This window comes from Arvicola amphibius, chromosome 9 (assembly GCF_903992535.2).
Source record: "Arvicola amphibius chromosome 9, mArvAmp1.2, whole genome shotgun sequence".
Taxonomy (NCBI): Eukaryota; Metazoa; Chordata; class Mammalia; order Rodentia; family Cricetidae; genus Arvicola; species Arvicola amphibius.
In genome coordinates, this window is record NC_052055.2 from 14,110,424 (window position 1) to 14,254,602 (window position 144,179).

At 41.6% G+C, this 144,179-nt stretch overlaps 2 protein-coding genes and 1 pseudogene across 4 annotated transcripts; 2 read left to right on the top strand and 1 right to left on the bottom strand.

Annotated features, from left to right (window-relative positions):
• Positions 1-28,482: 28,482 nt before the first annotated feature.
• Eif3h (eukaryotic translation initiation factor 3 subunit H) lies at positions 28,483-115,167 on the bottom strand. Its single transcript, XM_038343542.1, has 8 exons — positions 115,002-115,167; positions 95,218-95,374; positions 42,634-42,801; positions 41,071-41,170; positions 39,811-39,960; positions 32,578-32,698; positions 31,555-31,687; positions 28,483-28,738 (listed from the first exon to the last, which is right to left on the bottom strand). The coding sequence occupies exons 1-8, from the start codon at positions 115,131-115,133 to the stop codon at positions 28,641-28,643; spliced, it is 1,059 nt and encodes a 352-aa protein (XP_038199470.1). The 5' UTR covers positions 115,134-115,167; the 3' UTR covers positions 28,483-28,640.
• Positions 113,133-113,222, top strand: LOC119824081 (annotated as a pseudogene).
• Positions 115,168-124,020: 8,853 nt separating the features above from the next.
• Positions 124,021-129,434, top strand: Utp23 (UTP23 small subunit processome component). Of its 3 annotated transcripts, XM_038342800.1 has the most exons (4): positions 124,150-124,273; positions 124,826-125,023; positions 127,492-127,666; positions 128,892-129,434. In XM_038342800.1, exons 2-4 carry the CDS (start codon positions 124,968-124,970, stop codon positions 129,273-129,275), a joined length of 615 nt encoding a protein of 204 aa, XP_038198728.1. In that variant the 5' UTR covers positions 124,150-124,273; positions 124,826-124,967; the 3' UTR covers positions 129,276-129,434. The 3 variants fall into 3 exon arrangements, with proteins under 3 accessions (XP_038198726.1, XP_038198727.1, XP_038198728.1); XM_038342798.1 differs by lacking the exon at positions 124,826-125,023 and having other exon boundaries at positions 124,021-124,273; XM_038342799.1 differs by lacking the exon at positions 124,826-125,023 and having other exon boundaries at positions 124,021-124,273; positions 128,895-129,434.
• The last annotated feature ends 14,745 nt before the right edge of the window (positions 129,435-144,179 follow it).

The window sequence follows — 144,179 nt, forward strand, 5'->3', positions numbered from 1 at the left end:
TGGCACAGTGTCTGTGAAATAATAAGATCCAATGTTCTTAATGCTGTTGCTAAAAAATGTCAATTATACCTGGTTTCTGAGGATGCTACTCTTTCTGCCCAAGCTCTATCCTCCAATGTGATTAGGAAACAGAAAGGAATTGAGAAAGTAATTAAAGTTGTATGAGATCCTAAGTATGAGCTCCTAACCCAATATGACCAGCATCTTTTATAAGGAGACACATCAGAAGAGCTTCTCCCCACACCCAGCAAATAGATTTCTTGAGTACAAACCCCAGCAGGGGCTTCACCTCACAACGAAGTCTACCATGCTAGCACCTTGACCTGGGGACATCCCAAACAAGCAAACATATCCTGTTCATGTATCTTTTACTCACATTTCCATGCAGCCAGAGATCTTCTTACTATGTGAGTTTTTCTCTCGCAATGAAGGATACACAGTGTTCTTATTTCCTTTGGTTGTTGTGATAGACACCATGATCAAAGCAACTTAGGGAAGGGCTTATCTCCGTTTACAGTTCCAGATCACACTCTACCTTGGAGGGACACCAGGGCAGGAGCTCACAAAGGGGCTGAAGCAGAAACCAGGAAGGAACCCTACTTGCTGGCTCACTCCCTGGCTTTTCTTCCGACTCATGCATGCTGATTTTCTTTTACATCCCAGGACCACTGCCTAAGGACATTGCCTCCCACAATGGATTGGGCCCTCTTGAGTTAATTAACAATTAAGACAGTCCCTCACAGACATGCTCGCCCAACTGATAAATACAATTACTCGGCTAAAATTCGTTGCCAGTGATGTTTAGATTGTTATCTGGTTGGCAGGCGACGCTAACTAGGACACATGGGTTAACTAACAGACCCCTGGAAAACAAGGCTGTGTGATATTGTTGTCCACTCAGGTTCTAACCCACACCAGAAGCAGCAGAGATAGACTGCAATGACGGCCCAAGATGGAAATATGAGTGAGCAGTGCTGGGGAGAGAATCCAGAGATGTAAACAGTCTAGTTTTAAGAAAGTATGATTCTAGTCCTTGATGCCAGCTCAACTATAGAATTCAGCAATCTCCTTTGCAGACTTCAGCACGGGGCCCCTACTCTGGACAGGTGACTGGTTTTACACATCATCTTCGGTGGAAGGAACCTGTAGGGTATCAGTTACTTCCTGTATACCTTTGCTCATTTCCACATCAAAATCTGGGTACGGAAATGTACTTTTTCCCCCATTTAAAGCCAAACTTGTAATTTAATATGGAGCTGTTGTAAGTAACAGAGACTGACAGGTTTGTGCCTCTTGCTTCTACCAGAAAGCATATTGGTTCCACATTTTTGGATACGCTATCCGCACTAAGTTAGGGACCAGGTATGAGAGATGGCTAATTTGAAGTCCATGAACTTAAGCTTTAGAGCATGAACGTATAGGGATGCATGGGTCAATTGGGAAACCAGATGTATAACAACTGCACCACATCTGACAGACCCCATTAAATCAACAGAATGACTAAGGATGAGACAGTGGGGTATGAATCTCAGAAGTGAAGGCTCACAGGTTCAAAATCTCAGCCTACCTCTTCCCTAGCTGTATGAATATGGCCAGGAGAATTTCCCCTTTAGGGCTCAGCTTTGCCAGCTGTAACATAAGGAAGATGTTACCCTAGCTTGCCAAACTGTGAGGATTATGTAAGCCAAAGGCTAGAATGCTTCACCTGTGAGGAGCACGTGGCACAGACAGGAAATCTCAGAATCTGGGAGTCGAAGGTAGGAGAAGCTGTAATTTGAGGACAGTCCACACAGTAAGCCCTCCCCTGGCCCCCATCCCTGCTTGCAAAAAGAAGTGGGGATGGGACTCTAGATAGTTCAGCAGAGCAGTTGCCTAATATGCTCAAAGCTCTGGGTTTGACTCCCAGCACCATACAAACCAGGCATAACAGAACCTGGTTATAATCCCAGCACTCAGGAGGGAAAACAGGAGGATCAGACACTCAAGATCATCCTTGACTGGATAGGGAGTTTGAGACCAGCTAAGGCTACCTGGACCCTGTTTCAAAAAAGAAGGAAAGGAGGAGGGAGCGAAGGAGGGAAGAAAGGAAGAAGGAAGGAAGGAAGGAAGGGAGGGAGGGAGGGAGGGAGGGAGGAAGGGAGGGGAGAGAGAGAAGAAAAAGAAACATAGGAAGCTGAGAGAGAGAGAGAGAGAGGGGGGGGGGGGAGGGAGGGAGAGAAGAAACACAGGAAGCTTATTCTTTCAGTGGGTGAACCCATCATGGTCTTGACCTCTTTGCTCATATTCTCATTCCTCCCACTCTTCAACTGGACTTTGGGAGCTCAGTCCAGTGCTCTGATGTGGGTCTCTGCCTCTGTTTCCATGGTGATAGTTAAGTGGTATTCATTAATCTGACTACAGGGCAAGTCAAGATTGGGCCCCCTCCCCTCTATTGATTGTGGTTATCCTTGTGGATTCCTGGGAATTTCTCTACATCAGGTTTCTGCTAACCCTATAATGGCTCCCTCAATCAAGATATCTCTTTCATTGCTCTTATCTCTGTCCTTCCTCCATCTCGACTATTCTATTCCCTCAATCATCCCCTTCTCCCCTCCTCTTCTCCTTTACCCTCCCTTCTCCTGAGCTAATGGGAGCTCACCAACTCCAGTCAAACTGGGAAGGAACCAGCATAGGACCAAACAAGTCCCTCTGAATGTGGTTGACAGTTGCATGGCTGAGCAGACTGGGGGGCCACTGACAGTGGCACCAGGATTTATCCGTACTGCATGTACTGGCTTTGGGGGATCCTAGTCTCTTTGGATGTATACCTTGCTCAGCTTAGATATAGTAGGGAGGGCCTTGGACCTTCCAAAAAGCAATGTGCCTTACCCTCTCTGAGGATAAGAAGGAGGTGGGGTGGAAGGGTGTGTAGAGGGAATGGGAGGAGGGGAGAGAGTGGGTACTTGGATTGGTATTTAAAAAAAATCTAATAAATTTTTTAAAAAAGAATGATTTTAAACTGTAAATGACCATTTGAGTCACCTGTTGGATGGCCAAAATAGACCTTATAGCTTTATTTATTTATTTATTTATTCCTTTCTCTCTCCCTTATCCAATCTACAACTCTTGCCTTATGATTCAGCTTTGACGGGGTGTTTGTTCTGTCTTCATACCATCTCCAAAACCTCACCACCTGTGAGTAGAAAGTTTTAGACGTTATATGACCTTAGAACTTCCTCTCACAGAATCAGGAAAATTAATTACACACATATACATATATAATATATACAAAAATTAATTACACACACACACCCACCATCCTGGTTATCAAGAACTTGAGTGTCCTCTCACTGGGAACACCACCACAGCCTCTCTTTACATTCTTCCAGCACTGCGATGGCCTCCAGATCCCTATGGTAATGACCCAGCCATGAAAATGTACTAGTCTGGAAGCCAGAGTAGCGGCTTGCACCAGATGAAGCAAAACCAGAATCCTGCAAGCCTTGTGGACTTGGAAATCTACCAAATCACTTCACTCGATCAACCCAGCTCTTGTAGGTATGTAAAATGTAAATATTTCGTTTTATAGTTTATATGGGGTGTTTTATAGAGCAGAGAAATCAGAACACCCTTTCCATGGCAGTGTAACTTTGCCATGCTCTAATATGGCTCAGCTGGTCTCCCCTGTGTCCCCCTTATCAGGGGGTAAGGAGTGGCTGGACATGCATGAAAGCTTCTGACATTCCTCACGGAGAATCCTGGAGAGCACTGGGTCAGGAGAGGGCTTGTGTAAGTGAAAAGCAGGTGTGAGAGCTCTCGCTCACACACACACACATCAACGTACAAACCTCAGCTTAGGAACTTTACATGGGGGCTGGAGAGATGACTCAGTGGTTAAGAGCACTGGCAGTTCTGCGAGAGGTCCTGAGTTCAGTTCCCAGCAAGCACATGGTGGTTCATAGTCATCTATAGTGAGATCTGATGCCCTTTCTGGTGTGCAGGTGTATATGCAGATAGAGCACTCATATGCATAAAGTAAGTAAGTCTTTTTAAGAAGTTTAGATGGAACGTAGGATAGGAGGACTAAGGGGTGTATGAGTACTTAGAAAGTACACAGAACTGGGTTTGATGCACAGAAATACACATGTACGCATGCACACACACACACACATTGCAGGTTCCGGCAGTATGCTCCTACAATCTCAGTGCTCAATGCTGAGCCACAAGGACCACCAGCTTAAAGCCAGCCTGGCTACACAACCAGAATAAGTACTGGGGATAGGAGCTACATAGCCTAAGTGGAAAGGTTTACCGTCCTAAAAGAAGCACTACCCAAGATGTACCGCTTGCTAAGGGAACTCCAGCTCCCTGAGCGCACTGTACCCACTTAACACTGCATGAAGTGGGCACCGGGAGAACCTCTCTCAACATTCTGCATTCACTCGCCATTCCAAGCGCCAGCGCCAGCAATCCTCACTATAAAGCCAATGAGAGAAGTCATTATTGTCACCACCTGAAGAGGAATCAGAAGCACAGAAAGATGAAGCCAGGTGGCTCGACTCCTCAGGCAATTGATTGATGGTGCCAGGGAAGGCTTCAGCCTTCAAAGGCCTACCCATAGTGACCTTCAGCCAGGCACCTCTTTTAAAGGCTCCATAGCTTTAAACCTTCAAACCTTAGCTAAGGGTGGAACAGGAGGAGGCATTTCCGATTCCAACCAGGACAGCTGTATCAAGAGTCTCCATTTATTCATTCAATAATAGTAAGTGACTCCGGGCAGAGAAAATACGGTTCTCGCCTTCTTCAGGAAAATGGTCCAAGTATTAAAAGGTGATCTGAGGCTCCACCATGGAGGGTCACACAGAAAAAAAACACGGTTTGCTTATAGTCTTCCAACAGTCAGACGTGTGAATGACGCAGTCAGCCTTCCTGGTGTCCCTACTCACCTGAAAGAGCTCAGCAAAGATCATCTTGCCCTGTCCCCAGGAGCCTCCCAAATGGCCCAGGAATTGGATAAAACTTTGTTGTTTTAAGCCATTCAATTTTGAGATAGTTTATTGAAAGGAAAATGTTTAATGACCAGTCAGTGTAGCTCCACCATTGGGGTGGTACCGAAAAATATATAAGAAAGAGAAAAAGATTCTGCTCTTCTTCATAAGATAGGCCAGGAAAGCTGTGCATAGGTGACTTTGAGAAATGATGGACCAAAACAAGCTCACCAAGGAGGCCCCAAACTGCAGTAGGAGGAAGGACAATGGGGTTATCTTGGTTCCGGGGTGGGAGAAGTTGGAAAAAGAGAGCAGAGGGGCAGACACAGCCTCCTCAGAAAGTCTAGAGGAAGGAGACATCCACACAGTAAGAACATTCTTCTTAAAAGTCTAGGAAGCAGGAAAATCAGTTGTGATCTAGAATTCTCAGCTAGAATAGTTCTTCCTGTTCCAACTCCCCTCCACACCAAGCTACTCTCCTCGGTGAATTTCAGTTGGCCTGAACTTCAACTTCACTTCCTTCCTTCGCTTCCATCATGCACTGTATTGGGCTTCCCCAAAATTCATAGTTGAATCTCTGGTCCCTAATGTGATGGGATTTGGAAGTGGAGTCTTTGGGGGGTAATAAGAGACAGGTGGTGACAGGAGGGTGGGGCCCCAGGATGGGATTAGTACCCCTAGAAGAAAAGATGTCAAAGGATATCTTTGATATGAGGACCTAAGAATCATCATCTAAAAGCCGAAAGTGGAGACCTCGGCAGGAGCTGAATCTTCTTGCAAATTGACCTAATGCTTCCAGCCTCTGGAACTGTGATGAGGTAACTATCTAGGGCTTAAGTCCATAGTTTGTGGCATTTTTTTCATGCAGTCCAACAGCATAAAATGCCACCCATGACACATTTATGAACATATCAGCAATAGTGTCCTCCTCCTCTTTCCGCCATTCGCAGCGCTTCCCACACTCTGCAGATATTCTCTCTTATTTTATATTATCGTGCACCAGTCCACGAGCCTCATGAGGGCCAAGATCTGCCTTGCTCCTTACCTCAGGCACAGTGGCACACAGTGCTCCAAATGTGTCACTCCATGTGACAGCCCAAAGGATGTAAGAAAATAAATCACCAGCTAACTCCGGACAGAGCTATAGAAATAGCTCACAACTTTTTTGCCAAGTTTGCTGTTTCTCTGTTATTTCAATTGGAAGAATTGATTTGAAAGCATCTCCTAATTTGCTGTCTGAGGAGATGGCTTATAGCCGGCAAACAAAACGAACTCATTAGCAGATTATTCTGTGTGAGGATCCAGAACAGTCTGAGCTCTAAGCCTTCCAGGTGGTTCCATTTCCCTAAATTCCTCCAGTGAGTCAGTTGTGTGTGCTAATTTTACAGACTCTTTGCAGGGCTCAGGAACATTTGTCCACTTTTGCATCAGCCTCACCAGCCCTTCACGTTGTTCCAGTGATAAACCAAGACTCAGCAAAGCAAATGACTTATTCAAGGTCATCAATTTCCAAGAGATAGAAAGGCTAGGCCACAACTCTTCTATGTACGAGCCCAGGATTTGCTGGGAGGAAGGCATACAGAATTCAGAAGTCCTTGATCTGAATTATAGAATACTTGTCTCCCATTAAACTTGAATGCACAGAAATATAAATATTTTACAGTTCTATATAGGAAGATAAAAGACAGTAGACAAAGTCTAGTATTTTTTTACCAGAATTTTCTGCTTTTAAGTGTGTCCCAAAGTGTCAACTGCTCTTCTCTGACATCTTTTAACAAAAGTACATGACACTTCCGCTGTACCAAACATCTGTCACCATGCTTTACATGTCAAACAGAATTGCCAAGTGCGTTTGCGGTGCTCAATGCAACAGGATTCCAAGGGCTCCATATCTCATCTGTGGAGTTAACTGGAGATTTGAGTTACTTCTTTGCAGACATGGATGCCATCTTGACTGACAGCTAGAAATTTGAAGGAAAGACAAATGTCCCCCTTATTTGATCTGCCACACCAAGCCACCAAAGGGTGATCCTTTCTCTTTCTAAGCTTAGTCACTAAGCAGTTCTCAACCTGTGAGTCATGACCTCTTTGTAGGTCACATATCAGACACCATGCATATCAGATGTTTACATTATGGTTTATAGCAGTAGCAAAATCACAGTTATGAAGTAGCAATGAAATAATTTTATGGTTGGGGGTCATCACAACGTGAGGAACTATATTAAAGGATCACAACATTGGGAAGGCTAAGAATCAGTGGCTTAGTACCTGAGCTAACCAAACATTTAGAAGACAGCAGCAAGCTTCAAAGACCCCAGACAGCACCAAGGTTTCTGGTTATCCGTCTGCATGGAGGCAAGTTCAATGTCAATTATCCCATCGGGCAAGGTGAGAAGGCTTCCTCCTGGACATGTACCTCATTCTTTCCCATAACGGGATTCCTTGCTTCTTCTCACAGTAAGTCCTGGGAAGCAGTTGTCAAATGTGAAAACTCAGTTACAGGAGACGTGTGTGTGTGTGTGTGTGTGTGTGTGTGTGTGTGTGTGTGTGACTGAGTCCACGGGTAGGAATACTGGAGATGTGTTGGCTAGATTCCCCAACTGTGGCCAATTTCTGAGAAGCAAAGCAAAGGCATAACCAACAGCAGTAGGGAACAAAATGAGAGTAAATGGGGAAGGAAGCCATCTTTGCCAAACTCTAGTACACTGCCTAGCCTGTTTTCAACATGGCTGCTTGTGAACCTTTATGTGTAGGTTCACCCAGCCCTGATTCAGCCTTGCCTCTTTGATTATACCATCACTGATTGGTGATCTCACACGGGTAGAAGGATACCACCTTCTTAGCCTCACGCTAATGACCTCGGTGTCTTCACGGCTCTTGAATGTATTCTCTAGCCCTGGCTTCATCTGTGTTGGAGTTGGAGAGGTACCTATTCAGTGGCAGCATCTCTGCTTATGCCTCCTGGAGACATGGAGACAGTTTTAAACTCAACATTTCCAAGTGGAAGATCAGGATTTCCTGTTCTGCTTCCAAAAAAATCTGTCCCTCTTCCATACCAGTAAAAGGAGTCCCAATGCACACATCCAATCTTTCTCTCACTGCCCCCCCCAAGTCTTTTCATGCACACATCCAATTTGTCTCCTAGACCCATCAGCACATTCTCCAAAGCGCATCAGGAGCTGGGTAATTTATGTCCATCTCTCTGGTTGCTCTCCTAATCCTGACCATCATTATATCTCCCTAGACTATAATAAACAAGTTGAATGGGTCTCCCTGCTCCCATTCCTGCCTTCCTGTGATCCATTTTCCACCAAACAGCCGGGCTGATATTTTGAAACAAAACTTAAATCCTCTCTCTCCCCTCTCCTCTCTCTCTCTCTCTCTCTCTCTCTCTCTCTCTCTCTCTCTCTCTCTCTCTCTCTCTCTCTCTCTCTCTCTCTCTCTCTCTCTCTCTCTCCTCTCCCTCTCTCTGAAATCCCAAAGGCTTCTCAGGGCACTCAGAATCCATACTTCTTGTTCTTGTTCTGTCTTCTCAGACATCCCTCTCCAGGCATGTTAACCTCCTTCCCAGCTCTCTCATTATACTTAGGGTTATTTTTTTAATTGATGTTCCCTCTACCAGGAATTCTGAGGCCAGCTTTCTCTAGATTTCAACTATCCAATTCCTTGTCAGCCTTAAAGGTCTTGATATAAATGTCAGTTGCTCAGAAAGGTGTTCCTTGGCCACCTTGGTGACAATAACATCCTGAGTCATCCTGACTCATTAGACTTGGTTCCTTCACAGAACGTCGTCACAGCGCATGGCACCATCTTCAAGGTCCAGAACAGGCCTGGGCTGGTGGTATGCTGGGTGCTCAAAAGACAATTGTTAAATAGATGCATAAATTAGTCAACTAATGATCCCAGTGATCAGCCCTCTTATAAAATGAAATAAGCTTAAAAGAGAAATTCAAGCAACTCTGAGAACAGTGAAGTGCCATTTCGGGCACACTAGGCTCTGAATGGGCTCTCTTTTGTTATCACCTTTGATAAATTCAAGCAATATAAAAACTCTCAGCCAGCAGATTTCACGAAAGGCTTGACAAGTGCACACCCTCGAGAGAAATTCAGCACCAGTCTGAGCTGGGAGATAATTGTATTAGTTTCCACCATAACAAATTACTACAAGTTTACAGACTTGAAAACAATGTAAATTCGCTCCTGGCGGTGGTGGCACAGGCCTTTAATCCCAGCACTGGGGAGGCAGAGGTAGGCGGATCTTTGTGAGTTCGAGGCCAGCCTGGTCTACAAGAGCTAGTTCCAGGGCAGGCTCCAAAGCCACAGAGAAACCCTGTCTCAAAAAACCAAAAGAAAAAGATGGGAATTCATCATTTGGGAGTTCTGGAGACCAAAAGTCCGGACACGGGTCTTAAGGGCTAAATGTTCACAAGACAACCCATGTTCTTCGGTGACACTGCAGGGAGCATTTGTCTCCCTAGCTTTTTTTCAGCTTTTCAGTGCCACCCATGCATCCCTTGCCTAGGCCATCCTGCATCTCCAAAGCACTAGGCTCAGGTTGCGTCTCCCATCATCCTGTCTCTTTTTACACTTTGGCCCAGTCTCCCTCTTATGAAAAACCCTTGGGACTACCATACCCATCCATATAGACAAGCATCATCTTCCAATCTCATGGTCCCTCATCACACATAAAAGTCTCCCTTTCATGTAATGTCATGGCAATGCTTTCCATTCTCAAAAAAAAAAAAAAAAAAAAAAAAAAAAAAAAATACTGAGAAATCCAAGATGCTATTGCTTATTTGAATCATAACTATCATTTTTTACCATATTAGAAATTTACTTTTTTTAATTTTAAGCTAACAATAATAAACCTAACACATGTTAAATCAATAGCCTATAGATCGTGAAAGGTAGCTATAGTTTCCAAACTAAAATAAATGAATGGTATAAAAGGGTGGCATTGTTTTACTTCTCTGCCCGTCTCAGAAATGTCTGGCTAGACAGCAGACAGCTAGATTTTCATCAGTCTCTGCATTTAATCTGCTGGGAGATCACACTTCATATAACATTCAGAAAACCCCATTTTAAACCTTAAACCCACAAGAGAATGAGACCCCATGAATCTCTGAAGGGGTCTCGGGGGTGCCACAAACTGTCTGCAGTTTAACCTCATCCTTCGCTGGAGACTTTGTGGTTCCCCCTTTAGAATTCTGCTACTGCTTCCTCCAGAAAGCATCCCACTATCCAGCACACAGTCTCAGGAGTATCTCTCTGCCCAAAGGCTGAAGAATGGAGTCTGAACTGGTAGCAATATGCTTAGCTGGAAAAAAAAAAAATCAAGGTTTTTATTGCCCTGAGCAGAAAAGGGCTGGATATTTGGGGGTAACTGTCAGTCTCCACCGCAGACGCTTGGTGGGAAAACACACCCAAAGGGGTGAAAGAGTACTCATGGAAAAGACAGTGGAGCAGACATGGGAGAGAGAGAGAGTTCATCCACCATCCACAGAATCATAATTTTATTGTTATAAAAAATAATTAAGCCGGGTGGTGGTGGCACTCGCCTTTAATATCAGCACTAGGGAGGCAGTCTGATCTACAGAGTGAGTTCCAGGACAGGCTCCAAAGCTACAGAGAAACCCTATTTCAAGAAAAAAAAAGAATTAACAATATTTTTTCATAAACATGTATGTTATACAATATATGCAGTCTATTCAAGTCTCATTTTATATGATGCTCTAGTTCAGGTGGTTTTACATGTTTTCTCTGGGAAGCATGATGGAAAGGACATTAGAAGCATGCCCTGCTTCTCTGTGCCTCCCTTACCACTCCCACGCCCTGACACCAGAGTCATTTAGATTCTCTGGTCCTCCTGTTCCTCACCTGCAAAGTGCAGTTAGGAGGAACTTTTACAGGATAGGTGACAGTGACAATTAACAAGAGAGTTTGCAAAACACCTACTGCCGCTGAGTCCTGTTTGTGATAAGTGTTCAATAAAGAATAAAGTCTGTCATTATTCCCGCTCTCCTCTGCTGCCAGACACAGGACAGGAAGTGAATCAGAATGTGTGCAACCTTAGTGCATCCTGGTGGAGTGAGAAAGCAGAAAGTCCCTGTGATGAAGAGACCCGCTATGGCACATCTATGTTGCACCCCCTCCCCTCAAGGCTCGGGGATAATGAGAAAGAGGAAGGCAGAAAGAGTCTAAGGGTCATCGATAGTGGATGTCTACAGGGAAACACTATTTGTTAGACATGACAGGCTATCGCACGCATGAACTCACAGTGACTGTGACTGCATGCGCAGAATCAAGCCATTCAAAACTCCCAGCATAGGTAAGGGAGGTGTTCATCAAGTCCCATCTATAGCTGAGATGCTATTGGCAGTGATGATCGCTGGGGGAGGAAGAATAGGATCTCTTCAGAGTTAAGAGCTCCAAAAGGTTACTTACGCTTCAGTAGATAGTCCTCAGCTCTGTACCTACAAGCAGCACTAAGTGGACTCTAGATTTTAAGGGACGGGAGAGTGAAGGGAGGGAGGGAGAAAAAGAACAAAGTAGAGAGTAGAAGTTGAGAGAGAGAAGAAGGAATTGGAGGAAAAGGAGTGTGGTGGCTCTGGTCAAAACACATTGTTAGCGTGTATGAAATTCTCAATAAGATTTGCAATTCACAGGTCTTCCAGCTATAGGTTTCAAGAGCTCCAATCAAGAGCCCAGCCCAACTACCACCCTGGAGGCAAGCAAGAGGGATACTTTGTGAGAATGTACAGCTGGCCTCCACTCAAGCATGATCAATTCCCTGACATTTCCCAAGCCCACAACATGAAATTAGAGTAAAGAGCCAATAAAAGAGACGGGTGTCAAAATCATGGATGCTTCTTAAGAACAGTGATATCCGAAACGACTAATGCGCATATAGTAATGAACCAAAACAATGCATGAGGGGCTGGAGAGATGGCTCAGAGGTTAAGAGCATTGCCTGCTCTTCCAAAGGTCCTGAGTTCAATTCCCAGCAACCACATGGTGGCTCACAACCATCTGTAATGGGGTTTGGTGCCCTCTTCTGGCCTGCAGGCATACACACAGACAGAATATTGTATACATAATAAATAAATAAATATTAAAAAAAAAAACAATGCATGAGAGCAGAAGAAATGGGATTCAGAACAGCAGCCTCTTGTAGACCCCAGAACCCTGCAATGTACAAGGATCTTTCCAGGGAAGACCATGTAGTGGGCATACGGTTCACTGAGGCCCCGCCGTCACCTTTCCTCTGGGGTTGGGTTTGTCAATTTAGTGCTGCAATCATATGGGAGACCTAGAAGTCCATGATCACATCTAGCTTTATATAAATAAGATGGGATAAGACTGAATGAAACTCAGTGAATGAAATGGCGTATAAAAATAGTGGTTTAGCTGTGTGTGGCAATATTCACCTTTAATCCCAGTGCTCAGGATCGGGTAGATCTTTGAGTTTGAAACCATCCTGGTCTACGTAGTAAGTTCCAAACCAGCCAGAGCTACATATTGAGACCTTGTCTCAAAAGAAAAAACATTTTTTGTCATACACAACAGATTAGGATTGGCTTGCAAACCATTATGAGCCCACACATACATGTATATGTACACTTACATATGCCTAAAGCACATGTGTAAGTTTAAATATATCATTAAATGTGAATACCTAATAAAAATAACACCCCACTCTCCTAACAGACCCTTCATCTTAGCATATCCTCCCAAACTGCAAAACTCAGAAAAAATAACAATGGTAGTTTCTCTAGCCTCTTGGAGTTAAGATTTAAGTATGATTTAAGTTAGCCAAGCAAAGACATGAGATTTGGAAATCATAATGAAGACCTAAACTTCATAGTATGTTCTTCTGAGGCTGCTGCATCTTCACGGGACCTTGACCTTGCTGTGAGAACAATGTGGAGAGTCCTGGTGTCCAGTGCACTCTTCCTGGGAACACGAGGCATAGAAGAGAATCTCCATTGGCAGGTGTGGGTCTGGAAACTGTAGCAGAGTTCTGAGGCAATGGATACTGTGGTCTTATCCCTGAACTCTCAAGCCCTGTGATCCTTTCCTGGTTCCACGGCAGTAACAGAGATGGCAGCCTCCCAGCAGGTTGATTGGTGTTGCTTAGGGAGTTGTTCTGGAAGGCCCAGTCCTTTGCCCCAGCATACAAGGATGTTACGAGTGCCAGTGTCCCTTGTTGAGTAAAAATAGTGAAAACGGTTGATGTTAGCTGGATATAAATCCTGTTTGATAATAAAAAAACAGGCACTTGAGGGCATAAAATGACTTACCCAAATTTCACCCCAGAGTTGAAGGACGGAAAGAATGAAACTGGTACCTTCATGACATCTGTGGGCAGAGTAAATGATGCCAAGCCTAAAGAAATGCCTCGGGGTTAGAATAAAGCTTGGTGCCCAGTCTTTTTTTTTCAAATATTTGTTTATTTATTATGTATACAATATTCTGTCTGTATGTATGCCTGCAGGCCAGAAGAGGGCACCAGACCCCATTGCAGATGGTTGTGAGCCACCATGTGGTTGCTGGGAATTGAACTCAGGACCTTTGGAAGAGCAGGCAATGCTCTTAACCTCTGAGCCATCTCTCCAGCCCTGAGCTAATGTTTAATACTCCTATATAATATTAAACACCGTCCTATTCCCAAACAGGCTTTCCAAAAAAATTATACAAGCTATCTTGGTGCCCAGTCTTACTTCCTAGTTACTCCCTCTCCTCTAGGGTTCTTTTTTCATTTCTTTGTTTTGTTTTGTTTTTAAGATAGGGTTTCTCTGTACAACAGCTCTGACTGTCCTAAAACTCACTCTGTAGATCAGGCTGGCCTCAAACTTACAAAGATCTACCTACATCTGCCTCCCAAGTGTTGGGATTAAAGGTGTGTGCCACCACTACCCAGCTCCTCTAGGTTCTTGTCTAAGGAAGTATCAACTAAACAAGTATTAAATACAGTGTAGATGATGAATGGTAGGTAGATATAGAATAGTTATAAAGACAAGCAGACAGATAGATGATAGACAAATAGATAAGTTGATGATAAATGTAGACAGACAGACAGACAGACAGACAGACAGACAGATAGATGATAGAATGAGTCTCTCAAAGTATAAATCTAGCCCCAAATAGTCGCATGAAGTAGGACTTCTGCAGTAGGCTGGCATGCAACATGAAGCTCCCAGGCTTCTCTCCTCTGTAACATAAATAATAAAACTTGCATGCCAAACCCCAAGCCAAATACAATAACTACACAGAATAGGGCCTTCAGGAAGCTTCCAGCTCATGAGGGAAGAAGCAGAGACAGAATGGAAACAGCTCCATGGATGTCTCCAGCACCCAAACTAACTTCCTCTTTTGTCTGGAGAGGATGGGCAACTGAAGAATGCTGCACCCATTTTGGGGAAGCAAAAATACAGGGAGAAGATAGTGCATATTCTTCTACCCAACAAAGGCAGTCTTGATAGAAACTCCAGATCTCGCAGTCTAAGGTCCTCAGACAGTCAAGGGAACTTGAGACCATGCCCTTCAAGAACTAGGAAAGAGTTCAAGAAGCAAAAAAATATTAGCAAGGTGTGGAATATCATAGAGGTCTTTGTTTTCCTTCTACTGTTCTACTGAAGAATCTTTCAGAATTGAGACCTCTTTTATCATATTGGGTCTAACAACACAGGACTACATGCGGCAGATGGCCATCTGGTATACCTAATGGAAAAAATGCAAGCCCCACTGTCTCATGCTGGGCCAGCCCAGCCCCATTCCCTTCTAAGTGAAGCTTGTTAATAAGACAGCATTCATCTTACTCTGGTGAGTTTATTTTATCACAGACTCACTGAGGAAAAAAAAGAAAGAAACCACTGGAACCTACCACAATAAAGTAAATATCACAAGATAAATGACAATGCTGGAATGGAGTCCACTTAGGGACTCGGCACGGTCAGACACAAACAGTTTCAAGACTATTAGCTGTTAAAGGTTATGCCTTATGTCACCCAAAAGGGTTTCTCCCTAGATTTATAGTGTGATCTCATAGAAGATTTATTGCCATCTTAATTTTCCCCCCATTTTAACTTTATGAACAGCCAGCCTGGAATTTTTCCTTGGTCATTTAGAAATGAAGAGTTGCTGCTTTTTAAGAAATGCTTTGTGGTGCATTTTGCAGATTTAATAGCTTTATCATGACTCAGACAACAATCAAGCCATCTTCTCTGCGCCTGTACAGTGAATTCACTGCCCTTTTCCATTCTGTTTCTTGTCTCAGGAAACTGACATTTAAGGATTGCAGAATAATCTCCCATGCATTTGGCTTCTAGTGGGGTTTGGGCAAAGGGCAAATAGATCAGAAGTGGCTAGAAGGAAAAGATGGGCTCCTCTGAGCTCCATGGCTTGAGTGTGCATTGGCTGGCAGTATCCTTCCTGCCTCGGGTCCATTACCAGCCTCTGCTGTGATAGACTAAATCAACTCGTCACAAGTCTTTATCTGCAAAGTATATTGACCACTTCACTACCTTTGAACTTGGCCATTTGACTTATTTTGGTTCATGGAATGTGAACATAGGTAATGTCCATCTCAACAAAGCAGACGATTTTAACGCCTTCTGTGTGCTTTGACTCCATCCCTCTTTTTACTGATGTCTGCCATGAGAAAAGCATGCCCTCCAAGAGACCAATATCAGCTCAGTTTTCAAATGAGAAGACACACATAGCAATGTCAAGGCCATGTGTAAACAGCCAATCTGTAGCTCTCATAGACCCTGTAAAGTTACCACAAGTCCCTGAACTATTGAGATTTTCAGTTATCACATCAAAAATAAACTGGTAAACTTTAAAGGCGGATATCGCTATACCCAGCTAAGCCATTATTTTTATACCCCATTTCATTCACTCAGTTTCATTTAATCCTTTCCCATCTTATTTATCTATTAAGCTAGATGTGATCATGGACTTCTAGATCTCCCATATGATTACAACACCAAATTGACAAACCCTACCTCAGAGGAAAGGTGACAGCGGGGCCCCAGTGACCCATATGCCCACTACATGGTCTTCTCTGGAAAGGTCTTTGTACATTGCAGGGTTCTGAGGTCTACAAGAGGCTGCCATTCTGAATCCTATTTCTTCCGTTCTCATGCACTGTTTTGGCAGTCTCAGGGGCAGCTTGCTGGAGCCATTCTTAGGAACTCCCATCAGATTCACTTTAAATGGATATTTTTTGCATAATCCAACTACTTAGGCCAGGAGGCATCAAACTTCCCATAAGCACTTGCCTGGGTTGGGGACACATGACCCAGTGCTGTCTGACCCTTCAGCTGCAAAACTTGAGATGTATGAAGAAAGCAGGGCAAGAGGAGGTTAAGGGACACCTAGGGATACGTCACCAAGATCCTCAGCCACCAAATGGTGGGGTTTGAATGCTCTAGAGGGCAGTGAGGAGGCAGGTTCCAGTCTACAAAGACACTAAAAGCACCTGTTGGTAGCATAGCACCTGGCTTCCAACTTCTACAAGGTTTCTCTCATGCTGAGGAGATAGAGCTGCATATGAAAATGTCTCAGAGATGAGAATGGGAACAGAGTGAGTGTCTGAAGGCCACACCCATCTCTTCTCAGTTCTCCTCACCTCACTCTCTCACCCTATGACCACAAGGAGTGGCAGGAGGCTGAACAATGCCCAGTGTCTGGATTCCATGAGACCTCCAACATCAACGACTTTTCTGTTGGCCTTGCCAACTGCAGTACCCAAATCTGCGTTCCCTGGACTCTCCATCAGAAGAAGTCTTTGAAGACTGTCACCCTCCTGCCAGTTGTGACCCCTTCACAGTGATAGGAGCCAAGGTCTGCACTCCTGTCTCCACCTCCCTAGAGGTGTGTGACTCCCAAACACTGGGACTAAAGGTGTGAACCATCACCCGGATCTGTTTCTAGATCAGTCTTACCTAGTTCAGGGTAGCCTTGAACTCACAGAGAATCATCTGCCTCTGCCTCCTGAGTCCTGGGACTAAAGGTATGTGCCACCACTCCCTGGCCTCTACTGGCTTAGCTTTGCATTCTAATCTTCAGGCAAGCTTTTTTTTTTTTAATCAAAATACAAATAAAATATCAGTACACCTCCTGTCTCTCTGGAGTCCAGTATGCTTTTCAGACCTCTCCAGACAAGCTCCTCTGAACTTTTCCAGCAGTAGGTCCTCTGTGGTGCTGTTACATGACATGACCGCTCTACTTCTGGGTGCTGGTGACAACTACACATCACTGAACACCAATGTCATTACTAAATGCCTGTCTCCCCTTGAGACCATGAGCTCTAGGTAAGCAGCAAGCAGCGTGGCAGCCTTCCAAAATGTATCGGTCTCCTGCTGTGGAAACAGCTGCCCTAGCCTGCTGGGCTCTGAACTCAAAGCAGCCTACACAAGGCAGTGCCCCCAGGAGCTTCCAGGCCTCTCAGAACAGCACTAAAAACAGGCCCTTGTGGCCACTGACAGGCTACCATAGGGGCCCCTCCTCACCTGCCCCAACTTCCCAAGATCTGGGCTGCAGACCCAGACTCCCCTCTCCTCCTCTCCTTCCAGGAACAATAACGCGACCAAACCTGGAGGCTTTGCCTACTACTCTCCACCCACATCCCTTGTTTATCTTGAGGGCCATCCTGGTTTTCATAGTGAGTTCCACAGTCTAGACAGTCAGGGCTCTATGTAGAGAGATCTTGTCTCAAAAACAAACAAAAAGCTACTTATGCAAATATAAATTCTATCCCTGTCACCCTGACTCCACAGAAGGAAGCCAATGTGGTGAGCACTCGGTGGGAAGTCTCTGATCTGGAGTAGGGGGAGGCTCCAGTGCGGGGGGGGGCCAAGACTCAGATCCCTCACCTGTCACAGCAGAACACCTTTAACTTTTTTTTTTTTTTTTTTTGGTTTTTCGAGACAGGGTTTCTCTGCAGCTTTAGAGCCTGTCCTGGAGCTAGCTCTTGTAGACCAGGCTGGTCTCGAACTCACAGAGATCGCCTGCCTCTGCCTCCCGAGTGCTGGGATTAAAGGCGTGCGCCACCACCACCCGGCCACCTTTAACATTTTTGCTGGACATCAAGATCCACATTTACCCTTCCCTTGCCACTCTGGCAAACTGGCTTCCGATCAACTGGCTTCTGGAGCTGCTGCAGAACCCCCTTGACAACGCACTGCCATTTCTGAGGACAGCTGGCTTGTCCTCAGCTCTCCCAAAGATATACCGTTTGATTATTTTAGGCTTTCTTCTTATCACTGTGATAGTGTCCATAGCTGTCTATTCTAAGCTGGACCTATCCTCCTGCCCCGCTCCTTTTTTTCAGATTCTATTTGAATAAACATTAAAATTAGTTTTGCAATGATTTTTTTTTAAACTTGCTTATTTATCACGGATAACTATGAGCCATCAGCGGGGCCTGACTATGGATAGATGGAAGCAAATCCCAGCACAAAAAGGGGGTTGAGTTTGCCCAACAGAAAAACCATAATGAGTAAGCTGATTCACAAGGCACCTAACACTCCTGCTCCCTGCTATTTTTAGAAGAGGCAACACACCTTTCACTCCAGGTGGCAACCACTGCTCTAGGCTGGAAGGGAGGATGGAGCGTTTGTTCCAACCTCGCACAAGCTGGAGAACCACAGCCATCGAGGCGGGAGTCCCGTTTTTTGGTTCCAGGGCAGTTCTTTGCAGAGACAGCAGTACCACGTGACCCTAATCAACAGCCCTAACCTGCTCCTGCAGGGAAAAATGACAAAGGGACTGTCCTTACACTGCTGCCTCCGCCTCTCACCTCTGAGGCTGCCAAGTTCTTAAGTGTTTTGGTCCGGAAGAGGCATCTGGTTTCCCAATTGGAACCCCTCCCTTGTCATAGCGCGCGCGCGCGCGCGCACGCACGCACACACACACACACACCCTTCACACACACACACGCACACACACACACACACACACACACACACGCACCCTTCACACACACACACACACACACACACACCCTTCACACACACACACACACACACACACACACACACACACACACACCCTTCCCGCAGCAGGGCCTCCGGTCTTCTGAATCCGTCTTAAGCTTAATTGGAGTCGTGGGTCTGAGAAGTCTCAGCTGCCCTTGAGACGGAGGCATCCCGGGAGAAAGAGGCTTTGGTCCAGTTCCTAGGGCCCACCGGCTGTGCTGGCCTGAATCCCGCCTTCAGCTTCCAGCAGGCTGTGAGCGGAGCCAATCCCATAACCCTTGCAGTACCTCAGTTTCCCCACCCATAAAACGCAGCTCTGGGACTAGGGGATCTTAATGAGCGCTGGCCTTTCCTGGATTAATTAACCAGGTGCCGGAAACAGCTGCTCCTGGAAGCAGCCTGCTGCATAAACAGCTCCGTGGATTCTTCCGTAGAAAGCTGCGGCCTCTCGGGGTGCTGAGCCCTTGGCTGTCACCAGTACCAAGTCAAGTTCTTCACTCGCTGGGCTAGATTGCTTTGACTATCCTTAACGAAAAGGGGAGGAGATCAGTGTTTGCAGAGCCACGGAACAACTTTCCGTTTAAATCATACAACAACTTTCCGAAAGGAAACCGCCCCAGAAGAATGCAGGCAGGCTCTGTACAGACAGCGGGGAACTAGTCTTGTATTTATGATCTTATTCTCAAGGACCATCGCGGCAGTAATTCCTGCTATAAAAAGTAATAATCCTCGATAAATAAAACTATAGATCTACATGGACTTTGGAAATGCATCTTTCTCTAGGCTCTTTCATGAGTTGATGCTAAACCACTTGGCAATCCAGTTAATTATGCTTCAGAGACGTTCTCTTGATGGTCAGCGCTGGAACTGGCACTCAAGTGAGGGGGTCTCCAAACTCTCCCTTAACTTACATCCACACCCACTGCTTGCCTATGCCTTTAGCGAGGGCCAGCAAAACCACAGCAGGCCCAGCTCTGCTCCTGAGCCAGTCTGTAGCTGACATTTCTCGGAAGCACAGCCACATCTATACTGTCTGCAGCGGCCTTATCGGCCTCAGAGCTGAGCAGCTGCTGTCCTGAGCCCCTGGCCCACAAGGCCTAAAATAGTGTATGGTATATGGCCCCTTCCAGAGAAAAGCTGCCCAGCCCCCTGCTCTGCAGCCCCTCTCTCATGAATCTCCCATCAGCCCTGGGAACTATTGCTAGCAGCCCGGCTCTATGGTTCCTTGGTCACACGGTCGATTCTTTAACAAGCGCTTTAATTAAATCGTATAAGGCTATGTTACTGTATGCATTATTATATGGCGTGATAAGGGGAGTGGCCCCAACCAAGTGAAAGGATCATCTTTTTATAGATCAAGTAGTGATGTGGGATCCCCCTCTGTATGCTGTGAATGTTTTATTCCCATTGGTTAATAAAGAAGCTGCTTTGGGCCTATGGCAGGGCAGAATATAGCCAGGTGGAATCTGAACAAATATATAAAGAGAGAAAGTAGGCAGAGTCAGAGAGATGCCATATAGCTGCCAAAGGAAAAAGAGGCCCGCCGGAGCCTGCTGAACCTTGCCAGTAGGCCACGACCTCCCATAGAGATGGGTTAATTCAAGATGTAAGAGATAGCTAAAATCACGATTAACCTATTGGCCAAGCAGTGTTGTAGTTAATATAGTTTTCAGCAAAATATGACAATTTCGTGAAAAGCAAGCTAATGGTATCAGTTAGAGAACTGCAGCAGAGGAGAGAGCAGGAGAGGTGTGGCCAGCAGCAGACAGTTAAGAAGGGCAAGCACTCAGGCCCAGACCAGCCGTAGTCTAGGTCCGTGTTTCTCAACCTTCCCAAACACTGAGACCCTTTCATACAGATCCTCATGTTGTGATGACCCCCTCCCATAAAATTACTTTCGCTGCTATTTCCTAACTGTAACATTGCTACTGTTACAAACTGTAAATACTTTGGGGGGAATAGAGGTTTTTGTGGCGTCGTGGCCTACAGGTTGAGAACCACTTGTCTAGGGCCATCCACCTTACTATGTGGTCCCTTTTGATAGGTCACACTTCACTTTATGGAAGGAATCTTGCTCATTTTAAAGATCACTGTTATCTACTACTACTGCTTAAAATGTGTTTGGCCAGGAAAGTTCCCACCTTCGTATCCCCACAAAGTAGTGCTCAGATATAGTGAACAAAAGCAGCCCCTGCTTTCCAGAACTGCTTAACAATGCCCCCTCCCTCCCTCCATCCCGTCAGACAATCCACAGCATTGAGGGGCTGTCACCAAGCTCCAGGGCTCCAGCCATCCCCTGCCTCCCTGAAGACCCACGCAAATGTGTTGGGGCATGCCCAATTAAAGGCATACAGCGCCTCACTCTACAAGCAAATGAAACCCCATTTTCACCGCAATAGCCTGTGTCGTCCACGCTATTGCTGGGGGCTAACTCCATTTACAGGAATAATGAAGCTCTAGCCTAGTGTGCTGAGGGATGTTACTTTACCCATCCCAACACCTCAAACATGTGATGCAAATAAACCGTATCTTCCATCAGAATGGCCCTTCTTCCTCTAAGTCCGTGTCCTTTGAATTTATGTGCCGAATCGGTTGCAGGCTTTTTTCCAGCAGCGGTACGGAAAACTGAGGCTGCCTTCCAGAACAAGTCAATTAAACAACCTGGTAGATAATTAGTGTCCCTGCCTCTCCTTTTCAAAGGGAAGAACAATTTTTATAAATGTAAAGTTTAGCCGAGCCCTGTTTATAGCATTTTCTTTGGGAATAAGGTCTTGACCGTCACAAGCATTCTCCGCTGCCCTTCCGAAAGCATTCACTTGGTAAGCAGGTTCAGAATTCGTCACAACCCATGACAGACATTCGCACGCAAAAATAGCGAGTCTGGGGTTGAAGATTTTATTGCCATATTTTGAAACGACTGGCTAGGCAGCTGCTACCGTTCTCTTGCAGTTACTTCTCAACTTCCCAGACCCCTAAACTCAAGCTGTAGCAAATTACATCTAAACTCCTTTCTGCTCTTTCAAAGAAAGATTGTTATCAGAAAGCAGTGCAAAAGAAGCTGGAATGGAGGAGAGAGAGACACTGGTAGAAAGAGAGACGGTGAGTCCATTTCCTGCAACTGGACAGGGAGGGAAGGCTGTTTCATAGCCATAAGCTATGCAGGTTTTGGTCTTGGAACAATACTCTATTGATAGTACCTAATATTTCAGACACAAAAAAAGAAAATCCAATATCAAACCTGAGGAAATATATATATATATATATATATACACACACATATATATATGTGTGTGTGTGTGTGTCATAATTTATATATATTTTTGGTCAACATGAACATGTCTTTTTTTTCTTTTAAAAATAATTTTTATGAGAGAGAGAGAGAGAGAGAGAGATATTCTGGTATGTGAATATACGAAAGCAGGTGTCAGGTCTCTCCTTCCACCATGGAGTCCCACGGATCAAACTCAGGCTGTCAGGCTTGGCAGCAATCCCTTTTACCCTCTGAGACACATCACGGGCCCTCTCAGTGTGAAGTGCAAGGCCGTGTTCATCAACTATCTTTTGTGTGCTTTTGCTACAAAACCCTTCCACATTTTCTAATCTTTTTTCCACTTTATATCTGACTTCTTGACCCTAATTTTGGGGAGCAAAGAATGAGGGGAGGGAACAGATTGCTCTCCCTTTTTTTCCACCCCATGCTATATTTCAAAACAGATCCCAGACCACAGCCGAGGTCTCTGGGGAATTTCCTCACTGCAGGGCTGTAAAACGTCACCTGGTGTCCTTTTTTGGCTTGGGTGCTACACTGCCAATACAGACCATACAGTGGCACCCAGCTACTGCCTTACAGCTGGAAGGCTCTCAGGATTCGAGACCCTCCCCGCTCCCTTCTCCTGCCGGCTCCCTCCTCCGAGGCCCAGCAGAGTCATCCTTTTCAACCTGTAGAGGTTCCAGTGAGGCCCTAAGTTATTACAGAAAGTCTTCTTGATATCACCTGGCAACTTAAAGATGGGGGAGGTGAGGATTTCTAGACCTTATGGGCTTATTTCAAACCTGAAAACAAACAAAAAACCCTTCCTAGGAAGCCACTCTAGCCAGATTCCAGGGCAAAGTCCATCAGCCACAGGAGGTTGGCCAGGGTCTCAGCTGCAATCCCCAACCCCCTATTCATTGTACCCTCCTGATCCAGTGAATCTGGGCTGAGGCCAGAGAACTCACTACCCTCACAGGCTTGCAGGTAATGCTCATGAGGGCAGTGCTTTGAGAGCCACTACCTTTGGTAAGCCCCTTCAACATCCCTGCCACCCCAACACTGATCTGGGTCTGATCCACGTGTTCGCTGACTGGGCTCCCAAAGTGCTCTAAGCACGGCACAGATCCGAAGACGACATGATTCCTGAAAGTCTAAGTCTGAAGCTATACTTTCTGCCCATGCCGATCATCTGCCTCGGGAAGTAAATCTGATAAGCGACAAGAGACTGGGGTGCTGAACTGACAAGCAAGTTACTTTCTGATTTCTTATTGCTGGTTGGCCAGTGGGGTTTTCTTCCTCAGTGCTAGTCGGTAGCACCTACAAGAATCAGAAGGAAGAAGATAACGTTTTTCCAAGTGCGCTTCAGTTAAGAGAAATGACTTAGTACTAGTGATTTTACAGTCAGTACTCAGGCAGAAGTTGCCTTGTCAGCCTCTAAGCACTCCACGGCAGAGCCCCCCAAACTGTTCCAGCCCATCAATACGAGACAGAAGATTGACATCTGAGACTTGCCGCATCAGGGCTTCATTAGCATGCAACATCGACACCTTCCTTTTCTCCTTCTTCTACCCTGGATGAGTTCTGAATCGCTGTGCATTTGTGAATTCCCAGAGACACGAAGAGAATGACAGGGACGTCACGAATGCAAATGTCTTTACTGCTAACAAATCATGCCGGTTTCTCTCCCCTGTGTTAGGGAAGGGTCTCTGCAATTTCACCTTAAGCTTAGGAGCTAGGGCAGAGGGGCTTCCGGCTACCCAGAGCCCCCCCGAGAAGCAACTGCTCTTAAACACACATAAACACCCTCACATGTCTTCTTCCCAAAACTGATGTATACTTCACTAAAACTGACATCTGCATCTCTGAAGAAATACTTTGCTGTCAAGAGAATATAGCTGAATTCTGTTTTGCTTGAAATGTTTTCATCTCAGACCAAATTTAGAACCCCCTGCCACCTGTTTTTACTGCCAGTCTCCAGCAAAGCAGTCATAGCTCACCTCTCCATTCACGTCCCAGCTGGAGCAGTCAAGGTGATGGGGAGACGGAGTTTTAAATCCTATCTAAGTTTTTGTTCCTCTCTGGGTATGCAGTATTTGCATCCCCACTCCCGGATGCATCAGAAGCAAACTTGCGAATAGAATAGCCCATCATGTAAGAGACAACATTTGGGCTTTGTGAAATGCTGTGGCACAGGCTCATCTGAAAGGGTTGGGGACCTAGGATGTTTCAGGACCCTCACCAGAGTCCTAGGGACCCATTTTTGCCTCAGAATGGGTGTCAGTGTTGGCCAGGACTGGACCAGGTCTCCCAAAACCTTGTTTGATTATCACATTCACTCTTAAGACCGTATCTTCCCCAAACTGTTGGAGCCTACCTAACAGCAAGTAAGTCTTGGGGCCAGCAATGAGAATGTTGTTTTTGAGGTTAAAAGACACCAACTCAGCTGGTGGAGGGGAAAGTTACTAAGAAGATTCAATGCCTTTTGTAAAACCCAAGGACACAGATGTAAGGACAGCTTCAGAAGGGAAACGGAAAGCCAACTGTTAGAGAAGCCAGACAGCACCTGTCACTTCCAGCGCCCAGTCCCGGGGCAGCAATCTGAGGTGGGCTCGTCACAGTCCACTTGAAGTCTAGTTCCATCACCCTTAAGCAGGGCTGACATCTCAGTCCCTCAGTATTCTCTAGACCAAGGATATTTGCTTCCCAATGTATCTGAACAGGAGAAAATATATGAACAAGAACTTTGGGCGTTGTAAAGGAATACGATACAAAGGGAATGGCACCTAAAGCTATCTCACCTATGATGTAATCTCTACTTTCTCTGAACTTGGCTCTTCTGCCTCCAGAAAACTCCCCTCAGGATGGATGAAGCATCACAGACTGCAAGCCAAAGCAACCCTCCCATCAGAACAGATATTTTATGTAGGCAGCACATGCATGTTGTATTTCCTTGGCCCATTGCCTTCTGAGAGTGCACTTCTGCTATAGTGCAGTGGGCTAGAAGTGGAAGTCATCATCATCTGCGATTCTCCTCTGTATCTCATTAGAGGCCCAGTTTCCCCTTAATGCACATGAAGACCTTTCATTAGCAATAATGGGAGCCGTACGCCTCACAGAGAGAGATAGCCCTCACCATTGTAACATCGACGAGGTTATTGGGACACTTGCCTGCCCGATGGGAAGTTATGACATTCTGAGATGCATGGTTAGAGTAAGGAACAAATTAAAAATCTTTGTGGCTATTAAGGTGTGTATGTGTGGATGCACACATGTGCACGCAATTTTAAAATCTCTACCCGGAGAAGGGCAACAATCAAAAAACCGAAACATCACAGGCAGGTTGAAATTAGGAATGAGTTGGGCCAGTGAGAGGCAAATGACAAGATAAACACAGGTGAGGAAAGATGACCCCGGGTTGATTGACAAAGTAAGAGTCCTTTCCAGTTTACATAAGTAAGATGCTGCCGAGAGACTGCAGTCTGAGAATCTGAGAAGAGGTGGCAAGGGCCACTTACTGCCAGACTAGTAAGGCCAACTGAGGGTTAAACAAATCCTTGCCTCAGTGTCCCCAAGGGAAGGTGGAAGATGATAGAAATGACTGCGCTGTGAAGTCTGAGCCAAATATTCCTGAAAGAAAGAAATACAGCAACTCCCGAGCTTGTGTTCTGAGTGACAGAAACGCCGGAAGCATTCACCTTTAAATGAGGACATTTGGAAATGGACCATTCTGCATTACTGAAGCGGCTGTACTAGAGTGTTCAACACAGTAACCCGTGAACTGAAAGAGGTAACGTATCTATGCTTCACAGAACCTCCTTGGGAATTAGGATTCTTTTGGGGCTGGGCAATGAGCATAAAGAAACTCATGTGTCTGAAACCCAGGGAAGGACTTTCAGAGTAAGACATGTTCAGCTCCTTGTCCTCTGTCCCTTAACTGTAGGGATGGCACCAGGTAGTGGTTACTGCTTTAATAAGACGGCACTATTCCATCTTTGACAGACTGCTGGCCATTAATCCAATGAAGAGACAGAAAAGATAATGGCGTTGGGTGGTGGTGGCGCATGCCTTTAATCCTGGCTCTTAGGAGGCAGAGATAGGTGGATCTCTGTGAGTTCCAGGACAGCCAGGACTACACAGAAAAACTGCTCTGAAAAACAAAAATGGCTAACTTATAAGAATGGCTAACTTACAAGAATGGCTAACTTATAAGAAATGCAAAAAGACTTCAGCATGTAATCCCATATACTCACCCGTGTGTGAAGAGCTGATCACATGACAGCTGAAGCCAAGACTTATTTGAAAAAAAGCATCTGAGGACCAGGATTGACTAAGGCACTCAGAAGTAACACCAGACTCTTTGGAATGGCCCAAACTCTCTGTGCTTGTCTGAGTAAGAATGGCCCCCAAAGGTTTATGTATTTGAATGTTTGGCTCCAAGTGATGGACCTTTTAGAAGAATCAAGAGGTATGGCTTATTGGAGGAAGTGTGTCATTGGGGATGGTCCTTGAGGTTTTAAAGTTCACATCAGACCCACCCTCCCTCCCCCTATCTCTCTGTCTCTATCTTGCACGTAAGACGTAAGCTCTCAGTCAGGTGGTGGTTGTGCACACCTTTAATCCCATCATTTGGGAGACAGAGGCAGGTGAACCTGTGAGTTCGAGGCCAGCCTGGCCTACAGAGCAAGTTCCAGGACAGGCTCCAAAAGATACATAGAGAAACTGTCTTAAAAAAAAAAAAAAAAAAAAAAAAAAAAAAAAAAAAAAAAAAAAGAGGAAGACGTAAGCTCTCAGCTACTGCTCCAGCACCGTGCCTACCTGCTGTCTCACTTCCCATCATGGACTAATCTGAAACTGTAAGAAAATGCCCAACTAAATGCTTTTGTATGTTTCCTTGATCGTGGTGTCTCGTCACAATAGAACAGATATTAAGACAATTTCCAAACTGGAGATAAAAGCTCCGGAACATTATCCTTGCACCCACGGACACATCCTTGAAATCACAATTAAGGTTTCTGCACAGCATCCATTTTGTACAGCTCCAGCAAGATGGCCTGAAGCACTTGACAAGTTACCAAGGCCACCTCCCCATCTTCCTCTTCTGGGACTTTTACAAGGAGCTCTACTGGCTCCTGTACCAAGCTCGGGGACAGAATCTGTGTTCTCATTTTCTTTCTAACAGAATAAGTAACTGACACATAGTAGATGCTTAAAATATGTTACAGGAAAAGAAATAAGGATCAGAAAAAATTAGACCTTTCACAGGGGGAAAAATGTTCAGTGAAAAGGAAAAGGAAATGGGCTATGGTTTATTACTTAAGTTGGTTGAGAACTGTTTACTATAAAAAGACAGGACTTAACAATTAGAATACGCAATTTTGTAACATTTGATTATTGGTATGCCAGCAAATGAAGTCCACACAAGTTTTCTAAGATCACAAAACCACAATATGAACAGTGTTTAGAAGGTAGGAAATGAGAAATCATATTAAAGTCAATTAATTATTAATCCCATTTCAATTTCTAAGCTTTAAAAAATGGAACATCTTTCAAACATTTACATTAAGGAATATAATGGTCTCACTTGTGGACGCTATCAGTGATGCTCATCCATGTTCATTACTGTAGGCGGAGGCTGCTTGTTTGTTTCCCAGCCACCTAGACCTGAAAGAATCAAACTGAAACTATATTAAAATCCAACAGTGCTTGACCTATTAGCTTATGTGTATTTCTAGCTAGCTCTTATATCTTAAATTAACCCACTTCTATTAATCTATGCATCACCACATGGTTGTGGCCTACCAGTAAGGTTCCGTCTGGCATCTGTCTCCTGCAGTGGCTACATGGCTTCTCCCTGACTCTGCCTACTCTATGTATTTTTTCCAGCTATATTTGTAGTATAGGAAGATAAATATGGATGAATTTCTATGATCATCTGACAAAGTGACTGTTTAAAATCCCTCTGCTCAGTGGTCTGTGAGTTTGGAAACAGGTGCCCATCACCTGAAGAAAAGGAAGAACACCTCTGCAAGTACACGAAGCACCCACAGATCTCCAGAGCAGAGGACAAAAAGAAGGCCCCGTTGCCCAGAAAGGGTGATGTGTGGGAGGAGGAGAGGAGGGAGGGGAGGAGGACAGACAGACGGACAGCTGCGATGCCACGGGAGCATGCACTGAATGCGAGCTGAGTGCCTGAAGACTGAGCTTGTGCAGCCTCTAGTCAAGACTTCGTTCATCTTTCTGGAAATAAAGACATCAAAACAAAATAAAACACACAGGCAAGTGCACAACCAAGGCTTTATTACTGGTTAGAAACACACTGCAGCAGTGACATTAGAGAACCCCTCTCCACGCTGCAGTGCAGAAATAGTTTTCCAAGAGTCACTCTGGTGGAGTCTCAACAGTTTTCCACCCAACTTCTTTTCTGCAAACTTTCTCTTCTCAGTTATTGTATTCTTGAAGAGCCTGAGCCATGAAGAGCTTGCCTAAGTTTTGGGCAGTGAACTCTTTAATGTTCTGGCAGTAAGTGTTAATCTGGCCTGCATATTTGAGAAAAACAAATCACAATTAATATTCAACAAACTGTAAAATTTTCCTAGAATGTTGAAAACAAAATCCCCTGTTGTAGGGGGGGGACCCACTTGTTTGTCCCATCTGCCTGGCTAGCTTATACCTGAAATAATCACACAGAAACTGTATTCATCAAAACACTGCTTGGCCCATTAGCTCTGGTTTTTTTTTTTTTGGTTTTTTTTTTTTTTTTTTTTTTTTTTGAGGCAGGGTTTCACTGTAGTTTTTAGAGCCTGTCCTGGAACTCGCTCTTGTAGACCAGGCTGGCCTCGAACTCACAGAGATCCGCCTGCCTCTGCCTCCCAAGTGCTGTGATTAAAGGTGTGTGCCACCACCGCCCGGCTCTAGCTCTGGTTTTTTATTGGCTGATTTTTACATCTTAATTTTTATTGATCTGTGTATTGCCATGTGGCTGTGACTTACTGGCAAGATTCTAACAGGCGTCTCAGGCAGAAGATCCATGGCTTCTCCCTGACTCTGCTTTTTTTTTCCCTCCCAGCCTCCAGTTCTGTTTTCCCCGCCTACCTAAGTTTTGCCCTATTAAAAGGCCAAGGCAGTTTCTTTGTTCATTAACCTCCTACACCAATCACCTGTATTGTTTTAAATCAAGAATTCCATAAAGAAAAAAAAAAAAAAACCCAGTGATACTTTTCCACAGGAGATGAAGAATATCTTTGCCAAAGACTCTATCCCCCACTCTCGGTGCCCTAAAGAATGATGAGAAACGGTACCTTTCTAATAACCATCAGCCACCGCCCCAATGTATTAGTTGTCCATCAACAACTACCCATTCAGATCTGGACACTATGTTAGGACAACTGAGAAAGCAACACAGGCTCTCCTCAGTGGACAGGAGGAGTAACAAGAATAACCAAAACCTGAAGCTTATCAGAGTTCACCAGGCCCACATGTGAATGGCCACCTTGCTTGGAATGACCTATAGGAGTGCTAGCCTTAGGTTACAACTGAGCCAGGGCCCAGCCCTCTTGAAGGGTAGCTTTGATATCAGAAAGCTAGCACACTTACACATGACTTAACCACTTGAACTTGACCTAAAGGAAGATCTATGTCTCAGTTCCTCTTATCTAAAAACTGCAGAATATTTATTTAAAAAAAAAAAAACTTTATGACAAACTTAAAACGTAGAGAAGCCACTGATTCCACCCAAAGCATGCATAAATACAGACAGCATAAGTTTTTAGATTAAAAAGAACCCACTGAAAATGGTAAGGGGACTGGTGAGATTGGCCCACTGTGGAAAAGTGCCTGCAGCCAAAGCTGATGATGAATTCTACAGCCAGGATCCCCTTGGTGGAAGAGGAGTTTTCACTGGCTCCTTTGGGCTAACCCTGACCTCCATAGTGTGCTGTGACATGCATGCAACCACTCCCCTTACACACAAAGTAAACACAAGAATAATCTTTTTTAAAAGTCGATGAAAAAAAGGTAATGAAATTATTTCTACTTGTGAGAGAACAGCATCCTCAGTATATCATGTAGAATTTATAACTTAAATACTGTACTCAACAGGAAGAAATAAGACTTTCATGGTCTAGCCAGGGTAAACTACTCTTTGGTAGTTTCCCTTGTATTTGAGTTCAAGGGCCAGTGACTTCTGTGTCACCAGTCCTGTAGATTCTTGTCAATGTTCCTGCCTCATTTTCATCACACAATTCACTGGAAAGCTGCTCTGAAGGTAATGTGACACCAGATCCTGGCCACTGCAGTCTAACTGTACTGATCATAGGTGACTGAACTGCCAATGAGAATACATAATCCTGAGCCTGGATGTCACAAGAAGTTAGAATGAAAGAACTCAAAAGTCCTGTTCCTGAAGGAGCGGGGACAGCCATATCATTCAGCTAAGACTACAGATTATCGACTATGGGCCATCACCTCGCTTTGACCTGGAGCCAGGTTACAGTACAAGTTACAGATACACAAGGAAGACCATGAATTAACAATAAGCACAAGGAGTCCTCCTACCACAGACACCTTCACATGGTGCTCACAGAAACCATGTAGCCTCAATGAATATTGAGTTTTAAGGAATCTGAATTTTCACTCTCTCAATTAGTAAATTGTGGAAGGTAAGTTTTTATGTTTTTAACTCTAATACAGTTCCTAAAGACCCTAGCTGACTGGAAAATCACACTTAAAATTTATGTAGGAATATTATAGTCAAGTAAGAGCATTGGTGCTAGATTTTAAAATCAACCATGCTGCTGGACAGTGGTGGTACACACCCTAATCCCAGCACTTCGGAGGCCAGCCAGACTACATAGTGAGACCATACCTCAAACAAAACAAATCCACCCACAGAAGGAGATGCCAAAACCAAATACCCACAAAGAAGGCTCCGTTTTGCATTGCCATAGTCAAAGAAAAGGCAGGATTTTCTTTACACTCCAAGCTCCTTTTCAGTTCACCATGGGAAGAGATGAAAAGGGCTTGAATTACATGGTCTTTTGCATTATGAGGGTATGAACCTTTGTCTAGGTTTCCATTTACGATATAACACATAAAATCTATTTTAGAAAGGTTATAATGCCAGCTCAAAAGTGTTTAGATACACATATACCGAGGGAAACCCTGGAAGGATCCAAGACACAAAACGGTCACAAATTCTCAGCCACAGAAACTGTAGGTGTTAGACACAAATTCAGTTCTTACTATTTATAAAACACTAGTTTTTATGACCTACAATGCTGTTTGGGAATATTTTATTATGTACTGATCTCTGAAGAAGACAAGAAGCCACGTGTGCCCCCACAGTCAGTAATACCTGCAATGAGCAGCGAATCCATCCTGGCAGGAGCCTGGTGGGGCTTGAAGAGTTTGGAGAGGTCTTCCTCAGGGAGTGGGGGCTCCCCTCGACTCTGGCGCTGCATATTCTCCTGCTGGCGACGCTGCTGGTACTAAAATCAAAGGGAAAATGATTCATTTTTCTTAATCAAGAAAACAAAGACCTTGTGCATACAAATGAGCGCACACACATCTTCTCCATTCAGATGTGGCAAAACCATGTATTTTTAAATTCACTATATATGTAAACTGATGCTAAGATTTTTTAAAATACAACACTGTCAGAAATACTTAGCTGTGCTTAGCATAGTGTGTTTAACAACACCTAGTATATAAGACATTTTAGCAAAGTGGTCATATTTAAACACCATTTTAACAGATAAACATTCTATAGTCAACTTATCTATGAATCAAAGGCTAAGAACACTAGAGTAATAAAAACAGTAACACAAGACCCCATGAAAGTCATGTGGCCATCAGGTTACACGAATAAAGAAAAGGTTAAATGCACAAAAGACTGTGTATGTGCATATGAGAATATTCGGGTAATCCTAGGGTTTTTATCTGTACTATACTATCTATTTCACAGCAGGTGGTCTATTATTTCCTATCAAAATTGCTCGCTCTTAATCACAATTGCGCAGTTTTTAAATGAACTGAAGATTGCTAAGTACGCAGCAATGAGCCACTACCAAACCAATTACAGTTAGGGAAGAAATGAGCTGTGACTCTGTGGCCCTCTTCTGCCTCTGATTTTCGTAATAATGTATCACCTATTTGCATAACCTTGGCATTACACTCTCAGCCAAATAGCCTGCTCTCTATAAGTCAGGTATTTTAAGTACAAGGTGTAAATAAATAAGAGCATAAAAGAATATTTTTTAAACACGATAGAGTCATTAGGTTAGCAGCCTGCGCTTACCCAACAATTCTGAAAGAGACGCCTGAAGCATTTGCACCTAAAGATGGATGACTACTAAATTCTCCTGAAAACCATACCCACCTGGTGTTTCTGCTGCTGCTGTTTACTGGTGTTCCTCATGTACGTGTTGTACTTGATTATGTCCTGGCTCATTTCATCCACCCGGTCCATCAGCAACTGGAGATTCTTCCCCAAATGATTGCTGGAAAACAAAGTGCATGGCACGCCATTCTTCAGTCTGTTTCCTTTCTGAGATGTTAACCGAACCTGCCTTTTGTTAAAGGCATGAGCCCATACTTATGTAGAAACAGAGGCAGCCAACAGTGAGAGTCTGTACTAAGCTCCCCAGTCAATCTCAAGCATCACCAGGAGTGTCTGCCTTAGCTCTGTTTCTTCCTGTCAGAGCATGGGGATGAGGGCCAGGAACAGTTCAGCATAGTGAGTGAGACATCTACAATGGGCATTTTTAAAAATCCAAGTTTAATTTAAATTCTGTACTCCTGAACGTTTTCTCTTAAAACCTTCCCCTCTTGTCCTGGAACTTTAAATCAGCAGTCACCAGAAAAAAAACACATAAACAAGTAAAGCTCCTCCAAGTGCAGTTCTTGTCTAGCAGGCTCCAAACACAACACCAGCCTTTGCTCTGCACTGCATGAAGCTCTGTCTCTCACCATTCCTAGAATTCTGTTAGGTAGTCTTTTAAACTTTTCTTTCCAGAAACTTCCAATGCAGTTCAGCTCCTAACTTCTTGTAAAGGTATGCTAATGATCGACAGAATGACCACAATACACACCATTGCTGCCTGCAAACATCTGCTGCCACAAGGAAGCCTGGACAACTGACAGATACATTCCAGCAGCAGCGGCCTGACAACCAGTGCTCCATTCACCTGCTGCAGACAGACAGACATTTACTAATGTTTATTACATGGTAGTCTCGGTCACAGGAAAGAGGGAGAAAGCAAGGCATCAGACACACACAGTCTCCATCTTCACTGGACCTGTAATTGGAGAGCTGAGGAGACGCTTTAGATACTATGTCAGAGTATCTCTGAAGAGACGACAGCCTGAAAACAGAGGATTAGGCGTCAACTATGCCAAAAAGATGTTCCAGAGAAAAGATAAGTGCAAGTGACGAGGGCCTGAAGACAGGCAAGAGATCGGCATCTTAAAATCCATTTAATTTAAAAGCAACAACCACCCAAGAAGCCCAGAGGCATCAAACCTCCCTTCCGGCCTGCTCATGTGGTTTGTGGGAATTAATCTTTCAACTACAATGTGAAAGCATCCTGGCCAATTAAAGACTAATGAAGACTGCTTCCTTTAAAATGGTTAGCATTATGAAATTGTGTCTATTTTAAAAATATGAAATGTGAGCCAGCTGTGGTGGTCCACACCTTTAATCCCAGCAATTGGGAGGCAGAGTCAGGTAGATCTCTGTGAGTTCCAGGACAGCTAGGGCTACACAGAGAAACTATGTCTTTAAACACCAAAACATAAACTAGAACCACAACTAGTGATGGGCCACCCCAGAGGAAAATGCCCTTAGCCTGCCCACGCCCAGTGGGCACAACTGCCGTTTTACACATGGGGTATGACAGAGGAGCGGGGTGCTGGTGGCTCAGCTTCCTGGTCTGAGCAGCCAACTGGTTCAATAAGAAACAGGCTGGGAAGCTTGGGACCAAATCAAAGTAAATCTAACTAAATTATGGATTCCATCTGTAACCAGAAAATTAGAAAGTGTGGGTTCTTTCTTCAATAGTATTATAACAGAATGAGATGTGTGTGGGTGAATAAATCTACTTTTTAATTCCAGTCAAGCAGTTCTTAGACAACTTTGATTCAGTAACTCCACCTGCCTAATCTCTTTCTATCTTCTTTCCCTCCTCTCCCCTCTCCCCGCAGGGTGTCAGGGAGACCAAGCTGGCCTCATACTGGTTGTCGATGCGGTTAACCTTGAACCAACCCCGCCCCCCACCCCGTCTTCCTGCCCTATCTCCTTACTACTGATGTTTTACTGGCTTCCAGTGCTGCTTTAATACTAATACTTAATTCACATTTATAGTATTTCATTGACATTTTTAACTTGAAAAGTATTTCTTCTCTGAGAATTGGGTATTTGTTGCTGTTTTCTAATTTCTTAATAGTTTGAGTTTAATCCACCCAGACTCAAGTGTTTGGGCATATGGTGCAAGATGAGGAATGAGAGTGATTTTTTTTCCTGGTAGCTAACCAAATGTCCAGAACCACTGATTAGTCACATTGCTTCCCAAATAACTTCAGAATTTAACAATACTGCATCTCACACTCATTCTTTCAACACTTTCACTGCCAGTCACTCCCTTAGACAATAAGGATTCGTCTGTAAGACATTGCTGCACTCTGCACATTGTGCCAAAAAGAAGGTAAAGAGATAAGCAGAGTGCGGTCAAGAGCTGTAACAGATGCACAACAGATGCTTAGGAAAGAGGGTTCGGTGGGATAAAGTCAGACCCTCCCAGATGATCTGACAACTACATTTTGGGTTTTTGGTGATGGTGGCAGGCAGGCAAGAAGAGTGGAAAAGCATACTGCAGGTACTAGGCAAAAGCAGTGTGCTGGGACCCCAATGAGAAAAAGGAGGTGCATGGAAGGGGATCCACTGAGAACTGGGGACATGAGCATTAGGGCAGTGTAGAGGCAGGCAGGGGCCATGCTCCAAAGACCCCCGGGCAAGTACTATGGCAGTGCAGAGGCAGGCAGCACATGCACCAGACTTTTGTAATCTTGGGCTCCCATCCAAAGACAATAGGACCTGGCAAAAACTTCAAAGGAGCAATATGAGCATCCTGTTTGCACATAGCAAGATAACGATTTTGAAAAGGGAATTAAAAGAAAAAAATTAAAACAAATAAGGAAAAAACAGTAAGTTTTAAGACCAAAATAAGTCAAGGAAAGATAATGAAGTAGAAAAAGTTGATGGAAATAAGGTGAAGTCATCCCCTCAAGGTACATGGCAGGGAAGACAGATCCAGAACAGCACTAACATGGAGGGGTGAGCAAGAGAGTTCACTGTGAATAAAAAGCAACCCTTACTAAATCAGTGGATCCCAAAGGAAGAGTCCCATAAAGAATTAGCCAACAGTACTCAGTGTCAAGTGATGTACAGTATCCAGGGACAAACAAATTTTTAAAACTTTGGTGAGAGCTCTGTCTTAGGGTTTTCCTTGCTATGAAGAGACACCATGACCGGGGCAACTCTTATAAAGAAAACATTTAATTGGGATGTCTTCTTACAGTTTCAGAGGTTCAATCCATGATCATCATGATGGAGAGCATGGCAGCACGCAGGCAGACGTGCTAGAGCTGAGAGTGCTACATCTTGCAGGCAACAGGAAGTCAACTGAGACACTGGGTGGTATCCTGAGAATGGGAAACCTCAAAATCCGCCCACCCCTACCATCACACTCTTGCTCCAACAAGACCATACCTGCTCCAAAAGTCACCCCTCCTCACAGAGATTATGGGGGACAATTACATTTAAACTACCACAAGTTCCAACAGCATACACTGTAGTATGGGGACAGTGGGAAATAAGGAGCTAAAGACACTGACAGAAAACCCATCAAGAAATTTAAACACAAAACAAGGAAGGGGTGGAAAGTTGGAGAATAATAGCATGAAGTTAATGTAGGAGTGTTTCTATCTATCTGCTATTTCATTGGTTAATTAAAAAGAAACTGCTTGGCCTGATAGGTTAGAACATAGGTGGGTGGAATAGACAGAACAGGAAGCTGGGAGAGAGGCAGATGCCTCGGGCAATTGCCCTGCCTCTCCTCAGTGAGACAGACACGATGGAGCCAGGTCAGACATGCTGAGTCTTTCCCAGTAAGTGTGTAACACTCGTGGTGCTACACAGATTATTAGAAATGGGTTAATCAAGATGTGAGAATTAGACAATAAGAGGCTGGAACTAATGGGCCAGGCAGTGTTTAAATGAATACAATTTGTGTGTTGTTATTTTGGGGCATAAGCTAGCCAGGCATCCGGGAGCTGGGTGGGAATGCAGCCCACAGCTCCTCACTACAGAAGTCAAGGTTATTCTTTCTGCAACAGAGAAGGCCTGGCAATGACAGTAAACTAGGAATGACATGAATTAAAAATCTAAGCAGAAGATGGACACTTGGAGTCCCTCAACTCAGTGGAGGCACAGAAGTTGGAGGCAGGTATAACAGCCTAGGGGCAAACATTTCAACAGTGAAAGACCAGAACTACGTCAAGTATGAAAAACACTATTCACATGACTGGTTGTTAAGTAAGACACACTCTTAGGTGCGGGGGAATACAACGGGGAGATTAAACAGAGAGCAGGAGAGACCCTGGTAATGCAGAGAAGCAATTAATCCTGGAGACTGGCTACACTCGCTTCAGCAATGCAAAATTAAAATAGGCCTTGCCGGGGCTGGAGAGGTAGCTCATTGGTTAAGAGTATGTGCTTTTTTGGAAAAGGAATCAAGTTCAGTTCCCAGCACCCATGTAGGGTGGCTCATAACCAACTGTGTCTCAAGTTCCAGGGGGATCTGACACCTCTGACCCCATGAGCACCAGAGCGCACGCACACACTCACTCACTCACTCACTCACTCACTCACTCACTCACTCACTCACATGAAGGAGGAGGAAGAAAACAAAAACCACCCTCCCAAATTCCTAAATCTTACTTCCCATTGATGTCTTTCAACTGTTAAGCCATGTGCTAAAAAGTATATGGTATATGCAATCACAGAACAAGACTGCATCAAAGATACGGCAACACATATACCATAACAGTGGTCTTTAGAAACATACTCAAAAAGACAGTGTATAGGCACCCACAATTAACAATTCATACCAATTTCAGATACCATTCACAGAAAATCAGATCCATCACTAGGAGCAATTTTCTGAGGCAATCTTTTCAGTATTGGTTTAGCCAGTATAAGGAAATAGGGAGTTCCTGCGAGGAACTTCTATAACACAGTTCTGCCTTTTATTGCCAAGGAAACAAAGAACTGAAAATAGATAACTTAAACAGATGTGAACCAAGACAGTGTGAAGCCGGCTCTCACCAAAGCATCAGTTCATGCTTATTATCCTTAATATAGGATGCTCACTCCTAGTTTACTGTCTAAAAGAAGGAAATAGAATTGCTTTCCATGTGTGAAAAGTCCAAGGACTGTGCTCTACAAATGTTAGAACTAACAAAGACTGATTTAGAATGCCCATCTAGTAAAATGCACACGACCAAGGCTCTGAACAAAAGGACCTGCATATCTTAGGCATGTGTTTAAAAAAAAACCTGTAAATGAAGAACTGACACCTACATATGGGTCATGGAAGAGAAAATAAACCTAATATCCAAGGAAGGAACTGTGTAATAAAAGTTTCTAATCAGGATTGGAGGGAGGGAGGAAGGGAGGGAGGGAGGGAGGGAGGGAGGGAGGGAGGGAGGGAGGGAGGGAGGGAGAAGGCACATATCCAGGTATCACCTTATTATCCTACTAATGCCCAAAATTAATGAGGATATACAAAATGTACACTCTGGGATTTGAAGGCACTGTTATCACCTGGCTCTATATAAGGATTCACAGGTATAAGATAGGCATTATTTCCTGCCCCACAACACTAATTTACCCTTTGAACAACAGGGAAAGCAGAGGCCTCTCTTTCAAAGTCACAACAATACAGAGGATAAAGCCATATAAAAGAGTGTTTGGAGATTTTTGGTGATGGAGCAAGCTAGGGTAATATTCCTGGCTACGACAACTGTTGCTGAACAACAGCAATTACAGACAGGCTCCCTAGAGACCCGACAGCTGCACAAAGGCTGTGCTGTCTTCTATGCCTGATACAGAAAGGGAAGAAGGGAAGACGTGAACTATACAACTCTGTACTAGTCATCAAACTGTAACCTCAGATGCCTTTAAAGTAGGTCCTTAGCTTAATTCTTTAACTATAGGTGTGCTGAGTATCTCTGTAAAAACAACAGAAAAATCTGATCTTCTCAGACATGTGTAAGGACTGTTACAAAAAAATAGCTTTGCAACTAAACAGTACACTCTTTGGATCCTTGAAACCTGGCTGTATCATTTAGCATTCTGGTTACCATTAGGTTTCCATCTTGTTGCCCTTCAAGGCCCTTCCAGTGGCCTTTGTGATGGATTAATGTGATGGAGAACATTACCTGAATTACAGTGCTGCTCACACAGAGCACAGAGAATGCTGGTTTCCTGCCCTTTGTTCCTCTCATAATTACAAAGCTTTTCATTTTTCTAACAAGTTCCTATTGAATGATAACTACAAATTTGACAAACAACTGAAGTTCTGCTACAAACCGATTGCTTAAGAAAATATACCTTAGCCAGGTCTGGTGGCATGCATCTATAGTTTAAGGGAGGAGAATTTTGAGTACCTAAGCTACCCAGTGAGAGCCACTTAGGAGTTGAGGGGAAACCAGTCTCTTTCAGTCACCTGACTATCGACTCTGTGTCTTTGTTTTATATTATATGTATGTCTACCGGTGCCTCCTTCTACCACAAAGGACAACCACAGAAGCCGAAAGGGGCATGTAAAAGAGCTATCTGTGGGTTCACCAACATTTCTACTAAGAGGACTGGGACTGAAGCAGTCACTTGCCTGGCATGTGTGAGGTCCTGCACTCAATCCCAATGACTTAAAAAAAATTTGGGGACCTAGGGAGATGAACAGTAATTTCAGAAACACAATTTGTTCTAGGACATCTCAATCAGTATTATAGTAAAATAAAAATATTATCTTGCCAATTCGACAGCTAAAACAGACAAACTAGAGGAAATTGCATCCTCAATGTAACTTCTAAAATAGCAAAAGCCAATGAGGATCAAAAAATGCTAATTTTGGTCACATGCTCTGATAGCTGAAAGTCTATTGCTGGGGGGTGGGGGGGGGCTCTGTTTGTACAAGGGCCACTGCAGTCAAATGAAGTGTCTTTCTCTGCTCCGAGCACACTAGAGACTAGACTACAGAGCAGCATGCCTGTCTCTTGGGATCGAGTACAGTAAACAATATCAAACTCAACTTCGGCAACCCCTCCCTATCAGGGTCCAAATGGCATAGCAAGAAAGGCAGCCCAGGGTTCTTTACAACAGATCACGGATGGCTTTCACACGGTCTGAACGGGGCGAGACACACAAACTCTACACGCTCTTCCATATCTTAGTAACCTCCAAGCACTCTTCAGTAATTTCTCCTTGTTTCACAAGGACCATCTACACGAAAGAATTGTTTGCAAGGGGACTTTCCTTAGGAAAGTCACTTACCTGCTGGCAAGACTGAGCAATTCGTGTTTGTCCGCCACGGCTGACTTCTTCTCAAGCTCCCACATCAGGACATTGATCAGATGGGAGTTTTTAATTACAATCGGCACTTCCTCAAACATGTGCTCAAAGGTGATGCTTGCCTTTTTCAATCTGTGAAGCACGTTAAAGACACTTGAGGCTGATGGTCAGCACTGAGTGCTAAATTGAGTGTTTCCCACATTTTGCCCGATTACCGCGCTCTCTACAGACTTTGCTTCATCATCTTTTAGGGGCTTGGGGTGGAAAGTGATTGCCAAGCCTAAGTCCAGTGACTTTAAAAATGATCTGAATCTGAGCTGTAAGCCCGAAAATTAGGTCCCTGCCAAAAGAACCTGCTCATCCAGTGTAATCAGGAGTCCTTAGGTTTTCAGTGACACTGAGAGGTCACTGTGAGCTGTGACGTGATCTACACTCACGGCAACTAGGGAAGGGCCGTGCTGTCCGCACCTCAGACAGGTGACTGCACAAGAATGGGCACAGGGGACTCCACACCAAGTGCAGGACACAGGTTCTCCTAGGTACGCTGCAACTCCACACTCAGACCTGGTCATGAGTCAGCTTTGCTTGAACAACCTACACATGTTATTTTTTTTTTTAAGGGGCCAGCTGGGAAACTAGAGATGAACTGTCCGGCATGAAGTTTCATAAGAAGTTTAAAAAAAAAAAAAAAGAAAAAAGAAAAAGAAAAAAACCTTCACAATAACAGAATAATTCTAAATATTTTTTAAATGTACATACTCCTATGCCACAAAGTCAGATCACAGAACAGTTAATCTGATGTGTACTTGTTACCCCGTAAATTTCCAATATGCCACTTTTTTTTTCTCTGAATGCTTGAAACATTGAGATTTATTCCACTTTGTCAAACAGGCCATGAGGTGCAGAAGCAGACTACAGCTTGCACTCTGATGGTGGCTAACCACTCTTCTCACCTTCCTTTATTCCACCACTTGGAGAATGCTTCAAATACAGTGGCTAATTAATTCCCACTAAGTGAATTCACCCAGTGAAAGCAGCAGATGAGACTTTCCACACGGAATAGTTTTTAAACTATGCGAAGAGGGGAAATCAAGTGGCACTTGCACAATGCAGAAAACTTTTCATCCGCACGGTAATGGCATTACCATAGGCCAACTGAGGACTCAATACATGTGGCGAACTGAAATTCTAGAAGAAACACAGAATCCTCTACTGCATGCCTCATGGGCCTGGAACACTTACGCTTCAGGGGAAAAGTCCTTCTCTTTACAAACTTCCATCAGTTTAGGAGTCAATCTGTATGCCTTCAGTGAGAGAGACCCTTGGGCAGTTTTTATGGGATCTCAAAAAGAAAAAGAGAAAGGTATTACTGAGTTTGCCACTGTTAGTGCTAGTACAGTAATAGTTCTGAGGACACTGTTACTAATCACACAAGCTTTGAAATATGAAGACCAAAATAAATAATCAGTACATAATTTGAAGCTGATTAAAAACAGAACAGCTTCCTCCTTAAAACAAAAACTAAGAGTCAAAAATCTAGGTGGAATACCTTCAAATCCATCCCTCAACTAGAACCAGAAAACTTGTTAAAAATTAAATGTATGGTATGTTCTATAGGTCTTGCATAAACAAGAGAAAATACACATGAATATTGAACATAGAAAATCTCTGTGTACACTTCTATAGCCATTCAGTCAATAAACTGAAAACACACAGCCTGGGAACAAAGCACACCATCCCAGTGAGCGCTGCCACAGTTCTTCACTAGGCAGACTGTAAAAACAAAACCACTATGTCAAAGCGCTATCACAAAGTGTCGTTTCAGTTTTAGAGAAACAAATTTTTGTCAAAACTGACTGCTTAAACAGTCCACAAGGAAGGGAGCTTAGCACTTGCTGCATGATAACGGCTCTGGTGTGCCAACGCTTGCCTAAAACCTGTGTCAACATTCATGTTGTCTGAAATTCAACACAGTGAAACTTTTAGCAATAGGTGATAAAATGAAAACCAAAATAGATTGAAGCAAGTGGAAAATTCATCAAGGTCTGATGATGCAATGTTTCCAGCCAATCTAAGTGCCCTTTAACAACTTGTTCTCCCTGTAATCCAATTGCTAACACACTGAAACAATTTCAGGGCAGCTCATAAGATTGATCGTATTCATTAGTATTTTTTCTGACAGATACTCAGGACGTTACATTTACTTCTCAGCTGGAAACTATATGCAAGTCTGCCAGATATGGCAAACTGTGAGTGTTTGGGAAGGGGGAGGCTATAAAGCTGTTAAATTGCCTACGGTTCTGATATAGCACAGAACATCTGGTCTGGAGAGCTTGAGGAAACACCATTAAATAGGCCGAAAAGAAAAAAATCTTTGTGCTAAGAAACAGTCCAGGTTTTGTACGCTGCTGTCAGAGGTTTAAAAAAAAAAGGAAAGGAAAACTTGGCACACTGTATTATGATTGGTCAGTCACGTACAAAACCAGACACACCAGCAATCGGGGTTTGTTAGACATCTGGTCTCATTCCGCCAGCCCCTGCAAGGAGGGAGGGAGATGAGGAAAAAAATGAAGCAGCTACTCCAGCATTCCAAAACGTACACATCAGGGCTCTGATAGCAAGAAAAATAAACAGAAAGAAGGAAACCCTGTCTAGACGTAGCTGCTGCTGAGGCTGCTGCAGAACGGGCTGATATTTACTTGAGAGGGCCTGCCAGCACTGCTCCAAGAGGCAGAAAGACAGAAGCAAAAATAGCAGTAATAATATTAAGGGAGGAAAAGAATAATAAAGGAGCCTCCTACTAACCGTAAATGAGGACGACAGATTCTTCAATGGCATGCTGGTAGCTGAATTGAGAATCCAGAAGCGCCCGGGTAACAAACGAGCCGTAGTACGTGGACTGATACCAGCCCACGTGGAGGTGATCGATGTTCACATGGCGAAGGCTTCGCATCATCTCCATCTGATACTGGACTAGAAGACACAGCAGGGGAATTCATACAAAGCTCAAACAAACAAAAACCGAAGCATTTAGTAATGCCACTAACATTCAAAATAAGACTTTTTCATTTACACAAAAAGAGAACATTTTCAAATCACTTCAAATAATTGGTCTTTTCCTTTTTTTATTTAACAAATCACATTTGTATTAGAAATACAAAGTTAATGTCTTATTCTAAACAAGGAATTATTAATTGTAGCTCACACTTCTCTTTTCTAAAACCCTAAAAATAGTAAATGTATAAGGAAAAGGTATACAAGTGTTAGATTGTAATAGTTTCATCTGAATTAATGGGAGAGCAGTTATTGTCTCCTGCACATTTAACTTTTGGAACTAAGAACTAAATCCATCAAGAAAACTAAGGGAAAACAATTACCACACGACTTACTTATGAACCAGACACAGGCTACAGCTGCTTCAACATAAGAATTCATTTTTGCCTTCATCTAGTGCCCCCTACTGCATATACTTACTTTAAAAAAGGCATTCTCTTTTCTTCTCTTTGCATTCATTTGTATTAGTAGATGATTTTTATTAGACTGGTTATATTTTAATCACCAGGTGTGATGACTTTTCCTTTTGCTGAATTAATTAATGAGTATAATATATATTATTTATTTAAAGTAGCAGTACTAGAAAAAGAGGTACAAATTCATAAAGTAATAAATGCCTTTAAAAAGCAATATAGAGCTGGAGAAATGTCTCAAAGGTTGAGAGAACTGGGTTTGGTTCTCTTTAGTTCTCTCTCAGCATTCACGTTGGCTCACAACTGGCTCTAACTTCACCTCTAAGGAGGATTATATGCCCTCTTTGCTCTGAGTGTATACACACATTCATACAAACATGCACACACATATAAATAAAAATAAATCTTTTAAAAATAAGCATTACATCCTAACAATGTACACTTAATATAAAATAGAGAAAAGTTTTTTAGTCAACACACTAGCCAAGCTATTTCTATAATGAAGAATGAAGGCATGGTTGGATAGAGTAGCCATAACTGCTTAACATTGAGCCTGACAACTTCATTTTCAAAACAATCAAATTTTACCAAAAATTTTATTATTGTTATTCCTCTAATCAAAACACTATGGTTTCAAAAAAAATCAAACAAGACTCAGATCACAACATGTTATTAGGCAAAGAAATTAATAGATTTTTTTCAAAGAGCATCTACCTCTTGCAGAAACAACTCAAACATAATACACCTATCACTCTTTCGAAGAACCAAATTTCATTCCACAGTAAATCTGCAAGAGGTGGATGCTGTACTGCTGTTAAAATGCACACAAATACAAACAACTCTCTTCAAAGTGAGCTCGTTCATTCACTATTCTCTGGCTGGACTACTTCTTTTGTTCCTATTTAAAGGGTATGGTGTAGGAGCTAGAGAAAAGGCTCAGCAGTTCAGAGCACGTGTAACTCCTGTAGATGGCCTGTGTTCAGTTCCCAGCACACACATGGTGGTTTACAACCATCCATAACTCCATTAACTCCAGTTCCATGGATGGGATGCTCTCTTCTGCCCCATGTGCACCAGGCATGCAAGAGGTGCATGTACACACATATTCCCAAAACACATATACATACATACATACATACATACATACATACATACATACAAACAAACAAACAAAAAAGTAAAGGGTATGGCAAAGAAGGTATATAATATGCTATACACTTTTATAAATTCTGTATCTTTTGCAATTTTCTAAATGATGTGTGAAAACAAAGCCCTATAACCCATGTTACTCATGTTACATTCTAAACCACAGTTAAAAGCACCACCATCAGGTTGGAGACAGCTCAGTGGTAGAGCATCCTCCTAGAACATGGAAGGCTCTCAGTTCAATAGTTACCTAATTAATCGTTTTTAAGAAGTAAATTAGCAAGCTACAACCAAATCAATAACCTTATATCAAGTATTTTTCTCTTAGTACTATCTCTTTCTGTGATGTAAGAAACACCTCACTATCCCATTCCTTCATCCAACTTAACAGATTCTCCCTCAACAACCCAAATCATTCCTTTGGTCTCTAGCATGAGACTCTTAATATAAACTTATTTGACAAATTTTAATCAAATTTAACTTACAAATAAATACCTTAATACTATCAGTAAAATGGGAGATAAAATGAAATTTGCTAGATTGTTTTAAAATGAAAGTGAAGAGGAGATGGAGGAATTATCAAATAATCGACAGAACAAATACTGTTAAAAAACAAACACCACATCAGTACTTGGAAAGCAGTGTCAGTGAGTGGCTGAGCCTTCATCCAAGAGCAGCATCCGTCACTCATCTGCTAGTGAGTAGCTGCACCTCAGTGCCACTTCCAACTTGTTAGAGCAGAAAAAAGAGTGCTCCTGCCAGCTCTGACATTTTCCCTGTGGGGATCTTGCTGCCTCTGATCTTTAGCTTTTTCATTTCTAGACATCTGAGAACTCATCCCAGTCAAAATGCTAGGGCTCCACATTGTTCTTTGGATATGCTAATTATAAACAATGACTTGTCTATTAGCTAAAGCAGGCATGCATTACAACTTAAATCAAAATGCATTTTTTGGAAAAAAATAGTCTATAAGCTAACTAAGACTCCCCTCAAATAGCTTGGATAAAATGGATTTTACAAAATCATTTTCAGAATACCTCACAGAGTTTAAAAAAATTCTAAGATTAGTAGCAAAACTCCAGTGTCCAGCTCCCCACTCTTCCCTATTCCACAGGCCCCCCCAAAAGACCAATAAAGATGAAGTTCTCTAAACCAAGAGTCAGAGACACAAGACCCAGGGCTACTGGGTGCATAACTAAATCTGGGGACTAAGAGTAGGAATGCTGATTATTTATCATGGCAGGATCAAAGGAACAATGTGCCCTCTTTTCCACCAGAGAATGCTAAGATTCTGGAGGTTGAACATGCTCCTTCACAGTCACTATCTTAATGACTGCACAAATGAAAGTGGAAGAGCATGGGCAGTGGATGAACAAGGCTGCTCTGAGGAATTCTAGAGAGGGCCAGATGTGGCACTGTGTGCCTGTAATCCCAGCACTTGGGAAGCAGAGACAAGAGGATCGACTGCTGACTTGAACATCATCTTGATCTCTGTAGTGAGCCTTCAGGCCAGTCGGAGACATACAGAGAAACCCCAAAACCATGAGAACAAACAAAACATTCCGGTCCACTGGAATTTTACAACAAAATCTGTGCTCCGCCCATTCCGCATAAAGCGTTAGTTCATTATCTATCCTGACTGTGATCATGACTTAATTTTAAGAATTGAGAATTCTGCCAGGCAGTGGTGGCAGCACACCTTTAATCCCAGCACTTGGGAGGCATTGACAGGAGGTCTGAGTTCAAGGCCAGCCTAGTCTACAGAGCAAATTCCAGATCAGGCTCCAAAGCTATCCTGAGAAACCCTGCCTCAAAAAACCAAAACCAAACAAACAAAAACAAAATGTCAGAATTCTGAAATCACATGTTATAATATGCTGTAATGCCTCCACCATTCAGGAGGGCAAGCAAGGGAGAATCTTATCTCAAATTTGAGGCCAGCCTGCACTACAAAGGGAGTCCCAACTCAAAAGCAAGTCACAGACTAAACACATGCGTTGCATTTTACAAAGTCTGTGGTTGTGCAACCAGAAGGAATCGTGGTTATTCTTTAGTGTACGTGAGGTAGCTTTCCTGTGAAGCTGAGGCAGAGGTCCCATCCATGTGCTGTCTGAGAGAGGTCACTTGGATTCCAGTTAGAGACTGATGCTCCTACCATGTGCAAGCAGAACCACACAGAGCTCACACATAGTCATGTGGACCAAGTCTATCTGCAGATATTTAAGGACTGTCCTTGTTCTCATGTTAACAGAGACATGTGGTCCTTATCTCCTTAGTTTTTCTTCCTCCCAACCCAATTTCCAAAAAGTTTGTTGCTAAAACTAAGTAGAACTAAACGATGGACAGTACCACTAAATTCAAGAGCAAAGCAACACTCCCAGCACCCCCATCTGTCAACTCAGTTAGAGCGACACGGTAGCTGGCACCCTCACTGTGGAGACATAATAAACCAATCACAAAGAGGTGGCACGGTCATTACCATCAGCTTTACACCGTTAATAACAAGAATGGCCATTTTGGATTCTGACTGTTAAGTTAACACCACTCCTTTTGTGGCTGTGCTAGTCCACCAGCAGTGAGCAGATACGGTGAGCGTGGAATCCACTGAGGTATAAACCACAGTTCAATAGACAAGCCCCAAAGTATGTGGATGAGGCCAATTTATAGCGCACAGCTCTGGGAAACATGACCGAATCCTAGCTTACATATAGCCATTCCTATGTAGACAGTGGCTCACAACAGAAGGAAGAAGGCCAAGTCCAAAGGAAACAAGAGGAAAAGAAGGGCCCCTAATAAACAGCCATAACTTGCCATTGCTGCACTAATGCAGACTACCAAAACTACAAGCTGCCAACCTCTCAAAGCTTGTCCACGGCCCGACACTTCCATCTTGGGTGAAAATGCCTCTTTAAAAAAGAAGCAGTAGAAGCAGTCATCCAATGGTATTCACTTCTGAATTAATGGTGCGGGGTTCCTGGGAATTTTCCAAGGAACAATAGCAACGGGAAAATCCTTCGGAAAAGGGACTACTTTTAAACTGATGATAATGTTCAAGAGAAGGGCTTAGAATTTCATTATAAGAAGTCTAGGGGAGAACCTTTAAAATATTCTAAGCTTAAAAAAATAAAACAGACTGAAGAACTGGCTCAGCAGCTGCTGCCAAGCCTGGTGGCACCTAAGTTCTATCCCTGGACCCACAGGGTGAAAAGAGAACCAATGGACTCCCCTAATCTGCCCTCTGATCTCCACAGATGCTCACTTACACAACACTCCTAGCTCCTCCACACAATAAAGAAAATGCAATTAACTATTTAAAAGCAAGGCAAAAATAAAGGTCTAACCAACTGAAAAAAAGCAGAAAGCAGCAAGCAGCAAATTAATGTTGCAAGCTGGTAGTTATTACTAAGCCAGCTCAGATTACTAATACAAAGTCTATACACAGATACAAGAGAGGTGTTGCCATAATATGAGCAGCTTATTATTATAAGGGTCGAAGCTTCATAAATCATGACAACCCCTACCATCGTCTTAACTATCTAGGCCTAGGCCTTCTTGAGCAACAGAGAACCTGGGGGCAACACTAGTAGCTGTTCCATGTCTGGCACTAATACACTCACCTTCACTTTTCCAGGGAGAACTCAAATACCCAGAGCTACAACTGCCCTTAGGTTGCCCAGTAACTACTCTTTAAAAAAAAAAAATCCCAGTGCTTTTTGTTTTGTTTTTTAAAATCAGAGAAAGTAAATGTCCTCTTATACTGAGCTGCTGTATCTGGAGCAGCTCTGGCAGCCACCACATGGACTAGAGGACTGTCACTCCAGAATGACTGGCCATCTCCCTTCCCCTCCACTTCCTCACTCACATTTGAAGTAACACCTCTTTTATACCATTTTTCAAGGCTGTTTATTGTGTATATGTGTGCGTGTAGAAGTCAAGGAGCCAGCTCTCTTCCTCCACAATTCAGGTCGTGCGGACAGAACTCAGGTCATCAGCTTAGCAGCGAGCACCCCTACTGCCTGAGACACTTGTGCAACAGTTCCTCACTGCTGGGTGGGAACAGCTCACTATGCTGGGATGACCTAAATATCATAAATAAAGCTGTAGCACAATGAAAACAAAAAATAGTCTGTCCAGCAGACTGGGAGGAAAAAGTTGCACAGATGTGTTATTAAGGAACTCCTGAAGGCCAAAACAACCTGAATTTTAAAAATTAAAAATCACTTTAAAGACCTACTATCTGGATGGCAATATTATATAAAAATAAACCCACAGGTAGAGCCTGGATGGGAAAGGATGCATCTAGGCATGAGAAAAGAAACCAGCCCTGACTGATCATTACTAGTTCGATTTCCCAAATGGCCTACACATATTCTAACTCAAAATAACTATAACGTGCTAATCGCAATCATGGAAAGGTTTTAGAAAAGCGGTCTACCACTCAACTTGCCTTTAGACTCTGACTCCAAAACCTCGACAGTCCCTCATTCACAGGCCCTGGCTGGGGAACATGGTTATCAACATCTGACTCAGAGTGCAGCAGACAGGCACTAGAAGCTGCAGAGAAAAGTCACCAAGGCATGGCACAAGGTAACTCTACCAAATCAACAGCCAGTACCAAAGGCTTTTAGGTGCCAAAGCAATGTGAAACCAGACTCCCAAGACATTACATTTTTTGAAACTTGGGTCAAGATTGAGTTGTCGTTAAACACTGGCTCAGAACAAGCAGGGAGACAGTCAGCAACGGACCACACATTACACAGCAAAGAAACTCAGTCAGAAGATGTAAATAGCTTTTAAAAACAAGCAAAGCCATATAATGGCCCTGAAACAAACTAGTGATTTCAACAAATACTGTCATATTGTCAAAGTGCAGAGCATAGAAACCACCTATCTGTTCAGGCACTGTGGCCGGAGAGGACTTTGAGAAAACAATTACAAGCCTCTCTCCCTGCAGTGCCGAGGGATGCCAAGGAGCACTCACAGCCTGTGAGCACTTAGCAAGACCAACTTCATTCTGTGCTTTTCCTTTTCACATTGAGACTTTCTGCCAAGCCGCACATACGTTCCAGGCAATGTTCAAAGCTAGTAGCAGATGTAGATTTAAGCAAACAGAATGTGCATTTGAAAAAAGAATTAAATACAATCTACTTTGGTTGGAGAGAATTATGGAATACACAGATTTCTCAAAAGTTCCATAGTCTCTTCACCCCGTCTGTACCATGTATCCATCACTTGTTTCAATTAACACATCTATTATTAATGCCACTCCTATGATGGTTTATGAATTTTGGTAATGGCTCAATTTTTCACAATAAAATGTTCAATATAAGTTCTTTTTTACCTAAAAACCACTCAAAGAAATGACAAAATACTGCTTTGTCCTGAGTGGTTAGATATTCCTTAAACTGATTTTGAATTTTGTGAAAATAATTTCCTTTAAATGTCAGGCTGCAGACAGGAAATAGAGAGAGGTGAGAGGGTGACTCTAGTTTATCTTTAAAACTACTTAGAGCCTTTGATAATATCTAAAATATTTTTTTGAGAGGGGTGTTGGTGTTTTTAAAGAGTTGTCCATGAAATAGAAGAGAAAAATCACATCTTCATTCTGTAACACACAATGTCTTTTTAATTAGGTCATAAAATATAGTCAATAAATTGTGTTTAAGGTTATGAAAACGTCCTCACTAAATAAATACAAAAGCACTGGGAAGTTAATGTCACTTGACATTTGTGTACAAAATTAATTTACCCACACAGGATCAAGGACACGGATTCTTCACTCCATGAAAAACTATTACAAAATGACTACATGGTATAAGGCAGACCAAATGATAATCTCTGGGTGTGGACAAAAGTATTACATAAAGTCCATTCAAAAGGCAGGTAGCATCTCTTTCACATTTATAGCCATCTATGAGGAAACTAAAACTAGAGGCTACAAAAAAAAATTCTGAAGAAATGGAAAGTTGAAAAATGTTGATAAAATGATAAAAAGGTAACAATTATCAGAAAATTGCCTGTGTGTTTTCATGTTCTGCCCCAATCTACAGAGGAGCTGAAGTAGCTTATGGTAAATTCTATATAATAACCAGGATCGGGACAGGAAAAGTATGAGGAGAAAGCAGAAACAGAAGTGAACAGAGTGAGTCAGATCATGGGTGACTCTGGGCTCTTGGCATTCCAGTTATCAAAACAATAAGGGAAATACCATTAGTTACATTGGTCAACAGGAGAACAAAAGACTTTCCTTAGAACCTACCCTAAGTACAATTGCCACTTGAGGTTTCCATCAAAGCTATCATGCACGGTTTAAAGATATGAACCTTTTGGGCTGGGTGGTGGTAGTGCTCACTGTTAATTCCAGCACTCGGGAGGCAGAAGCGGGAGGCAGAAACAGGGGGATCTCTGTGAGTTCAAGGCCAACTTGGTCTACAGAGCAAGTTCCAGGACAGTCACAGCTACAGAGAAACCCTGTCTTAAAAGAACAAACAACAAAAAAGGAATGGACATATACTCCTGAGATAAAAAAAAAAAGTCTGATTTGACATTCCTAAAACTTTGGATTTTTTTATATGCAAGGTCATGACTACTCATCAAAACAACAACAAAGATAAAATAGTATATACTAGGGGTAAGGATAAAATGAGAAAAACAATGGCCGTCAAGATCAGGGCTGCTGCCAAGGATCATGTGTGGGTCCACGGTCCTACCGCAGCCAAGGTCTGTGTTAAAGTTCATGTCCCACGTTGCCACCAAAGGCCACATGGAGCCTGGCGTCTGGGACACAACCTGCGGCCTTGAAGGTGTCTGGGGGCCACACTGCTGCCAGAGCTAGCCTGGGGCTTCCACCAGGGGCCATGATACAGACCAGGTTGAGTTGCTACCTGGTGTCATGTCTGGGTCTGTATCATGGCCCCAGGTGGAAGCCCCAGGCACTCAGAGACAGACGCCAAAACTTTAGGCGGTAAACCACAGCCATGTGGCAATAAACAGATTAATAGAAATGGGCTAAATTAGTATGTAAGAGTTAGCCAATAAGAAGCTACAGCTAATGGGCCAAGCATTGATTTAAATAATATAGTTTCTGTGTGATTATTTTGGTGCTGAGCAGCTGGGAACCAACAAGCAGCTTCCTCCTCAAACAAAAATGAATCATCCTATATGGACCTGCGCAGGATCAACTTCAAACTCCAATTCTTAAAAAACAAACAAACAAAAAACCAGAACGAGACACACCAATACCAAACATACTAATACATACATGTGTGTGTGCGCATGTGTGGCTTAGGACTGCTGGCAGTTTGCAGAAGGTTGGTGGCAGGTGACTTACAGAATTACTGCCCTTCCTTGGAAGGCCTTAAGTGCCGTCTGAACGCTAGCTATAGAGGTGCCCTTTACATCGTCAGTTCACTGGGCGTCCGGATTAAGGAGTGCCCTTTCTAAAGACTGCCTGAAGATCTAAGAGTAAAACAGTCCCGCTCGTTAGCCTTACAGACCAGAATATGCTAACACACATCTTTAATCCCAGCAGCTACAACGACATGCACCTTTAATCCCAGTCCTAGAGAGGAATGGTTTCCTTCTGAGATTCTTGGAGGCAGGATCACCATTTTCAGACTGAGGTCGAGGTAAAAGCCAGTGGTTGGCTGTTTTGCTTTTCAGATCTTCAGTTGAACCCCAGTTTCTGACCCTGAGCTTTTATTAACTGTGCATCAGTTAGCATATTTGTTTTTCACGTTCTTAATTTCATCTATAAAATATTGATTTCATCTTCCAAAAACATGGTATTGACAGCAAGTTCAGGAGCTGACTTCCTATATAAATGGCCCTTTGCTGAACGAGCACTTCCGGAGGAAAGCAGACAGTTTAGTGACCATCACCCCCACCCTGCAGCCTGCTGTTCCCAGTCTCTTCTTCGGCACACAAACACTACGAGCCGTCAGTCTGCTACTCCTTTACTAGATTATACAGCCAAGAACACCTGCATAGAATTCGTTTTTCTTTACAGCCAAAATTATTTCAAAGCTTAGGGGGGAAATAATGGCATGAGAAATAATCACAGGGCACAAAGAGGTAGAATATGAGTCTGTCAGGATAGAAATGGCTACATGGAAACAACTTGGGTTACTTCCATACCCTAAAAAGAAACACCATAAAGAAATAGCTAAAACTAGTAATGCTCCTAGCTCTCTCCAGGAAAAAGATCAGAGAAGTTTGGGGTTTTTTAAAATAATTTTTGCTATTATTTTCTTTTGATTATTTTGGTAGCACTAGTGACAGCAATAAAACACTCTAGGGTTAAATAGTATGATTAATTCCAAGTGTTCTATAGCAAATTACCTCACAAAGAAATCAAGAACTTATCACTATCACCTGGTGCTTGGAAATAGATTAGAATCTCAAAGAACTGACACTTACCTGGGTTCAAAATCAATTGTTTTTGAACACTAGGTTTGATTAATTTGACAACCAGGTATTATATAAAGTCCTGATTTCCATTTCCCTACTAGGAATACAGATAGCAGAAAGACAAAGGAGATTGTACCTGACCACAGAAGACAAAGTGCGACTTCATTAGCATCCATCTCATGAAACTAAACTCCTGTGTATAAATATGAATGTGACCAGAAAACAATCTACAATGAGCAAGATTACAAAATCTTAGGTATTAAAACTATAAGCTAATTATATTCCATACAATAAAGAACAGATTCAGTAAGAGTGAAACAAGCTACAGAAATTCAATTTCAGGAATAGGTAATCTTGAGTATTCTGGTATTACTGTGCGCCTAACAATATAATTACATTGTACTACACAAGTTTCTATCTCCCGATTCCATTTTAAATCTTTAAAAAAAAAAAAAAAAAAGAGGGGATAAACATCTGCCCCCTAGAGGTGACTAAAACAAAACCTCTGGTGGGTGAGGGCCAAGTGGTGCCAGCACACCAATGTCTGGGCAGCCAGCTCAGAGACCTCAGCAGGGGCTTCTTGGGAATCCTGACCATCCAAGCAAAGTACTAACTCAACCAGAAACGGCAAAGAATTTTGGAATGCACCATGCTGATGGAGTTGGTCCGTTACTGCAATCTTAACTGTCTAAAGGTAAGTTCAAATATTAAGATTTAGATTTTAAAGCCAGTTTTAAAAACACTAATAGGAGCCTGGCTGTAGTGCCACACACCTGTAATCCAGACACTCAGGAGGCAGAGGCAGGTGGATCTCTGTGAGTCTGAGGTCAGCCAAGACTACAATTCAAGTTCCAGGTCTACAATTTTTGATCCTCAACTGCAACCTAAACAAAGAGAGGCTGGCAAAACTGGAAAGTGACGGCGCTAATGTCAGACGCTTTGGGAAGAGAAAGAAAGTTCCTATGGGTTCATTGAATAAACACGTTTTATGTTTCCATAGTCGTGTGCCCCACGTCTCTACGTCTCCAACTCCTTCCCTGCACATTCTGCTTCATCCAAATGTCACAGAACTTCATGCTGAGACAAACGGTTAGGCAGAGATCTTTCAGAGCAACTCAAGATAAATCTGAAGGCTTGAGCAATGCATGGCTTCATTTTAACACCATGTTTCATTTCCTGTTCAGATACTGCTTAAGGAGACAGTTCCCAGCCCAGCGGTCTGGAATTTCAGGGTAAATTTCTCCAAATCATATGCATATAGCTTCTGTGAAGGAGAACCTAAAGCTCTCACCAAATTCTCAAAGAGGCTTAAAGATCCAAAAGAGGTTAATAGGTGCTAAGAACAAGACTGAGTGAACATGGCTGACGGGAGAGCCTGTCCTCTGTGGAGGCAGGAAACAGGGAGGAGCCTAGGTGTAAGCAGTAAAAGAGGTCCTATTAGGGGACAGTTGTGGAGTGACCAGCACTGGCCCGGCCACCACGGAGAGACCTTTAGGGAAGACCACAAAGGACAGAGAGAATACCAGCTGCCATACACACATACCTCCCAGACCAACACCCTTCTTCCTCCAACCAAGAACCAGAAGTAAATAAACACGGGGGCAAGCTGAATGGAGGCTCCACTCAACTCCTCTGTGGCCCAGGTGAGCGGTTCCCATGATAGACAGGAAAGAAGAGCACTGCCTCTAGGAAAAATGTGTTTCTTTTTCTGCTGCCATGAATGTACTGAAGACAATAATACAGTCTCACAACCAAACATATTTCTCAAAGAACACACTGATCTTAACCTGCAACGTTTTTTTTAAAGAGACTTCTAAGAATCATTAGAGAGATTATTATCATAAAGATAATTTTCTATGGAAGGCTACTTTGGCCACAGAGTGCTGGGAAGCAACTGCTACTGAAAGGCTTATGAGAAAATGACTGGAGGAATTTGTTGGAAGCTACAAAACAGACCAAGGGGCTCTCTGTTCTGTTTCTGCTCGAGGTTCAAAAAGGAATTCAGGGTTAGTTACAACGACAGGAATAAGCCGAAAACTACAAATACGCACATAGGTAAGTGTAATTAACCATTCAGCAGGGGCATTTCTCCCCCGAGTTATACAGTGGGCAATTTATCCCAATCACATGGTGAAGATATGCCAGAGCCAAGCAGTATAGGAGACAGGATACAATGTTTCAAATCATTCTCAAAGCAGCCTCCTCTTAAAAAGACAGGTATCTTTTCCTGCCAAAGGACTACACCTTCAGGCACTGAGGGGCTCCTATGCTTCCTCCTTGTATTTGGGGATCAGAATTTTAAAAGAAAAGAAAAGAAAAAAAGAAAGAGTAACCCATACATTCATTCCTTTGTGTATTCACCTGAGCTCAAACGTGGAGACCAGCTAGGTGCTGAGAAGCATGGAGCAGACAAGACACAGCTGGCATTTAGGGAAGGAAATAAAACACACACAGGGGATTGGCAGCCAGCAACCAAGGTCCCCTCAGATGCCTGACGGACAATCTGTACACAGTTCTCCAGGCCATCAAAGTGAACAAGCTGCTTGTCAGGAGCAATGAGGAACTAAAGCTTAGCAGTCAAAGGCTTGGCATCAGCCCCGGCCAAGTTACTACAGTGTAAGAAAACCACTGCAGTCTAAGCAAACAAGAGGCTTACACTGCAACGCTGTGACTAAATAACGTAAAAGAAAATGCCCATATGACAGGACGCTCCCTAAAACTATGGTTTTAAATCATGTACATTCAATTCAAGCAATGAAAAAAGAATGACTTGGTTTGATGCTTTTACACCATGATAGTGACAACAGTGAACAGTCAAATGGCAACGGCCACGTTTTTGTAAAGTAGAATCTTAGAGGTAAAACAAGGGCCAGATAAATAAACAGAATTCTCATTGTTTCTTTGCTTGGGTTTGTAAAATTAGAATCAGCTGGTTATTACTGTGTTAATAATGCACCAAAATAAATTTAAAAGGCCAGTTTCATTATAAATTTGTTCTAGCACCCTAGCAATCACAAATACAGTGGAAATGAAAACAAGGCTCATATGAGTGGCCAGAGGTCAGCAAAGAGAGGACACAACAGGAATTGGTTTCTGAACTGACAGGACAGTTGTAGGATATACCTCTGTAACAGATGTGTGCTCAGAATCAGGAAAGCACATGTATATCACACACACACACACACACACACACACACACACACACGGACACACACGGACACACACGGACACGGACACAGACACTAGTTTTAGAATAAGATGAGACCAAGTAGTTTTATGGGAGCTCTCCGCATTGACTATCCTGAAGCAAACACTCACAAAACATCAGTAAGCTTGACCTTGAATTCAAGATTATCCTGGGCTACACAGTGAGAACCAGGCTAACCTGAGCTATATGACAAAATCCTGTCGAGGGAGGAGAGGGAAAGCGGGGAGAATGAGAATATCAACCAACCATAAAGACATCAATAATTGTCCTCAGGCTTAATCTTATTTCAGACAAAGAAGTAGCATTTCTCAAGCTTTCATTGGATGTGGATCTTTAATGGACATTCATGGAAACTGAGCTTCCTGAGCTGTCATTTCAGTTTGGATTGCATGAGTAATCGTGGTTGCTTGCAAAGCTCTTTACTCAGATTAAGAGGGCATCCATCAACAGTGATCAGTGATCAGTGGCCACTGCTAGGGGACACTGGACAAACGAACAGAGAATCATGGTGATTTCACACTGGTTGTCTTAAGAGCAGGACAAAACTAGAAATTCATAGTTTAATTAGGTAAAATATGTAGATTAGATCTTATCCTTGACCTAATTAAGCTGTGGGAGCTACATGCACCCTACTGAAGAATTTAGATATTTAAAAAAAATGTTAAGCAATCTTATCAACTTTGTCCTCTGTAAGTAAAAATTACCACGGTTTACTTCAAGTACAAACACTCGAGCACTTGATGTTTAGTTACAGCATGCCACCTTATTTGAAAGAATGTGGGGTGGCTTTACTGGCATTAAGTGTGCCGTAAACATAGGGCAAAATGTAGCTGTGTAACCTTCTCACAACTGATCTGGAAAAGTGAGGTCAAGCACATTGTAAAAGAGAACACTTAGAGACCAAAAGTTGAAATTTATTGTTTTTGTATTTCCTTCTACACTGAGTTAAACCAGAAAGCATGACATTATTTCATCGAGTCTAAAACTCTATTGAGTATGACAAGGAAAGGTCAACCACTTTAACTGTAAGACAACCAGGGACTAAAGGCTGCTGTCATAATTCAGGTACAGAAAATTTCCCAAAAGGTTTACATGCCGAAGGCTTGGTTTCCAGCTAATGGGCATCTACGAAACAAACGGATCTCGAGAAATTGGATCTAATCAATGCCTTTCCTCCTTGCTGGATTCGTAATGAGAGACAGTGACTAGGCAGGGTGCAACCGAATGAAGTAAGTGCAGGCACGAGAAATTATACCAGGTCTGTCAATGCTCCCTACCGCCAGGAAATAACTTTGCCCACCTATCCTTCCCTCAAAATTTGTTCTGCCTCTCCACCTAGGAACAATGGGGTCGAGTTACTGTGGCTGAGACCTCTGACTCCATCAGCAACATAAACCTTCCCTCTTTTTAAGATAGGCCAGGTGTTTCTGTCAGAGTAACATGAGGCTGACTATCAGTGATGCTCCTTGTGAAGGAAGCAGTATACAGGTATTCTGTGATAGAAGCCACCTTCTAAAGGCACAACTGCACCATCAGTACTGGTTCCAACACACTTCTTTCCAGCCATGTATCACAGTTCACGTTAACAAAATAAAAACTCTTCTCTAAAATCAGCTTTTCCACGATGAGCATAGGAACTACTCTGCACGGAAGCAACACATGCTCAGCCTCGCTGTGGGTCTCAGCATGTGAGTGTGTTTCTGTGTACTTATTAGTGATTTTTTTGCATACTAGGCAATATTATTCAATCACTAGTTTTGTAAAGGAAATGACATGGCTCCTCTGCTTTCTCCCAAAATCTATTTTTCACTAACTTTGTAGCCAATTTCAAATGTTCCTCGCCTGTTCTGGATCTTGTTCTGGCAGAAGAGATTGCTTATCTTTAGAGAGAGGACTCATCATTTAGAGAATAATCCTTTAGAAAATGTAGGAAAAACTCACTTGATTTACAAATATCAAATGTCAGCATAACTTACTTTTAAATCTTACAAACACTTTGATGGCACTATGCCACAACTTAAGTGTCTTACAACTAGACCAAAGCTGTGGGGAAGAGCAAATGACTAAATGCGCCAATGAAACCTATCTTCAGACACACGTCATTATAATTTCTGTTCATACTTCCTTTTCAATTGCAGTCACACAAATACTCTCATTCTCAACAGCTGCAGATCCATATACCATTCCTGAACAAGGTTTTACAACATGGGTAACAATGACATTCCGTTTGAATAATTCTTTCTGGGGTGTTGGTGGGGTAGGAGCTGAACATACTCAGGTTCAGGTTGTACCGTCAAAAATGTTTCCAAACTGCCTAATCTTAATGGAAGGCAAGCCTCAGTTTGTCCTGAAATACTAATTTAAGCGCCGGAGTTGCATTCAAGTGTCACGTTATTTTGAGACAACAATGACACTATTTTGATGCCTAAATGATGCACTATGGTATACTTTTAAGATGGGGGTATGAACACAACAACAGAATAAAAAGTTAAAGACAATGAAATATACACATAGATCAGTCTTTCTAATCATACCTCCTAGTGCAGATATATATTAACCAAACAAAGCACATGGTCAGTACACCACAAGCCCAAGTAAATGTGGCTGTGAGAATGGACACGCAGGCAAGAGAAAGGCCTGTGAGCTGCTGCTTTTTTCATGCCTTTGCTTGCAAAGTTCCTGCTCTCCAGAAAGGATCGCAGTTCTCCATCCTGGGGACCATGTGCTTTAAGAAAGTTGTCTCACAATGCTCTGTGCTATTTTGCCTTTATTCTTCCAAGTAAACTACTATATCTTTAACACTAGGTGGATGATCACCAGGAAACAGTGGATTCCTTGCTAAAAGGATGCATTTATGAATTCTGGAGTAGCCGTCCTTGTGATACTCAATAATAACAATAACATTTACTAATTTATTCAGTGATTAAGATTATCTAAAATATTATGATGACTTCAAGCTTTCCCAGATATCAATATGAACTATATATGAAACTTTCTAAATTTAGAACAGATGAATGGGGATTATAAAGCCATTTTTACTTTTCTTTCCAGAAAAACACACTGTAGGAAAATTACGATTTCAGATACGCTTAAGTCCTGCATATTGACCCAGTAGCCTTGCTCAAGTTAGCATCACCTTCCACCAACATCATCTACAATAGAGTTAAACTAAAGCAGTGTAATCCTCATCCAAAATGTACACAATGTGGGAGGGGAGAAGAGACCACTCAATGGCAGTTAAAATGTGGTTTAGTCACACTACAACATGTGTTCTAAAATGCCTGAGTCCCAATATATTATTCTGCTCTAACGTCGAGAGCTCAGCCCTTAGCTGACTAAAGTAATACTACATGGTAAATTATATGCGCACAGTTAAATGGAACCCCACATACTGAGAGCAACAAGCCCAAAAGAAAAAATGTTGGCACTAAATAACGGTTCCATTTACTATGTGCCTGTATTTCACTCAATCAATCAGACATTTCTACATTTCCTATATAAGGCAGATACTTGTTTTTCCAATCAGCTCAAGAATAACTTGTCCATACAATAAGAACCTGACAACTATAACTCAAGGCTAGACTTTCCAAACTGCCAAGATTTTTGTTATTTTCAACACGCTATAATGTTTATGTCCAGTGACTAATTCCTTTCATAGGAATACAAAGTTATAACTCAAACTCTAAGGGAAAGAAAAACTATGTCCATGGTCATGAAAAAAATAACCATATGAAGTAGGTATGTTGTATCACAACTACAATATCAGCACTCAGGAAGATGGGGCAGGGTGACTGCAAGTTCAAGGCCAGATTGAACTATAGAGCGAGGCCTTATGAAAAAACATACAAACATACACTTCTTCCTTCCTTTTTTTTTTTTTTTTTGGTTTCCCATCCCTTTCTTCCCTCCAAGGTTGTCCCGGCTATTCCAGCTACTTCCCCTTGAGCCCCTCCAATGCTCCCCAACTCACGAGTTGTTTCTTTTGACTATATTTTTTACATAAGCACACATGTATGTCTATGTAAGCACAAATTATAAACAACACACACAATCCAATGAGTCTGTTTTTGTTGTTGGTGTGTATAAGGCTTCAAGACTGACCACTATACATTGGGCCACCAATAAAGGGGCTCATTTCTGGAAGAAGCTAATTCTCCTCCTAGCAGTCATTGGGGTAGGACCCCATGTTAACGTGCCTACTAATACTGTCATTCTAATCTTCTTTATGTGGCCAGTTCTAGGAGAGGCTGTTTCACAACAGACTTCCTGGTATTCTGTCTGCTGCAATCTTTCTTCTGTCCCCTCTTCCACAATGTTCCCTGAGACACAGATGCAAGAGGTGCGGTGCTGAACGCTCCAGTGTGTTGATCTCTGTGGTATCCAGTTATGAAAATGTTGCCTGGATGGACAGAACAGTACAGTACAGCAAGGCCTTGTTTTAACCCCACATAAAAACAACAAATGTTTACAACAAAACCGAACAAACCTAAATCTGAAGGCCGAGGGGATGTCTGTTCATCAAGTGCCTGGGGTACAGCGTGAGTTCAGACTTCCAGGTGTGACAGCAGGAAAACAGGAAAGGCAGTGTGGGAATGCAAGCATGTAACCCTGCTCCCAGGCAGCTTAGCCAAACCAGTGAGCTCTAGGTGCAACAAGAGACACTATCTCAAAAAATAAGGTAGAGAAAGATCCAGGAAGTCACCCAACACCAATGCTTGGTCTCTATATACGCTCGCATGCACATGTACACATTCACATGAACACTCCCCACACACAAACACAAATTAATTAGTTAACATGCAATGACAGTGTCAGTAAGCTATAATACATGCACACCTTCAAGTTTCCAGTCCTACTATAATACTGATGGTGATGAAGATTTCAACTACGGAAGAATATGTGATTTATTAAACATACACAAAATGGTAACTGTTGTATTCAAAATAATATAAGACAAGGTCTGGAGAGATGGCACAGCAGTTAAGACAGTGACTGCTCTTCCAGAGGACCTATGTTCACCTCCCAGCATCCACATGGTGGCTTACAACCAACTGTAACTCCAGTCCTAGAGAACCCAGGATCCTCTTCTAGGCTCCATGGATACCGGATATGCATACACATGGTACACAGACATACATCAAACAAAAACATTCATACACATTAAATACATTAAAACAATTTAAGATAACATAAAACATAGTTTTTTTCTAAATTCCCTGAAATATTTTCTAATAATTGTATCATTCAAAAGTCATCTAAAAATGAAAAATTTTAACAAGTGGTGCTGGCATAACTGGATATCAACATGTAGAAGAATGAAAATAGATGCAAATGGATCAAAGACCTCAACATAAAGCCAACCACACTGAACCTCATAGAAGAGAAAGTAGGAAGTACACGTGAACACATTGGCACAGGAGACCACTTTCTAAATATAACCCCAGCAGCATAGACACTGAGAGAAACAATTAATAAATGGGACCTCCTGAAACTGAAAAGCTTCTGTAAAGCAAAGGACACGGTCAACAAGACAAAACAACAGCCTACAGAATAGAAAAAGATCTTCACCAATCCCACATCAGACAGAGGGCTGAACTCAAAAAAATTGGTCATCAAAAGAAGAAATAATCCAATAGAAAAAAAAAAATGGAGTACAGACCTAAACAGAGAACTCTCAACAGAGGAATCTAATGGCTGAAAGACACTTAAGAAAATGTTCAACATCCTTAGTCATCAGAGAAATATAAATCAAAACAACTCTGAGATTCCATCTTACACCTGTAAGAATGGCCAAGATCAAAAACACTGATGACAACTTGTGCTGGAGAGGATGTAGGGTCAGGGGAACACTTCTGCATTGCTGGTGGGAATGCAAACTGGTACAAGCCCTTTGGATATCAGTGTGGCGATTTCTCAGAAAATTAGGAAACAACCTTCCTCAAGACCTAGCAATACCACTTTGGGGTATATATTCAAAGGATGCTCAATCATGACACAAGGGCATGTGCTCAACTATGTTCATAGCAGCATTGTTTGTCATAGCCAGAACCTGGAAACAATCTAAATGCCCTTTGATCGAAGAATGGATAAGGAAAATATACATTTACACAATAGAGTACTATACAGCAGAAAAGAATGACATCTTGAATTTTGCAGGCAAATGGATGGATCTAGAAAACACAATATTGAGTGAGGTAATTCAGACCCAGAAAGACAAATATCATATATAATCACTCATAAGTGGCCTTTAGAGATAAAGCAAAGAAAAACCTGCCTACAATTCACAATCCCAGAGAACCTAGACAATAATGAGGACCCTAAGAAAGACATACATGGATTTAATCTATATGGAAAGTAGAAAAAGACAAGATCTCTTGAGTAAATTGGGAGCATGGGGACTATGGGAGAGGGTTGGAGGGGAGAAGAGAGGGGAACAGAGAAAAATGTATAGCTCAATAAAATCAATTTAAAAACTGCAAAAAAAAGTAAAGAAAAAAAATTTAGTAAAGACTCAAAGTTCAACTACAGTCCATTCTCTAGTCACAGTGAAGTTTAAAGGAACAGATAAGCAAGAGACATGCAAAACAGAAGCTCAAGAGGTACACCAGACATCCCTGTGGATCTTCAGCAGATTATTCTGCAGAGAGAAATTCAGAATGTCAAAGGTTATGTTTATATCAAAAATCATAAAAGGTCCACCCACTACAGAAATAATGTCCATCACAGGGAGGATACAGTCATGGTACACTTTCAGCAAAAGTCAAAGTAGTGCCAGTGAAGACTGAGTTTAAAAAAAAAAAAAAAAATACTGGCAATATGAGAAGACCATTTTCTTAAGCACTTCACTGGCTAAACAAACACTGGCAATCAAGTCAAGACAGAGATCAAAAGATAGTTTTTTTTGGGGGGGGGGGTGGCTCAGTCTGTAAAGGACTTGCTCTGTAACCATGAGGACCCAAATTCTGGTCCTGATCACCCATGTCAACAGCGGAGCACTCTGGTACACGTGTGTAATCCTAGTGCTGAGGAGACGGGCAGATTCCTGATGATCACTACAAAACTCAGAAACAAAACTGGAGACTGAAAAGCCACCCAATCTCAGCTTCTGGCATCTACCCATTCACTCGTCATACCCATGCACATACAGACACAAAAGTATCATGTAAGAGACACTATCTTATTTGATGCGATAGGAAGTAAGTTCACTTGCTTGTGCTTTAACTATCACTTCTTTCTCTCCAAGCATTTCTCCTGTACTTTCCCACATAATTGAGATTATATGTTTAGTTATATAATATTACATAAGGACTTCTTGCCGCCAGATGAAAGACTTACAGCATGAAGTAAAAATTAGTTTGCTCTGCTCTGTTCCAAAAACATTTACCTTCCACGTGAAAGCGAATTTATTAGGAGTATCTAGAGTAACCCCCCCTTGACTTCTACCCAGTACCCTAATCAAGAAAATATACACAGTAAAGCGCTGTTTTACGTGGTTTGCTACAGTTATAAGCCATGAAGTTTTTTCTATTTTGCTAGAGAACTCTGCTTAGAAGATATTCATCTGACACTGAATTATGACTAGTACATTCAGTGCTGGCCCGGGGAAAATCAATTAAAGTTGCACAAATGTTAAAGATCAAAACATCTAGGGTGCCTACCACCTACAATAACATTTTACAGATGGCTTCATAAGACAAAACTTTAAACGAACAGATACACTATCAGAAATTGTGGTAAATAAAGCCATAACCCCCTCACTGAACAGAATGACTTTTCGTTGTTACAATATTTCATACAACAAATTTATTTCCATAGTGTAATATAGCACAGCTGACTGCATACCTATTTACTTCTAACATGGACTTTACCTGTACATTAATCTTCTGGGGCAAAGAAGGAAAAGGGGGAGGGCGGGGGAAGGGATAGGGGAAGGAGGGAGAAGAAAAAGTAAGGGTTTCCTCTGTACCGTGAGTTTTATTTTTAGCTTATCTTCTGTGAGTACACAAGAGTGTGAGTGTGGGAAACGCATCCACACCACACAGCATCCACGGGAAAGTAAGATGGTAGCTCATGCACTTGGCTCTCTTCATTTATCTTTACATGGGCTCTAGGGGTTGCACTAAGGTCTCCAGGTTTACATGGCGAGCACTACCAGCTCAGTCATCCTGTCACCCTGTTTTATATTTAATTCCAAAGAGAAACTGTTGCCGTACAGAGGACCAAAATGAAAGAAGGCCAGAATGAGATCAAGTTCTCACCACATGGTAAGTTCCACAGACAGGGGCATTTTGACTGAAAATTGTAATCATCCATAATACATTCACAAGCGGGCTGTTCCTGCTGGACCCTCTAAAATAGACTTACAAGAAGCACAATTTTAAAGTAAGATTTCCAGGAAGAACTTTATGATTACCTGTAGCTATCCTATCCTATCATACCTAATAAAGTGATACACTTCTGCATTTCTTCTTAACCACATAGCTGTTTTTATAAGGCATGGTCCTTAATAAAATTGCTATACTTTTCCTGATGGAAGAAAAAAAAAACAGAGAAATTTGGAATACACACAATCTTTTCCAGACTCAGAACTATGATCAGTGCTAAAATTCAAAGACTGAAGGAACAGATAGAGAAAATAATTCCTTTGAACTGTAAACACACACTGGAGAATGTGCACAGCATGAAAGCAACACAGCACTTTACAATGTTTATAAATCAATATCCTGCAGATGCTATGATTAAGCAAATCGAAAATCTGCTCAATTACAAAATATTTTAAATTGTTAAATTACCAAGAAATATTTACCACTTTTTTGAGAAGGATATGTAAATCATACTTTAACACACATTCATCGGGAACACTTCCTGAAAAAGATTTTCCCACACTTTTTTATGTAGAATATGGATATGTCAGGAAGATATTCACAAGATGTGGCTGAAGCACAACCTTTTTACTATAAGGCAAACCACATCATTTCCTCCTATTTGTTTAGCGTACACTTGAAGTTCTGTGTTCTCAGCAGTGTGTGATAAGCACTGACCAGAAGGGAGCCTGAAGGAGAAGCGGAGCATCTGGTGAAGCACGTTACACACCTAAGGACCACATCTGTTGCTGAGATTAGGATCCAGCAAGAGAGCTGCAACCTCCATGCAAACAGTAAGAGCATAATGCAGGATATGAAAGCATGCTTCATAGAGCACTTTCTTCTTTTCTTGGCAATGTGTTAACAACTAAGGCTCACAGAGAACTAGCAGCAACATTCCTGCAAATTCCTTCAAAGCATGTAGGAGTTCAATAGACTGTTTTTACCCCGTGGCTTCTGACTACATCCCTCCTCCACATATATCAACTGAGCTTCAAGACAAGATGGGTGCCATTTCTCTGTGATTCATCAATTTTGCTCTTTTTGTTGTTCTGAAACATACCAAGAAGAGAATCTGGGGTAGAAAAAACAAAAAACAAAGCAGTAAAGAAAATCTGAGAAAGTCCAAAGAGCCCAACCACATTCAGCAGTCCTTCTCCACTTACCTCCAGCTTTCAATTTTGTGCCATAAACAGCAACAAGGAAAAAAAATCTTTGCTTGCTGCAGTATAAATTGCCTAACAGTTCTGACACTTTTAATAGCCCCAACTGTGTCATGAAAGGTTCTCCAACAAGGAATGATCTGCACAGTGGGAGAGGAACCCACTTAGATTTCCTCACAGCTGTGAGGACTAGTCTCTTGGAGTAACAGAAACCAAGGGCAGACTAAGAACTCCTCAGAATGCTGTTTCCATCACCTCATACCATCAGCCACTTCCATTAGTGCCCAGGAGAAAGACAGGGAATTACCTTGCACTTCAGTACAGCAAGCTTCACTACAAGACAAGTAACCCACCACCAAACACAACATAAATGAAAACACAACACTTGTGCCCTTCTATTACTAGGATGAACAACCAGTTTAATAACAGTAATTTTTTTAAAAGTCTTAATCTATACAAATTTATGGAGCATTTTGGTACCTATCTTCTGAAATCAAACATTATAGTCTCAGTTGGCATGCTTCCTACCTAGAAAGCATGAGGTTCTGGGCTGTACTCTAGCACCACAGAAACTATGCTGCTGTAATATAAGCACTTAGGAGGTTGTGTCAAGAGGACCCTGAGTTCAAGGTCATTCTTGATTACATAGAGTGAAGCTGGCGTGTCCGGGTGGTTTTATAAAGAGCCTGGGTATCAGCAAGAATAAGACAGTCTACATATCTTGAAAAGAAACATAGATGAGCATCTAGGAGACTACAACCCTCTATATGAACAACACAAGGATGTGAAATCAAATCCAAAGTCACACTAAGCCTGGGTGTAGTAGCACAGGCCTTGAAGGAGCTGAGTTCAAGACAGCTTGGTCTGTACAGTGAGTTCCAGGACAGATTTGCAAAAGAATAAAAAGGTCACTTTATAGCTAATTACTAAATTATTCCAAACAGTATTCCTGAGTACCTATCCCTTTAGACACTATAGTAAAAGCTAACAGCCAGCCTTGAAAGACAACACAATCCTTGTCTTCAAGTAGCCACACACATAAAAAAAATTCCAGATGAAAAGAACAATCAACTGATATACAAGGCAAAATAATGCAAAAGGAACTACAGCAATGAAGGCATTGATAAATGCTTCTCAGAAAATGTTACCTGTGTTAGACTTTGAAGGGAGAGTAAGTTAGCCAGGCAGAAGAAGTCAGGGCGGCATCACAGCCTTCCCGAGGGGGTATCTTTGAGCCTTCTGCACGGCACAGGGCAGGAATACAAACTTTAAAGATGTCTAACAATCACAGATTATATAACGGCAATGGCAAAAGAACAAGAAATGAGGCATGGTAGACAGCTTTGAACCACATCTCAAAGGGCCAAAGGCCAGAGAAACAGACTCTGCTTACAAAATTGGTTTTTGAAATGAAGACTCTCAGCTACCAGGTTTAGACACTGCAGTGGAATGGGGGATAAGTCAAAAGGGAAGACTTGCACAAGAAAACTATGCAAGGAAAGACAGCGGTGACCGGTGAGACGGTTCCGAAAGGCTAAAAAGAATCAGCACGAGAACTGGAAGAAACTCCGCAACTGTGCATGCTACCTATAACGTGGGCTTGTCAAAAAGTGTATGACAACATCAGAAAGACAAGCGAATTCTAGAAGGCACTTGAGGCTCAGTACAGAATGAATAATGAAGGGTGTGCTGCAGAACAGCTTCACTCACAAGGAGACTGCAAGTCTGCATCCTACCTGCTTCAACTCTGGCACTGCAGTAAAAATACAACCTCAGGTTGGCATCATAAAATCCACCAGAGTACAATGTGAATATTCTCAAATAAGCAACTGGCATGATTTATAATCATGTTTTGTATAATGCATGATATCGGTAAATTACCCAACTACTTCTTGTTTTGTTTTCTGCCTGGTCCTTTTTTAAGCTAGAAAGACAAAGAGAAATTCATTTGATAAAAGGCATTTTTATGGGGTTTAAAAAACTATAGTTTCCAGAATGTATTTCCCATTGATGCATTTATTTCTGGAATAAAGTCAAATCTGCTGCTGGGCGGTGGTGGCGCACGCCTTTAATCCCAGCACTCGGGAGGCAGAGGCAGGCGGATCTCTGTGAGTTCGAGACCAGCCTGGTCTACAAGAGCTAGTTCCAGGACAGGCTCCAAAGCCACAGAGAAACCCTGTCTCGAAAAACCAAAAAAAAGAAAAAAAAAAATCTGTTAAAATGAGGTTTGTCAATTATTTATGTATGACACGATTCCTTTTAAAGATAGTTAAAGTCACAAAAGCAATTGTTCATTCACATAAAAGAATCTAATATGTATGGACATGGTAGACTATGCCTGTAATCTTACCATTCCATGGGCTCAAGTAGGACAACTGTTCAGGCTGGCCCGGGGTTAGACAGCCAGTTCTAGGTCAGTCTTGGCTACCAGGCTAACCTAAGTGAGATCCTGCAAACAAACCCAAAGAATTGAAAATGGTCCAGACGCCACTCCAAACTGACACAAGTTATGGTAACTGCCTGTGTATCCTCATAATACAAGCTAGCTAAAAATAATAATTCTTTTAGAAGGTCAATAGACATGTTCTGACTATAGCTTAAAAACAAGACAACAGACCACGGTGTGTTGGCATCCAGCTCTCTCACATGGCAGGAGGCAAGCGGATCTGTCTCTGAATTCAAAACCAGCTCGGTCTAAATATTGAGTTCCAGGACAGCCAGGGCTATGTGGAGAGACCCCGTCTTAACAAACAAACAAACAAAAAACAGAGAGCAAAGGAAAAAAAATACACTAACAAATATGGTATTTAATAGGCCAATTTATCCCATAGTTTCCTCATTTTAATCTATATATTATTCATATGACTGAGAAAACTGAAGCAATCCAATGGAAAAGTTCAGAGTTTTGCAACATGCATCTTCTTATTTAAGTGACCACAAGCTAGAGTAAAAAAATCTTTCACAGAACGCACTCAAAGTAACAAACATGCTAACCACCCAGCACTCATAACTAAGACAAAGCCTGTAAAATTATCAACTACATGAGACAATTTTACCATACAAGTGTCTTGACATGAAGTACTTTTTAAAAATCTGAAAATTCTACATAAAAAGTGGGAACAACCCAGCTGTATTCTGAGGAGAGAATGAAAATATAAAGCACAACATATTCCTATCCAAGGATATAAGAATGAAAATGGATGAACCAGAGGATGAGCCTAAAATGTCAGTGCCAAGGAAAAGAGGCAAGACAGAAAAGATATACTTTTATAAAATCCAAAAATCAGACAAATTACAATGCATATAAACACAGCTGCGACAACTGAAAAGATGAAATGCCATAGATGTCAAAATACTGGTTAGTTCTAACGGGAAAACAAGTAGATTTTGATCAAGCAAGAAAACTCTAGGGAGAGTCTGTGGTGCTATCATGGTCTATTTCTTAACCAAACCAGTGGTTATGGAGATGTGTGCTTTCTAATTATTCTCCAAGCTATGCATTTGTTTTATGTGCTTTTCCTGCAAACATCTTTTGCAATAAAATGCTTTTAAATGAGATAGTTTTAATTTTTATTTATTAAACATACGCTTGCCAGAAGAGGGCGCCAGATCTCATTACAAATGGTTGTGAGCCACCATGTGGTTGCTGGGGATTGAACTCAGGATCTCTAGGAAAGCAGCCAGTGCTCTTAACCTCTGAGCCATCTATCCAACCCCTTAAATGAGATATTTTTAAATGATGCAAAGATCTCAAAATTAATGGGCAAAGTATATCTCAGTTTTCTAAAAACAATGTGTAAATGATATAACTGCTTTGGGAGACAACCAGGCAGTTCCTTAATTACATGTAGTTACCATGTAACCCAGCCATTTTTTCCTAGGAATACACTAAAGAGAATACACAATCTTATACTAACAAATGTTTACAACTGCACTACTCACAGTGATGAATAAGCAAAAGATAACGTGTGCAGATAAAGAAATTCTTCCTGGTCCTAACAAGGCACCTTTGAGTTCTGTTGGAGTTATTTTGAGGTGCCATGTGGACAGCCCTTTAAAATGTATGCTTAATTAAAGAAGCCAGACATCCTAGAGCAAATGCTGTGTGGCTACCCTACAGGACATAAGAGCAGATTAACAGCACAAGAAATCAGACTTGAGGTTATCAGAAAGAAAAGGGGAAAAGAAGCTATTTTTTTTTTTTAGCAGTAAAGAGTTTCTGTTTGGAATGATTAGAAAGTTAACAGAAATGATTATTGCACAACACCATGAATATAGCCATTATCAGTTAATTACATACTAAAAAATTAAGGTGGTATGTCAGAAAACAAAGCATTTAGAAAACTAATAAAGTACTGGTACGTGCTGTAGTGGGAAAGAGTTCTGAAAATGCGCCAAGTGAAAGAAGCCAATCATGAACGACCACAACTGCATGATTACATTCATACAAAATGTACAAAATGGACCTCTATGGCAGCAGAGAGTGTGTCAATGGTGACTTAGGGAGAGAATACAGAAGGCCAGGAGACGAGCAGGGCAAAGCTGAAGAGTAACAAAGCTGCTTTTGGATCTAAGATGGCTTGGCTCTGGCTGTATTCATCTGTGAAACTCACTTTGAATGGGTAAGTTGCATGTGTAAGGAGAATGTGTTGGAAAATACCACAGCTGCTTAGAAAAAATATAGTGCAACAAATTTTATTTTTAAATATAATTCTAAATTAAATAAGCACATCTAAGAGCTGAATACATATACAAATTTTATCCTTTCACTAAACGATTATGAGAATTTTTAGAACTAAGGCTCAAGAAAATAATATTTAAAAACTCAGTAACATGATTTGTCTGAGATCATTAACAGCATAGCATTAAAGGCCGGAATCATTATATCATTACATACAGAATCAAGAACTGAGACCTATGTGGTCTCAAACGCCCATACCTTGAAAGAAAGAGGGAGGGAGGCCATAGAGGGAGGCAGAGAGGGAAGGAAGGAGGGAGAGAGAGACCCTTTTATTGAAGAGGCTTCCTGTATTTTGTGGGTATAATTAGTGGCACCAAGAAGAACACATGCAACATGATGCAGCCCAGAAAGACCAAATGTTGGGAACAGAGACCCCAGATCCTGAATTTCTTGTAATCTCCTGATCTGAGTGCCTACAGCTGGTTCTGAGCACGCGACCTTCAGGAGTTCCTGATGGCAGGAGAGTGGTTTCTGGTGGGTTTGGCTGGGGCGTGGCTATCTCTTTATAATCTGCCCCTGAACACAATAAAGGGGGCATTCTTGGGGAATTCAAGGATGACCCGTGTCTCTGTCTGTGTGTGTTTGTGTATTTTAACCTCCTGCCCCTTGCCCGAAGCTCGGTAACTGGGTAATAGCGCACAGAGCGCAGACACGGGGGCGCGGTGCGTGGCAATTGGAGGTCTCCACCGAGATATCGGCAACCAAAGACTCTCGTATCCTGATGCCACGCCTACCTCCACATATATGCCAATATGGTCCCCATGACTTCAGTATCTGTTTAAAACAAGTTTGTTCACAGGTGTCTTAAAGAATAACCCTATCTATCACTGAAGATGCCAAGCCCACGTCTTGTTTCCTAACGTTCTATTTGCCTGGAATGAATGCCTAGAACAAACCTATGAAGCACAAACAGCTATTACAGAAATCACAAGGTGTTACTGAAAAGTAGTGAACACGAAGGCTTAATGCAGTTCAAAGAAAAAAACTACTCTCCTTTTATCCCTCCATCCCTTTCTTCATTCCTCAATTCCTGTATCCAAAACCACCAAAACCACTGAGAAATAAGCTAGGAAACCCCCCATGAAAATGTAATGTTCTTGTCTGAGGTGCACTCGGAAAAGGCTGTAGGAAGGAAGCCTAAGAAAGGAAGAGCTGGGGTAATGACATGATTTAAGAATGAAAGCCTCCCGCATCCCACGGCTGAGTTCACATGAATTCCTGTCCAAATGACTGACACCAGTGTGTCTCTGGAGAGAACACTCAGCTTCACATTGATCATCCAGGTAAGCTGTGTCCTGCTGTTCTAAATCTAAGCACCCCTCCATCCTGCTACAATCTTGGGGGTGGGGGCAGCGATTCCTAAGAGTCATCTGTCACACTTAGAAAAAGAATGGCTTTCCTCATCATCCCATAAACAACATATTTGTAGGCTGTCCGTAACTCAGAGATAGCACGCTTCAAACTGTTAACAGTGACAGCATCTGACTGCCGCTGAAGCCAAAATGCCACCGCAGTTTATATTCACTCCTGAGCCCTAAGTGACTTTGTGGGGGTGGGAGGCTTCTTGAGAAAGTCTAAGAACACTCCAAATATAACGATTCTTTTCTTTCAATCTTTTAACATATACTAAATCTTTTCACCTCTCATACTTTTATTTTCAGTAATTTGAACTGTCTCAAAAAAGGAGCAGAAAGCCTCCAAAAGCAGTGTCCTTCTAGCTGGAAAAGAAAAGACAGAAAATATCATCACTTTCTTCTATTCGATGTTAAGGTTTCAAAAAATAACCAAACACCTTGCACATTATTCCACGTGGAGCAGAGATCGTGTAACAGCTGGTGCTAACACTAATATAAAATATCTTCTTTTGACTCACGGTTTCATACGGCCATCTGGCAAATAAGAGCCTCAGAAATCTCCCCAGTACTACCTCTCTTCACCTGCTGGAGTAAAAAACAGACCAAAGACATGTAATGATCCCCCTATCTGTACAAGCTATTAAATGGAAAAGCCCAGAAATCATTTACATTTTCATTCCCCTGCCATTCTGAACAGGAACCATCCCACTGTGTGGCACACCCACTATCAACCCCAAACATTCTCACCTAAAAGAGAGAATTTAGGGTGAACCAAGTATGAGTGACTTCAGTCCAAAAATACTGATTCACTGTGTTACAGAATGACTGACACATATCACTACAGACACTGCTGCTCTCATTCAGTATGGGTTACTGTGCAATCCTTACTGTGCTCACTTGAGCATTTTACAGCTAAAGAAAAAAAGGAAAGTCAAGTGTCAACACTATTTCCAAATACAGAGGTGGGGACAGACTGATGGGCTACGGCAAGTAGGCAGTGCTGTAATAGGTTTCAGAGACTATATGATAACATTCTTTACTTTGGGGTTGTAGAAATCAATGGCACGAGGTAAATACTGAATGTAAGCTCTGAAGGGAAATAAAGACAGCCCAAGGTAACTTTGGCTCTGATGCTGTAACACTGTAACTCTATAATCATGTCCCAATGGGTCAATCAGCCTACCCTTGCACAATCCTCAAACAGATTTGTTTTGTTTTGTTTTTTTTCTGGGAACTTCAGCCTTCTCAGTTACCAAATGATATCACTGTTAACAGTATATAGTGATAGCTGTTCTACTTCATTGTTGACTATTGCTCATCTCTAACTGTGCCATGTGTGTGTGTTCAATATTAAGCATGGTTTCAGGTAAGGGACATGGCATGTACCCTCCACAGATAAAGGAATATTGGGTATATGATATGTAAACTCCCTAAGTAAAAAAAAAAAAGCAAATATTGTTTTAAAGTCTAACTTAACTAGAACTTAGCACACCTGGGGTGGTTTGGCAGATTAAGTGACAAAGACTTAATTAAAATCGGATTCTGTACAACAATTACGGAGCAATCAGGAAAAGTACAGTCCGTCCTTTGAAAAAGGAAACTCCTTTATCATTGCTTCATTATATTTACATCTCAGACTATGGCACTAAAACAATTATTTTAAAAACTGTTCATATACTTATACTTAGTGAATCCAATCTCTAAGTTAAAACTCCATCCAGTGCCAAGAAAGAAAATCAAATCGGGGCATCACTGGTTCTAGAGCCCAGGAGGCTGCTGCAAAGCCAGTCTTCAGCCACATACCCAGCTCACTTTGAACTGAGCTACCTGCACATTGGTAAATGTAGATACAAACCTTCAGCCTGGGCTGCACTCAACTCTCTAGTTTTTCTTAACCAATTCCAACCCACAGTTTACTGAAGCAGTCAAGACCCTTTTCTTCTAAGACAGCTCGATCCTACCAACTCCCAGAGGTAATGTGCCAGGATCACCACATACCTAGGGGTTTTCTACACCTTCATCACCAGCATTTCTTTAAAACCATGGTGCACACTGTAACGATCTGAGCTTCCCCCAGATTGCAATCCTAACCAGCCCCAAATAAATGTACCTGTCTTTGCTCTGGTGCAGTAGAGTTTAATAAAAGCTGTGAGATGCGAGGAGAACATCAGGCCTTCAGCTGGTCTTTATAACCTATTGGGAATTTTTCTTCTCCATAAAACCCAAATTCTTCAATCTAGCATAAAACTTAAGTTAACTTTGTAGCAATATTCTATATAAATACCATAGTAACAGTAACAATACAGGTTAAAGTAAAATAAGGCTAAATTATATGCATATATTAAAATGTTCTAATGTATTCATTGTGTGTGCACATGTGCAGGAAGAGTGAAACCCTGGAAGACAAATGAGATGCTGCTAAGAGAGCTGGCAGCGGGGAGGGGTGAATAATGAACATGCAACAGCAACAGGCCCACTCACCCCTTCATGACTATTCTATGGCACTAAGGTACTACAAGCTCTGTTTCTGATAGACTTCTTTCAAATGCTAAATGTACTACCCCTTTGCATATCCCTCAAGAATGTCTGTGTGGTGTGTCTGTGTGGGCCATGCACATATCATGCCAAGAATGTGGAAAGGAGAAGTCAATGTGCACAAATTCTAATTCTATAGCTTCTCCCCTAGGTGGCATAATGGTATTTCAAACCTTAGTAAATACAAAACAGTTTAAGCACAGAGTACCTCTAGGATACTGAAGGGTGCTGGTACCTTAGCCCTCCTGGCTTTTAGATAGTATTAGTCACTATGGGCTCTCCTCCAGGTCTACTACTTACACCACCTAAGGTAAGAGGAGCAGAGGAAACCAACTCTTTTTATCAAATTCCAAATTAAGTTGAAATAAGTTAAATAAAGGGCCAGTGTGATGGCTCAGGAGATAAAAGCACTTCCCAAGCAAGCCTGATGATATAAATTCAATACCCAAAAGTCGTGTCAGGAGAAGCGATTCCTGAAAGCTGTCCTCTGTCCTCCACACACCATGACACATTCATACACCTGTTTGCAATGCAAACATTCACACACACACACATGCAAGATTAATAAAATTAACAAAAATAAATTGCAACTGTGGATGATCAAAGCCTAGTCTAGCCTAGTCTATACTGGAGCAGCTGTCTCTATACCCCAAACCACTATAACAATGTCAGTTTCCTGATGCATGATATTATACTCATCTTCACCAAGAAACCTCTACACTTGCCTGTCTTCATTACACTAAATTGGTTAATGGTTTATGTTCCTTCCCTTGGGGCCAAAACTTTAATTTGTTCCTAAAAAAAATATTGCCTGTTTAAAAACTTTCTAAATCTCAACTTGCTGATTAGTTTTACTTATACAATGTAAGTTAATCTATTCAGCAAGTCTTGGGCTGAAATCTGGTAAGTATAATCTCCACTGATTAAGTTAAACTATGCTCCAGTGGAAGATAGAGTCTGTACAGTTCAAATGTCCCCAAGGCACATGTGTCCAGTTCCTATGTTCACACACACGCACACACACACACCACTCATTGTCTCATGATTTGCTTGTGTTCTTTCTTAATCCCCAGAACCCAAAGGACAGACAGTATCAACATGTGTAGACAGAAGTTTCTCTTCTATCCAGTCCCACAGCTGTTCAGTTCCAAAGAAACAGAGGCTTATATTAATTAAGGCTTATATTAACTGATTATATAAACTGTTTGGCCTATTAGCTCAGGCTTATTATTAGCTAGCTCTTACAAGTTAAATTAACCCATAATTCTTGTCTATATTTAGCCTTCTATCTTGCTTCCTCTGCTTCTGGATGACAACTGTCTCTCTGCCTTTCCTTTTCCCAGAATTCCAGTCTGCTTGTCCCGCCTAAAGTTCCTGTCTGGCTACTGGCCAATCAACATTTTATTAAACCAGTACAAGTGACAAACCTTTATAGTGTACAAGAGATTACCCTATAGCAATCATGATCAAACTCAAATCACAGTTATATTTCTTAATCCCCAGAACAACGCAAAGGATAAGCAGCATTATCTTCATCAAACTAAGATCACAGTTAAATGCACCTTAGAAACTAGGAAGCTATGATTTCACATGCTAAGTAAGTTCAGTAACAATTTTTGTAATGTCAAACTGATACAAATTTGACATTTATTATTCAAAAAGGTAAGTCATATACATTTTATTCATAAATTTCCAATTTTCAAAAGCCTAGCTCACAAGTCAAATTACCTGACAATCACAAATGCAAATTAGCCCTTTACTCAGCAGCCACCACCTCTCATATCCATTTCATCTTCATTGCCACCACTAATGATCTAACTGATCTTCCCAAATCCACAGCTTTATCTATACAATTTGAACATTTTCATGGTACAAAAGGCCTTCATAGTCACCCACTGTCAGATGTATTGACCAGCCAAACTCCTGATTAAATGATAACTTATAAACACTACTGTCAGTAATGACTATGCTAGGTCTTACCAATGGGGAAACTGATGATAAATGTTTTTAATGTATCTTGACTCTCTCAGCAGCTTCTGTTTATGCATCAGTCTCTACTTCAATATTACTCTACCAAGAAATCCTAATTATCATGCTGGGTCCTACTTCCTTATTGTTTAATGTTCTTACCTACTAGGATACAAATAACGCAGTAGTATGTTCATAGAAAGAAATGGAGGTAAAACAGTCAAGAATGTGGACATAAAGAAGTCCCCCCCCACACACATACAGACACACACTCTTTATTTACTTGGGTGCATAATATGCCTAAACTATCAGCCTATCATTTTTATTAAAACGTTTTTATTTTTTTTTAAATCACGTATATATGTAAGTCTGTATGTCTTATTTGTGTGAACATGAAATGCAGGTCACTGAAGAGGCCAGGGTCATCAGTTTTCCCTGGAGCTGGAGTTCTGGGAAGCTGTGAGTGGTCTGACATGGTGCTGGAAGTTGGATTCAAGTCCTCCAGAACTTGAATTCTTGAATTCTAGTGCTCATCACTACTGACCCAGTTCACTATTCTTAATTTATACCACTTTGTTATTTTATGAATTATAGGGCTACTTATTTGATGTTTATTTACAACTTTACTAATGGTCAACTTTTCAATAATTTGTCAGTAAAACACTACACTCTGTACACTCAACTTTTACCTGAAATCTTTGTACATTAAGGGTTGTTTTGGGGAAGTATGGGGAAAGCTGGGGGATTGTAGCTTCTGCTGTACTAGAAGTTACTATGTAGATGAGGCTGGCCTCCAACTCACAAAGATCTGTCTCTGACTCCTGAGTACTGCAATTATATAGGTATGTACCACCATTCCCAGCATTATAGCAGCTAGTTTTTTCATTCATTTATATTTTTATTCATTTTTTTTGAGACAGGGTTTCTCTGTGTAAAGCTGTCCTGGAACTCGTTCTGTAGACCAGGATAGCCTCAAACTCAGAGATCCACCTGCCTTTGCGTCCCAAATTCTAGGATTATATGGAAACAGTAAAACAGAAGACAGACCATCTTGATGATGACTCTAGCTCCAGAATTAACAGCAGTTTAACCACCAAGGAAGGAAAGCAGATACAAAAAGACCCTCACAGTGTGGTAGTAATGGCTGCTGAAGCAAAAGATTATAGTCACTTACCATCTCCTGACATTTTCATGCGCTATGTTTTATCTTGTTTTAAAACCATGTCGCCCTGGAATTAGCTATATAGACCAAACTGGCCAAAGATTTACCTGGCTATGTCCTCAAGTGCTGGTGTTAAACATGGGCCCCGCCAACATGCCCAGCCCCTGTCATGTTCACATGTAAGGGAAAATAGAGATTTTTTTTTATTATTTTATTATTATATTTTATTATAGTATAATAGTATACTATAGTATATATAGTATACTATTATACTATAATAATAGTGAATAGAGTGAATACTTGTGAGCTATTTATGGATAATTTACATTGGTATAGTTTCTTGTATATTAATACAAGTTCAAATTATATTCGTGATTTCTGTTTACAATATTTGTACACCTATGCAAAGTTATTTTGTCAGGTTGTATGCATGCATGTTTCTACCTCTGTTTAGGACATTTTGTGTATGGATACAATTTTAGAATATATTTATCATATTGCATTATATATTTCTACCTCTGATCAAGATATTTATACACTGTTTACACTTTGAGGTCATTGTCCTTTACTGCACCGTTGTTTAAAGATTGTTTAATATTCTGATATGAAGTCTTTATCTTTAAATTATATAGGTATTAAGTATTATAGGTCAATATTCATTCATGTTTGTTATACTTTTAGTCAGACAAATTAGGTTCTTTAGATACATAGAGATTGTATTCTGCATAGATAGGTAACCTTCAATCATTTCAAAGATCTGTAGAACATGGCATTTAAATAACTTAGGATTCTGTTGACATGAGACATGATTGCTCCTGGCAGCACCATTCTATTCTCCAGAGAGTGTTGAGCACCAAAGACACTCCACTTGGAGTTTGTTTTCTTCTTGGCAGAAATGGCCTTTGAGCAAGAAACAGCTCATGCCTCTACCATTGACAAAGTACACTGGACAAGCAGGATACAAGAAAAAAAGACTGTCAAATCTGGTCAAGACAGGGTAAGACAGTTTTGAAAATTTTCCTGCCTCTGAAAATGGTCTGTCAGTTACTCGAGGCCTTAGCTGAAGTTGGTTGCTTCAACATTGCAAATAAGACTTTGGGTGATTGCTCAGGCAGTCAGTTGTCTCTGTCATCTACTGCACATTTTGGAAGCTGCTTGACTGCACTTCCTGCCTATTCAAGTAATATTATCTCCCTTCTCAGGCCTTCGATGGGCTTGAAGATTAGATAGTCATAGTTACCGTACTCTTATGATCTAGCCAAGCCATGTCCAATACAAGACTTAGACTCCTTAGGATAGAATGTTTGTTAAAACACTAGGATATGTTCCTTGCTTAATACTGTTTATGCTGGTTGTAATTCTAATCTTATACTTGATATCTGTTCCTAATGTATATAGTTTTGTATTGGGTTTAGAACTCTCTTATTTAAACAAAAGAGGGAGGTGCTGTGGGAACTCCTTCAGCTCCTTCAAACCAATAGCCTTTAAGATACCAGCCCACTCAGGCATGGTCTCTTATACTATAAAGTTTTAGTTGCGACTTAGCTGAAGGGAAAAAAAAGCCAAATGTTACATGCAAGCATGGCTTACTGTTTCTGTTCCTGGTGCAGCAACCAACAGGCTTTTCCAAAAGGGAAGGAAGAAAACCAAAAAGGTAAGTGCAGTTTGAAAAGAAATCGGACAGCATCCATGAGACAAGCTGGCATGAACTACAGAAGTTAAATTTGGTATGCCTGGGGTTCAGAGAGTTCATTCATATTGCAAAAATGAAGTTAAAACAGCACTGGGACTTTTTAACCACCTTTGGGGGGGGGGGAGGATTTTTCTAACACTACCAATTTACTTACAAATTATAAGCTATCCCAAGCTGAATCCACCCTTCTAAAATGAAGGGTATACTCAACCAACTATCTTTAATCATAAGACTTCTTATATTGTCAAAAGGATTTAATTAGTTTTCCTTCAAAACTGAGACAAATGTTAAAATGAGAAAAATTTTAAAAACTGCTTAATTTCAAATAAATTCAAATAAAGTAAGCTATTGTAACACATACGTGTCAGATGGAAAAATCAGCAACACCAACCTATTAGCTACCTGTACACAGGTTTCCACCACCGTGGCATGGATGCAGTTTACACTTTCCCCCTTTCCACTCACCAGATATTGTATTTAGCATTTAGTTCACTCTACTGTTTTTCTACACACAGGAAACTATAAATAAGTATCAGCCCAAGAGTCCAATGAGAACCCAGTCTAGCAGAAGTGAGTAATAACTGAAAAGATAGGATCTCACAGTCTTCATAATGTGTATTAATTATAGAGCGCTTTTCATGTATCTTCAGGTCTTTGATATTCCTCCCACAAAGACTGGAATTTAAACCCTGTCCTCCATGTATGCTGTATTAGATAAATATAGGAAAAGAAAACCACTAGCTGTTTAGTGGAGAAACCTAACAGTCACAGCCCAAACCACATTATCAAGTGGCCATAATTGTCAATGTGTGCCCGGAAGCATTGTCCAGGATGGGAGCAATGAGGAAGAGGGTTTCACCACTTCCTCCACCAAATCCAAATCTCAACATAACCATGAGAAAACAAATAAACCTAAAGTGACAAACATACAAAATAACTGATAAAAATAAATGTGTCAAGTTCAGGAAAAGGAAGAAAATATACGAAGTAGAGGACACCAGAGATACAATGACTAAATGTAATACAATATCCTAGACTAGACCCTGTAACAGATAACGGACAGAGAAAACTTGTGGGAGAAAACCTGGAAAAATCCAATTAGAACCTATAGTTTAGCTTTTGGTAATACACCAGTAATTTCTTATTTGAGTGGGCTCATGAGCTGTTAACTTGCTGACCATGTCGTGTGGGGCCCAGGGATAAACAGAAGCATGACCCTGTATGACCTTTAGATGGAGCCATTACTATGGAGTCCTTTCTACCTATAACTCCAGCACTCTTGGAGATTCAGGCAGGAATATCAAGTTCAAGGCCAGACTGTGCTATACAGTGAGATGCTGTCTCCAACACTCCCACCCCAACAACAGGGAATCGAAAATAAAGAGCATCTCCACGTAGGAAAAAAAAAAAAGATATGACATCAAGAAAAGCTGATTAAAGGCTATACCAGGAATGTACTATCTTTGCAAGCTCTGTAAATCTAATTTCAGAATAACGGCTTTCAATATGTAATCTGGTAATCACCACTGTTGGATAAACTTGTGATCTGTGGGAGCATGCAGCCAGGGCTTGCCTCAGGACTATGTGGTGTGCAGTCTGGGATAATATCTAAACTGCAATAGAAGCAGGAGTTAATGGTGGGGAATCCCTATTTAGGAACAAGGTAGACTTTGCATTTGTATGGTAAACAAGTACCTCAGTACAACTGGAAGAATGAGAGAAACAAGATAAGAAGAGGAACCACCTATTTTCAAGACCCAGCCTGAATCCCAGGTAGACCACGCAACCACACCAGCCTCTTGCCTGAAGGATATCCTTTACTCACCCATGTTTCCCATCTGTCATTTTGTCCCAACAATGTCCTGAGAGCATCTTACCTCTGGCGGTAGAGAACTGGAAAGATTACAAAATCTGAAACCTTTTCCCTCTGGTTTTTGGTAATTGTGCTAGGGATCAAGCCCAGGACCCCAATGCGTGTAGGTCAAACATTACCAGTAAGAATGTCTTATCAGTGTTCATAATGCTTTAGAAATTTCAGATTTTGGATTATTATTTATTTACAAAAGACTCCAAATATTCTGACTTGTGAAGAGTATCTAAGTACCCATTACGCTTTCTTAGAATAAATACCAATAAATCTAATTCCCAACCCGAGTTTCCACAAACATTTCAAATGTCAACAGTAAAGACCAGAAGGCAAAGTCTTAGTATAGTCATGGAATTAAAGAGTGCATGGCCATCCTCTGGGGTTCTGAATAACAGCACCTTGTTTCCCATCCAAAAAGATTCATTAAGCAACATTAGCCCAGTGCAGGGTCTCTACACTTGTTCTTCCTCTCCTCTTGGCTCTGCACAGTAGCTGACTCTGTAGCCCAGGCTACCCTGGTACTCATAACCTACAACTTACAGTGATCCTCTTGCATCAGTCACCCAAGTGCTGGAATTGTCGGCTTAGCTCTTTTTATCCCTCAGGTGTCATCTGGCTGTACCTTTCATAAGGATCACTGTCCACAAGTACATTTGTTTAGCTCTTCTACTTAGCACACTGTGCTTATTTTACAGTCTAATGTTTTCTGTTCCAATTGACTATGGAATCCCTTAACATAATAAAGGGATACTAGTAAACACTCATTGAACAAATCAATCAGGTCAACAAGCTGCAAAACTGTGTCTGAGATGGCGTAACTGAGAAATAACATCCTCTTTCTATTTTTAGGTTTGGGCTCTGTTTGAAGCTATCCTTAAAGTATCAGCTCACATTTGCACCGCACTAACTGTTCCACATTCTCTATATGTTTTAAATGATCTAAACAATTCTCTACAATTACCGAATCTAAAAACACTAAATACTTCATTTCAGTAAAGATGATATTGTTACTACTAAATATATGAACCTCTTAGCCTATTACCAATTACTTTCATTTACTCACCCATCTGCTCTTTGACACCATCATCACGCATATTTTTATGAAATATTTTAAAGGAGGGGATAATTAACAAAACTTAATTCTTCCTTTTTCTGGAATATATCAGGCACTGGAGGTGATAAGCCTCTAACTCCACCTTATGTGTTCTTCCATCCCTCTAGTATTCACCCATAATTATTAGTTATTTCATTCAAGCTCTCCTCTTCCTTCTGATGTCCCTCTGTAAACCACAAAATGCTGCTTTCACACTATCACACCTATGCCACAGAATAAAGATTGACTACTACTTCAAAACTATACTTCATTTTCAAATATTCTAGAATCTGACTCTACCTACTATTTTTTCAGTCTACTACAAAAGTAAACCTCTGCTTCAACCAACAGATCTTCTCATTCTATGCCTGTATAATATATGTTCCCAATCTATGTGTAGCTAGAAGTTTCCTTCGTCCCACAAGATCCTCTTTCTTGATTCAACAAGTTGTATATGACAAGTTAAATAAAATACAAACCTACTTTCAAAAACAAGAGTATCATACCTCTTGGTAAGCAATCTCTCCAATACTCAAGTCTTTTACCTATTTTTAATTTTTCCTCTTTTTTTCTGATAAGAGAAACTAAAAGTAAGACTGGATGTCAATTCCACATAGTCCTTTTACTACTAAAGGTAAAATCAAGGATTTACATTTTTTAATATTTTTAACCAGACTTAAGTTACATGGGGAAAGGGAAAACTTAGAGGTAAATTTATAGCAGTTATAACAGGGTATCAAAACAATGATAATTAGTGAGAATGTGAATAAATGTACAAAGTGTATTACATATAAAAGAACATTGCTGAATGATTATCATTACTACCATGCTAATAATAGTTATGTTAAATTATTCAGTTTTTCCCGTCTTCCCGTCACCACTCAAAATCCTTTTCCAAGTTAAAAAAATTGCTTTAACATACAACAAAGAAACTGTTAAATATTAGCGAAAAGACTTTCTATAATAAAGAAAATCAGTAGAAGGAAATTCTGATGGTTTTGATGAGTAAAATTTTCATTTACTGACATTAAGCTAACTGAAGTTTAAACATTTCAGGTTCAAAGGCAAAGCAAGACAATTTATCAAGCAAATTAAGTTCTGTGGCTATTATAATTCAGTCATTATGGCTGAAGGGGTTAAAAATCATTCCATAAGTTCTTGAAGATGTTCATCAAAACCACTTAGCACTTGGGAAGGAAAGCTGAGAGCAGCAGTACCTTCTTAAAACATGAGATACGTGTTTTAAATGCATCTATTTATATCAAACAATAATTAATTGAATTATACCAGTCATCCTTACAGCATCCCCTACCATATGAAGTGTAACTATGATCTAAGCAGAACTGCAAAGAAGGTCAGACGAACCTGATACTCAGTGGCTTTCGTGTCTTTGTGGAATGGATCTCTTGTCCTAAGGTTCTTCTGGCTGTTGAACTTGCACCTCCTCCAAATTTTGGCTTGGCCAGAATCTTTCTTTTTTAAAAACAAAAATAAAAACAAAACAAAAACAAAAATACCTCTTTGCAATGAACGAAATTGTGGTCTAAATCTCACAATGACAAGAAACCTTAGCAATTTAAAGAGACAAGCCTTGAAATAATACTGTGATCAAAGTATCAAGCAGCCTAATAAAACCCAGGTGGCCAGGCCTTATCATAGATGGTCCTCATTACCACAGTGTACTATTTAACCTACTTCCTGGTGTCAACAACAGCTTTTTGTTATTAATTCCTCCCAGTTATGGATCTGTTTAAGTTACCGTGTTTTTTTGATAACTCTTTTTGCAAAAAAAAAAAAAAAAAAAAAAAAAAAAAAAAAAAAAAAAAAAAAAAAAAAAAAAAAAAAGTACAGTAAAAAAGAGTGAATCTAATTTTGAATGTTTCAGAACTGAGCATGGTTGGTAAGCCTCAGAAACCACAGTGGCTTTGTACTATTAGCCATCTATTCGAGGCTATGTTAATTCCTAAGGAGGTTCCAGATGAGCATGGTTAGCACAGTTTAGTAAGGGCTCACATGTTTTATGATAATAACAAGAAGCTGCAGTATAAAAAGCAAACATAAGCACAAAACCTGTTTAACAATCCCGAAGATTAAAAGAGATGTATCCACTAACAAAAGTGTCAGCTTACTCCAAATACAACTTCATCATTAATTCAAAAAGTTCCCCAGCGGTACAACTGGTGAGGTTTGAAGTGATTTTCCTTCCCATCTGTAGGTCCTGCTGCCTTTTAAAATGGGACTTAAGTATCTTGGGAAATTTGCTTTAGAGCATAATTTGGCTCCAAAAAGGCTTCACTGAAGTGAAGTTAAAGTGTCAGTGATCATTACATCTGCCTCAACATTTGAGCCAAGACGGCAGCAGCGAAAAGACTGTATTTTAAAAAGGAAGAAATTGTTTTATCTGCTTTCTTTCACCAGCACAACCCCTGCGCCTAAAACACTGGTAAAAACAAATTCCTAGGAAGATTCCATGCAGGAACAGGGTGAAGGATCGGCTAAAGAACAGTGAAGTCATGAGCTGATGGCCTTTTCGTCTAGCTGTGAATGTTTTAGGTGCTGAACTAGTCTGTCTCAACCACAGGTTCCTGGACATCCAAAAGGGATGACCGTGAGACCTCCATTTCACACAGTGACTTATATGGACACAGCTCAGTGTGCTATGAGTGGCACCCAGTGTTCACAGAGATTCCTTACAGCTGAGGGACCCATTTCCTTCCCGTGCTTTCTTTTCTTTCATTCTGTTTCATTCTGTTTGCCCAGATGGCAGAAGCAGCAGATTGGAAGCATTGCACAACATATCACTTAACCATACTGTGTACTCAGTAAAGAAGGAAATTCACATGACAGGCTTTCTCAGTACTGTCTGTTTAAGTCATCTGCAAAGCAATGTATTCTAGAAAGCCTGTGCCATCAGTCAGCCAACTTATACTAAGTAAAACCATCTATTAAAGCTATTTGGAAATGCAGTTCGTGGCATTTAATAAGAACTCACCCTACTCAGCTCAATCTATACTTCAGTTAGCTTCTCCATTCTGTGCAGCAAATGTTAGAGGCTATGCTGACTTTCAGCAACTGTGTTTAGAATGCCTGAGCTGACTTGATTGACCCACAGTTGCCTGTTTAGAATGTCTGACTTGATTCAGCCACCACTAATCTATGGCTAATGTAAAGCTTAGAGCTGCCCTGGAGTTTTAAAGTCTATGGTACACATACACAACTTACTACATTTTCTGAAATCTACCTTAAATTTAACAACCATTTCCTTCGGCTGTACCAATCACTCCAGCTCTCCTGAACTGGATCTCAGTGCACAGGTCTGCTAACGGGGGCTTCTGTCACTACTTAATTAACCTTGTGCTTCTGTTTCCTCAATTTCCTATTACTAAAGGTTCAGGGAAGTTTCCATAATGATCTACATTACAACATTAAAACTACCTGGAGGAAAGATGACAGTTGGTGGCAAATCTACAACTGTAGCCAGATAGCCAGAACAATTGAGAAACTCGAGTCTGGCTTTTTGCAGGGGGGGAAAAATGGAGGCTTATTCTTAGTTATGAATGCCAGCCTTAGTCTGACTTGTTTCTTTCCAGTTTTTCTTAAATTATCACAACTACCTTTTGTTTCTGGGTTTTTTCCTTTTCTTATTTCTGTATGTCTTACTTTCACTCTTCTTCTGGTGGCCAGCTGTGTAGCTGGATGGCTGGCCCCTGACATCCTCCTCCCCTTGTTCTCGGGTTGCTCCTCCTCTCCTCCAGATTTCTCCTATTTATACTCTCTGCCTGCCAACCCCACCTATCCTTTCTTTCTCTTGCTTTGCTATTGGCCATTCAGCTCTTTATTAGGACCATCAGGTGTCTTAGACAGGCAAAGAATCACAGCTTCACAGAGTTAAACAAATGCAGCATAAACAAAAGTCATACACCTTAAAACAATATTTCCTAACGCTGGACTTTCTTCCTTTCATGTCTTTCAAGGGCTGGCGATGAAAATGTGTCTTTGAGAAATTTTCTCAAGTGAAAACTGTAATAGTGTATGTGTGCAGTTCCTGTAAGTAGCTACTAGTATATTTTTCTAATCAATGTTCTGTAGGAGGAGACATTCTGGAAAGAAACACAAAGCTAGATTCTGAGACGGCAAGAGCAGTCTCACTGCCCCTCACACCCAGCACCTGCTAAGGCAGGAGGAAGCCCCTGCCTATTCCCTAAGATCCGAGTATGCCATGCCCACCTATACTATCCCTTTCCTTACTTCATCACCAGAGGAAAAAGACTAGTACTGATCAAGGCATTACTTCACTACTGTTCACCCTGTTAGTCCAGGATCTTTCTAATGTTTTGTTTTAGCAATATTTGGGGGTGCTTTCTAATGTTTTGTTTTAGCAATATTTGGGGGTGGGGGAGAGGAGTTGAGCACTTGATAGAAGACAAACCAAACTATAAAATTTAAGGAGAAATAATTCATAACAGTAGAAACTTTAGTAATACACGCTGAAAACTAAGTATGAAAGCTAGTATTACATCTCCTGTTTGTAATCCTAGCACCTAGGAAGTAGAGACCAGAAGATGGCGAGTTGGAGATCCTTTGCTACATTAAGATTTCTAGGGCAGCCTAAACTACGTAAGACCCTGTCTCAAAAAATAAGCAACGACAAAACAATGCACAAAATACATTTAAAAGCACTAGGCTTTATTACCAAATAAGGTTAAAAGAAGAAATAAAATATATGTTTAGTAATCAATGCAAGGGTGGTTCAATTTGAATCTTTGAACAACAAACTACCCTGTATATAGAATCATTTTAAATCACAGAATGGATGATGTACAGCTTTGTAGATATATTTTCCATTCTCACCCAAGTCATTCACCTACTTATTTATAAACAGAAGATAGATGGATAGATATAGATGGATGGAGAGAGAGAGAGAGAGAGAGAGAGAGAGAGAGAGAGAGAGAGAGAGAATAGATAGAGAATGAATCTAGAATGCTCGCTTTATCAGTCTTCATTTTATCCTTCTCTGATTTACAAACATCATCTACTAGGCTTCCTGATGCTTCAAACCTAATGTGCTGCTTAGAACAGTTAAATTCCTTAAATAAAACTCTTCCAGGCCTCCCCTTTCCCCCCCAAAAAAATCCACAGTAGAGATGTGGTGAGCTGTAGCCATCAAAAATTCCAGGCATATAGTTTTCATTCAAATATCAATTAACTTAAAAAGATGGGGAGGGGTGAGAATATAAATGGAACTTGGAAGCTATGACGCCCAAGGACAAATGGCAGAGGTCCAGCTGGTGCTACTGCTGTCATCCTTGCAGCCTGCTCAGGCTAATGGCAGGTCACAAATCCCAGGCGTCCCAAGTAGGTTCTGCAGCCAGACTCCTGCAGCCATTGCTGCTGGCTCCTAAGGTTAGCTGCCTGCTATCAAACATGCATACAGCATTACCACCTATCTAGTTCTGTAAAACAGAAACAATGTGGACATTTCTGCAAAGACTGCTGATATACACATACAACCCTCTCCCTACTCAAGCAGACGCAGAGGCAGACTGAAGGCTGGATGTTAGGGGAGACAATGGTAAACGTGCACAAGGGCATGGCCAGGTGATCCAGGGTGCACATATGATAGTGGTCAAAACAAACATTGCTTTTATACTTCACTACGTTGGAAAGTAGATAAAATACACCAAATGAAAGTTCGTGATTCTACAAAGGAATAAATAATACTTATGTTGGGAATGGTAAGGTACACAAAGCCCACTCAGAATAGTCTCAAGTGGATGGGCATGCAGAACTGCAGCGATTTCAGCAGAGAAAGGCCATTTACAAACAGATGTCATGTCCTTGATGGAGGGAGCTCTGGAAAATGCAACATCAGAATCAAAAACATCAAATCTAATTATAGTTAACCTAGCAATATATAAAATTCACAGATTAGGTAATATATTTAATTGTCAGACTGAAATTAGCCAATACTGGGCAAAATAGGAAGCGAGCTTAAACTTGCTTCTTAGGAAACGGTTTATATAAAAATAGAAATAACAAGGACCTTTACTTACATACCCTAATTGTGGCTTTTTGACATCTTAATTAGTATTAAATAGTTCATTCTTAATGGTTATCAGCTTGAAATTTAGTAATGATTCAAATATCTTTACCTAGAGTTGTTGTGGGTCAAAAGTAAAACAGGTTTTATTTAATTAAAATTTAAACCACTGGGAACAGTAATTTAAGGATTACATTTTTTAGACTTGGGAAACTTAGGAATTTTAACTACTATTTAAGTACTATATTCACCTGTAATTTTCAAATCTTACAGTATTACTTTAAGTCTGCACAAAATTCAAACAGGTTTTCCTTGGCTTCTCTCCAAACCATAGCACTTACGCTTTGGGGACCGCTGCTTTCGGTTTCTTTAAGCAGAAAAACCTTTCACGTGGACCGCATTTCCAATAGTGCATCCTTCCTCAAAGGGGTGTTTCTCAACTCATTTTTTAAAAGTGAAATTTAAAATATGAAATAAGCACACCCTGACCCTTCTGAAAGTTTTAAAATGAAGCCAGAATTTGACCACACTTCTATAGTTATTCTTGAAAACTCAAAAAAAAAAAAAAAACACAAAAAAAGAGACCAGAATCAACTGAGATTTGTTTCACCTTTAGATTTTCTCATTTTCTAATCACCTTAACGAACCAAAAATAAAACATCATTTAAAGTCTAACACACAAACAGCCTATCTGAATGGTGAAAATAATTTGGTAAGGCATTAATCTAAATCAGCTTACTGCTCTGAACAATCACCAGAAAAATCATTAAATATTTAAGATTTAACATTTCAAACACTACCATGAACAACAAAAACAAAAAACAAAAACCAGGAGAATTATAATTCAGTATACAGTCCCATGGTTTGCTGCCTAGACAAAGTGAAAACGAGCTATTTAATATTTATGTTAAACATTTTCCTACATATTTTAAATAGAGCTTCTGTTCTATGGACTAAAATTCCCACAAACTTGACACTAGCATGGTCCTTTGCTTATCACAAGCATGCCCATCAAAGGCGTCTCCACTTTGAATATAGGAGCACCCTCATCAGAAGTCCTGTAAAGGGATATAACTTTCTCTGACTAAATGTCAAGCCAAAATTTCACATTAGTTTACTCTTTATTTCTTGAGATATCAGCGCTATTTACTATGTCCCACAAATACGGATAATTAGAACAAGCATATTACCTTCCTTAACAATTAACTAAAATTACAACTGACATCTGCCTACAAATTCAAGGTTTGCTTCTGTGAGGTCATCCCAAACAAGAAACCACACTGGTACCTGATCCTTCCTACCATTTTCTCCATCTCTTTCCAGACGTATCAAGTACACTTCAAACTTTCTTATTTACATCCTTGTCTCTCCTACTTAAAACCTTTCACGGCTATAACAAGATTTGCTATCTTTCTTTTTCACTGTCTATACAATATCATTTCCATATAAATGCCAAAATAAATTACTGTGGGCAATCTTTTATCTCCTGAAATATATGAAGCATTTTATCACACTCTTGCACTTGAAGACTTGAGATCACTAAAAATGTCCCCATCTTTCCAGCAAGCTTCAAGCATGCCCCTCAAAGTGTCTCAGGAACTGTCTAATGTTTCTATCAAAAAGGTTCTTTGCAAAAAAAAAAAAAAAAAATTAACAAAACAAGCCGATTTTTTTTTAAAGAATGAATCTACTGAAAAGAACACAGTGATTACTAACTACAGATAGGCAAATCAAGAAAATAATAAGCAAACAGCCCATCTTTCCACAAAATGTCTCCATCTGTCTGATAATTAGAGACCATGCTCTGTCCTGACCACGCTTGGAATTCTGAGGCAACACAGACTGAAGGAGGATCCCGCCCTCTAAGTTTTGAGCAGTCCTGGCTCGGGTCTGCATTTGGGTCAGCCTAAGGAAAAGGGAGGATGGTGACCAGGCAACAAGTAACTAGGCCAAGACTTAATTACCACGGAGCACAGAATCTCACACAGCACTGCAAAATGCGCGACTACAGATCTCACTCTCCCTAAACCCAGGGGTGCAAGCAGCACGGTGACTGCAAAACGCTAGCTGCTCTGAAAGCACCTTATCTGCATTCAACGTCTTTTTTTCTTTTTTGAGAAGTCCATTTAGGAGTCGCAGCACTTTCTATTTGAATTTTTTTTTTTTAGCTAATTCTGCAAAGCAGTCTGTACTAGCATTTCTTAAAATGAACACTACACTTTTAACAAAGAAAACAAATTTGCCACAGCAAAAATTACCCAAAGTCTCAAACATCACATAACTTGCTATCTTTGCAGTAACTGCCGACCACACACAGTAGGACGGTCTAAGTCGGTCCCATACCACCCTCCCTGCTTCCTTGGTAAGGAGACCCCTTCTGCGAGTCAATGTGCACTTTGTGGCAAACCTGAGGCAACCAAAATTAAACTTTGTCCATTCCAAATATAAAAATTAGGAATTTGGCTCTGATGCAGACAAGGTAAGCTTTTTATAACACCTGCAATATTAAATTGATTTAATGTGCTGAAAAACAAGACAGTGAGTTATTGAATCTGTGTTTAATTCAGTACACTTTATAACATATTTAAGGAATTCAGTTGTATAAAACAGAATCTGAATCTTATCAGATGAAAATATTTTTGCTGTTAGCAAGCCTCGGGTTGTATGTCTGAGAAAACAAATTAGTCTCCAGTTCTAAGCGTGATAATAGTGCCCCCTAATGGGGGTTTTGACTTTAGGGGTTTATTCACATTTTAAAAAAGCAAATATTCTCTAATGAGTAAGTTACCTCACTGTCACCAAAAAGCAAATTCTCTAATATAAATTTAACAAAATTTGGACCACTCAAAGAGTTACCTATGTTGAATTTTAAAAGAAGAAGAAAAGAAGAAGAAGGAGGAGGAGGAAGAAGAGGAGGAGGAGGAGGAGGTAAGAAACCCTGTGAATAACAGAAACAAATGACACATTTCTCGGTTTTACATTATCCTAAAGCACAATTCAAGCAAACACCAGGCAAACAGTTTTATCTAAGGACAACTGTAGTAGGAATATAGCTACAAATACATAAACAAATAGGACAGTCTTCCAATGAAACTTTATTTACAACAGCAGGCACACAGGTCAGTTTGTAACCTGGTTTAAAACATTTACTAATATTTTACTTGTACCACAGATTAAAATTCCTCACTTCACATGAGGCACCAAAACAAAAACAAAAAACCAAGCCTATATCCCTACCAAAAATTCTTAAGAAACCCAAACTGTATAATTACCATAACTATGAAATACTTGACATTTCAGTTTCATAAAGCGGTGGCAAAAGAGGACACAGAATAATGGAAAACCAGTGAGTAAAACAAGCAGCCTTTACTATGACGCACAATAACCCACATCTAGGAATATTCTAAGATACCTAACCATAGTAAGAAATTTTATTTCACAAAAATAAAAAAATAAAAATTCGAACGATGACCACATTCTGATGATTATTAAGAGAATAAATGGGTTTAGGTAAGAACCTAAAATTCAAACTTTTCACCAAGACTATGAAGAAATAGTGTCATGCTATACTTTCATGTGTATAATGAAAAGGATGGATCCCATTAGTTCTTTGTAGGAGCACATTTGTACACATACTGAGACCAGAGGTCAATGGCAGGTGTCTTCAGCACATCACTCTGTGCCTTATACTTGGAGGAGTCTCTCACTGAACCTGGAGTCACCAATTCAGCTTCACTGGATAACAAGGAAGTGCAGGGGACCCTCCTTCCTGCATGCTATGCCCTTGTACTAATATATGGGGTTACAGACACACACCACAGAGCCACGCTTTTACTGAAAGCTGGGGAGCTACCCTGAGTTGTCAAAGTTTGCAAGGCAAGCACTGTAGAGACCTTCACAGCCCCTTCTTAGTTCTTACAGGTAAACCAATAAATTAAAGCTTGTTTTACATAAAGAGATTTCAAATATGGATCACACTGCTTTACATTCAATATGTTTTAATCTCTGACACACACTTCAGTTTCCTAATGCAGAAAATAGGGCTGATAAAAATTATAACCTGTGTGGGAAAGGATATAATGACCAGGATTTAAAACTTACTAGTATTACTAAATGCTAAGTACAGTTTCTTCTTGTCTTGAAACTGTTAAAGCCTTAAACAAGCTTCTTAAAGTATATGTTAACTAACTTCCAATGATCAAGTTCTAATATTAATATGTAACACTTTATGCAGCATAATTGGACTAAACATTATTTCTTTATATTCTAAAGAATTTTATTTAAAAAATAATACCTACCCAAAAAAATCAGGCATTATATATTCTTAGATGATTTTTTTTTTTGTTTTTTTTTTTGTTTGTTTGGTTTTTTTTTTTCGAGACAGGGTTTCTCTGTAGCTTTGAAGCCTATCCTGGAACTAGCTCTTGTAGACCAGGCAGGTCTCGAACTCACAGAGATCCACCTGCCTCTGCCTCCCGAGTGCTGGGATTAAAGGCGTGCGCCACCACTGCCCGGCTTCTTAGATGATTTTTATTCTAACCAACCACATTGGTTCGATAAACATCTAAAGCTCTTCATTTTTAAGAGAAAACAACTGTATAAATAACCACTTGTCCCCTAGTCTGAAATAGTGAATATTAAATTACAAATAAGCATCTCTAGATATGCTTAATAGAGAAACTGATCTCTACTGATACTGCTTTAGGAGACTACACAAACCCCAATATTAACCTTATCAAAGGTGTTTTCACAGAAATCCAAGTGAAAACAGGCCTGTTTAGAACAGAAAAAAAATGCATTATGTATAGAAGTTTACAAATTAACACACAGGCAGTAAGGTGTCTGAAACAAAGGTAGAAACACAATTTTCCAGAGATATTAAGTTAATGGAAAACTATTCCCAAAAGAATGACAGTATCATGAAATCAGCTTCTGCAAGAATATACTGTACATTTCTAATATGTTCAAGTTGCTTCACAGAAAAGGCTGAATAAAATAATGACATTTTATTAAGTTAAAAGTAATTGGCTAAAAGTTATTTAAAAAATCATGAAAGACCAACGAGATGGAGCAGTAGAAAAGAAAAATGCTTCCCGTTCAAGTCTGACAGCCCAAGACCGATCTCCAAAATCCACAAAGATGGAAAGGCAAAAATAAGCTCTAACCCACACACACATGCTGTGGCACATGCCTCCAACCACAATAATAAAAGGGTACATTCAGCCGGCACTGGGGGCACACATCTTTAATCCCAGCACGGAGGCAGAGGCAGGCAGATGTCTGTGAGTTTAAGGCCACCCTGATCTAGAGAGCAAGTTCCAGGACAGCCAAGGCTACAGAGGAAAACTCTGTCTCAAAAAAATAAATAAATAAAATAAAAAAAAGAAATGCATAAGAAGAAAAATACCCAATTTATAGCATTATAAATACAATACTTAGAAATAAGCTTAACCAAGGAGACAAAAGACTTGCCACTACCTACAGTGATTTACATATTCAATGCTAACCTCCACCCTGATAAGATTTTCTGCCAAAATATTTTGCAATGTTCAGCAAAGTTTCTATTAAATCAAAAAACCTCTGGAAATCCCCAAACACCTGAAAACCCTAAATCGTGCTGTTTTTTGAACTATATAAGCCCACTGTCTCCTATGTTCAAAGCTATTTCCTCAAACTCTGCTTTAGGGAGATAGCCCTGTCTAACAGAAAATAAAGTCTGCATAATTTGACCAAAGAATTTGAGGGATGATCTTTACTCTCATTCGGTGGGATTAAAAGAGGACAGACATTTGAACCCGATAACAGAAAAGAAAAGTCTGGAAGTCAACCCCTAGCATTACATATGGTCAAATTAGACACAATGATGCCAGCCAGGACCACTCACTGGAAAAGTATCTCTTCTCTAAAGCTTGGAAACTGGGCGGTGGTGGTGCACACCTTTAATCCCAGCACAGGCAGATCTCTGTGAGTTCGAGGTCAGCCTGGTCTACAAGAGCTAGTTCCAGGACAGGCTCCAAAGCTACAGTGAAACCCTGTCCTGAAAAACTAAAGCTCAGAAATCTTGACCCCTACTTTACGTACATAAAAGCTAACTCTAAATTGTATAAATAACTCACTTTATTACTTAAAACAATAAAAACTCCTAAAAGAAACAGGAAAAAAGTTTCATAATAAATCTGTTGAGTTTCTTCAACATAACTAAATACACAGGCAACAAAAGTAAAACAACATCACAACTTCACAACGGCAGACCAAAGATGGGGCATCAAGAGGATGAAAGGCAGCCCACAGAACAGAATATATTTTGCAAATGATTATCTAGAGAAGGGTTAATAACTACAAAGAATTGCAAATTGTACCATAGGCATATATGAAAGCAAAAACACCAATTAATATAAAATAAAAATAAATTTTTTAAAAAAGGAAACATTAATAGTATCACTTTTGGGTTTTTGGGGGTTTTGGTTTTTTTTTCCAATTTTTGAGACAGTGTTTCTCTGTGTAGCTCTGGCTGTCCTGAACTTGCTCTGTAAACCAGGCTGACCTCAAATTCAGAGATCCACTTGCCTCTCCCTCCTGAGTACTGGGGTTAAAGGAATTGCGCCACCATCACCCAGCGATAGTGTAACTTTTATGAGAAATTTCAGAGATCTACTGACAACATTCATGTATTTCACATGCCTATGGTACATTTTTCAAAATAAAAGGTTATGGTAATAAAAAAGATCATATACTATAAGCAAACATTTTTAATTTTAAAAAATTATATATAAATTGTGTCCTAAAAGTTCAAAAAAAGTGAAAATTCAACTAGATTTTGAAAGAGAAATCTTTAAAGATGTTGCGTTTGTGTCTGGTATGATCTTTTAACTAGAAGGATGATCGTCCTATAAAGCAGCTATCAACACTTATCTCTTTCTTTTTCTTTCTTGAGACTCCCTCTTCTTAAGCACTTCAGGGCAGTAGACAATGGCTGCCAGACAGGACGAAGTCACGAACCCTATCACACATTCTCACTGCGCAGAGCATGCGATGTTTCCAAAAAGTCAAAAGTTAAGTTGAGATTCAGGTTAACTCAATAAAACTCTGATAGCATATAATCAAAAATTAACTGGAAAATTCGGCAACATTACTTGTATATCCTGTGAAGACAAACCTGATGCCAGTGCAGACCCTTACCTTCATCAAACTCAGCATCGTCTTCTGTGTGCTGGGGGAACGGGAAGCAGTTGGTAATCTCCAGTCGATCTTCTACAACCAGGCCCAGGAGCACTCCCTGAACGACCTCAGTTCCTTGTCCTTCTTCTTGATAATGTTTGATTATCTTTAATATTACCTGAAAGGAAATACAAAAGAGAACTTAAAAGACATACTAATTTATATTTTACTTATTTCTAAGAGAAAAAAAAAAAAAAAAAACTCTGCCAGTGAGTTTCCACAACCACAAAACTTCATATTAGGACTCAACAAACTTTGTCGCACAAACCATTTCCTTTAACCTTAAGTGGAAAGATGAGCCTGGGAATTACTTGTGTTCATTTCAATAAATAAAATTTCAAATTTAAGGTAAATTATCTACAGCATTCAAGACTGGCTAAAATAAACTCATCAAGAAAGACTTCACCAATGTAATAAATGTATGATCTTACCATTTCAACCTAATGAAATAAAGCATACAAAAATTAGTCAAACCACATCGTTCTCAAACCTAAGCAGCTTCATCCATCCTTTGAAATTGTATGGTCTTTCCACTCCCCTACTGCTGTGGTGGGAATACAAACGGCCCCAAACTCCTATGTTTAGTGTTGTGTCTCAGCTGGTGACAGTATTTCTGGAGGTTCTGGAAACACTAGGAGATTGGACCTAATTGGAAAAATCAGTTCCTACAGGCGTAGCTCTGAAATTCATACCTGGTCCCAAGTCCCTTCCCTTCAGTGCTTCCCCATCTCCTCCTTCATCCACTTCTGCCACTATGATGGTTCTACTCAAACACACGGGGCATGCAACCACAAACTGAACCATCTGTTAAATTTCCTCCTTTATGGTGTTTTTCTCTGGTGTTTGCCCCAGCAATGTAAAGTCATATACCCACCCACAATGTTAGTTGTGCTGCTGGGGCACGCTGCCTGACTAACAACTTCCAGGAAGGAGAGTTTATCCCAGCTCACAGTGTCAGGGGTTCTAGCCCATGTTTTGGAGAGAGTGAGGTAGAACATTATGGTAGACAGTATAATGCAGTTGTCCGAGCTAATGTCTCCATGGCAACAAATAGAGACAGGAAGGAACAGGGACAACTACAGCCCCTCTAAGCAGACCCCCAGATACTAACTCCCCAAGCCAAGCCCCATCACACAAGTCTCCATTTCTTCCCAACACCACCATAAAAAAAATGACTCCAACATAGGATTAACTAAGTCAGAACCCTCACGACCCAACCACTTCCCAAAGCCCATCTGGTAACAATTCAGCTTTGTACCTAAACCATAAGAATATTAAACTGGAGGCTGGAGCGATAGATGGCTCAGAGGTTAAGAGTGCTGATTGCTCTTCCAGAGGACCTGGGTTCAATTCCCAGCACCCACACAGCAGCTCACAACTATGTAACTACAACTATAATTTTGTAACTATAGTCCCTGACACCCATTCATAGGCATACAAACAGAGCAATAAGCCCTTTTAACCGCTGGCCTCTCTAGCCCCTCTAATTATTTATCTGAAAGAAAAAAAGAGCCAGGCAGTGGTGATTCACACCTTCAATCCTAGCACTCAGGAGGCAGAGACAGGCAGATCTCTGTGAGCTCGAGACTAGCCTGGTCTATAAAAGCTAGTTCCAGGACAGGTAGGACTGCTACACAGAGAAACCCTGTCTCAAAAAAAAAAAAAAAAAAAAAAAAAAAAAAAAAAAAAAAAAAAAAAAAAACCAAAAAGAAGAAAAAAGAAAAAGAAAGGAAGAATTTAAAAAGAACAACTGAATGAACAAAGAAAGAAAATTCCTCAAGGGAACAAACTGAAGCCTATTTTTTATAATTCTACATAACCACTAATCTGTTACATACATGTGTTAAAACTTGCATGTTTGGGATCTGGAAGTCTCAACATCCTGCTTACTGTATCCCCTCTTAAAGACGCTCATAAATGAAGGGCTATTTTGCTCAGTATTACATTTTCAACAGCTAACAGACACTAGCACATGAAAGATACTCCAAATGTAATTTAAGGAATGCATAAAAAAACATTACCAATCATTCACAATACACTAAATCCTGCTCAATGTCTAACAATGAATGACTTAATTCAATCCCTACAGTCATCTTTTTACAAAGCCAGTTGTACTATTTTCCTGTCTTCTCCAAGGAAATAGTTAAGCTGACATGAAATGAGCATATTCATGTAAACCTTGGTACTTTTAAGTTACTTTACAATAACTCAGAAAGTGAAGGTGTGCTAAACATGCTTATAACAGGCTAGACCATCATGATACAGTGTCAGCATCTCTAGCTGGTGTCACTGTAACTATGGCTATACACTAAGGGGTTCATGCACACAGCACAACATACAAGATCAGCAGCAACTGTCTGTGAAAGAATGGTGATGATGATCAAATTAAAGCCCTGGTCGCTGAAACAAATGCCCAGCCACTCCAAGATTAAAAGCAGCTTTTAATCTTTTACACATCAGTCTCATGAGTTGCAAATTAGCAATATCCACCCACAAAAATCCTCACCTGTTCATACTCAACTATTTACTTTCTTTCCCACCAACCAACATGTCTCTTTCCATAAAACAGTGCTGATATATTTAATTAGTCCTGTTTAGTAAAGTCAGGTTCCTTGTCCTTACTTTCAAAAGCAAATGTGTGGAAGGTTTACTAGTTCTCCAAAACAGAAACATATTCCCATAATATATTTTGATATTGAGCCACATTCACCAGAGCCTTAAATCACTTGCTCTCCGTTTAACAAAAGATCTAATGTTTTCAGAATAAATAAATGCCCCTATTTACATATAAAGAGGCATCTAGGGAGCCCTAAAAGTCTTGCACCCAATCATACTCTCTGAATTCAGAGTTAACTAATCTGAGCTGGGTGTGTATACTGTTTGAGATGTTTTGCATTTAGATTCTCCAGGTGACTAGACTATATCATCCTACTTGACTCCAATACCTTAAAACTTTTTATTCTAGTTATTATTTAAATTAGTATAGCTATAAGTGTCTATGTGTAGATATCTGCTCCTGAGTATGAACAGCCTGTAAAAGCCAGAAGTCACTGGGTACTCTACAGTGGGACTTACAAGTGGTTGAGAGCCACCTGACATGTGTTCTGGGAACCAAACTTGGGTCCTCTACAAAAGAAGTAAGTGTTCTTAGTACCAAAGTAATCTCTCTAACCCTATTCTATCTTTTAATGAACATGATCCGGCTTTCCTTTGTCTTTATTTTGTTGGCTGCACTCCTCAAAAGATTATAATGCTTTCTTTCTTCTGAGACTTCTCAATGTTTCTAAAAAGTGAAGACAGTGAGAATTCCTTGCCTTACTTTATGTCATGCAAACTTCAAAAATCATTTTATTTTTGAATATTTTCTTCATGTGAATATTTTATTTATAAAAGCAAAAATACCACCCCAATAAAGAAGCCCAGCTCAAGCTGGAAGAACATTACAGTAGGAAGCAAGAGGAAAGAGAAGCAAGAGAAAAGAGATCCCTTCTTAAAAGCAAACGCTTCCTGCAGTCCAGTAGCCTCAGGGCTCTGAGCAAGCCCAGGCCTCCAGAACCAGTGCTGACAGGATACTAGAAATGAGCGCAATGCAGTCTGCTATAAACCCTGTCTTCTCGGAAACAAATGAGCAGTGCCCTCTTACAGCAGGACATTAAAGCAAGGCAAGGAATCCTACCAGCAAAATACTAAAGGATGCCGTGTCTGCTCAGACAACCCTACAAGGAACTTTCCTAGATCACTAATGCACACGGTGAAATAGCAAACCGGGCTATTGCCTAATCTCTAAGGAACATAAGAGGATTGTTCAACATGCCTGGCTTTAAAAAGGAAAACAAAACAAACGCAACCTAACTTTGATTCAAAGTCTAAATGCAGCAACTGATTTAACTTAAGATAGTGCTCTCAAAAAAAAAAAAAAAAATAGTATTCTCAAGAGAACAGGGAATCCTCAAGGTTCAGGGATCTGTCTATATAGAAGAGGAAGCAGAAACATTTTTAGAGCCAGAAGTGATGGATGGCTCCAAGGAACAGTGTCTTCCACACAACAGGATGATACACATACAAACTCAGAGACTGGCACAGCACATACAAGGCCTGCACCGGTTGGTGGACATGGACTTTTACCCTAACCAAGAACTTACCTGTGACTGACACACGCTGGCAAAGGAGAAGAACCCATCGTAGTCTCGCGCTGCACTGGACTGCAGGGCCAGCTCTGAGGAATGGCTGGCCAACACAAAAGTAACTCAACGGTATTCTGGTAGCTTTTGCTCTCATTCTGCTTTATTTGGACTTTTTCTGTCTTACTGGTCTTTTGTTGTTTATTTTGGTTTCCTTTTTTGTTTTATTGGAGTTTCCTTTTTTTGGTTTATTGGTTTTGTTGGATTTTGTTTGTTTTCCTTCACAGAAAGAAAAAGTGGAGTTGGTAGGGAGGTGGCAAAGATCTGGGGATTGTGGGACACAAAAACATAATCAAATGAATTGAATAAAAATATTTTTAATAAAAAAGTTTAAAACAAGCCGGGCAGTGATGGTGCATGCCTTTAATCCCAGCACTTGGAAGTCAGGGGTAGATGGATTTTTGTTAAGTTTGAAACTAGCCTGGTCTACATAGCCAGTTCTAGAGCACCAGAACTCCATAAAAGGATCCTGTCTCCAAAACAAATAAACAAAAAAGTTTAAGACATATATATGGGGGACCATAAATACTAATCTATAATAGCTGAGTAAGTTATTACACTAACAATCAGAAATGCTTAAATTTAAAGCATTAACAGGATGGGTAAATTTTTCTGTGATTCCCTAAGGCCTCCCTGTAAATACATTAGGAGCTTCCTAGCAGGGTGCGGAAGAGTGGAAATTTCAGGTCAGAGTTCAGTCTGAGCTTTGTAACACCAAAAAAGAAAAAAAAAGAAAAAGAAAAAGGAGGGAGGTTGAAGGGCCTCCTTTCAGGAAAGACTTTAAATCTTACCAAAATACAGATAATGCTTTTTGGCAAGTAACTGTTTTCTATCAAATATGAATTTTTGAAGAACATTACCTAAAGAAGGTTTGCATCTTCTGCACAGATTTACCAGGCTTCTGCTACCTTCTACTTGTCTCTTTTCTTCATTAATTCATTTGATCAGATATTTACTGACTTAATTCTATAGCCTGGTCACCTCTCCCATACTCTGGGAACATAAAATGAAGTCTAACATAAAACACACGAAGTCTATGCTTTCATGAGGTTCCAAGTTTCAGAAAAGCAAGTATCTTACTCAAATATGTAAGGCTTCCATACTAAGCAAGTCTTCCAGTTCCCCAGCACCACTTGAGTGTCTCAGATTGTAAGGCAATTCTACACCTGAAGTTATTTAGCACCAGACTCCAAGAGTTAAGAGCTCTGTCCACACCACCTCCACACTCCATGTCTCGGATACTTCTGACCAACAGACTGTATAAACCGGGGATTCTCCCACAACACCCTTCTCAGGCTTAACCACCTGCTTTAAAGATCTTACAGGATCCAGGGAAACACACTGCTTTAGCAGTGGACAATGCAAAGGACTGGCAGCAGGAACAGCCTACCACTCCCCCAGTGCCTCTAACTATGCAGATTCCTATCATTTCATCAAGGCTTACATCTTAGTAGATTTGTTTTAATTTTATCTTGTTTTTACTGATCTTTAGTAAATTAGAATCATCTCCAGTTTACCCAACCACTCCAATCTCTTTACAGAACCTCATCCTCATTAACATAAATTCCTATGGGACCAAAGCGCTGAGTATGAACAAAGGCCATTCCTGTCACTCAAAGCCCTCAACGTTGGGTCTGGAGAGATGGCTCAGCAGTTAAGAGCATTGCCTGCTCTTCCAAAGGTCCTGAGTTCAATTCCCAGCAACCACATGGTGGCTCACAACCATCTGTAATAAGGTCTGGTGCCCTCTTCTGGCCTGCAGGCATACATGTAGACAAAATATTGTATACATAATAAATAAATAGATATTTTTTTAAAAAGCCCTCAACATGATAGAAGCTCTGGTACAGAAACTGGGAACAAGAACTGAACACACTCAGGACCCAAAACACTCACTAGTCTTTTAAAACTTTAAAATTCCTAAAATTCACCAAGGGCCCCCAAAACTACAGTATTGATAATTTCAGTCAACTGAGAAATTTTCACAATATTTCTCTTAACAACAATAATGAATGTGCTATGTGCCAGGATAAGCTACATTCTTATGAAAAATATTTTCCAAAAAAAATATTCACTTGGTATTCAACAATGGCATTTTCAGATATTTAGAAAAAAGTTAATTTACAAAAATATTGTATTCAGAACAGAAGAATCAAACTGTTTCGCATTTTAAAGTCTTTTTAACATCTTGCCTTGTAGACAGCAGGTGGATTACCAAGTCTGCCTTTGTACTCAATCTTTTATTACATCACTTTATTGCTGAGCATCTGGAATATACTGAAAAGTCATGAAAGAATAAAAAAAAAGCTGAAAAGGGGAGTTTATGTATTATGAAAAGTTTGACCCTGGAGACTTTATAAGCAATATCTAACTAAGATGTTAATGACAATCAATAAACCTGATCATGATTACAGTTTGTTGGTGTAGGAGGTTCTTCTGTTCATGTGTTGCTTTCATTGGCTAAAGAATAAAGAAACTGCTTTGGGCCTGATAGGGCAGAACTTAGGTAGGCAGAGAAAACAGAACTGAATGCTGGGAAGAAGGGCAGACAGGAAGACGCCATGTATCTTCTGCCTGGGACCTACGCTGGTTAGAATCTTGCCAGTAAGCCACAGTCATGTGGTGATACACAGATTAATAGAAATGAGTTAAATTAAGATGTAAGAATTAGCAAATAAGAAACTAGAGCTAATGGGCCAAGCAGTGTTTTAATGAATACAGTTTCTGTGTGATTATTTCGGGGCCTAAGCTAGCCGGGTGGCCGGAAAGAACAAAGGGGCCCTCCCTGTAACAGTTTATGAAAAACAATTATAATGAAAAGGAAGGGAGGGAGTGTGATGAGGAACAAGAAGGCAAACTTCACTAGGAGGATACAACAAAGACTGCATCAAGTGAGAGCTGATGAGGCTGGAGAAACAGCACTGGAAACTACACCTCTGAAAATTTTAAATAAAGCACCAACATCCGCTTTTTATAAAATACATACATTTTTGTTTTTTGGTTGGTTGGTTGAATTTACTTGTATCAGGTATTTGCCTGCATCTGTGTCAGTACACAAAATTTGTGATTGGTGCCTGTAGAGGCCAGGAGGGTGTTAAATGTCCTGGAAATTGAGTTACAGATACTTGTGAACTGCCATGTGGCTGCTAGGAACCAAATCTGGAGGCCCATATTTCTATTTGGTATAGCAGCCAGGCTCTAAAGCCATAGTCAGTTATCTGAAATGGTCACATAACCTTCCAGACAGACTGTCACTAACCTAATAAATGGTCAGGATACTGTTTTGCTCCTTTCTTTGTAATTTGAAGGATGCCTGATAGAGATGCTAATCAAACCTATGTGCCAGCTGGCATACACAGCAGACAGGTAGATGTGGACCTGACTAAAAGACACTCACCCGGTTACCTAGGAGACAGAACGCTAATGTATTTACCCCTCAGTTTATGTTTCGATATATAAGGCTGTTTGGAGAATAAAGCAGGAGGGATTCTTCAGGATGTGAACTCAGGATTTCATGAGGGACCACAGAGAATCTCCCTCCCAATAAAGCCATGTTGTGTGTGTCTTTATTCCCGCACCGCCACGCGGGTCCAGAGAGAAACAGTTTATGTTGGGGTCTAGTCCAGAGAAATAATTTATGGTCTGGACTAGCACCAGACCCCAACACTTTGCAAGAAAAGAGCAGCTAGTGCTCCTAGCCACTGAGCCATCTCTCCAGTCCCAGCAAATTTAAGGATAGCAAAAATATCTAGAGATGATGCAGTTCAATACATACAATCTCATATACTCAGGAACCTGAAGCAAAAAGATAACAAATTGGAGGTAAACCTAAGCAACTTAATGAGAATATCAAATTAAGCAAAGGTTACTAAGCAAATAAACCCCAGTGACAGAGTGCTTACCTAGCATGTGTGAGGTCTCAAGTTCAATTCTAAGCATGCATAGACAGTCAGACAAAAAGGATGAGGTTTAATTCATAGGACAAATAAACAAATAAGTAAAAAGGGACTGGGTGGTGGTGGTGCACACCTTTAATCCCAGCACTCAGGAGGCAGAGCCAGGCAGATCTCTGTGAGTCAGAGGCCAGCCTGGTCTACAAGAGCTAGTTCCAGGACAGCTAGGACTGTTACACAGAGAAACCCTGTCTCGAAGGGAAAAAAACAGTGAAAAGGGATGAGGGTGTCGGCCAGGGAAAGTGGGCTTGCCAAGCATGGCAGAAACACTATCTTCAAGCTCGGTTTCACCATACAACAAACAAAAGCATTTGCCACAAAAGGTACTGGACATCCTTTTGAGTACAAAAAAAAAAAAAAAAGAATGCCCATGACATCTAAAACAGAAAGTTTAAAAAAATAAAACCTACTATGTGAATGCAGTTATGTCATTGATAAATAGAAACCCTCTTAGAATATGTCTTCCCCTTTATTAGTTTGTATCATTAATCATAAGCATGTCTTGTTTTCCATTCAAAAGCTATCAAACAGGGAAAGTGAAAAGGAAGCTTTTAGAATACAAAATTACTGAGTCTTGTTTGGAGCTTCACAGACAGAATTTCCCTTCTGGACAGGTGCTAAGTTGACAGACTAAGTGGACATGGTACATCTTAACTTTAGCACTTTTGGGGTGTCTTTGTTAGACTTCTATTGCTTTGATGGAGACCATGACCAAAAGTACTTGGGGAAGAAAGGGTTTATTTTTGCCTTACAGCCCGTAGTTAGTTCATCATCCAGGGAAGGCAGAGCAGGAACTAAGGCAGAAACCTGGAGGCAGGGGCTGAGGCAGAGGCAATGGAGAGTGATGGTTACTGGCTTGCTCCGCCTGTTTTATTATACCACCCACAACCACCTGCCCAGGAAACTCACCATCCACACGGAGCTGGGTCCTCCCACATAAACCATCAATCAAGGGAATATCCTACAGATTTGTCTATGGGCCAGTCTGGTAAGACGTTTTCTCAACTGAGTACAGCTGTCAGAATAGGTGTCAGATTCCCCTGGAACTGGAGTTACATACAGCTGTGTGCTGGGCACTGAACTTCAGTCTTCTGCAAGATCAATGCAAGTTCTTAACCAGTGAACTAGCTAGCTATTTAGACTTTAGAATCAATTTATGTCACAAAAATAAAGTTTCCCAAAATACACTAACTCAAAAGGTCTGAGTAAATAGTTTTTCTGTATTGCCCCGGCTGTCCTGGACCTCACTCCCAGTGAGTAGAATGGGCTGGACTTGAATTCAGAGATCTGCTTTCCTATGCCTCCCGAGCGCTAGTATTAAAGGTGTGAGTCCACACTGCCCCCACCTATTCTTATTCATCCATATACCCAACACTTAGGAACTGAGGAAAGTATGCAAAGATCTAGATTGTATTGACATTATCCCTCTAGAATGTTTCTATCTCTCAGAGCTTTTTTTTTTCAACCCTAACAAAGTGTAAATTATAGCTATTAAAAATCATCTACCTGCTGGGCGTGGTGACACACACCTTTAATGTCAATGCTCAGGAGGCAAAAGGCAGCTGGAACTCTGTGAGTTTGAGGCCAGCCTAGTATACGCACAAGTTCCAGGACAGTGGAGCTCTATTACACAGAGAAACCCTATCTCAAAAAACCAAAAAATACAATAAAAAATAAATCATCTACCTGACACTAATTATAAGCAGCACTACTTGGGCAAGGTGGTGGTCTGAGAAAGCTCTTACAATAAAGGCTCTTTCTTAAAATCCATATTTAAAAATTAGGAGGGCACCGGGCAGTGGTGGTGCACGCCTTTAATCCCAGCACTCGGGAGGCAGAGGAGGCAGATCTCTGTGAGCTTGAGGCCAGCCTGGTCTACAGAACGAGTTCCAGGACTGGCTCCACAGCTACTGAGACACCCTGTCATGAAGAAGACAAAAAAATCAGGGATGTAACTAAGCCAGGAATGGGGATACAAGTCAATAATTCCAGCACTTGGGAAATGGAGGCAGAGGGCTCAGGAGAACAAGGCCAGCCTCAGCTCCACAGCAAGCTTGGTTGGAATCAGCCTGGTATTCATTTCACCCTGCCTTAAAAAAAAAAAAGTGTTAAGCTACTTCACTCAAAATATTCTGTATTGTTTATATAATGCAATTCTCATGCAAAAGATGACTAACTATACTAGCTAAAAATCATGGTGTTGTCTACTTTAAATGTTCCTTAATACATTCTAAGTTGTTTAAAACAATGACATCAGGAAATTTGCAAGCAAATGGATAGAACTAGAAAAAAAAATCATCCTGAGTAAGCCAACCCAGACTCAGAAAGACAAACATGGTTTGTACTCACTCATAAGTGGATACTGGCTACAAAGGATAAACATGCTACAATCCACAGACTCAGAGAAGACTAGGTAACAAGGAGGGCCCAGGGGGGAATGCATGGATCTCCCTGGGAAGGAGAAATAGAAAAAGATCTCCTTGGTGAACAAGGGGCGGGAGGGGATGGGAACTTGAGGGATCGGGTTGGGGGTGAATGGAAGAGGAGAGTTCTGAAAGAGAAGACTGGAAAAGGGGGTGCATTTCGGGGTCAGGTAGAAACCTGATGCAAGAAAAACCCCTACAAATCTACAAGGATAACCCCAGCTAAGACTCCTAGCAATAATGGATGCATAGCCTGAACTAGCACTCTCCTGTGATCAGATTGGTGACTATCCCAATTGCCAGAGAGTCTTCATCCAGTAACTGATGGAAACAGATGCAGAGACCCCACAGCAAATATTAGTCCGAGCTCAGGGAATTCTGCTGAAGAGAGGGAAGAATTGCAGGAGCCAGGGATGTCAAGGACATCAGAAGAAAACACACCAAAACAACCAACCTGGCTCACAGAAACTCAGAGTCTGAAGCGACAACCAGGAAGCCTGGAGGAGACAGACCTAGATGCTCTGCATGTATGCGACAGTGGTGTAGCCTGTTTACTTGAGGGTACCCTAACAATGGGAGCCGAGGTTGTCCCTAAAACTTCGGCTGGCTCTTGGGACCCTATTCCTCATACTGGATTCCTTCACTCAGCCCTTCACTCAAGGGGAGGTGCTGAGTGTTACTTCAACTTGTTATGCCACGCTTTGTTGATACCCATGGGAGACCTGCCTCTTTCTAAATAGAAACAGAGGAGAGATGAGGAGGAAGGGGAAATGTAGCTGGGATGTAAGATAAATTAATAAATTTAATTGATTAAAAAAAAGAGTTCCTTAGAAGTTCAAAGCAAAGCAGCATAGGCCAAGATGCAAGGGGTGGGTTGAAGGACTCAGGTGAACTGAACAATGCCTAGTTGGCTTTCCTCCAGCTCTGCAGCTTCTGGGAGATAAGGCCCATGGCCTGAACTTCTCACATCAATCTCTGTCAAAGACCAGCTATTACTGTGGAAGAGTTTGATTCTCACAGAAACTGTGATGTCACAAAATCTCCCTTAACATATTCTGTAAAGTCAGTAACTAGATTTTCATTTAATTCTGGCTTCTTTTACTGCCAGATCTGTGCACTTGGCAGTTTTTTTATTTGGTTAAGCCTAGACCATTTATTCTAATACTGAACAAAAAAGGTAGTTGTTGCCAAAATATAAATTCAAAAAGCAGAAAGCTACATTAGTTTTAAATTTAACACATTTTATAGCCCAAGTGGGATAGGAGTTCCATTTCACAACTGGCTGAGTCAAAGAATAAATGAGATTTAAAGCATTGCTCTTAAGTTTTGATGTGAATGAAACTTTAGTAACTTCAATGGTGAGGATAGTTATTTTGCCCCTGACACATATGAGATTGGTTATAATGCTTCCCTATAGCTCACCAATATCACCTCTATAATATTTCATTTTGAAAGAACATGTTTCATGATTATTCTCTGGAATCTAATGCTCACTGATGGTTTACATTTTTAAAGTTAAATCAACTAATTACTGTGAAAGAGAGCATAGCGCAACTTTAGGGAATCCTAGAGTAACAGTTATCTTGTCCTACAGTTAGTCACAGAGAGCACAACGGTACAACCAAATATTCAAGCACACATGATGTGGGATTTCCCTCTGTATGCTGTGAATATGCTTTACTATCGTTGGTTAATGAATAAAGCTATTTTGGCCAATGACTTAGCAGAGCAAAGCCAGGCGGGAAATCCAATTGGGGGGGGGGGGCGTCAAAGAGATGCCATGTAGCTATCAAAGGAGAAGGACACACAGGAACCTTACTAGATAGGCCACAGTCTGTGGTGATACAGACTAATAGAAATGGGTTAATTTAAGATATAAGAGTTAGTCAGAAATATGCCTAAGCTATTGACTATGCAGTGTTGTAATTAATAGTTTCTGTGTGATTATTCGGGTCTGGGCAGCCAGGAAATGAACGAGCAGTCTCCGTTTACACATACAAGACATGTTAACATACAATTACATGTTAATTAACAAGGGTGTAAGTCACAAGTTTTTACAATATCACATGTAACAATTACCTGTAATTTTTCCCCAGGATAATTATTCTAAAGTAAAACAGAAAGATTTACCTGGAACAAAATTTACTTCTTCTCTCATACTAAGCAATAAATAAATAACATTCCAGAACTGTTACAAAATGTTTATTTCTTAAAATACTGCAGTACATTCAGGCACACTGACTGCTACTTAAAAGGCCATTCTGGAATCTGGGGGCACTAAGATTATCAAATGCTTCAGTACTTACTGAAGCAGGTCCAGGGGAAAGGTAGGGAGATTAAAAAGGGTAATTAAATATGACTGTCTAGGAAAGATGGAAAAACGGGTGGTTCAGTTTCCTTACCTGCACATTTTTTCATGGTCTGTGTTCTATGTGCACATACTAATTACCCAGCACAATGGCTGGGCAGGCTAACAGACCTTCTGTTTCCAACATGTAAAAGTATACCATAAACCTGGCATGGAGGCACAAGACACAGGTGAGTGGGCCTGAGTTTGGGATCAGCCTACTCTACAAGTTCCAGAATAGCCAGGGTTACACAAAGAGTACTGTCTCGGAAAGAGGGGATATACCACAGTAAGTTCATAAGGTGGCTGTTCATCTTCCTATTCAAGGAGTACAGTACTTCTGAACAAGCTACTGAGTATTTATGCCCACAAAGAATAGGATATGAAGTGAGGGCTTTCTTCTCTCCAAAAAAAGAAGAGGAATTTAAATATCACACAGTGAAGTGAGCTTGCTTTGGAAGTAATAGAGATTTTCCACAAGGTTTTTAGTTTTAGGGTTACAGCTGTTCCCATAAAGTTTACTCAACAGCAGTGTTTGTGACAGCCAACTACACAAAACAGCTTGTAAGACAACTTACGTGAGGTTTTTGCAATAGATGGGAAAGGAGAGCAAGAAAGGAAAACATGGGCAGTACAGTTATAACTCAGAGTGCTAAGAAGTGATCTTCAGAGAGTCTAAGAAATCCCTCTAGGAATCAAAAATGTCCAGATACTTGGGGGACTTGGGGCAGGAAGGAGAATCATAGTAATAGAAATCAATTCCATTAATACAACAAGGATACTAATATGAACGCTTAATTCTAAAAGTAGAGTAACATTTTTTTAAGAAAGTCACATTCAGTCAGCAATGGAGCCAAAAAGTACATGGGAGTACTCTGCAGAGGAAGACTGGCAGCGCTGTGACCACTGAGGAGAAGGCACGGACTACTCTGAAGACAGGACGGACGACAGACAGCGCTGTGACCAGAGAACAATGCTTGGAGACCAGAAACACCCATCACCTTTAACTCACCAACTCCAACTCTACATGGCTATTTAAAAATAGAAAAAAATGCTAGAACAATAATCCCCAAATTTAAAGAGTGTCAGCCAACCCAAATTAAATTTCTGATTTCTCCAAAACCCCCTTACAATGAGTGTATGGAGCTTTTCTTCAGAGAAACTGTGTCCAATGGGTTGTGTCACAGGTAGCTTATGCACCTGCCATTTACACAGTGAAAGCGGTTGTAGACGGGCATGAGAGAAGGTCAGACAGTCCAAAATCAAACCTCACAGCCACCAATGAGTGCTACTGATACTTTACCTGGGAAGACAATAAAAACGCAAAACAAGTACGCAGCCGCTGCTCCACACAAGTGGCGAAAGCCTCCTATGCTCACTATGTTAAGCTGAATTTCCACCCTACCACTCTGACACGTGCAAGTATCTGCTTCAGACCTTTTAGTTTTAGAGAAAGAATGAAGCTTACGATAGGTACGTGAGCTACACTGCACTCTGCTCTTTCATCATCAGAATAGCAAACATATTCATATCTTACAGAACTGCTAAAATCAGAGGCATTCATCTAAGGAACGATCTAAGGCAATGGAGAGAGTCAGAAAAAACTCACATAACAAATCAAATGTTTGAAAACTGTTTTCTAACAACTAAACAAGAAAACACTATTTTGTACACAATTTCTAAATCAGTGGTTCTCAATCTTTCTAATGCCGTGACCCTTTAATACAGATCCTCATGTTGTGGTGATCCGCAACCATAAAATTATTTTCATTGATACTTCATAACTATAATTTTACTACTGTTACAAATCATAATATAAATATCCATGTTTTCCAATGGTCTTAGGTTGTTATCCCTGAAAAAGGGCCATTCTACCCCAAAGGGGTCGTGACCCACAAGTTGAGAACACTGTTCTAAACAAAAATTATTTCCCCATTTTAGCATATGTCAAGATCTATAATCTGTGTTTTAATTTCTTATATGTTGCAGTTTCATATCCACTTGTATGAAGATCGCTGTCATTTCTACCTGAGAGCTACTAAATCTACTCAACACAATAACATGTAAAGCTGGCTTTATAAAGTTCTCCTGAAAATTTTTGACCCTAGCCAGGCGGTAGTTGTACAGGCCTTTAAACCCAGCACTTGGGAGGCAGAGGCAGGTGGATCTCTGTGAGTTCGAGGCCAGACTGGTCTACAGAGCTAGTTCCAGGACAGGCTCCAAAGCTACAGAGAAACCCTGTCTCAAAAAACAAACAACCAAAAAAATGTTGACCTTACGGTGGTGTGAGCAGTCAAAAATTAAACCTGTAATTCTGAATTTTGGCCTTCTCATGGATGAATGGCACACAATACAGTATTCTAATACTAGCTAGCAGCAGGTGCCCCAATCCCACGTGTGAGTGAGCGAGCAAGCAGGCAAGTGATGATGGTGGATTTCATCTGGTTGCGAACTGCTATTTAACTGAAAAAGACTTTGAACTCCTGATCCTTCAACCCCTACCCCAAATGCTGGGATTACAGATGTGTCATCTGTAAAGCCGCCACTCTCAGCTTAAGTACAATCCTACTTACAATATTCTCAATTTACTGTAGATTTATGAGGAGGTAAGGCCACTGTTAAGGAGCATACTACACTTGGAATAGGAGCTAGGGAAGATAGCTTATGTGGTAAAGTGCTTTGCCATACAAAGCTCTAGAGGACCTGAATTCCTCAGACCACACCTAAAAAGCCAAGCTTGGGGTTGGCGTCTGACATCCTAGGCCTAGGGAGGAAAAGAGTGCTGGATTCCTGTAAATCGGGCCAGTCAGCATAACTTTATCGGCAAGTCCCAGGTCCGCCTCAGAGGCCTAGTTTTAAAATATGAAGTAGAGAAGCTGCTGGGGGAAGAAGAGACAACAAAGATCTTATCCAGCTGCATCCACATGCTGCACCAACCTTAAGACAAACCATGTCGACTGTCAGCAGACCTGCTCCACGGGCACAAATGGAATGCCTGATACTGTAGTCCTGGTCAAAAGCCTAAAGCAAAACCTGCCTTCACCACTTTGCTGAACAGACATGGGCAACTTGCCTTCCAACAATTTATGCTTGGCCAAATATATCTGAAAGCCGGGTGGTGGAGGTGCACGCCTTTAATTCCAGCAATAAGAGGCAGAGGCAGGCAGATCTCTGTGAGTTCAAGGCCAGCCTGGTAAACAAGAGCTAATAGTTCCAGGACAGGCTCCAAAGCTACAGATAAACCCTGTCTTGAAAAACCAAAAAAAAAAAAAAAAAAGAAATCTATTTGAAATAAGTCATCATTCTCATGAACTATCCTTCAATATAATCAAGAGTTTATATTCCTAAGGATAATATTAAGTGGTTGTAGCCACTAGTAATATGCCAGAAACAAACATAATCAGTATGAAATTAATATCTGAATTCACCCATGCCTATGCATGGCTAAGTAAAGTCATGATAGCGGGACTGGAGTGTCAACTTTGCTCACCAACATAAGCAGCAAATGGCAGAGCTGAACATCACTAAAGATAGGTAATCCATAGCTGGGTGTGGAGGGGAGTCAGAGGCAAGTGGATCTTTCTGAGTTCAAGGCCATCCTGGTCTATACAGTTAGTCCCAGGATGGTCAAAACTACACAGAGCAACCAATTCTCAAAATAAATAAATAAATAAATAAATAAAAGTAAACAAACAAAAAGATAGGTAACCCATAATTTTTACTAAATGATCAGAACAGAACATATATGAAGTATACAGATTCAAATTAAACTAAGGATTAAAACCATAGCTCTATGTAGTCACACTTGGCAACACTGGACAGGAAAGGAGGCAAAGAGGAACGCCATAGACAAAAGAAAAACAAACTGCAGGACCTAGTTAGGGAAGGCCTAACTGGCCACATACTTTGGACAAAGTGTGGGACGAACACGAAAAAAACCTGAATACAGGAAGCAACACCTTGATGGACCCTGAATTCACTGACAACATCTAATGTAGGGAGATATGATCTGAACTTTAAATGAATGAGAAAAAATTAAGATATCATTAAAGGGATATCAAGATTTGAACTAAGGACCAGCATGATGGCTCAGCACGTAAGGGCCCTTAACAATCTGAGTGTCCCTTTTTATGACTCATTTGGGGTCACTCATAATCCCCAGTATGATTTGCCAGGAACCTGATAAAAGAGGTCCTTTTGATTGAAGACATGAGTACTTTGTCACTGAAAAGTCTATCTTCATAGCAAATTATAAACTTTTAATCCAGTCTCTTGTGAAGAGCATGAATCAGTTCACAGACAAAACAGTGGTGGTGAAGACAGACATCCAAAGCAAGTGTCTTGACTTTCCTGGGCCCACTGCGGGCTTGTCAACCCAAATGACCCTGTCTGTCTCCGCCTGCAGCGACCACATTCCTTTAACTTTCTTAAGGTACTCTGACACTGTTGCAGCTCGGCAGTTTCAAGGCTGCCCTAAAAAGCATGCTTTACTTTCTCTTGGTTGACAGTCTCACTATGTAGCCCAGACAGACTGGCAGACAACTCCCCAGCACCCTGCTGCACCCTCCCAAGAGCTACGAATACAGGTGTGCACCCCCATGCCCAGCCCAAGTCCTAAAATATTTATTTGTAATTAGATCCACCAGACGGATTTATAACACCTACTTGTTGCCTTCTACACCTCTAGAAACCAAGTAATTTAGAGTGCTTTCAAAGCATACGCAAATGCAGTAAAACACAAGCCCATAAGACTTAAAACACTTTCCGAGCGTCCAGAACATTTTCTGAGTGTTTAACTGGTACTTCAACAAGTAAATCTTTGAAAATGGGTTCATGCCTTTTATCTCACCACTCGGGAGGCAGAAGCAGGTGGATCTCTGAGAGTTCAAGGCCAGCTTGGTCTGCATAGGGAGCAAGTTCCAGGACAAGCTCCAAAGCTACAGAGAAACCCTGTCTTGAAAAACAAAAATAAGTGCTCACTTCAGCAGCACATATACTAAAATTGGAACAACACAGAAATGATTAGGATGACATGCAAATTCGTGAAGTATTCCATATTTTAAAAAAAAGAAAGAAAAACAAGAATAAATAAAAAAGTTTTATTCCTGAAGGAACATACTTCAAAAAAGCCAATGAAAGTTGAAACTGTCAGCTAAGCAAGAGATAGCACTGCTTTTTCAAGTGACATTTAAATGATGCGATTAAGCTGTCCAAAGCTATTCCCTACATCTTTCAAACTCTGACGTCCACAGATGTTCCAGCCAGCAATAACCACAGCTCACAGTTTCACAAGCTCACAACAGGTCGCCATATCAAGGGTTTTCCACATAATTCAAACAACACACTGATACACGCAGACTTCTCCCTCCCGTCTGTAAGGTAAGTGAAGCTGATGAAGGCTAACTTTCTCAGGGCCACAGAGCTGGCAAATGGCAGAACTGAGAAGACCAAGCCCTTAAACATGCGGGTATTCCGAGGTGAAATTATGAATGCGGGTATTCCGAGGTGAAATTATGAATGACTTCCACTTAAACTCTGCACTGCCTGATGGGGACACCCACTGAAACAGTCTACCTGAGCTAATGGGAGCTCACCAACTCCAGCCTGTCGGGGATGGAACCAGCATAGGCCCAAACTAGTCCCTCTGAATGTGGCCGACAGTTATATGGCTGTGACAGACTGAGGGGCCACTGGCAGTGACACCAGGATTTATCCCTACTGCATGTACTGGCTTTTTGGGAACCTATTCTCTTTGGATGATACCTTGCTCAGCCTAGATATAGTAGGGAGGGCCTTGGACCTTCCACAAAGCAATGTGCCTTACCCTCTCTGAGGATTGGATGGGGGTGGGGTGGGGTGGGAGGGTAGGTGGAGGGAATGGGAGAAGAGGGAATGGGAACTTGGACTGGTATGTACAATGCAAAAATATAGTTTTCTTTTTTAAATAAACTAAAAATTTAAAAAAATACACTGCACTGCCTGCTGTAATCCCAATTTTCACACGAACTTAAAAATTCCTACAAGTGTCTTAGCTAATGGATATACCTAGAAAACTGCTTTGAGAGGAAAGTGTGCTTTTGAAAAAACGCAGGGTAAATGCCTTTTTTCATTTTTTTTTTTTTGGAGGGGGGCACCTTAGCCGCAGGTGGCCTCACACTCGTGGAGATCTGCCTGCCTGTGCCTCGCCAGCGCTGAGAGTACAACCACATGCCAGCACACGCTGCAGGAGGAATGCTCCTAAAGCTTAGAAACCCACATCATTCAGATTCGCATCTCCTGTCCCATCCTTTTCCTTCTACTGAGCTTCCACAGGTGCCCCTTACTCAGAAACAGACGTAAGGCTATATCCCACGGCTTTCTGTGATTCGGACTGAACAAGTACCCAGGAGTCTATCCCAGCCCCGCAATTCCAGCTGACGTGCTGAAAAGGGGGGAACAGAGTAGCAGATCTCCGGAGGAGGCACTTGTCAAAAGTCTCTCCGGGAAGTCAAGGTGTCTCCCTTTCCCTCTCTCCCCTCCCCAGAGCCCTAACCAGGGCCCTACATACTTCTCATGACAACTGCCACTTTGCTTGAACCGGTCCTTTCGCCCTCTTCCTGAGCACCTAAACCCAAGACCAGGCGAATCTGTCGCACGCGCCGACTCCGGTCCCTCTGATCAACACCCAGCTCTGTCCCTGGAAACCAGGGAAGGCTGTGGTGTCTTTCGAGCAAGAGTGAGGATGAAGGAGAAGAGTGCTGAGGGGAGAGCGCGGTCAGCATCCTCACGGGGAAGGCGACAGGAAGCGCGCCCGGCGGGGTCCTGGGTCCCGCATCTGCCTGCAGCCAAGACCCGCACTCACCAGGCCGTCGATCTGCACCTGCTTCACGGCTGAGTCTCCAGAGCCGCCTTTGCCTTTGCCCTTCCCCACCGCGCCGCCCGCCGAGCTGGAGGAGGTAGCGGTGGACCCGGTGCCTTCCTTGCGCGACGCCATGTTTCCAGCCAGACAGGAAGAAAGGGAAGCGTGAGGCGCCGGAAGCGGAATGACGAACTTCGTGACGTCGTGGAGGGCTAAGGGGCGGGGTCTGGGAGAGCCACGCCTCACCCCGGTGCTTTCCCCACTTAGGGCGGGCGTCAATGACTCTGCGCACGCGCGTTGTGTCTGGCTGGTGTCTTCCAGCCTGTGATCACCCACTCACTACTTAAAACCTAAATACGCTTAAAAAAAAAAAAAAAAAAAAAAAAAAAGTGAGTGCTCTGTCTAGAAGGCATCAGATCCCATTATAGAAGATGGTTATGAGCTACCAAGTGGTTGTTGGGACTTGAACTCAGGACCTCTGGAAGGGCAGACAGTACTCTTAACTGCCAAGCCATCTCTCCAGCCCAATTACACTTTTTAAATGTGAACTTACTCGCCTTTAGGCAGATGGCTGTAATAACAGAGCTCGCATTTCTGTAGCATTTCCATTGTAAAAATGCTTTGCTTTAGTCAGGTGGTGGCTGTGCACGCCTTTAATCCCAACGCTCAGGAGGCAGAGGCAGGAGGATCTCTGTGAGTTCGAGGCCAGAGTGGTCTACAAGAGCTAGTTCCAGGACAGGCTCCAAAGCTACAGAGAAACCCATTCTTGGAAGAAAAAAAATGCTTTGACTTCTAATTCAATTCCCAATCCTCTCACCAGCTGTCAGGAAGACTTGAGACAACATCACCCGTTAATAAGTGACAAGACGCATCGAGTCTCTTGCCTTATGATGTTTTAGACTGTTGTCTCTAACCACTCAGAACATACAGAAAATATGCAAACCATGGTTCACTTCGATCAGTCTTCAGGATCAACGACTTACTTGAGTAAAATACCAAAGTTCTTTTATGTAGTGTTGTAGTGTTGAACTTGATGTAATGGTAAGTATTCAAAATACATTACAAATCAAGTGACCTATGATATGCAATTCTGAAATACATCCCAAGTCTGGAAACTACTGCATCAGTTGTAGCAAGCCATTTTAGGTAGTCACTACATTCAAGTGACTTTGTTCCCATTCCTTATTTTTGCAGTAAGTATTCCTTTATGGTAAACCATGTTGTACCCTGATGTTTTGATTTTGTTGTTGCTTTTATTTGGGTTCATTACACATCAAGCTGACAGCAGTAACTGTTACACCTGACATGTTACTAATGATTCAAATGGTATTTTTTCAAGTCTATAAGAAATATTAGCAAAGCTGGGCGGTGGTGGCGCATGCCTTTAATCCCAGCACTCAGGAGGCAGAGGCAGGCGGATCTCTGAGTTTGAGGCCAGCCTGGTCTACAAGAGCTAGTTCTAGGACAGGCTCTAGAAACTACAGGGAAACCCTGTCTCGAAAAAACAAAACAAAACAAAAAAAAAACAAAAAAAGAAATATTAGCAAAATAAACCTCATCCTGGACCAGAGAGAAAATCTCCACAAATAAGTGTCAAAGGTGAATCATAGATTCTATGGAGGCACCAGCTCAACTTGTCCATGTTCAGTGAGTCTTGTAGGTATTTGTCTTTGGCAATTGGGCTTGCTGTCAGTTTATGGGGAGCAACCTTTTGTCTTGGCAACAGCCTGGGTTGTTTGGGAAGTTTCATGGGAGGCTTTTCACCAACAACCACGCCATGTTGGTGCCAATTTGTTGGAGGAGAGAGCCCCGTTTTGGTCCCAGTTGCCAATCACGAAATAATCACATGGAAACTGTATTAATTAAATCACTGTTTGGCCCATTAGCTCTAGCTTCTTATTGGCTAACTCTTATATTAATTTAACCCATTTCTATTAATCTATATAGCTCCATGTGGCAGTGGCTTACCGGCAAAGCTTCAGCACGTCTGACTCTGGCAGCTCCATAGCGCCTCTCTGACTCCACCCTTCTTTCTCCCAGCATTCAGTCCAGCTTTCCCTGCCTACTTAAGTTCTGCCTTTCTCTAGGTCCAAAGCAGTTTATTTATTTATTAATGGTAATCACAGCACACAGAGGGGACTCCCACATCAGGGCTCTGTCTCCTTTATTATTTGGAGATTTCATTAGAATTGCCTTTATCTATTTTAAGTGCCTTTATCTATTTTAAGAAGTTTCCATTGCACTAGGTTCCCATACCAACCCTCAAATGTCTCCCGGTGTTAAGTGTCTCTCCCCAAATTCCCTCCTTCAACCGCATTTCCCCTCCCCATCACCAATTTTAGAAGAATAATCAAAGAAGCTCCCTTTTAAGAAAAAGAGAAAATAAATAATTTAGAACCTTGATGAAGGAAAAAAAATAGCATGATAATTAAAAACCTGAAAAGTAAAATTAGACTTTTCTCATCTTTGGAGATTTCTAAAATATTTTAAAGGGTAAAGTAAAATTTTTAGCCGGGTGGTGGTGGTGCATGCCATTAATCCCAGCACTCGGGAGGCAGAGGCAGGTGGATCTCTGTGAGTTCAAGGCCAGTCTGAACTAGTTCCAGGACAATCAAAACAGAGAAACCCTGTCTTGAAAAAAACAAAAAAAAACCCAAAAAATTTATTTAAAAAATTTAAAAAGGTAATAAAAAGAATACAAGGATAAGAAAGAAATAAAATAGAGACAATAAATTGGAAATAAATAAATTAAATGGCAGACTTAAGCTCAACTGTGTCAGTACCTATAATAAATCTTTTTTGATACATTAATTACAAGACAGAAAGACAGATATAAATATAACCCAAGCATAAATGACCAGAAGAAACTTCCTTCAGACGTTGAAAGTCAAATGGAGCAAGGGAGGGCTGGAGAGACAGCTGGGGCTACACAGTGAGACTGTCTTAAAATAAAAAAAGGAAAGAAGGAAGAAGGGAGGGAAAGAAAAACTCCTTAAAGTGTCTTTAGAAATATAGAGCACAAATGTCCCCCCCAAAAGACTTCTTACACGTCGGTAGCATAGAAGCTGACAAACAGCGAGGCCAGACTAAAAATCCTCCCAGTCCACCACTGAGGACCCATTTCCTTCAGGTCCATCAGCTAGAGATTCCAGAACCTTCCAAAACCACACCACCGCCTGCAGACTAAGTATTTAAACGCTTTAGCCCATGGAGACATTTCATATTCAAACCACAACACCCGTCACAGGAAAAGTCTTCGCTTCGCTTCGATTGGTGTCAGTTGAACCCACGTACCTCCCTTTTTGTCCTGTGTTCAGCATAGGAGTGTATGCTAGGAAGAGTGACGTGATCTTTTTTCAGTGCCACAGAAGGAGCGACAGGGAGGGTAAAGCAGAGCCATTAAAAAGAAAACAATATTCAGAACTTCCATGAGACTCAGCGTGGGGCCATTTTCTATAGGTTTGCTAAAATAATAATGTTTAAAGTGACATTTGACCTTTCTATCCCCGTGTGTTGATTTATGACTTACCGACTAATATTAAAACAAATTGAGCTCGCACTGGGAAAATGTCAAAGATTCTAAGAGTGAGCTTATTTTGTATAATATCATGTAATTAATACCTCGTATTGGTGTAATTCAATTATAATTACCAGGCTGTAATAATATTCTACTGGATTAATAAAGCGCATTTATTTTCTTGCCTCCAGGAGTTCGGTCTCTACCCCAAAGTCCTCCTGCGGCTTAAAAACACACACGGAACTCTGAAGTGAAAGGTTGCCTTTACCATCGCGCACTACAAAAATACACACAGAACTGTAAGTGAACGGTTGCCTTTAACACCGCGCACTACAAAAACAAACAGTGGTGTTAGAAAGGCCCTTTAAAGCCGTAATCGGAGAGCGTTTTCAATCTTTAAGTTCCTTTAAGAAATAGCACTAATATTTGCTTACCTAGAGTAATTTCATACGGGTTCATTAATCTCTAAAGTGTTTTGATGGGTCAAAACGATAGCCCCCTTACAGAGTGAACTCTTTGACCCATTTCAGTTATGATGTAATTAAACTTCAAATGGCAAGGTGTTTTCACCAAACCGAAACATTTTTCTTATTGAGGCTGCTTCGTTTCTAATAGGAAAAAGTAAAAATGGCTGCTAGTTCTGAGCCCTTCGCTCTTCTCTACAAGTTTCTCGCCCCCCTACCCCACACCTTTATTGAGTAAAATTAAACTTTTTTATATAATTTATTTAACTTTATTTCATGTGCGTTGGTGTGAAGGTGTCAGATTCCCTGGGACTGGAATTACAGACAGTTGTGAGCTGCCATGTGGGTGCTGGGAACTGAACCCGGATCCTCTGAAAGAGGAGCCAGTGCTCTTAACCCCTGAGCCATCTCTCCAGCCCCAAAATTAAAGGTTCTGTAGTGAAGTTCCAAAGGCAAGCATATCCAAACCATAGTGGAAATCTGAATCTCATTCACTTTAGACAAGTGGCAGGAATCTTGCATGCTTTTGTTCAAATAAGCTTTCTAGTTTAATTTTGAAGTCATCAGACAAGAGTCATCTGATAACTGATTCTAGCAAGGCTAGTTTTCAAAGTTAGAATTAAAACATTCTATACCAGCTAGGTGGTGGTGGTGCAAGCCTTTAATCTCAGCACTCAAGAGGCAGAGGCAGGCGGATCTCTGTGAGTTCAAGGCCAGCCTGGTCTACAAGAGCTAGTTCCAGGACAGGCTCTAAAGCTACAGAGAAAAACCCTGTCTCAGAAAAATAAAAAAATTCTGTACTGCAGGGTAGGTAGTTCCTTAAGTAAGGAGGTAAACAACCAAATAGTAGTAGCAGTAGCTTCTAGGTTCTGACCAGCTTCTCTAGGTTCCTCCCTGCCAGAGCAAACAGAGTACAGCTACAAAGAAGACTCCCAAACAAGAGATTTAGACCAAATGAGGCACCGGGAAAGGACACTTTTCAACCTGTTGAGCTGTGCTCCACGTCTCCAGCTTTTGTGAGCCATCACCCATGCTGGGGTGGACTTCAGTGACGCAGCCACCTCTGAGTCATTTCTGTCCCCGTAAGTAACCTCTCACTCGTATTCCTGTGAGTGACTCTAACAAACCGCATCGGTTCGCCAAGCTGGACTTCGGTGACATCTGTTCTTTCTAGGTTCCCTATCTGGGATGAGTAGACATTTATGCCGTGTCTTCCCAGGAAAGAAGGTTCTGCCATACAACAGGGGTTAACGTCTTATATTTACTGTTCTACTTGCTGTAGAATTGACATGGTTGATTTTGTAATTCGAAATTTAAAAATATTTTTAAATGTGTCACCTTTATATTGAATCTTAAAAACACCTTCAGACAGGTCAGGGAGCCCACATGAATTCTGTTCAATAGAACAAAATATATCTGTATAACTCTCTATAATGAAGACATTAATGGGACCTCACTATGTAGCAGTTCACCTAACTTGTTCTAAAATGCAATTTATTCAGCTAAATCATTTATTTAGAGAGAATGTTTGCTGCATAATTTAGAAGGAAAGTAATATTCTTTTTGAGTTAATGCCATGTTAAAAATTGTTTATAAATATTTAAATGTGAATGCAAGAAAGATAACATCACAATAGATATGTTACATGCATCCCTTGATGCCCATAAAATTAAATAAAATTACACTAACATTCATGAGTGAAACAAAATAATCTTTATGAACTGAACTTAATGTTTGCCTATTTAATTCTACTTAGACCATGAATCTTTCATGAAATAGTCTTTTTTGGGGTATTAGTCACACCTTCCAAGAATAAATCATTCTCATGTCACCTTGGCTTCATCAAACTTTCATGAGGAATAAAAACCTCCAAGACCATGTACAACAACATCACTTTATAAATTATATTTGATCCAGACACAATAATGAATATAAAGAATATTTTTAAAGTCAAGAAAAATAAATTTCCATCCACCTCAGCTGAATGTAAATGTCTGGCATAGAAAGTATGCAGTGCAGCAGCCCAAGACAAAACTAAAGGGTAGCAATGTTAAGGTATTATTGTTCTCACCACTATAAAATCATATTTTCAAAGACTGCTGTAGCTTTTAAAAAAATGATATCGCAATATTTTTTCAAAAGAATTAACTCGTTTCTTTGAAAATTTTAAACATCTCCTAATAGTTTATTGAATAATGGTAATATTTAGCTTCTGCCTTGGCTGTAACCAAATATTGACTTGCCATTAATACTAGGTCATTTGGCATTTGGGCAAAAATGTTTTAGGTAGTTCGCCTAGTGGAAATATCGTATTGGATAAACAGTAGTGTTTTACTGCAAAAGGTCAGTCAGGAACACTAATAAGCATGGTGATGACTTGGAGAAATTTTCATAATAAATGTGCCTCTCTGTCTGAATACTATATACTACCAGCCTGTTAGTTCTTCAGTGGGTAGAAATTGAAACCAAAAGTCAGATCTTAGGCAAGAGACACAGAGAACTTCACATAAGTTTTATCACAGTATTAACTGCTCTATTTTATTATTATTGACAGTTCCCTACTGTGACTGATTTATGAGTTAAAATTTATCACAGGCCTGTATCTAATGGAAAAGACATAGTCTATTTAAAATCCACTACTATCCACATGTTAGGTTCCCCCTGGAAGAGTTTACAAACTCACAACTAAAGTAGAATCTTTCTCCAGCAAAACCAGGTCTGCACCAGAAATGGCTATCTTAAGCAAGCACACTAAGGTGTTTTCTGCATATCTGAGGATCATGTTTTTAAAAGACATTAATAGAAAAGGATTTCGAACTTGCTCATCACTGTTATAAGGTGCTTTTGTTCTTTTGTAAGGAGAGGAAGAGGGCAAATTGGCAGGCAAACACAGAACTTGAAAAAGACCGTGTTGTAGTTCAGTAAATTAAAAACAAGAAGAAAAACCCTAGAATATGACTCAAGTCCTTTGTGGTGTCCCACATCTTTCTAGAGCTAAACAATGTCTAGAAGTTAGATCTAGAGTGAAAGACATGAGCCTTTTTTTCTTTTTTTTTTTTTTTTTAAATATAAAGCTGTCATTGTTTTCCTAGGCTGGGACAATATTTCTTTGTGATGAGAGTGCCTTCAGGCAGGGAGTGTGCACACAGGGACAAAGGAAAAATCAAAGTAGAAATTATGCTTAAGGACCACAAATCCAACCCTACTACAATTTCTCATGATTTCAAATTCCTAATTGAATTTTCACTTAAATGAAAGCAGCCATCATCTCAGGAAAGTGTGGGGATTCAGATCAGGGCTAACTTTATAGAATACCTTAGTTCTAATGCCAAATACAGGCGATACATTTCAATCACACTGTAAGTCATTTAAAAAATGATGCTTTCAATCTTCGACCAAAACTAATCTGGGACAGATTCCAGGCAGAAACAAAAATGCAAAATCCGTAGAACACCCCATGTGGTTAATCTGATTTGAAAACTTCCGGTTCATTGTCTTCATCTAACCAAATTGACTAAGTAACCTGTAAATTATTTAAATTAGATGTGTGTCTTCCTATTTTTAACCCAGTATGTATGTTTCTTCTTCTGAAACTATGGACAGAAAAACATCTATAAAATTGAATCAACCTTCCAATTGGTTTGAAGAGGAAGCTGGGCACAGCTGTCCTGGCGAGTCAACCAGCTCAAATGATCCAGGTTAGTGGTAGGATTGGGCTTCCAACTCAACAGACTTTGTTTAAAAAAATGAAACTCAGGAATTCTTCTAAAACACTGAGTCACTTAGGATGGGCTTTAGGATTAGGAGATACAAATAGTGGCTCTGTAACTCGTCTGACAGAAATAAAGATATTCCTTTGTTTCCTTCACTTGAAACAAAATTGACCCCAAGAAATGAGAATCTCCATGGGGACTTTTGTGCTGGGAGAAGGAAAAGTCTCAGAGCCTAGAACCAATGGTGGAACTTAATTCGTCTTCTGGGAAGGAGATTTCATAGTCCTAACACCTTGTTAGAACACCTTGCAGGATAGGACTGAAGCCTAGAAAATGAGGGGTCTGTGATGGGCAGTAACATTCATTAACCTAGGTTGGTGAGAATTTGGTGGTTGGCAATGTGTTGGTCTCGACCCCTTTGGGGGTCGAATGACCCTTTCACAGGGATCACATATCAGCTATCCTGCATATCAGATATTTATATTACGATTCATAAAAGTTGCAAAGTTACAGTTATGAAGTAGCAATGAAAATATTTTTAGGGTTGGGGACCACAACATGAGAGTTGTATTGAAGGGTCGCAGCATTAGGAAGGCTGAGAATCATCGCCTTAGATGCTCGTATTCCTGGCTACCTATGTACACTCATTTCAGGACCTCAGAGATTGACTGCAGAAATGGCTGCTCACTGGACCTCTTCAGCCTTGTTCTCCATTGGGCCACATTAATTAAATCTTTTTACTGTTAATTTGGCTGTTTTAATTGTGTTCTCCAGAACAGGCTTATGGGGTAGAGACTGTGACCTCGAGTTGGGTATACAGACCTTCTTACCGTGACACGTGGCTCTTTGATGGGGTCGATTTTTAGGGGTGTGGTAAAATACCTGTGAACATCAGGCAGTGTTGGGTTCCAGACGCTGAAGAACCACGTGCCCTTAGCAAAGGCGCTTTGCTTCTTTAAAGACTAGCAGCCAGCCAAACTTGCCAAGGTAAGGCTGTCCAACACTGGCTCCTCTCCCTCTCTTGAAAATTAAAAACATTCAATGGGATGATGTAAATGGCAAATTACAGAGTGCCTGGAGCAATGGCGTCATCGCTGGTTATTTTCATATTACTAGTGTTTTAGAGACTTCCTAAGTGCCAGGCAACAAGCTGCAAAAAGCAACATTTTTATTCCAGCTCACGGATGTGAACGGGCCAGCGCGCGAATTTGCGAAGCTCCGCCCCCTTAAGGCTTGCGCTTGGAGCGGGCGCTCCTCTAAGAGTGACGTAAGTCAGAGAGGCGGGGCGTGTACTTCCGGGCCGAAGAGGCTTCGCTTCCGGGGGAATACAGGCGTCTTGGAGTGCGGAAGCGAGGCTGTCGCCGCCGGGTCCGGGACGGGGGCTTAAGCAGGGATGAAGATCACAAGGCAGAAACACGCCAAGAAGCATCTTGGCTTCTTCCGTAACAATTTCGGGGTCCGTGAGCCCTACCAGATCCTTCTGGACGGCACGTTCTGCCAGGCGGCGCTGCGGGGTCGCATCCAGCTGCGGGACCAGCTGCCCCGCTACCTTATGGGAGAGACCCAGCTGTGCACCACGAGGTGGGCCTGCGGGGCGGGGTCGCGGGTGTGGCCCTCGGTAACTGACCGATAGGTCGGGCGGGTGATGCTGTGTCCTGCCAATAGTCCCTATTAGCCCTGCGAAATCAGAACGCGTATTTTTGTAGCAGGCAGGCCTGGCTTTGATTCCTGTGTGATTTCAGGCAAGAAATGACGTTAATTATGAAGTAGAGGGAATAATTTCTTCCTTTTTAAAAAATTTGATTTATTTGTTTTTATTCCATGTACATTGGTTTGCCATTATGAGGCGTTGGATCCCTTGGAACTGGAGTTATAGACAGTCGTGAGCTGTCGTGTGGGTGTTGGAAATTGAACCCAGGTCTTCTGGAAGAGCAGCCAGTGCTCTTAACCACTGAGCCATCTCTCTAGCCCCAAAGGAATAACTTCTTAAAAGTTGCTGTCAGGTCAGATGAGGTATAGTGTACACAGGGCATTTTTCAATGAACGTTACCCCCTCTCTATAGTGGTTGCTACCTTTAAGTTTAACACAGAGGTTTTCAAGCCTTCCAGCTGCCAGTGAGATATTATCTTCAGTTCCTAGGAAAAGAAGTCAAGACTGGAGATTGAAACTTTTGCCCAAGGCCATTTCTAAGTACCAAATGTCAAGCGCTGCTCCAGACCCTGAGAACACATAGTGGGCAGGACAGAGGTCCAGCCTTCGTGGGCTGTGAAGTGTATGAAGTCAACTCTTGATGGCTGTCTTCATCCCACATCTGTGCCTCCTCACTTCATGTAAGTGAGCACACTTAGGGCAGAACACTGTGGGAACGGGAGGGTGGGGGTGTAATCTTAAAAGGCTTCATAATTGAGTCTCAAGGTTTGTTCAGACCTGAAGGTGGGGAAAGTCTGTTTTGACAGTATAGAAATGGTAGTGCTGAGCCAGGCGGTGGTGGCGCACGCCTTTAATCCCAGCACTCGGGAGGCAGAGGTAGGCGGATCTCTGTGAGTTCGAGACCAGCCTGGTCTACAAGAGCTAGCTCCAGGACAGGCTCTAAAGCTGCAGAGAAACCCTGTCTCGAAAAACAAAAAAAAAACAAAAAAAAAAAAAAGAAAGAAAGAAAAAGAAAAGATAGTGCTGTCGGTTGAAAGAACTTTTGAACAAATGCAGTCGGTTGACCTCTGAAGAAGAGGTTGTATCTAATATTGTGGAACATGAAAGTACGGTGAACTAAAGCTAGACCGTGAACAACTCTTAAGAGTTTTAGTGGTTTTTGCATTGTAGAATACTTGCTTAAGCAAATAAATTAAAATGAGTCATACTGTTACAGCTCATGAATAGCTGGTTTGAATGTTCTTTATATGTGAATACAAACCTAGCTGTGCCGTGTGCTGTGGTAATGTTCTCTCTTGCAGTGACTAGCCTTCCGTATTTAAGAATGTCTCATGCATGCTTTTAATCCCAGCACTCGGGAGGCAGAGACAGGAGGATTTCTGTGAGTTCAAAGCCAACATGGTCTATAGGGCTAGTTCCGGGATAACTAGGGCTGTTATAACCCTGCCTTGCAAAAAATAAAATAAAAGAATTTCTCAAGTAATGCTTCTTCTGGGTTACAAATAGCCTTAAAACTTTAACCCCAGGCTGGAAAGATGGCTTAGTGAAGGTGAAGTCTCCTCCTTATTCTCGTAGAAGACCGAGTTGGGTTCCCAGCATCCATGTCACGAGTCTCATAACTGTAACTCCAGCTCCAGGGCATCCAACTTGCTCTTGTGACCTCTGCAGCCACCCAAGCCCACACATATACACACAGTTTTTTGTTTTGTTTTTGTTCTTTAAGCCATGTTTTCTCTGTGTAGTCCTGGCTATCCTGGAACTAGCTCTTGTAGACCAGGCTGACCTTAAACTCGGATATCCACGTGCCTCCAGGGTGCTGGGATTAAAGGTGTGCACCACCACCAGCCAGCTACTTTGGGAATTTTTTCAAACAACACAGAAGTAGAATGATGCAGGAAAACATTGATACCCATTGTTTGCATATACCGGGATGCTCATTCTTGTTGAGCCCATCTCTTCCCTACATTCTTACTCGAATTAGAGCATCTCCCCTTCATTCTTTGTTGTTTACCAGCTATTTATTTATTTATTTATTTATTTATTTATGTATGTTTTTTGAGACAGGGTGTTTCTGTAGCTTTGGAGCCTGTCCTGGAACTAGCTCTTGTGGACCAAGCTGGCCTTGAACTCACAGACATCCTCGTGCCTCTGCCTCCCAAGTACGGGGATTAAAGGCATGTGCCACCACCACCGCCCATTTTATTTTTTATTTTTTTTTATTCATTCTTCTCCCATACAGTACATCCCAACTGGAGTTTCCTCTCCCTCTATTCCTCCCAGTTCTCCCCTCACCTCCCCTCTTCTGTAGTTCTATTCCTCCTGTTTCCCTTCAGATAAGAGCAGGCCTCCAAGGGGTATGAACCAAACATGGCATAACAAGATACATTAGGACTAGGCACAAACCCTCATATCAGGGCCAGACAAGGCAACCCAGTAGAAGGAAAAGGATTCTATGATCAGGCAAAAGAATCAGAGATACCTCCATTTCCACTGTTAGAAGTCCCACAAAAACACTAAGGTAACGACTATAACAAATACAGAGGACTTAGCACAGACCCATGCAGGCTCTGTGATCGCTGCTTTAGGCTCTAAACCCCTGTGAGCCATACTTAGTTCATTCTGTAGGCTGCGATCTCCTTGTGTCCTCAACCCCTCCAGCTCCTACAATTTTGAAGAACCTTTTTAAAATCAGGATTCAAATAAGATACACAAGTTGCTTTAGATTCTGTGTTAGGATATTCTGAAGTTGTACCAGCAACCGAGAGGCCTCTTCAGGCATCTGGAAGGCTCACTGTATCTGGTACCTTTAGAAGAGATGTAGACTTGAGGATATGTTAGAAATTAATACAGTTTATCACCTAGCTTCTGGAGTCATTTGAAGTTAAGCAATGACCTGTGAAGAGCATTCTCCTTGCTTCCTGTACACACAAGAGCTCAGTATATTCTGGCATTGATATTCTTTCCACTTGGAGTATGTAATTTTCAGTCCTTCATTTAAGAAGAAAATATCAGCAGTACTATAAATTCACGTTTTGATGGTATAGTTTTGCATCGTAAACACTTGTGTAGTGTTTCTGCTTGCTTTGTATACACAAAAAGAGAGTGTCAGTTGTGATTGTGAGCTTCTCTTGACCTTGTTTTCTACCAGATGTGTGTTAAAGGAGTTAGAGACTCTCGGAAAGGAATTATATGGAGCAAAACTGATCGCACAGAAATGCCAGGTTCGAAATTGTCGTCATGTCAAGAGTGCAGTGAGCGGATCAGAATGCCTCCTGTCCATGGTGGAGGAGGGAAACCCTCATCATTATTTCGTGGCAACACAGGTGATGTTACTTTGAAAACTGCGGTTCTGACCACTTCTGTGTATACTTCACGTGATCAGAAAGAAATAAGTGGAAAAGATAATGCAATGTTGGAGTTTATTTACTTATTGCGATGTGTTAGACAATGATTCTATCACTTAGCTAGAATCAGTGTTTCATGTTTGGACTTTTAAAAATGCAGACTTTTCAATGGAGCCAGTAAAAGCAGTTACTAGAACGTATGAGGAGAAAACCTTAAGTAAACTTCCAGAAGTTTCCCTTGAGAGGATGAGAAATTGTTGCAGTAGTGCTGACTGCTGCAGGGTTCTTCAGTGGGGGGAGGAGGGCAGAGCCTCTGCATTCTGTATTCATAACTGTTTCTCATATTCCTCAGTTAATACGATTTCTCAAAAAGTCATGGTACATATCCTTTAAGGCTAGCTTCAAGGGGCTGGAGAGGTGGCTCAGTAGTTAATTAGAGGACTGGGGTTCAATTCCCAACACCCTCTTTTGGCCTCCAAGGCCATACATGAGGTGCACAGCTGTACATGTGTGGCACAGCATACATGTAGCTAAATATCTATACACATAAAAACAGTTAACCTTAAAAGAAAGAGACCAGCAACACATGGAGTGTTGAAGGCATTTAAAGGCTGGGAGGCAAAGGGGGAGGTGTCAGGGTTGATATCAAAACACTCCCATGCAGATTTGCTCAACCATACTTCCAGAATGATCTGAGTCAGATCACTTCTCCACTTCAACCTCCTCCTGCGTTGATGTTTCCAGCTAATACTTTAGCATAGAAACAAGAGAAACTTCCTAATGCATTTTCTTACATTAGTTGATAGTTCATGGCCCCAGTATTGCGCACTCTGTAGCGCAGACTGCTGCTGCCCACCTCTCTTCAGCACCGCTTCTATGTTTCTTGTCCTCTATTATAAGACATGCTTTGGTTAATAAAGTGTACTGATGTGAGGGATAAAAACCAGTCTCTCTTGCCAGGCGGTGGTGGCGCACACCTTTAATCCCATCACTCGGGAGGCAGAGACAGGCGGATCTCTGTGAGTTCGAGGCCAGCCTGGTCTACAAGAGCTAGTTCCAGGACAGACTCCAAAGCTACAAAGAAACCCTGTCTCAGAAAAAAAAAAAAAAAAAAGTCTCTCTTTTCCATATAGCCTTATTGAAATTCCTGTAAACTTAATTTTAACTACCTAAACTTGAGAAACTAAATCCATTTTCTTTTTAACAGGATCAGGATTTGTCTGTGAAAGTAAAGAAAACTCCTGGGATTCCTCTCATGTTCATTATTCAGAACACTATGGTCTTAGACAGGCCGTCTCCCAGAACAGTGGCCTTTGTGAAGGCGGTCGAGTCAGGTCAGCTGGTCTCAGTGCACGAGAAACAAAGTATTAAGCAACTGAAGGAGGAGCAAGGTTTAGTGAGGAGCCGGGAACCTAGGAGGAAGAGGAAAAAGAAGGTAGGCGGCCCCAATCCTCTCAGCTGCTTGAAGAAAAAGAAGAAAGCACAGGACACAAAGTCGCCTGCTTCAGAAAAGAAGAGGAAACGGAAGAGAATCCGGAACAGATCTGCCCCGAAAGTGCTTCCTGAGCAGCAGGGCGTGGAAGGATGAGATGTGCTGTGGATGCTCTGGAAAGCGATGCGGAGACTCATTTCCTTGAAAACTGTGAAAGAGTTTACCCCAAAGACTAAACTTATTTTTCTAAGTTAATACTGGCACATACACTTTTGTCTAAATTAAAGAGTGGTTGGGTTTCTTTATTAGCATTGATCTTCAGTTGCATTGAGAGGTGTTTTATTATAAAATTATCGTCTTCTGTTTCTCCACTCCCACCTCCCAAGTAGTATGTATGTGTATAGTTTGTGCACTAGTATATGTTTACATACGTGCATGAGCTTGTGTGTGTGTGTGTGTGTGTGAGAGAGAGAGAGAGAGAGAAAGAGAGAATGTCTGTGTAGGTGTGTGAAGATGTGAGGCATCTTCCTCTGTCACACTCTACCTTTATTTTTTGAGACAAGGTCTCTCACTGAACCAGTAACTTGCCAGTGAAGTGCAATCATTAACTCAAAACTTATTAGCTGTACTGGGCCCACCTAAGATAGGCCTTATTAGCAGTCACAGTGGGGGGAGGGACTAGTGGGGCCTACCATTTACTTCCGAACCATTTGCTAGTGAAAGATTCTTAGAGGGGGGAATCACGTTCATTGTGACGCCATGCCTCAAAGGATAGCTTCAAACAGGTGGTCACACAGACAGACCTGGTTAATCATGTGGGTCACAATGAGACTTGTGGGAAGGAGGAGGCTGTGGGCAGGGAGGGTAGGAGGCTGGAAGGAGAGAGTGGTCACTGTCCATTTATCCATTTAGTAAAATTGTCTAAACAATTTAAATTGATTAAAAAAAAAAGTCCTGGCTAAATTACAGTACATCTCGGTTTGGTTTCAGAATACCCAGCATGTAATGTTAACTTAATATTTCTGAAATAGCTGCCACTCAAATACTACAATATAGGAACATTATATGGGAATTTATGCTTGGAGGAGACAAATTGACTGACTACACCAACAGCCCCTGAAAATTTGAAGTGAAAGGTTGAAGAGTCTGTTCCAAGACTATTCACATGACGTTTGCTCTTCTCTATGTAGAGATCTGCTTACCTGTGCCTCTACAGCTGCTAATTCTGCCGCAGGAGAAGATGCCTGTGACCAGGACGTTTCATCAGTAGTGTCTGTTAGGTTAAGTCCAGACATCGCTGTACTCCTGAAATAGTTCTTGATTAATCACTCTGTGCAAACCATAGATTTAGGTACCAAGTTTACTCTTTAAGAGCGTTTGTGGTTTAATGGAATGTATGAACAGGACCAGCCTTGGGAAGATGGGGTGGTCGAGTGCTTGCCTAGCCTTGTGAGACAAGAATTTATCTCCTGGCCAGGCAGTGGTGGCGCACACCTTTAATCCTAGCACTTAGGAGGCAGAGAAAGGCAGATCTCTGTGAGTTCGAGGTCAGCCTGGTCAGCAGAGTGAGTTCCAGGACAGGTTCCATAGCTACACAGAGAAAAAACCAAAACAAAACAGCAATAACAAAAAAGTAAAAAGAAAAATTCATCTCTTGCAACACACACATTCAGAACAAAATGATTTTTTTTTTTTGAACTAGAATGCAGCAAGTACTTTTTAAAGCTAGGAACCATCTTTCTAGCGCTAGAGCAGATACTGAACTAGTAGTGGACATAAACAGTAAGACTGCTTCCTTTAGCTGTCATTGCTGAAACGCCAAATACCCCTTAGTCTACATTTCCGCTCGTCCATTGGACCCAGTTACCAGTTTCCGCTCACGTTGGGAGTCATCCGGTGACAGACAAACTGAGTGGGAAGTCAAGTCTAGAGTCCAGTAGTACAGCAGGCTTGTGAACTCCCTACTGTTTCCCCCCAGTTCAGCACTTTTGACTGTCGGACACACTTAGAAAGTGTCGCCAGCCTTCGTCTCTCCTGTACAGATTCAGGGTCATTCGGGTGGGGAAAGTCACGTGGAAGCTGTTGGGATTGCTCCTTCCCTCAGGAGAGCAAATAGAAAACCAGGCCCTCGTGGGCAGAGCAGCAGAGATCACTACCACGGTTGTATGCTTGAGTGAGGCCGTGGTGCTGATTTCATGAGAGGAATAGATAGACTAAGGAGGACGAAGAATCCGCCATATTCGACACGGTAAAGTAACAAGGCTAAAAGTCATCTGTAGGTTATACGAAAACTTAGCTTTCTGAGCCTTACTTTTAGAGACTCTGAATCGCCGGTCCGAGCGAGGACCTCTGTGAAGTTGTATCTTTAGCACAGTCCCGCATGATCAGTATTAGAACTAGGTGGGAACCTGCTAGAAAGGCAAAGTGTGAGCCCTGTTTCACATTTAGCAGTCTCTGGGCAGGGGGCCAAGAACCTCTATTTATGTGGAGATATATATTATGTGTGTCGATGCCTTCAGAAGCCGAATCAGAACATTGTGCCCTCCTGGAGCTGGAGTTATAGATGATTGTGCGCCTCCTGATGAGGGTACTGGGAATTGAACTTTGATCCTTTACAAGAGCAGCAAGAGATGCTCTTAGCCACTGAGCCATCTCTCGAGCACTGAGGAACCTCTATTTTAATGCGATTGCTACGTGACTCTTGCTCTCTGAAGTTTAAGAGTCACGTGGTTGCAGTAGCCTATAGGAAAGCAAAACCAAAGAGAGGCAATGGGATCTGGGAAGTCACCATGACTGTAATAGTCCAGGTTTGGGTCAAATGTCAGCTCCAGAACCAGAGCACGAGACCTGTCTCAGACAAGGCAGCAGCATCAGGCATAAGGAGAGGCAAACCTTCTGAGGAAAGCATAGGGACTCTTCCCTCAACAATCAGCTAAACAAACACACAGCTTTTTCTCCATACACACCAATATTAGCAAGCTAGTCTGAGGATGAAATAATAACCCATGGAAACTTGTCATTTCAGTGTCTGGTACATAAATATTTAGTCACCTGCAAGATTTATTTTTATTAAAGTAATGCATTGGAGACACTCAGCATAGTTGGATTAGGAAATAGAACCCTGACATTTTTGGGTTTTATGTTTTTGTCTATGATCTATACTAAATTAACATTTGTGTACTAAGCAAATTAAGGGTAAATTCTGATTATTTTCCACTTGGGGATTTCTAGTTGTTATAAGACCCTTAAAAAGATTTTTCTAATTAAATTACCTTGTCTTCTGTTTTTGCATTTTGATAGTGCTCTCCCACAGAGCTTACACTTGGCATCTTATGCCTTCGAAGCTGCATTACTTAGAGTTTGTTTCAGTTCTGAATAATAGCCACTAGGACAATCGCTCAAACAAGTACGTCAATTACATTACCCCTAAATGACAAACCATCCCAGAGCTCATTGTCTTTAGGATTGCTGGCTTTTTGCTGAACCTCACCTGGTTATGTTTTGAATTGTGGCATTTGGGCAATCTGGCTTCTAACTGAAGGTCATCATAGGAACAAGAGAAGGGGTGAAGCATTGGGGACTACCTGGAGGAATCAAAGGACCCACATTCAAAGGATGACGTGTGAGCTGTTGCATTCTCTTTAATAGTTTCATTATGAAATGCTGGGTAAGGCCAGGAGGCCAGGGTATTTATAGTCTGTTGTAAATGGCGTGAGAGACCTTGGCCGGACAAGGGGCCACGCTGGTGGGTGAGGGACAGACACGCCATGCAGGCAGAGCTTATGTGGGAGTTTTATTGTGATACAGGGAGTCGGGGAGGGAAGAGAGAGATACAGAGAGAAAGAGGAAGAGAAAGAAGAGGCAAGGGCCAGTTTGCCTCTTCAGAAGAGCAGTGGGAAAGAGATGAGAATGTGCCCATTTAAGAGCTTGTCTCCTAAAGGGACCTTCACATCTCCGTATAGACTAGGTAGTGACATAGCAGCTATAGGACCCTGGGTTGGCCAGGGTACTACCTGGGTTTATCTTTCCAGGTGACAAGAGCCAGCATAATCCCTGAATTCTAACACAGACTGAGGTCCCTTATGACCAAACCAAACTAATGCTAGCAGGTTTGGAAAGGCCTCACCGAGAGGAGAAGTATCGACTCAGAAAACCCAAGGCCACGTCTCAGCACAAAGGAGATTTACTGGCCCTAGAGGGACAGATGGCAGAGAATAAGAGACAAAGACGGGACAGAGAGCAAGGGAGAAAGGGAAGGGAAAACGGTAGAGATGGGCAGAGATCCTTGTTCTGGAGGGGTCAAAGGACTGTCTCTGGATAGAGAAGAGACAGATGTGGCACATAGGAAAATGGCAGTTTATAAAGTTTTACTTTTATAAATAACCCCATGTTAGGATGAGGTATTTAATTTTAATTAAGCATGTTCATTAGGTGAGCCAAAAGGGACTTTGACTTCTAGACTTCAATAGCTGGACCTTTGGTAGTCAGCCTCAGGAGGAGGAAGTGACCAAATAAGGGAATAGACTTGCGGGGGGGGGGGGGGGGGGGGCGGGGGTAGCTTTAGGGATGTAATCTAACCAGGAGAGGGCACCAGATCTCATTATAGATGGTTGTGAGCCACCGTGTGGCTGCTGGGAATTGAACTCAGGACCTCTGTAAGAACAGCCAGTGCTCTTAACCGCTGAGCCATCTCTCCAGCCCATTAAAGGAGCTTCCTAATCACTGTTTTGGTCAGAACTAACTCCCTTCTGCTTCCAGTTGAAACTCTACCTTTCATCAAAGCTTTGCTGACTTATTCAAAATATGTGGATTTGTTTTATTTCACTGTGTCCTTGCACAGGTTCCCATCATGCCATCCAGAGATCCAAAAGGGTAGGCCAGGTAGGGCTGCTCTTCCAATAAAGGAAGGCAGAGGGGGCAGAACTGCCGGGAGCTTTATAAAGCTCAGGCTCAGAGCCAGCAGACATTACATGTTGAAGACAGAGTCAAAGATGGGGAATACTCTCCTGTGGAAAGAATGGAACAGAGACAGGGAGGAGGGAAGACTTAAGGGCCACCCTTCAGACTGCCCCAACAAAACAGAAGTCTATCTGTCTCATATCAAATTCTGTAGGCAAGTGATTCAGGGCTGGCATGGGGCTGGGAACTTTCAGGAACTCCAGCAACTTCCATTTTACTGATTTATGTGTAGCCCCATGGTCAAGGTTCCCTCATGAACCAAGGCGACCTCCTCAGCTCTAGTCACAAGGTAAGAAAAAGGGACAAACTGAAGGGGTGGCAGAAGTCACAAACCACCTGTCATTTACGGAGGGCTCCTAGAAGTCGTCAAACCACATTTATTCAAGGTGCAGGCCTAGTTTCTTGAAAGGAAAATGACAATATGATCTTTATCCTAACCAGCCTTGTATTCAGGACACTTGATTTCAGGGACACTATTACTAAGAATGAGGCGCAATGATTTGTACACAATCTACTCCAGACTATGAATTTGATACATACTTGTTGCTTTATAATAGTACATTCTATAAAATGATGTAGGTGTCCCCTCTGTATGCTACGAATATGTTTTATTAGCATTGGTTAATAAAAAAGCTGTTTCAGGCAATGGCTTAGCAGAATAAAGCCAGGTGGGAAATCAGAAGACAGAGAGAGGAGAGAGAGAGAGAGAGAGAGAGAGAGAGAGAGACAGAGAGAGACACAGAGAGAGAGACAGAGAGACAGAGAGAGACAGAGAGACAGAGACAGAGACAGAGAGACAGAGACAGAGACAGAGAGACAGAGACAGAGAGAGAGACACAGACAGAGAGAGAGAGACAGAGAGAGAGACACAGACAGAGAGAGAGAGACAGAGAGAGAGAGAGAGAGAGAGAGAGAGAGAGAGAGAGAGAGAGAGAGAGAGAAGGTGGAGTCAAAGAGATGCCATGTAGCTGCTGAAAGAGAAAGATGCCTGCTGGAACCTTACCGGTAGGCTCGTGGTGATACACAGATTAATAGAAATGGGTTAATTTAAGATGTAATAGTTAGTTAACAAGAAGCCTGAGCTAATAGGCCAGGCAGTGTTGTAATTTATATAGCTTCTGTGTGATTATTCGGATCTGGGCAGCCGGAAAATGTAATGCAGTCTCTGCCTACAATAAAACACTGGTTCTTCACTTTTCTGTAAAAGGGATAATAACTGTCAATAAGATAAAAAGATGCTTCAAATATATTTAACGTTGCGACTGTTCTTTGAGGCACCACAGATATGATACCATTATTCTTTCTGTCTGACTCATTGACCTCAATAAGCTTCTTTTATTAATGTATTTATTTACGGTTAGAAGAAAGGGCATATGGGGGGAGGGGGCCCCTGTAACCTCCAGAGGCCTGCAGAGCGAAGATCTGAGGGAGGCCAGAAGACAGTCCAGTTCACCAAGGCTTACTAGCCCGTGTTGGTTCAAACTTGGAAAGCCTGCCCCCAAGTGGTTTATTTCAGGCATATTTCAGCACAACTTGATGGAAAACTCTACTGGTGATAACCCAACCCCACGTGCACAACGAAGTATAAATGAATCTCTTTGAGGAACAAAGTAGGCTAAATAAAAGTTGGATGTGACTACATCACAATGGTTTGGAAAGTACACATGATGTCTTCCATAAAGATAGGATCTACAGACCGAATGTGAGAAGCAAGCTTACGATAAAGGTCTGCAGGAGGGACCAGACCTCACAGAGAGTACGCAGGAAGCACAGCCGCTCCCAGCCTTCTGGGCAGATGACAGGTCTTGCACACACCTTCCCTCCAAGGGACAACCCTGTGTGCGAAACGTCCCAGGTTCCCCACGTGCTCTTTTGTGAGCACAAAGACCTCTTACCTCCTACATGTATGCATGCTATGGTACCAGTGTGCAGGTCAAAGGAGAGGAAAACCTTCAGATATGAGTTCTCTCCTTCCATCACATGGATCCAGGGGCTGAGCTCAGGGAGCCATATTTGGTGGCAAGCACCTTTGGTTTTTGGAGACAAGGTTTCTCTGTAACTTTGGAGCCTGTCCTGGAACTCACTCTGGAGACCAGGCTGGCATCAAACTCACAGAGATGCCGCTGGATCTGCCCCCCAGAGTGCTGGGATTAAAGGCGTGAGCCACCACATCTGGCTTCTCCATAAGAATCTAACCACAGAGTCAGTATTAATGAGATTGACAGTCGTGGCAAAGTGTTGCCCTGTACCTGTTACGACAGCCGTATTACAGAAGGCTATGGATAGATTCGAACTCTTAACACAGCTGATGGCAGAAATGTGAAGCGACAATCCAGAATCATTCAGAGTCGCTTGAAAAGCCAACCACTCATTTATCACTAAAGCCTGTAATCCCATTCCTCAGTGCCGACCCAAGGGAAACAGCGAAGTGTCTTCATACAGGAACCATACACTCATTCACAGCCACTCAAGCCTAGGAACGACCTTGGGTCTATGCTTAGGCAAGCGAGTGCCCAGGTCTATTATACCCGGGCAGTGACATATGACTCAGCCACAGAAAGAAATGAGTTATTGGTACATGCAGAAATGCGGATCTCAAAAAGGCTTATGCTCTAGGGAAGAGGCAAGTAGCAAAACCACAGAGGGTCTGATCTCATTTGTGTAACATTCTGGAAAGAACAAGACAGTAACGCCAGGGCATCGCCAGGGCATAGGTCAGCGGTTGCTGCAGGCTGGGAAAGAGAGAAGGGACATGACAAAAAGGGTCCAAAGGAACAGTAACAGGCGATGGAAATGTGCTTTCTCTCAATCGCAGGGATGGGCAGAACTTCACAGATGCTGCCAAATTCATAGAAGGTATACCTAAAGTGAATGGATTTTATCATATATAAGTTATGCTTAAGAAGAGACCTGATGAAGCTTTTGGCTAGTTTCTGCCCCTCCCCACCCCTACTTTCACCTCGAGCTACACAAGCGTGGCCAAATGCAGGAGGGAGGAATGATTATGGTTTCAATTGATAAGTGCGACTTTAAGAAAATAATGCCCTCAGTCACTCCCGCCGTCAAAGGCTTATGTATGGCTTGCCTTTAAACTTCAAAGAATTCATTACTTTTGTATTTTAATGTCTGCAGCTACACTATTTGAAATGGATAGACGTATTTAGGAAAATGCCCCTCTTTCAGCATCATCGGACAACGCCTCTGACAAGTCTCGAGTCACAGTGTGCTGGACACTGACGGGCTAAAGGAAGTTGTTTCTGTAATGCAAAATGGTGTATCCTGAAACCAGGGAAATGATGAGAAAATTCCGAATGAATGATTAACAGTCTCCCAGACTCCAGACACAGCCCTTTGCTCTCCATACCATGCAGGCTTATCAATGGCAGGAGAAACCGTGGTTTTCCTGAAGGAGGGCTGTGGTACTACGGTTATGCCAACCCAGCATCCCCTGGACAGAGGCTAAAGGTCCAGAATAGACTGTCAGAGTTAAGGGATATGGGAAGAAATTGGCCCAGATGAGACAGACTTATTTCATGTTGTAAACAATAGGAAACCCCTGTGGAAAGCACACTGAATTTACATGAATGTTGGGTTAAATTATATGTTCAACTCTGAGGAGTATGGGTAGGAGTTGGGGGTGAGCAGTGGAGATGTTTAGTCTAACTAGGACACTGTCGCCATGGTGAAAGGTGACCAGTCAGGTCCCCAAATGAAAATCAGTCATTGTAGGGTGGGAAGTGACAATTTGAGATGGATATAGAGCCTTTTGTTCTTTAGGATAAAGTTCCGAGGAAGACAAGAGAATCTTAGAGAAGGTTTAAGGGTTTTTTAATTTAATTCTATTAATTTTATTATTTTTAATGTTACTTATGAGCTGTGTCAATAGCTGGATCAAGCCTCTTTATGTGACTTCCTCCACTTTGGCGTCTTTTGGTCCACACCTTCCCGCCATACAACATCTTGTTAGTTTGGGTCTCCGGAGGTTTGCTGAACAAGCCGGAAAAAGAACCTGGCATTTTCAGTCCTAAAAGGCAAAAGTGTAGAAACGGTAAGTGCCGCCAGGTCTTAGGGAGGTTCCACCTCTGAGGCTAGGAACCATAGTGTGGGTGTGTGAACGCATTCTTAGAAAGAAGAGCGGTGGTGAGCTGGGGAGATGACCAGCTGCTAAAGTGCTTGCCAGGCAACCGTGAGCACCTGAGCTTAATTTCCAGGTCCTCTGTGAAACCTGGGTGCTACAGCTTGACTCTAGCCCCGGTGCGGGGGCAGAGGATCCCCGGAGCTTGCTGGTCACCCTGCCTAGCCTAATCAGTAAGCGCCAAGTTCAGCAAGAGACCCTCCCTCGAAACATAAACGATGACTGAAGAAGACACCTGCTGTGCCCTCTGCCCATGGGCATGTGCCTAGACATAGACGAAACCTTGCCCTCCCACACACCCCCACCCAGAAAAAGATGAAGAAGAGAGTCATTACCCAAGGGAAGAAAGTAATCAGTCACGAGAAAATTATCCAAAGGCATTCATTATGTCCAAAGGTCTTAGAAAAGATGGGGTTTTGGATCAGTATAAAATGATACAGACGATGAGGTCAAGTTACAGCAAAACCAAGAACAGGTTTAGAATTCCAAAGTACTCTTGCATTTGGCGCCACCTGCTGGCCCGTGTCTGCTCTGTCTTACTTGGGTTTGGCACCTTTTCCCTTCCAAGCAAATCCTAAACTAGACCAACACAGTGTAAAGGGCAAAATGCAAGGGTCCCGTGACAACTGGAGCACGCGCTTGTCCTCCTTCTGAGTCCTCTATCTACTGGGTCTTCCGGATACCTCCTGGTTAATTAGAGCTCACACTTCCTTGGCAGTTATTGGAGCTAGGAGCCAAGGTCATGAAGATCCATCCACCCCTCTTCCTCTTCACTGTTTGAGATAGGAAATAAGGTGGCTTCTTACACTTTAACTGACCCTCTCTCGCTCACTATCACCAGAAGATAAGACACCATCGTTGACCCCTTTCAAAGGAGTACAAGATGGGAACCAGGAATCTAATCTGTGCATTAGATTCCAGGAGTCCCGTGTAGCTTCTTGCATTGTTTTCTGTATTATTTTGATAACCAAGAAAAATCACAAATACTTAGGTAATAAATAATCGCTGTCATTTGTCTGCCTCTCTTGAAGCATTCTCTACACCTTTAGTTCCTAGCTGGTAATACTCCACATCACCCTCTGTAACTAGCCTGCAGGCACGCTGAGGATGAGAGCAGGCTTTCATAAGCGGTCTGGTATCAGAGGGCTTGGTTCTTCTCAAGCACTCATTCTATTAAGCTAAAGTGTCATTTCAATGACTGAGCTTTAATTTCAGCAGTGGAGTTAAGTTGAAGTTCTTCATAGATGCAGTAGTTTATCCTAAAGCATTGTTTGATGGTGACAATATGTCGCCTCTTCTCTTCCTGGGGACATTCATAAGAAAGACCATCACATCATGCAGATGAGAACATGGAACTTATTTTCAGTAGGTCTTTTATCTTCGTAGAGCAAAATTATTTTAAAAAATAGTAAACTAAATGAACTAAATTCAGACATATATTCGGCTTCACAGCTAAAATTTAGTTTTGTAATATTTTCACAATGGTTGGTGTATCAGTCAGGGTTCTCTAGAGCAATGGTTCTCAATACGTGGGTTGCAACCCCTTCCGGGGTCAAATGACCCTTCCACAGGATTGCCTAGGACCATCGGATAGCATAGCATTTATATTATAATTCATAACACCAGCAAAATTAGTTATGAAGAAGTAACAAAAATAACTTTATGGTTTAGGGGTAACCACAACATGAAGAACTGTATTAAAGGGTTGCATCATGAGGAAGGTTAAGAAGCACTGGCCTGGAGGGTTCCTAAGAGTCATTGGTTTTGAGTCCACACTGGAAGGCCAAAGGGGTTGGGTTGTGTGCTGGCAAAAGATGGCAGCAGCAGAGGAGGTAATAGCCACAGAGTAGCTGAGCTCACAGAAACAGGGCAGATGAACTCACCAGTAGGACGTGAAGGTGAGCAGGCACCAAGGAAAATCATCTTCCTTCCACTTCCTTCTACCGGGGCCTTAGGGGAAGAAAGTGCCGCCCACACATAGCGTGGGTCTTTTCATTTTAAATAACCCACTCACGAAAAGCCCTCAACTGTACTCCCAGAGGCTGGTTTTGTGGGTGATTTTAGATCTTGTCAAGCTCATCATCAATATTAATCAGCCTTGAAAATCATGGCAATATGCTAACAAATGTGTAGTCATTATGTTTCCTGAAAACAAATCCTGATGTGTAGGGTCTGCCCATTACTGGGATGTAAATACTCTCACCATGGCTTTTTACCCAAATTACCATGTGACGTCAGCGACAGAAAAGAGATGCAAGTTATCTTTCCCCAGCTCCTGGGAGCAGATTCTACGCACCTCTGGGTAGTTCAGCCCATGCTGACCCGGGGCCCATGGCTGATGTTGTCTTTTGGTCTTCAGTCAGCCAACAGATATTTACTGAGCAGCTATTGTACAGCGAATACCAAGAGACAAAGATATGCAACTTTTGTGGGACAAATAGAAGATGAAAAAATGAACATAACTTAAAAAATAACTGCTACACCCAGATTGCAGGGTCCCCCAAAGCCCACCATGGACACAGTTGCAAGTAAAGAGTGCCAAGCCCAGTTGGGATAGGATTTTTATCACAGTAGAGGTTGGGGTGAGGGGATTTCCAGGGTTCAGGACCCTGATTGGCTGACATTGGTCTAGGGGTCTTGGCAAAGGGGAATTGGTGAGTCCTGAGCTCAGGGAAGTCTGGCGATCTTATCTAATCTTTTTTTTTTTTTTTTTGGTTTTTCGAGACAGGGTTTCTCTGTAGCTTTGGAGCCTGTCCTGGAACTAGCTCTTGTAGACCAGGCTGGTCTCGAACTCACAGAGATCTGCCTGCCTCTGCCTCCCGAGTGCTGGGATTAAAGGTGTGCGCCACCACCGCCCGGCTTATCTAATCTTATCTAATGGTTGGAATGTCAGGTACTTCCCTTAGATGCCGGCCCTCCCTGGGTGGTGTCAGTTTATGGCTTTTCCTGGAACCCTGTGCTGCTTACTATGGTAGCTGTGTGGCCTGGGCCTCAGGAGTGGCCAGGCTGCCCTGGGCTCCACGTGGCCTAGGCCCCGCAATAACCATGAGGAAAGAGATGATGTGTAGGAACAGAAACAGGACCAGTCAGGGAGAGGGTATTTGAGAGAGCGAGGGACAAGTAAGGTTGGACTGGCTGTCCAGTGTGAGCTTCTCGAAGAAGAGGACTTTGGAAGGAAGTGGCTGAGCGAGATTTCCGGATATCTAGAGCCATGATATTGGTTTTCCTTTCTTTGTTTTGCTTTTGTTTTTCTGAGACAGAGTTTCTCTGTGTATTCTTGGCTGTCCTGGAACTCAATCTGTAGACCAGGCTGACCTGGAACTCACAGATTCTTTTGCCTGTTTCCCGAGTACTGGGATTAAAGGCAAGTGCTACCAATACCCAGTGTACCCTCCTCTTCTTCTGGGGACACTGTTCACCTTGGAGTAAGAGCAATTGTCTTGATATAATATGCCCTTATCTCGACCAACTATACACAACAATGACCTTATTTCCCAATGTAGCCTCACCCTCATTTCTGATGGCTTGATTTATCTTTTTTTTTTCTTCATAATGGTCCAAGAGCAATAATCATCCAGCAGAAGCCTTACATTGAATTCTGAGTGTTTCCTCAGGCTAGCCATATACAGCATGCCACACTCTGGGTTGATGGGTAGCAGCCATGGTTCAACCCCTTCCTAGGCCCTAGCCATGAGGATGAATGGCTCATAGCCTACACTGTACTGTACAGATGTCTATGGGCTAGATATAGTGAATACATTTTCAGCTTAGGATATTTTCTTTTTTCTTTCTTTTATTCTTTCTTTTCTGTTTTCTTTTTCTTTTTTTGAGACAGGGTTTTTCCTGTGTGACAGCCTTGGCTGTCCTAGAACTCACTCTGTAGTCCATGCTGGTCTCGAAATCCACATGCCTCTGCCTCTTGAGTGCTGGGATTAAAGGCGTGCACCACCACCGCCCAGCTGATATTTTAATTTATAATGTACTTATTATGACAAAAATCATGTCACACACCAAAGAATATCTACAGTGTCAGACTCTGAGGTTCTTAAGGAGAGGACTTTTACAATTCTTGACTGGGCATGGTGGTGGCACACACCTATAATGTCATGCATTCAGGAGTCAGAGGTAAGCAGATCTCTGAGTTTGAGGCCTACCTTGTCTGTGGAGTGAGTTCCAGGACAGTCAGGACTACACAAAGAAGCCCCATTTTGAAAGATAAGAAAAAGAGGGAGAGAGAAAGAGAGAGAAGGAGAGAGAGAGAGAGAGAGAGAGAGAGAGAGAGAGAGAGAGAGAGAGGATTCAACCTATTACAACATAGGAGGAAGAGTGAAAAATCTCGGTCTTTGTGTTAGCGATCTGAGGAGGCTGCAGATGCAGAGCTCTTTTGGGGTGGGGTGGAGTGGGAAAGATCAAGATTTTCAAAGAACACAAAATCATAGCCACATAGACAACTAGCTCATTGTTCTACCGCTGAAAAGGGAGCAGAGCCTAAATTATTGTAAATTTATGTGGATTACATCACAATAAGCCAGAAGAAAATCTCTTTTTATTAGACAATCTAATAACTCTGAACACAGTATTCTGCTTTGTGAGTGAGACCTTGAACAATCTGCATCCTTAGGAGGTTCTAAACACTTGTCAGAAACACTGTTGTGTTTCAAATCCACCTTTGCACCCAGATAGTTTAACACAGAGGATGGGGGGGGGGCTCTTTTGGAAATCCAGGGAAGCTTTCTGAATGCTAGAGGGGTGGAGTTCGCTCTGTGGGTAGACGTCTGGGCAAATGCTTGCTCATTGTGTAAATTAGTTGTGGGTGCCACATCCTGGCAATAGTGCAGTTGAATTAAAGTTCGGAACTTTTGGGTCCTTTTCAAGCAGGTCTGTTGTAGTGGGAAGCGGCGGGGCTGCGTCCCGCCACCCGCCGCCGGCTAGCTTTACCCAAAATAATTACACGGAAACTGTATTCTTTTAAACACTGCCTGGCCCATAGTTTCAGCCTCTTATTGGTTAATTCTCACATCTTTCTTTAACCCATATTTAGTAATCTGGGTAGCACCATGAGGTGTGCCTTACCAGGAGAGATCTTAACCTGCGTCCATCTCGGAGAGGAGCAGCATGGAGCCTCCTATGGCGAATGCCTGAAGCGTCTCCCCAACTCTACTTCCTTGTTCCCATAATTCTGTTCTGTCTACTCCACCTACCTAATTTTCTGTCCTCTTAAAGGGCCAAGGCAGTTTTCTTTATTAATTAACCAATGAAAGAAACATAGACAGATAACTCTCCTCCATCATTTCCCCTTTTTCTGTTTAAACAAAAAAGAAAGGCTTCAATTTTAACATAGCAAAATTACATATAACAAAACAGTTATCAAGCAAGTATTACAGTTACAATATTTAAATCTATTTTATCTTTTATCATAACTAAGGAAATCTATAACTATCTATTTATTCTTCAACTCCATCAAAGACTCCAGAAGGATACAATGCTACCTAAGTAAACAAGAAATAAGTAACTTATAAAACTCTAGAAATGACAGAGACAACTCGCTGCCTGGACAGTCACCCAAAGTTCCTCTGTACCGTTGGGGCATCCATCTTCAGCCTTCAGGCCCATAGTGTCCAGCAGACTTTTTCATGAAGCAGGAAATTCCAAAGACAGTTCAGTCACTTTCTGCTGTGTCCTGCAGAACGTCTCGCAGACTCTTTCATGAGTCAGGAACCCCGAAAGACCATCTCACCTTTAGGCAAGTTCAGCAGTCCTCTCTCTGCGGGTTCTTTGTGTCCAGTTTATGCAACAGTCCAGCCAAGAGCAGTTTCTTGCCCAAATGGCTAACAAACTCCATAAGTAGCCTCTTCGATGCCCATCTTCCTCTCGAAGTAGATTGGTGCTGCCAGGAGCAGACGTGTCTCATTGTCATGAAAAACCCTAAGTTATTAAAACATTAAATGCCATATTCTGCAGTCTTT

What these genes read in the sequence shown, in the direction of transcription:
- Utp23 (XM_038342798.1), top strand. Translation starts at nt 124,086, where the DNA reads ATGAAGATCACAAGGCAGAAACACGCCAAGAAGCATCTTGGCTTCTTC. An exon ending in ACCCAGCTGTGCACCACGAG is followed by an intron (nt 124,274 to 127,491) that starts GTGGGCCTGCGG and finishes GTTTTCTACCAG; the next exon opens with ATGTGTGTTAAAGGAGTTAG. An exon ending in ATTATTTCGTGGCAACACAG is followed by an intron (nt 127,667 to 128,891) that starts GTGATGTTACTT and finishes TTTTCTTTTTAA; the next exon opens with CAGGATCAGGATTTGTCTGT.
- Eif3h (XM_038343542.1), bottom strand. Translation starts at nt 115,133, where the DNA reads ATGGCGTCGCGCAAGGAAGGCACCGGGTCCACCGCTACCTCCTCCAGC. An exon ending in ATCTGTCGTCCTCATTTACG is followed by an intron (nt 41,171 to 42,633) that starts GTTAGTAGGAGG and finishes TTTCTTTTTGAG; the next exon opens with ATCCCATAAAAACTGCCCAA. An exon ending in GGATTCGCTGCTCATTGCAG is followed by an intron (nt 28,739 to 31,554) that starts GTATTACTGACT and finishes TCAAATATGCAG; the next exon opens with GCCAGATTAACACTTACTGC.